Genomic DNA, 121,840 nt, shown 5'->3' with positions numbered 1-121,840 from the left:
TCAAAACATACATGAGATTGTAGAGACAATTCATGTTTTGCAAATGAATCTACTAATTTATTCGCTTCTTTGTGAATATTTTTCAACACCTAGAGCTGGAATTTTTCTTTCATTTTCCAAATCTGAGCTACAAGTTCTTTAAAGCACTCCCCCTCACCACTTTTGTCATCCAACAGTTTTATAGCTTTAAAAGAATTTGTTTCCACCATTACCAATGTTATCCCTTTGTCACAAGCCATATAAAATAGCCCATAGCTCTGCTTCTAAAATTGAATTGTGCCCCAACCTTCTAGGTAAGCCCGAACAAAGCTACCACTATTACCTCTTATGACAACACCACTTGAAGCTACTCTTACTGCTAGAAGATAAGCTCCATCACAGTTAAGTTTCATTCACCCCTCTATAGGATTATTCCATATTCTAGACTTGTCCGTCTTCAAATTTGTATGAATCGGATTCAGTACATTATCCATATTTTGGCTACTCTTGATATCTCTTAATAGTGCTCAGGCTTTAAACAAAATTTCATTTGTGTTGTGCCAAGTATCTCGGAAGATGATCTCATTCTATCTCCACCAAATGCAGCACTCCATTGGATGTTTTCTAACCTTTTATTGCTTTGAATATTGGTTTTCATCCAACTACTCATATCCTATTGGTAGAACAAAATATTAGTAGTAAACTTGAAATGGATCCAAATTCGCTTCATCCAAGTACAATCTCTAAAAGCATGTGCCAGGGATTCAGTTTTATCATGGCATAACAGGAAAGTGTCTCCATCAGTCATATGGTGATGTTTCCTTAACATATTTGTGGGGAGACTTTATTGGCCTATTTTTCAAAGAAGATATTTAATGTGTTTTGGTTCATGCCAACGCCAAATACTTTTGCAAAGCTGGAAATCTTCCAAATTGAGCATACATGACAGTTTACTATAAGCATCATGGGTAGTAAATTGCCCGTCATCCGAATGAATCCACTCCATATAATCTGGTCGACTAGAGCTACATGGAGGTTTCATTTGATTGATACATTGAACAATCTCATCAGGAATTTCAGTAGATATGCGCTCACAGTCCCAATTACCATTAGCATTCACAAAGAAACACATTGGATATTTGCCCCCTCATTGGTTTGAACATAGCAGTGTTGGCTAAGTTTTCCATATCTTGGGACCTAATTGTCCTCCCAAAATTGGATTTTACGACCATTACTCAACTTCCAAATTAGGTTCAAATGTAAATTTTCCCACCCTTTAACAATTCCTTTTGAGAGATTTGTCTCTGGTTGTTAGCAATATACACACAGATACGGGTACTACACACACAGACAGGGGTGCTGCTAGTAACACCCACTCAAGCACAAACAGGCCCATCAGAAACATTCAGCCCCCTCACTACCTGAATGACTACATCACGTGAACACAATCAAAGCCCTCAACCAAGGATGAGACAATGCAACCAGAAGCACGATTATAGTAGTATTCTAGAAGGCACTCACTATTAGGATATTCTAGAAATAAAGATTGTTAGGATATTCTGTTATCAGAGTTTGTTACAGAATTCAAATTATTGCTATTAGAAATGTATAAATAAGGTTGCAATGAATGAAAGAGGCAAGAATAGAATTATCCATAACTTGAGTCTAGGAGGTACCTTGTCCTCGAAACAAGGCCTTGCCCCATTCTTAACATCTGGTCCGACCTGCCCTTCCATGGCTGACCACAACACACGCAAGACGACCACGGATAGGCTCGAGGAGGCCATCTCTCGCTTGTCCCTGCACCATTCCGAGCTCGCCAGCAAAGTCGATGCCATTCTGGATCGTCTCGACCGCCAAAGCAGCGCGAGTCCCGTCTCCTCCCCCAAGCCGCCTCCTGCATCACGCACCCATGTCAAAATCGATGTTCCACGTTTTGACGGATCCGACCCCATGGGGTGGATTTTCAAAATTACCCAGCTGTTTGAATACCAGGGAACCCCGGAAGAGGAACGAGTTACCTTGGCTTCATTCTACCTCGATGGTCCAGCGCTCAGCTGGTACCAATGGATGTTCCGCAACAGCTTCATCACATCCTGGTCCAGTTTTCTTCAGGCTTTGGAGTCCCGGTTCGCCCCCACGTACTATGATGACCCGAAAGGGGCTCTGTTCAAATTGACCCAGACCGGCTCCGTCAACGACTACCTGACCGAGTTCGAACGCCTCGCGAACAGGATTTTCGGGCTTCCTCCTCCGTTTTTGTTAAGCTGCTTCGTGTCCGGCCTCGCCCCGGACATCCGCCGGGAAGTCTTGGCCCTCCAGCCCATCTCCTTGCCGCAGGCCACCGCTCTGGCCAAACTTCAGGAGGACAAGCTCCGTGACCGCCCTCGACCCCCCTGCCACCCTAGCACAAACCCATACACACTCCCTTCCCATCCTTCCCCCTTTCCCTCTCCTTCCCCACCCCCACGACCCAAGGCCCCTTTTACCCAACGCACACCTTCCGAAATCGCCTACCGCCGCGAACGCGGCCTCTGCTATAACTGTGACGATAAGTGGAGCGCCACCCATCGTTGCAAGGGGCGCGTCCTCTTGCTTATCGCCGACCCTGACAACCCCGACAACCCCGACAACCCCTCCGACTCACCCCCACTTTCCCCCGTGGCCTCTTCTTTCCGCCCAGAACCCAACCTCTCCCCTGCTCCTGACTTTTCCCCTCCTACCCCTCACATCAGCCTTAACGCCCTCTCCGGCCTCCCTACCCCAGAAACTTTCCGCCTCTTCGGCTATATCAACCATACGCGCGTCACTGTCCTCATTGATAGCGGCAGCACCCATAATTTCTTGCAACCCCGCCTTGCTACCTTCCTCCGCCTCCCCACCGTCCCCACTGACCCTTTACGCGTCCTTGTCGGCAACGGCGCCGTCCTCACCTGTACTCACCTTTGCCCAGACACCACCATCTCCCTTCAATCTCACCTCTTTACCCTAACCTTCCACCTTTTACCCATTAGTGGCGCCGACGTCGTTTTGGGAATTCAGTGGCTTAAACTCCTTGGGCCCATTACGACTGATTACACCTCCCTTGTTATGAAGTTTACCCACCTGGGCCATCCAGTCGAGCTCCATGCCGACGCAGACACTGGGCCACACCCCATCTCAGCTACCCAAATCAAGCGCATTATCCAGACCAAAGCCACTTCAGCCTTCTTCCACCTCTGCGTCCTCCCTGCTATTGACACCAACCACCATCCACCCATGCCCACTTCCATACCCGCCATTGACGCCCTAGTAACCAAATTCCACTCCCTCTTCCACACACCCAATACCTTACCCCCCTCCCGTTCCATTGACCATCATATCACTTTACGACCCAACACGGAGCCCATCAATGTTCGTCCTTATCGCTATCCGTATTTCCAGAAGGCGGAAATCGAGAAGCAGGTGGCCGAACTCCTCTCCGCCGGACTCATCCAAGTCAACCGGAGTCCCTTTTCCTCCCCCGTCCTCTTAGTCAAGAAGAAGGACGGCAGCTGGCGGATGTGCGTCGATTATCGCGCCCTCAACGCCGTGACCATCCGCGATCGTTTCCCAATGCCTACTATCGATGAATTGATGGACGATCTCGGCCATGCATCCTGGTATTCCAAGCTGGACCTACAACAGGGCTTCCACCAGATTCGCATGGCCCCTGCGGACATTCCGAAAACAGCTTTTCGAACTCACCAGGGCCATTACGAGTACCGCGTCATGCCATTCGGTCTCTGTAATGCTCCGTCGACATTCCAAGCTGCCATGAACACCCTGCTTCAGCCTTTTCTCCGTCGATTCACTGCCGTTTTCTTTGACGATATACTCGTCTTTAGTGACTCCTTGCAGGCTCACCTACATCACCTGGAGCTCGTGTTCCAAGCTTTATTACAGGGCCAATTCTACCTCAAATACACCAAGTGTTCTTTTGCTCAGAGACGCCTGGAGTACTTGGGCCATATCATATCGGAGCGTGGCGTTGAGCCGGACCCTTCTAAAATACGGGCCATGGTCGAATGGCCCACTCCCAAGAATCCTAAGGACCTCCGCGCCTTCCTCGGCCTAACCGGCTTTTACCGCAAGTTTGTTCGGGGCTATGCCACCCTTGCCTCCCCATTGACGGCACTTCTCTGCAAAAATGCATTTGATTGGACCCCAGAGTCACAGATCGCCTTCGAAACGTTGAAAACTGCGATGACCCAGGCTCCCGTACTGGCTTTGCCCAATTTCGAATACCCCTTTGTGATCGAAACAGACGCCTCGGGCACTGCAATGGGCGCCGTCCTCCTTCAACAGAATCATCCCCTTGCATATTTCAGCAAACCTTTCGGACCACGACTCTTACATTCGTCCACTTATGTAAGAGAGCTCCACGCCATTGTGTCCGCCGTGCGCAAATGGCGCCAATATTTGTTGGGTCACCGTTTCACGATCCTCACCGACCATAAGAGTTTAAAAGACCTCTTATCTCAGATCATCCAGACCCCTGAGCAACAGCATTACTTATCAAAACTGCTGGGCTACGATTATGATATCCAGTACAAGACCGGCGCTTCAAATGCAGTTGCGGACGCCCTCTCACGGGTCACGATACCACCGGAGAGCCAATACCTCTTCCTCTCTATTCCCAATTTTACATTTATGGACCAGCTTCGCCAATCACTCCATGACAACACCGAATTCCAAACCACCATGACCAATGTTCAAGCTCAGCCCTCCGACCACCGGGACTTCACCATTTCTAATGGTTTATTGTTCTTTCAGGGGCGTATATGGTTAAATCACGATAATCCCTTCATTCCCTCGTTGATCACTGAATTTCACTCAACACCTTTAGGAGGTCACCTGGGTATCGCGAAAACGACTCACCGCGTCAACGCCAACTTCTACTGGACGACCCTCCGCCACGATGTTAAACAATTCGTGCGCAATTGTGTCACTTGCCAGCAATCCAAAAATTCCACATCTCGTCCGGCGGGCCTTCTCCACCCCATACCCATCCCTTCCGGCGTCTGGGAGGATCTCTCACTCGATTTCATCACCCACTTACCCTGCTCCCATGGTTTCACGGTGATCCTTGTCGTGGTCGACCGGTTCTCCAAAGGGGTCCATTTCGGCGCTCTCCCTACCAATTTTACGGCCTATAAAGTCGCTGTGTTGTTCCTTGACATGGTCTGCAAACACCATGGCCTTCCTCGAAGCTTGATTTCAGACCGCGACCCGGTGTTCGTTAGCTCCTTCTGGCGGGAGCTATTCCGCCTAAGTGGTACACGCCTGAGAATGAGCACCGCCTACCACCCACAAACGGATGGTCAGACGGAGGTCATGAATCGCGTATTGGAGCAATACTTACGCTCCTTTGTCAGTGCTCATCCTTCAGATTGGTTTAAGTTCTTGGCCATGGCAGAGTGGTCATACAACACGTCTGTGCACTCCGGCACCGGCTTCACCCCGTATGAGATCATTTACGGTAAGGCTCCGCCGTCAATTCCCCACTACATCACAGGGTCTTCTAACAACGAAGCTGTGGACTCTCTGTTGACTTCGCGCCAGGAACTTCACGACACCATGAAACATCAAGCTGACGGTCACCGGCGTGACGTCCACTACGACGTAGGCCAATGGGTTTATGTTAGGCTCCGACCCCTCCGTCAACGCTCCCTTTCGGGGCCTGCCCACCCCAAGCTGTCCAAAAGGTTTTTTGGCCCATTCCAGATTCTTGAGAAGATTGGGCCCGTCGCGTACCGGCTACAGCTGCCCTCCACCGCCAAAATCCATCCTGTCTTTCATTGCTCACTCCTGCGACCCCACCATGGTCCCCTTCCGCCGGCAGCCACAGACCCAATTCCCTTAACGATGATTGATAACCACCCGGTGTTGCGCCCATTGTCCATCTTAAGTTCCAAATCTGATGACTCAACTCATCCCCCCACACGCTTGGTCCTGGTTCAATGGGAGGGACAAGCTCCTGAAGACTCCACGTGGGAATCCTGGGACGAATTGAAAGAACAATACCACCTTGAGGACAAGGTGGATTTGGAGGAGGGGGGTGTTGTTAGCAATATACACACAGATACGGGTACTACACACACAGACAGGGGTGCTGCTAGTAACACCCACTCAAGCACAAACAGGCCCATCAGAAACATTCAGCCCCCTCACTACCTGAATGACTACATCACGTGAACACAATCAAAGCCCTCAACCAAGGATGAGACAATGCAACCAGAAGCACGATTATAGTAGTATTCTAGAAGGCACTCACTATTAGGATATTCTAGAAATAAAGATTGTTAGGATATTCTGTTATCAGAGTTTGTTACAGAATTCAAATTATTGCTATTAGAAATGTATAAATAAGGTTGCAATGAATGAAAGAGGCAAGAAGAGAATTATCCATAACTTGAGTCTAGGAGGTACCTTGTCCTCGAAACAAGGCCTTGCCCCATTCTTAACACTGGTCTTCATTGATCAATAACATGAATCATATCATTGCCACACTTATACTTTTACTTTGCACACATGAATTGAACCCAAAGGTCATTTGATCGCGTACAAATTTTCCATCCTACCTTTATTATACTTGTTTGGTTCATAATACTAGCTTGTCTAAGCCCAAGTCTACCGTTCTTCTTTGAAGTACATAAAGAATCCCATTTACGCCAATGGACTTTATTAAAGTTTGTAGTATGGCCCCAAACAAAGTTTCTACAACTTCTATCAATCTCTTCACACATCGACGAAGGAAGCACCGTTGTTTGCATAACATTGTTAGGAAGAACTTGGTTAATTGTCTTAGTCAAAGTAACTCTCCCCATCATAGATAATTGAGAAGTCTTTCAATTACTCAATCTTTGGGTAACTTTCTCAAGAACAAATTAGTAGCTTTACTTTGAAACTCTATCATGATGAAGAGGAACACCAAGTATTTCCCAGGGTTTGTTGTCCTATGATAGTCAAGTTTTGCCCTTATTTCATCTCTAATATTTCAATGAACATTATTAGAAAATAAAATTCTGGTCTTTTCAACACTAATCCTTTGGCCAAATATTAATAAACCCTTTGGCCAAACATTAATAAAAAACAATTAAGTGGATAAATAGATAAGAAAAAAAAATATTTTTGAATGATAGTACAAATAATTGATAAATTTAATGTTATTAATTAAATTAATTATTTTTCTTAAGAGAAGTGAATTAATCAAAAATATCTTTTTTTTATCAGTGAAAATAAAAAATAATGTCAAAAACTTTACAATAACTCACATTTTTACTTAGACTATATTCAACAAAACTAGCCGAAAAGTTAACTAGAAGCTGAAAAGTTAATTGATAGCTAAAAGTTAAAAAAAATAACTTATTAAATTATAAGTGTTCGGTAAAATTAGTTGTTGAAATAATAAAAAGTGTAAAATGACAGAAAAATAATAAAATATTAATTTATTTTAAAAAGATAAATAAGAAATTTGATAAATATATCAAGGATAAAAAATAAAAAATATAAAAAGTTAAGAACTAACGTGTTAAAAAATGATACTTGAAATAACATTTCAAAAATGTTAGAAACTACTAAAAAAAATTATTAAAAAAAATTATTTACCAAAAAAATTCAATAACTTTTTCAGTTAATAAAAAAATAAAAAACTAACTGAGAAATATAACCTTAATGAAATGAGTTAAACCCTTTAAGAGTTTTAAGGGTATTAGAGAGTAATTTGGTAAAATAGAGGCGATCGTTAAAAAAAAACCAGTGAAATAAGTAACTAGCCGAAAGAACAAAAGTGGGTGACTAATATTAGACTTTGGCGGAGTGTGATTGAATGGCTCAATTCAAAAAGTGTGAAAAACTTTTTTAGGAGTAAATTGATGTTAGAGGATAACTAACAATCAACCCAGCTTCTTTTGCAAAAAGGATAACTATTAGGCAAAACATATTGAAATAATCTAAGACGACCACCACCACAAATATTCAACACCATAAAAAATAATTAAACGCAGAATAAATTAGCCCCCGATATTTTTTTTTAAATAAATAAACTGTCATGTGCATGCAAAATTGACAAAGCCATCAATTTTTTACTGAATAAAAAAAAAAGCCATCAAATTTTGCTTATCCATTTGAACATTAATTTAATCAGTTATATTTTGGTACGGAAAAGATTAATTAGTTTATAACACCATCCATTTTGTTTACTCAGTTATATTGCTTCTAAACTTGAAATACCATACCTTTGACATATACCTATCAATCATAAATAAACTATTAACCAATAACTTGCATCAATTATTTAATAGAATAACACGTGTCTTCTCAAAAATAGAATAACATGTTTCAACGCTACTTTTTAAAAACCAAGAACAATCACTTTTAAATCAGAAATATTTGTAATATATTTTTAGATTTTATTAATTAGTGTTCTAAGTACATTGTTTCAACAAACAAAAATTTTCAATTAAAATTTATATTGATAATATATTGAAAACCATAATAAAGGTGTATTAATAATTAACACTTTTAATAAAAACTTTTCATTTTTATTCCTTAACCATTATTTTAAAGACACTCATTATAATATATATATATATATATATATATATATATATATATATATATATATATATATATATATATATATATATATATATATCACACTTTTGCTAGAAAAATCCATACACAAAATTTGGGTACAATAGTTTAAATATCTTATACTATTTTTCAATCAAATTTAAAGATTTATTTCAATAACTCACTATCAAGGTAAAACTCTAATTTAATTGAAAATAAAAAAAATTAAAAGCATCTAAGGTAAATAATTTTGTCCCTTTTTATCAAAGTTTATTGGCACACATAAAATAATATAAGTCTCATTCTTCACTTACTTATTGAGGAGTAATATTTTTAATAATATAAATAAATTTACTATTATTTAATCATAGATGCTTTGAAAATTAAATTTAAATAATTTTTAATTGATTGATAACCTAAATAATCTCTTATTTTTAAGAAATTCATAAAAAAATTATTCATTGAGTGTAAAAAAAATCAATTATCTGAAAAGTTCATTCAAGAAAAAAAAAAGTTCATTTCTAAGTTACATGAATATCCTTAACTTATAATGTGGGTTAGAAAAACTGAAAAAGTGTAATTAACGATTTTTTTCTTTCTGATAAACGTACATCAAATCAAAGTAGGAAACAATTCCGATTTCCAAACGTAATTGAAACATTTTCCTAAATTCAACAATTTACAATATTATCAATAAAAAAGAAGAAAGCGTAATTTTTTTTAATGCCTATAAACTTCCTTTATAAAACAGTCTTTCCCACTAATTCATTCAATTACAAATTATTATTTTAAATTAATTTAAGATAATTATTTTAAAAAATTAATAAATTTATCATTTGAATTATAAATTTGTGAATGAATAACCGTATAAAATCTTTTATACGTAATTATGATCAAAATAAAACATTTTAAAATTTTGAAAATTAAATGGATTCATTTTTAAGAATTTGAGTATTAAAATAAATCTTTTAAAAATTTAAAAAACAATTAAAAAAATTTAAAATAATTTGAAAAATAAATTAATAATTATGTTTTTTTTTCTTTTCAAAAGCTAAAGCTAAAACCGAAAGAAAGAGCATATATGATATATGGTCTAGGAAGCAAACATTCGGGTGTGGTTGTCGTCAACACAAACTCAAATTTGGCGTTTCATTCATTTCAAATTATCTCTAATGGATCCTCCACCCAAGACTTGGAGCATCCACATGCGCTCCGAGATAACCGCCAAGTACGAGGTTCTCAACCGGGTCGGGTCGGGCGCCTATGCCGACGTCTACCGCGCCATCCGCCTCTCCGACGGCGCCTCGGTGGCGCTGAAGGAGGTCCACGATTCCCAATCCGCATCGCGCGAAATCGAGGCCCTGAGGCTTCTGAAAGGGTCCCGAAACGTGGTCGTGCTGCACGAGTTCTTCTGGCGCGAGGACGAGGACGCGGTTCTTGTGCTCGAGTTTCTCGGAACCGACCTTGCGGCGGTGATCGGAGAAGGTGATGGTGTCGGTGTTGGAGAAATTAAGGGGTGGATGGTGCAGGCTCTGAGTGCAGTGGATGAGTGTCATAGGAACATGATCGTGCATAGGGATTTGAAGCCGTCGAATTTCTTGGTTTCTGATGATGGGGTCCTCAAGTTAGGGGATTTTGGACAGGTTTAGTTTAAGGGATCAAGTTTTCAGCTTTCTTTTAATCCAATTTTCGGGGTGTTTTTTACTTTTTATACTTTGGGTTGGTTTTATTTATTTATTTTTTCTTCTCATCTTTACATTGATGTTAAGTATTTTGTTAATGATTAATTTCTTTCAATCAATTTTGACCAAATTTTAGGAGACTTATAACACATTTTACTTTTTTGTATTTTTTTTTTCTTTGTTTCCTGATATATGAATGTTAAACTTGACTACTTTTTCAGGCAAGGATACTAGTGGAGTCTGGATTTAATGCTCCCCAGGAGAACCCGCCACCATATGAAGATGATACTTCTAATGCTGAAAGCTCAACCCAACATTCTGAATCTATTTCTCAATTAGTTAACTTAAACCAAACTGCATATGAAAATCCAAATCTGGGAACCTTGAGTCATGAAGAATATTTCAGAGTCTTGGATGAGATGAAAACCAAGAGCTACTCGTATGACACTGATAAGGACACAAACATCTATGATGGAAACACCTCATGTCTTGCAACATGCACAACCAGCGACATAGATGATGATCTTTGTAAGGGTTCTTTTACATATGAAGCTGAGGAGGTAGGAGGGAATGAACTTGGTTGTCTCACATCATGTGTTGGAACTCGGTGGTTCCAAGCTCCTGAACTACTCTATGGATCCACAGACTATGGTTTAGAGGTTGATCTTTGGTCATTGGGGTGTGTCTTTGCCGAGCTCTTAACATTGAAGCCATTGTTTCCTGGGACAAGTGATGTAGATCAGCTCAGCAGAATTGTAAGTGTTTTGGGGAACATTGATGAGGAAACTTGGCCTGGTTGTCACAAACTTCCTGATTATGGATCAATCTCATTTGGTGAGGTGGAAAATCCTAGTGGTCTTGAAGCATGCATGCCAAATTGCACCCCTGATGAAGTTTCCCTAGTCAAAAGACTGATTTTTTATGATCCTGCTAAGAGGGCCACAGCAATGGAGTTACTTCAGGACAAGTACTTTAGTGAAGAACCTCTTCCTGTTCCAATTTCTGAATACAATGAAGTGGATTCTGATTCTGCTTTGGAGGAGTTTGGCACCTTGAATATCACCACAACTGGTTCTGATTTATCTATACAGATCCCTTGAACACGAAGGATATGATGCACCTTGAATTTTGTTTTATTATTTGTATATAAAAAAATGAATTCAAGGTGCATCATATTCTTGGGACAGAATTTTCCCTTTGTGCTGTTCGATTGGTAGTATATTTGCTGAATGAAATCCACGGTTGGATTTTTTTTATAAGAATTTATTTCTTTTGCAAGAATTGTGAACAAATGATAAATAATTGATATATATATATATATATATATATATATATATATATATATATATATGTCGTGTTACCATGTGATGTTATCCTTGATGTAAAACTGTTGATAGGTGCCAATATTCTGCAACCCGGTGACAGGGACAAGAGATCCTTACAACCTCATGTCCACCAACGTGCCTGTGTCTTTTGTTTTTCTTTCTGGAAACACAAGTTTTTTTTGGTTTTCTTTCATGTTTACGATTCCATTCAAAATTGAAACAGAAAAAGAAGGCTAGGTTTTGGACCAAGCAATAGCATCAAGTATAAATGACTGAATGAATCTATTCCAAATGGTTGATATTTTTTTCAAGTCTGTAGTGTTAAAGCTACCTTGAATTTAAGTCGAATGATGAAATGAAGATGACATGTTCGAACTCTACTTGTTCTAATCCAATGCTGCAATTATTTTACCAAAAAACTAGTCAGTTCAAAAATTAGTGATGGACACATTAATTTTTTTAAAAAGTAAAAATAAAACTTATTTTTACCTAAAATATATCGGTATTTGTAATTCAAGGCTATAATGAGAGTTTTACGTTCTTTATTTTTTGTTGTTAATAATCTATTCACAAGGGAAAGCACAACAAGGCTCAAAATCAGGTTCAAGGCTATCGTGCGAGTTGGACAAAAAAAGTAAAATAAAGGCTAAATTAGTTCTTTTGTCATCTAATTTATTATTTAGGTTTAATTTTATCATCTAATTTATAAAACTAATTCAACGTGATCCTTCCATCTAAATTATAAAAAATCACACTTAATATCAATTTAAAACTGTCACTAAATAAGTTTAAATTGTTACAAAATATATATTTTCCAAAAAAATAAATTGATTTTAAAAATTAAAAAAACAAATTAGACCCGATCAAATTAAACTTAAATAATAAATTAAAAAAAAAACTAATTTCACCTAAAATAAAATAAACTTATTGTGACTATGCGAGAAGTAACCTCCAAAGTTAGGTTTAGTTTTCCCATTGATCCGTTACCTTATTAAATTAGATTCGATCAAATTAAACTTAAATAATAAATTTAAAAAAAAAACTAATTTCACCTAAAATAAAATAAACTTATTGCGACTATGCGAGAAGTAACCTCCAAACATATTTGATTTAGGTTTATTTTTCCCATTGATCCGTTACCTTATTAAATTAGACCCGATCAAATTAAATTTAAATAATAAATTAAAAAAAAAAACTAATTTCACCTAAAATAAAATAAACTTATTGCGACTATGCAAGAAATAACCTCCAAAAATATTTGGTTTAGTTTTCCCATTGATCCGTTACCTTATTATTCTAGCGAATGAGCTCTATTATTTTTCGAGAACTACCTTATTATTAAGTAGGATTAGTTTCGTGAAATTGCCAATTACGCTTGGAGGCAACTTTCCATTTACATTAATCAATCTCATGAGGCGAATTACGAATCATAATTATTTCTTAATCACACAAAGCTTCTTCCCATTTTCCTCGATATACTCTGCAACAGAATTTACATGCTAGACTACTTCGTATCCAAAATGGGACAAAATTGAAGCGATTAAAAATAATGTCACGTACAGAAACATATATAATATTACATAAAGTAGTACATTTATGGAATATTATGGGATGCATAGATCCCCCCTGATGAATTATGTCTCCCTTTACGTGGATGCCAAATCATAGAATCACAAGCCGCGAGTAACAACAGAAGGGTCTCGTGTTGTAAGCCGCTAATAGTACCACCTACTACATCACAGCTAGCCATAATACCTAAGCCTCTTCGTACTAATGTTGCAGCAAAACAATGCATAGTTCCTGAGCTTCCCCTTGTAATGTTAAGGTCAACCAAAATAGACGAAACACAATCTGCTCAGCCGAAAAACTATGCAAAATTAGAGCAATCAAATGAATAGAGATCTAGTCTTGAGGAAGAAGTGCGATCTCAATTTCATGAAGTGACTTCCCTTTGGTTTCCACCACATTTCTTTTTACAAAAGTTACTGCCATGATGCAAAAGATAGCAAACATGGAGTAAAGCAGCTGTGGACCAAGTTTCTCCAGCAAACGCAAGAACAGTAGTCCAACAAAGAAATTTATCACCTGTACAAGACCATTTATCTATTGAGAGCAGGATTCAATAAATTATGAGCTTTCCGATCCTTCTAAGTCATTATGAGAACAGATACTGATAAGTGATAATAGTTTCAGTAGTTTGCAAAGAAGGGAATTCAGCAGGCTACATTTTCTTGATTCAACCATCCAGGAACATTATAGAATCAAACAAAACCCTTGAACATAAACTGCCGAAGAAAATTTATAATAGGAAACAGCAGAAGAAAATTACCCAATGCACTGACATACAGACTGCCATGGCTTTGGCTCTTATTCGACTAGGAAAGATTTCTGGTAGAAGGAGACCTGGAACTGGACCAGCCCCCAGAGCAAATGTTAAGACAAACCTGCATGAAATAAGTATAAATTAAGTGTTCATATGCCAGCAGTGTCTTCCTAGAAGGCACTGCATGCACCCATAGTCTAGAGTGACTATATTCGTAGAATCATAGTTGCATACTCACAGTAACATGCCACCAACAGAAAAGTACTGAGCTCCCACGTTTGATACAAGTGAAGTTGCTCCTGTGGCTTGAAGGATCATTGCTATTGCCTATACATTAAAAAATAAAACAAACAACTTCCTTATTAAGACCAAAGTTTGTCCTTTAATCAAAAACAATTCAAACACCATAACAAAAGGAATTTCCCTCAATTTTGTATTGTTGTGCACTTGCACAAGTTCATATTCCAAACAACATCCGTCTCTTCATCACCACACATCAAGTCAGGAAAAATAGTACAACTACCACTTGAGTCCCATATATTCATGTGCATGATTATCACCCTATAATAATATGCTACATAATAGAACATTTATTTAATAAAAAAACAATAGAATCATAGAACATCTATACATAATTTACCATGCCAAAGAAACTCCAGAAAAGTAGAACCTTCCTTCCAAGCTTATCCATCAAACCCATTGAAACGATAGATCCTGAGAAAAGTGGGCGAAAGGGGGATTAGCTTTAGAGAATTAGAATAACAGAACTAATTTAGATTTAAAACCTGGCAACCAGAAGATAGCAGTACCTGCCAAATTAGCGATTCCTATGCAGACATTTGCAATGTCTGATGGGACTCCAGCACTTTTAAAAACAGTTGAAGAGAAATAAAACACAGCATTTATACCAGATAGCTGTTGTAAAGCAAATAGGGTTGATCCAATAAAAACAACTGCAAAACGAACTCGTGAATAAAAAATAACTTTTGGAAACCTAAGGAAATCAGTGACAAGAGATAACAACAACAGCAAATACACTCAACTATCCTAGAGACAAACCAGGAAAAATGTATACCTTTAGAATGACGACCATGAAGCAATTCCGACAGCTTTACAGTATCAGTATCATCACCTCTATCTACCTTGGATAACTCCGACATTGCAAATTTTGCTTCTGATACACCCAGAAGTCTCTCAAACTCAGCTTCTGCTTCAGCAGTTCTTCCTTGCTACATCACAAAAAAGAGGAATAATCAAGGATTAAGTAAAAGATCAGAAGTAAAATGGATGTAGGGACTCGCTCAAGACTACAAGTGAGAAAAAACTTTGAAGAACTACAAACACTACAATGTGAAATATTAAAGATCCTCATTGTCTTGTCGAGTAATAAGAACCAAAAGTTATTGCAAACCGTGCCTGACAAGGATAAAAAGAGACATGGCAATGTTAACAGCTATGACACTCCTAAAGTCTTCTATTAAATGGGACAGCAAGAACATGCAAAGAAGTGACAATGTTTTCAAGAGATATAAACACCAACGGTGTGCTTGGTAGGGAGAAAAGAAATAGGTGAAAATTAAAGTGGATGGAAATAGAAAAGAGAAGTGTAGATTTGCATGCATTTGGTTTTAAGTGAAATAGAAAAGAAATAGGAACCAGACTAAATCTGGTAAGAATAAAAAACAACAGGGACAGATGACGGATTGGGGAGAGAATAAATATAAAAAATAGACAGACCATCAAGTAAAGAGCAATTATTTCCATCTTGATTTTACTTCAGTTTGAATTCTAAATGCAATCACTAGGGGGGGGGGAGAAGAAGCTAAAAAGCCAATCAGCGTAGACAGGACTTTAACATGCAACACCAAAAAAATATGCAAGCAATCCTCTAGGAATTGTATTTCCAGAGTATTCTACTGTTATACTTGATACTTGCATTTAATTGTTGGCATAACAAGAGATGGATGCAGCAGACGAGGAAATCTTCAACAGACTATTAATTAGCATCATTTAACATTGAGATGTCAAGGGGTTCAAACTTCACACTAATATAGAAACAGTAAGTTACAAGTGAAAAGATAATAAAGAGATAATATCTAAGATGAAATAATATTAGACTAGGTGTCAACCTTGTATAACCAATGCGGACTCTCTGCGCAGAAGACCATAGCTGCGGCAAGTATAGCAGCTGGAATGGTAGATACCCAAAAACAAACCCGCCACCTATGTGAAAAAATTCAGGGTGAATTTTTAAAACATCATGAATAAATAATATATAACATCATGACATGAAGCAAGATTCGTATGATACCATCCAGAAATTTCTTTGACAGGGATTCCAATAAATAAAGCTCCCATTAGACCAAGGCATGTTGCAATCTGGATGAAAGCTCCAAAGGTGCCCCGCACAAAAGCAGGAGAAACCTGCCATTAAAGAGAATAATCAAGTAAATTTTCAATCAAGTCAATGACACAGATGCAACAATTTAGTGATTTACATACCTCTGTCACATACAGAGAGGCAACAGGAGGGCCCAGGCCCAAGCCAGTCCCAACAAACAACCTTCCTACAAGCATGCCAAACAAGTTGTTTGTTGCTGCACTGAAAATGCACAATTTTACAATGAGAAATTAGTCACAAGAATTTATATTGGAAAGCATAAAAGTAAAAAACTGTCATTTGACCAAAGTGAAATACACATACTGACTTGTGGTGAAATATGCATAACAGTTAAGAAATCTAAACCTAGGGGGCCTTTAAATCAAAACTAAAGGTCCACTTACTGCCCACCTGTAATCTAGAAATTCATAAAAATGGTGAAATGCTCTGCTATGTCATTCTATTGTTATAGACATGATATGCATGAAATATATGAAAGAAGAAAGGCTTATGTTCTTTTCTAGAACCAACAAAGAAACATGAAAATATAATAATGGATGAAGAGGCCATATTGAAACCATAAGATGGCAATCAGGTACATTTGGGATTGGGAAGAAAGAAGTAAAAAAGATGTTAATATGCTATCACATTAGAGGACACGAAAATGAAATAATAAACTATTCTATGTTTCCATCATAGCCAACAGAGATAAACCTTGAGAAAAACAATTGAAACCTACAAAGTGGTTGAATAAAGTGCAAGGAGAGTTTCCATCTATTCCATGAGAAAAACAAAATGAATCAAACAATATTATATCGGTACTGGAAGTCTAACCTCATAGAAGCACCAATTATCATTGGCAGAGCACACAACTGGAAAGCCCTACGACGCCCCACCCCATCAGCAATCCAACCACTTAGTAGACATCCAATCAAGGCACCACCAAGGCATATGCTCACCACCAGACCTTCATTTGAAAGGGGGAAAAATCAATTCTATTTATTCATTTACGATAGAAAATGAAATTAAGCACAGGTTTCGGAATCTTCTTTGTCACCTTCTGCCAATGTATTTCCACGGAAGCCAAGATCCACAGAAATGCTCTCAAGTGGTTCATTAACAACCCTGAATAGAACGCAAAAGATCAAATATCAAAATTTAAGTCTTCAATGGATTCTAGACTAAAGCAAGGAATCCAAGAGAGTGCACCAAGAAGAAGAAATTAGGAAAGCACAAACCCCAGATGGTATCCAAAAAGGAATGAAGAAATGGTCGCCACAAGTACATGCGGTAAAGAAAGCATCAATGAAGGATTTGATGTTCCCTTGTCCAGGCCGATGTCTAAAAGATCTATCAGGCATTTAAAACAGCATGGTTAATAAATCACCATGATTGAAGACCATAGATGCTATGTTTCACAAAAAAAAAAAAATGGAATTAACAGATATCATATAAACAACCTGAAGTACATCAGTAAAGGTTCAATAAAGGGTGCATACCTGAGTTTTCTTCCATGTCCTCCATGTTTGAATTATCTCTCGAAGGAGTGCGCTTGTACATAGATGAATGTCCCACCCACATTAGCCAATATTTGACCTGTTTTTTTTTATTAATATATAAAAAAGTCTTCAACTAATATATCACATGAAAACTCTTCGAAGTAAACTTAAATCTTAATAGTTCCATTCTAGCCAAGCTTAAACTGAAACTCAGGCACGTGCTGCATAAATAAAAAGACATGATGCTGCATTCAAACACTCACAAGTCACAACCCAATTTATCAACACTAGTTTGCAATTTTAACTTCATCATATAGATTCAAACATCACTCAGTAATGCATTACAAACTACAGAACTTACAAACCACAGTACCATCAGCTTATCCTAACGTTTCACACAAAAAACACCGAAAACAAACTATATTAATTAACTCTAGAAATACGATTGCTCTGTCAATCAATCGGTCGAAGCATCACGAACAAAAAAAACAAAAGCCAATAACACACACTTTGTTTCCATCATTATCCTTATCATTAACCTTATATACTCAATCAATAGTTGAGATATGTACTTGGCAGAGAATACTGGAGAAATTTTGATGATCCTAAGCAGCAAACGAGTTCCTCTGTTTGTTTTTTCTCAGAAACGAAAAGCGAGGCAACAGAACAGAGTTTACGATAAGTTATTATGGAGAAAAAAATGTAAAACGAAGTAGAAAACAAAAACTGAATCGAGATCAAGCAAAAAAACAAATAGAGAGATAAAAAAGAAATCTGAGCTGAAAAAGTGATGGCTGAAGTGAATACGCAATTACGCACCAATACTATGACGGATCCTCCGTTTTGTTCCGAGAGAGAAAAGTGAAGAAAAATCACAGAGAGGTTGTTGGTTTTGTGAATGGAAATAAAAACGGTGATGAAAGAGAGACGGTTACCAACCGCGTAACGAAAGCGATGGCGCTATCGTGCGCCGGGGGTTGTTGCTGGTTCGCGAAGGAAACAGATAGAAAAGGGAATGTTGCTTTGTTTTTGTTTGTAGGGGGGAAAAAGAAGGAAGGAAGAAAGGAACGCGACCCAGAAACGGCACTGGCTGAAGAAACAGTACTGCTAATAAATAACTAAAATTAATTAATTAGTTGTTGAAAATCAGATTAGAGAGAATTTACAAAGTAATTGGTCCAATGGCACTATGGATGGAAAAAATGATCCGCAGAATTTTTTTTACTAAAATTAATCGGTGAAATTCTCCAACACAAATTAATTATCAGTAAAATAAATAAATATTCAACACAATGAGGGAGTGGGAGAAGGGAATGAACGGTGGAACGAACCTGATTCCGTGTAGGGGCTACGATGAGGACACGTGTTCATGATGGTGTCTTTAAATAAAGTGTCAGTTTCTGTTGCGTAAGAGAATAGGGACCCACTGCGGAGACTCGTGGTCCGATCTTGTCTTTTCTTCTTCTTGCTTTCACCCGCTTACGCCAACGCCCTCGTGCAACGTGCATCATTTCCCACCATGTTTTTCATGTATTTTTTCCTTCTACATGAGTCAATATTTGTATATGTTTTCTGTTGCAGAAATATTTGTTTGGTTGCTAAGTTGCATTAGAGTCCACTTTTGGTGCTGTAAGAGTGCTTAGCAGACATTTTATCGTTTAATTAGTAGGTAGGTTTCAAGGAGTTACTAGCAAATTCGCATCTGAATAACACAAAAATAATGCAGAGTTACTTTAGTTTGATACACTTTCATTGCTTTTAACATAAAATCAAACACAGGAAAAGAGATGATCTCATTACAATATTAAAGTAAATAATCACCTCACATAGTAGTAATATAAGTTATGGAGGAGAAAAAAAATACTTAATTTTGAGAAGAGTCCACATATTTATGGGTGTAATCTACAGACTTCTAATTCCAGTTAGATAACTATTTTGGCTAGGTGGTCACTAGTAGTAGGTTAGGTTATAACATGGGACTAAAAATCTATTAAGTGCGTGTTTAATCTATGATGAAAATGTTGTAACCTATATTCTAATATAAATTCAACAGATAAAAATAAAATAAAGATTCTGTTTTATTGACAAAATTGATAGATTATAAGAAAATACACACATTCTTATTTAGGGTCCTAAACATCACAAAATTCAAATCTCTTCATCATATAATCCAAGGTCTTCTCATTCATTGAGTCATTGCCTTCTCAAAATCTACTTCAAGAATTATAAAATCTTTTCTTGATTTTTTTTTCATATTGCTTATCGAGTAAAGGAAATTTTTTCACAATTTTTAGGGTAAATAACCAACCATCCTTAAATTTGTAATGCACCGACACTTTAGTCCTTGAAAGTAGAAAAAATAAATTTGTATCCCTAGATCTACGAAAAATGTGACAATTTGGTTCATACGTTAAATATCTCCATCAAAACAAACATAATGTCCTACGTGATATTTATTAACGAATTTGTTAGCGGGAATTTTCCCACTATGTTGCTAAATCCGGTGATGAGTGGGATGTAGTGATTTGATAGTAAAATTTTAGTGGACTAATTTGTCAATGGGAAAAAATGTCATAAGGAAGATTGAATGTTTACTACTTTTTCTACCTCTCTTTCCACAATTATCCTCTCTCTCCTTCCTTGCACTCATTTGCATTGGAATTGTCCAAAAACCCTCAGCTTCTACGATGACAACAACGATTTTAGCCTCGATGACATAAAATCCTTCAAGTCCGGCAACACTTCTAGCGCATCAACCACATTCTATTTTTTTCTATAGTAGTTTTAAATCCTTAAACACCGATGCATGTCCCTACCCCCAACTTGAATTACTTAATTTCTAAATCATTTTCCATTTGTTTATGTGATACATATATTATTAAATTATTGATATAAACATACTCTAAGCATAAAATACAACTAACAAAAAATGAACTAAATTGCATTGTAGCTTGCCTATATTTCACACACATTATTCAATTTTGGCACAGTAGTTCGTAGAAGCAAACAACAACCATATCAATAGCACTCAAATTTAAAAGTTAAATGAAACATCATTCTTTCTCATTATACAAAAAAAAATCCTATCCTTTACTACACAATTTCACACAACAATTGTTTGTAGAAAATGAAATTGAATGAGAACGTTGTTGTTGTAGTTGGTCAATAAGCCTTTCTTCTTTGTTGTTATTGTTGTAGTAGTTGTTGTTGTTGTGGTTTATTGTCACTGGCCAATCTATAAATCCAATACACATGAAGTAGAGAGAAAGAGAATAATTTAGGTTAAGTTTGCTTAGGAGAGAGAAAAAATTGAAGAAGAAGAGAAATTGGGGTTAGGGTTACCAAGGTGAAAACGTGAATTGCTATTAGAAGAACCACTAACAAAGGAACTGCATCAAGATCCATGGATGCTCTTGCGATTCAGGCTTCGCCATTATTGCAACTTCATTGTTTTACTCAATCATTAATCTAGATGATGATGGTGATGTTTTCCTTTTCCATTTTTTCCCTAGCTAGTTACCACTCAACCAGACCCACTATCGTGTCGAAACATGGATTAAAGTTCTTCCCTCTCTTTGTGTCACTTCAATATGCTCAAAGTAGAAATTAGATTTTAAATTTTACTCCTATTTTATAAAAAAACTTGCACCACTTAATCGTCGTCAAGGGCCTTGCAGGCAATGTAGTAGGTGGGAGAATAAGGGATTGCGTGTGTGTTTGTTTTTTTTTTTTTTGTTATTATTCCTCTGTTATGAGTAGGGGTAGGTAAACGGACTTAGGTCCATGGACCGGCCCGCGGTTCGCGTGGGCTATGGACCAAATTTTTTTAAAAATCCATGGCTATATAGGATTTTAGGCTCGCCTTGCATAATTCGTGGCTATGCAGGTTTGGCCTGCGGGGTCCGCGGGTTGGCCCATAACCACCAATTAAGTCCAACCCAAACCCAATTAATCTTAAAAGCTCAATTCAAAATTTCTTTGCACTTATGTTGAAAATTTATTTGGTTGTGTTAAAACTTTTGTAATTAAGTATTTGTTAGAGATTTATTAAGACTTTTTAATATATATATATATATATATATATATATATATATATATAATTGAGTGTAATTGACTATTTTTTAAGAGAAAAAATATATTTATTTTTAAGTTACATTTTTTTAAAGAAAAAATAGGCTCGCGGACCAACCCATTTGGCCCGCAGGATCCACGAGACGGGGGGTGAACTGTTAACAAATTGACAAGTGTACCAATTTTATCATAAGTAGTAAAAATTAAAATGAAAGTCCAGGTGTCAAATTCACATGAACTTTGGCTTTGGTTGTACTTAAGTGATGCAAACCTAATTATTAAGCAATGAGAAGAAAGAGATAAAAAATTGTAAGTGTAAAATTTAGAGTGTTGGATCAAGTGGCTTCAGAATAATTAAGAAGGGGGGGGGTTGAATTAATTATTCATAAACCTTTACTAATTAAAAATTTACTCTTCTAAGGCTTTTACTTATGTTGTTAAGAGAATAAGGAGTAGAAGATAAATTTAACCAAAAGTAAAAGCGGAAATTAAGATGCACAGCGGAAAGTAAAAAAGTAGGGAAGAAGGAGACAAACACACAAGAGTTTTTATACTGGTTCGGTAACAACCCATGTCTACATCCAGTCCCCAAGCGACCTGCGATCCTTGAGATTTCTTTTCCAACCTTGTAAAAATCCTTTTACAAGCAAAGATCCACAAGGGATGTACCCTCCCTTGTTCTCTTTGAACCTAGTGGATGTACCCTCCACTAGAACTGATCCACAAGAGATGTACCATCTTTTGTTCTCAATAAACAATCCAAGTAGATGTACCCTCTACTTGTACCACAAAGGATGTACCCTCCAATGTGTTAAGACAAAGATCTCAGGCAGTTAAACCTTTGATACTTTGTGAATGGGGATACAAAAGAATTCTCAGGCGGTTAGTCCTTTGAACACTTTTGTATATGGGAAAGGGAAGAATCAAAAGAATTCTCAGACTGTGTCGTTTTGAATTCTTTGACAAGGGAGAAGGGAGACACAGAATAATTCAGGCGGTTAGTCCTTTGTTCTTTTGGAAAAGGGAGAAGAGAGACACAAAAAGAATTCAGGCGGTTAGTCCTTTGCGAATTCTTTTTGGCAAAGGAAGAAGAGATGAAAAGAATGAATAGCACAAGTTTTCAAGGTTTAGAAAACCATAAAACTTTGGAAAGCTTTTGGCACAAAGAAGAAGAAGAAGTTCAAAGATATTCAAGGCTTGTAAAGGATTGTAATGAATTGATTGGATTGATAGCAAGATTCGTTGAAAATGTAAAACAAAGTCTTGCTTTTATAGACTTTTCATGTCTGATCAAGAGGACCATTTTGAAGAGTTATAACTTTTAGAAAAACTTAAAACCAATTTGAAAAAGTCAAAAACCATTTGAAGAGTTACATCTTTTGATTTATTCATAAACAATCATTGGTAATCGATTACACAAAGCTTTTATGTGAAAGGATGTGACTCTTCACATTTGAATTTGAATTTCAACGTTCAAAATCCATGTGCTACTCAGTTTTTGAAAAAACTTTTTCATACTTATCTTGATTAAGTCTTCTCATGATTCTTGAATCTTGAGTCTTGAATCTTGATTCTTGGAAGCTTGATCCTTGAATCTTGATTCTTGATTCTTGAATTCAACTTTCCTCTTGAATCTTGAAGTGTTCTTCAACTTTCCTCTTGAGTCTTGAAGTGTTCTTGATTCTATCTTGAACATCTTGAACTCATTCTTTGATTGACCTTTGAGCTTTTTGTCATCACCTTTGTCATCATCTTTGTTATCATCAAAACATCTTTGAATCAATCTTGATTCATCATGAAGCTTTGCTTCTACATAGAGTAGGGCAAAGAAAAAGATAACGGAAAAAATAAACAGCAATTTAATGCAAAAAGATGAAATCAAAATGTTATGATGTTGGGATCTAGCATGCCAAAACTACTTATAATGTATTGTAATAGATTTTCTTTAATTAATGAAATCTCTATTTCCACCTACATCTACTGAATTACCCTATCTTTGGTTTCCTGTACGAAGGTCCTAGTTTATTTATCCTTTTTCCCCAAATTTCTTTACAGAGATAAAATAACAAACTCTACTAAGATAAGAGATTAAAAAATTCTTGGGCAAAATAAATGTCAATCTATTTCTAGCAATGAATTTATTCATATACCTTTTCCCAGTTCTTTAGAAAATAACCATTTTTCAATACATTACCCTCTAAACATAATATGGGTGATCATGTCATAATAATAGAAAAGCATAGAGAAGAATAATAAAAACAAAATTACATTAAATAGATAATAAGGAAGAATTACATTACAAGAGTTTGGCCTCCAAGCTTACAACAAAAGGAGTTTAGCCTCTCATAACCATCAGAGGCTTTACACTTCAGCGGCTAATGGAAGAAAATGTTAGATGACTAATAATAAGAAAAAGTGGAATGGTTAAAAAAGAGAGGGTTTCCCCTAAGGGATAGGCTTAGGTTTTGGATAGCTCCGAGACTCATCTTTTTCTTCTGCTTTCTACTCCTTTTATAGGCCTAAGGTAGCTTACTTTTCACGCTGATCTCGCGCTTAGCATGAGCTTTCTCGCTAAGTGCGTATCTGGGCTTCCTCATGAGCCTTCTCGCGCTAAGCCTAGGTTGCACCCTGAGCGAGACTGCGCACTAAGCCTGAACTTTCCCGCTAAGCGAGAGTGCGCGTTGAGCAAGCTGTCCAATCCTTCTTCAATGCTTTTTCATCAATTTTCTCTAAAGTGCTTGAAATTTTCTTCTTTTGACTTCTACTAATAAAAAATTACAAAGATGTTATTTTCTTCGTTATTTCATTAAAATCAATAATAAAGTGAAGAAATTATTATCATTATTAACAAAAATTGACTATCAAATTAGCTCAGATTTTGCAATTATCACGGACCAATATTTTAAATCCGTTTAAGAGTACGGGACGGGCTGACCCGGTCTGCTGTTAATGCGGGCGAGCCTTACGCGGGGCGGGCCAACCCCTAGTTATGAGAACTTGTTAGAAACAAGGGGTGTGTGTTGACTTGGTTGGAAAAGAGGTTGTTGCAATGGTGTGATCGATAGGACGTGGTTAATGTGTTGGAATGAGTTGTCGGACTTGAAGGAATTGATGTTGTCGGTGAGCCTAAAGTCGTCGTCGTCGATGTAGAACTTGAGGGTCTCTCTCGAGTTTTCATTGTAAATGAGTGCAAGGAAGGAGAGAGATAAAAGAAATGGTGATTGTGAAAAGAGAGACAAAAAAGAAAAAATAGTAAAAATTCAATTTTGCGTGTGATATTTCTCCTCGTTGACAAATTAGTCCAACAAAATCTTACTAATAAATCAGTTCATCCTACTCAGCATTGGAGTCAGCGACACAATACGAAAATTTTCATTAACAAATTTGTCCACAAATATCATGTAAGACATTTTGTTTGCTTTGACAAAAATATTTAACGTTTGAATTAAATTGTCACACTTTTATTTTTTCAAAGACTGAAGTAACTAGTCCAATTTTTATGTAAACACCTCAAGAGAGATTCAGCAAAAGTCCACCAATTTTATGGACATTTTACTTTTGGAATTAAAGTAGGAAAATAAATAAGAGAAACTAACTTCATTCATACAAAATTCCTCTAATAACATTCCTTCATCCTTTACAGTATCCCAAAAAAATTGATGAGTCTAAAATTAAACTTTTTTGGCCCTTAAACTCTTATTACCATCACAACTTCTAATCACCTCCTTTATTTCTTCTAAACAAAACTAAGTAGTAAGTTTTTAATTCTCCTAAGCTAAGGACACGAAAATGAAACACCATCCATTTAAGGCCTCTCCCATTTTGATGATAAAAAATGCTCAGAGAAGAATTTAACAACCTTTGTTCGAACACCCTTAACAACGTACCTCTACCTGTTTGTCCCGCAGTGCAAATATTTTGTTTAATGTTGCTTCTAGATTTTAAATAAGCATAAAAACATCTAGCGTTGAAATGAAACGGTTTTGAATCCTAACACTAGTTTCCATATCTCACCACAATATTTAGACAATGATCACAGACATCTCTATTGAAAACCATTGTAAATTCATCCTATTTTCTAGCCAATCATCCGTCACCAAAGTCTGATCCACCCAACTCATCGCACTGCAATTAAATTTCTAAAATCCTAACAACACATCACAATTCATTTTCAAAAAATCCTCTTTTTGACGTAAGTAAATATTTCTGCAGCCTTAACTACAAGATTAGTTACAGAATAAATGTTTATAATAAAACATTTAAACACTCCCTTCCCCCTCCAAACACACCCTAACAAAGCCTTTATTATGTGAAAGAAAATTGTAAATTTACTATTAATAGAGTTTGAATAAATTAAATTTAAAAATCCAAGAATATATTAGATATCAAAATCTATTTTATTTTTTACGCATTCATACGATTGATTAACAAAGTGAAATAATTAGATAAAAATTGAACTACTCATATTTTATTTTATATTAAATTAAACTCAAATCTTGAGCTGTTGAATAAATACCATCAATAATGTGGATCAACTTAATGAGAGATCTTAATTAGTCTTTTTCCGATTCAAACAACATCTGTGTTTTAGATCAAAAAGTATTCATCTGAAATTTTAATTTGCTAATCGGATGAATGGATGAAAATTGAAACCGACAAAACAAATCGTATATTCAATTTCTCTACTTAAAAAATAAAATAAAAAAGTTGGAAATCAAATTTAGTAAAACACGGTTGTCGTTTTGCTTTGTTTCAATTAAAAATAAAAAAACGGTTGTCGTTTTGCGTAGTTTCAATTAAAAATAAAAAAACGGCAAAGCTTGCATTGCATATAATGAATCTAGGGTTTATATGCTGCACGAGGTGGTGATCGAAAAGAAGAAACATTTGTATTAGAATCGAGAAAAGCGTTAATCTCCGATGGCTTCGTCGAGGGACAAGGAACCCGCGCCGCCACATCATCACCCACCTCTTCTGAGCAGCCTCGTCGTCCGCCCCTCCCACACCGAGGCCGTCGCAGCCGGTGGTGGTCGCGTCGCCGACTTCGAGCCTGGCGAACTCCACCGTGATCCCCCTCCTCCTTATTCCCGCTCCGATCGATATCCCGATGAACCTGGTTTGTTCCGTCTCTCATCTCCGTAACCCTACTGATGCGGATGATTGAGTTAGGTTTTTCGATTTTTTCGTTTCGGAATATTGATTTAGAAACTGGATTGGCTGGTTTGTCTGTCTTTTTACTATTAAATTGGTTTATGAAAAAAAAATATTGGATACGGTGCGCTGTAAAATGGATTAATGCTTGAAAACGGTGCGAAATTGGTGAGTTTGTGGCTTGTTTGGATCTGTTTTTGTTTTTATTGTTTTGAAGTTATATGTTTCGTTTTCACTTTAGGCTGCATCTGAAAGACTGAAAGCCTTGTTGGACTTTTTGGTGTATTTGGCATTGGATTTTATTGGTTTATTAACTTGACTATCGATAACCCCAATAATATAGTCATTTGCTCGTTGATAACAACAAAGCGGGAGAGCAATTGAGAATCCATTTGCTGCCCATAGTCTTCATTTTTTAAGTGCTTGTCTAATTATGTTGGAGAAAGTCAACTTTCTGAAAAACTTTTGAAAAACAAGCAAATTTTCCTAGAATTAGTCCCAACCAAATGTGGGCGGAAGTATAAATTAGTGAAAGCTTAATTTTCAAATTTCAAGTAGAATTGATTACTTGAATTTGTTGTATTTTATTTATTTGGGGGTTAGACGAGATAAAAATTGCCTTTTTTTTTTCTTTTCCGCATTTGACTGATTGTATCTGTACAGATGTGGGTTTTGTTAGATCTGCTGTGTATTCATTATGTACATGCCACACACATGGCTCTCCTGTCGATTATGGAGTGTCAACAGTGAATAAACTTTGCCTTTATGTGTTACAGCTCTGATGTTGCCTGCAAGATCTTGGGCCTTCAGGAAGGCATGTTACCATGAACTCAGCTTTGGATCATGTTCTGGGATTTTTTTTATTATTTAAAGGGTTAATAAATGAGTTGGATGATGGAAATAGTCCATTCTGCATGAACTTGGGGCTTTGCAGCACAGAATCTGTTGCATGGATTTTCATTTTGCAGAGTTAGGGTCATATGTTTGGTTTGGGATGTTTGTGAAAGTTAAGACAATGTTGTTGAATTTAATGCAGTCTGGGATACAATTTGAAGTTATTGTCATACATGATACAGAGTGGACAATGTGCTAGAACATCCATATTGTTACAGGGTTTGTAGGGGACTGAAACTGACCATTACAAATTGTTTTCAGTGAATAACCTACAGTTATAACCAATCCTTGGCTGGCATATCTAGGTTCTGCTGCAAGATGTGTTTGTGGGTGGATAAATTTCTAATTTGCTACTTTTGTGGAAGCTCACCTGACATTTTGTGAAGATGACATTTACTGACGATAACTTCATAGGGTTGTTGGTATTTGGTATTTTTGTCATTGAACTCCTGGTTATTTCAATTCCATATACTGGGTAACTTTTGGATATAGTCCTTGTGATGATTTTTTTGGCTGGTGGTTGTCATTTTAGTTTCTATGGTTTTTCTTCTTTGGTTGGTTGATTAGGGGTGATTCAGATGGTTCTTTATTTACAACATGCAAGGCTGCTGGAAACTTTTGAAATATAGTCCTTGTGATGATTGTTTTGGGCTGATGGTTGTCATTTTAGTTTCTTTGGTTTTTCTTCTTTGGTAAGGATGCCTCTGATGGTTCTTCCAGAGTAGTAATTCCACATGGTTATTCCAATTCCAGATACTGGGTAACTTTTGAAATATAGTCCTTGCGACGATTGTGTTGGGCTGATGGTTGTCATTTTAGTTTCTATGGTTTTTCTTCTTCGGTAGGGATGATTCTGATGGTTCTTTATTTACAACATGGAAGACTGCTTTCCAGAGTAGTAATTCCACAAGTGAAATTTAAGAACTTCTGATATCAACATGGCTGTATAGCTTCTGCTGAATCCTGATATTTTTCACGTTGATGCATTGACTGGGTACACCAATATGGCACAGAAAAGGGATGTGTATCTTCTTAAAATGAGAGAATGCCCTTCTCCATGTCCAATTTCTTTCTACTGTTGTTTTGAAGTTACTTGGGGGCATAGTATATTCCAAAAAGGGTGAATTGGATGCTGATATTGTTGCACATGGCTTCTATGGGGTTTATCTGCCTGAGCCATTCCTTTGTATAATTTTTCTGCAAATTGGTGAACTATGTTGCTTGAATCTACCTTTGGTTGTCATAGCATACTAACAGAGATGGTTCCGAAAAGAGTCTAACAAGTGGTTGATTGGGGTATTAAAGTTTGGGAGTATGTTGGTGGTGTTTGTTGGTTGTTTCCTTGTGGAGTATACATTTGGATATTGTGCTCCTGAGTTTGATTACTTTCAAAAGGGTAAAAATAACATTGGTCTATTGTTTGTTTGTCTTGTTGGATTAGTTTTTAGTAGGAGAGGTTAGTGCATACTCTTAACCTGGTTTTGAGCTTGGTTCTTATTTTATACTGCAACCCCTAGGTTGCCGTGGCTCCAAAATATGAATTTGGATTTGATATTTCAGATTGTTAGGTTAAATGATTTGTATTTTTAATTATATCGTGGTAGCATCAGAGATGGAAAAATTGGTATCAAGTATATGATTATGAAGGAGGTAACTTATTAGTGGAAAACCTTGCTCATAGAACTTGTTTACTTTACAGTAATATGGATCAGGTTTGGGAAAAGTGACATTGAAGGTGTTGTCATATAAACTTCCTGCGCTCTTCCACACATTTTTAATTTTCGTATCCATGAGGTGGAAAAGCCCTGTGTGGTGGAAACCTTCCCTTTGGAATGTCAATCTGATTATATGACAGTTGCATAATCACAATATTATTGGATTCTATTGTAGATTGCAATGCTGAATTTTCTCTCACTTCCTGTAAGTCACTTATTTTCAAACTTCACTGTCTATGTTTTCCCAGGATATAGAATTCGTGCAGGTTCTTCATCGCCAGTTCACCGAAGAGATGCAGATCACCGTTTTGGTTCTGATTATAATAACATGCCACGAAGCCGTGGATATGGTGGTGGGAGAGACCCAGGAAGATATCGAGACCCTTCACCCTCGTATGGTCGAGGTAGAGTAGGGGGCAGGCCAATGGGTAGAGCTTTTGACGGGCCTGGCTTTGTTTCTGGACTTGCTAGAGGGGAAGGCAACAATCGAAATAATCCCAATGTGCGTCCTAGGGAGGGAGATTGGATTTGTCCTGATCCCTTGTAAGGGCAATTCTTTCTGAATTCTGATTGTGATCAGACTTTCATTTTCATTGGAATTACTTGTTGCTCTTACCTATCTTTTAAATAGCCCTAAGTTATTTAGATTTCTGGTTGTTAAACATCCAAATAGCTATGATCATTCTGTGGAGATTATATCTTTTAGCTTTACTATCTTGCAGGTGTAATAATCTTAACTTTGCAAGGCGGGACCATTGTAACAGCTGTAATAGGTCTCGTAATGCACCTGCTAGAAGTCCTAGGAGGGCTTATCCTGCACCTCCACCACTTCATGCTCCTCCTAGACGCTTTCCTGGACCTCCAATTGATCGCTCCCCTGAAAGGACTTTGAATGGCTATAGATCTCCTCCTCGTGGGTTGGCAAGGAATGGCCCTAGAGAGTATGGGTCTGCTGCTCTGCCGCCACTCAGGCATGAAGGCAAGTTTCCAGATCCCCATTTGCGCAGAGAGCGTATGGATTTCATAGAAGATGCTTACAGGGGGAGAAACAAGTTTGATAGGCCACCCCCACCGGACTGGGATAATAGAGATCGTGGAAGAGATGGCTTCTCTGATGAAGGGAAAGGATTTGAAAGGAGGCCACTGTCACCCCCTCCACCTCTTTTGCCATCACTTCCTCACCATCGTGGTGGTCGATGGGCTCGAGATGTTAGACAGAGAAGCCGCTCTCCAATAAGAGGTGGCCCACCACCAAAAGAATATCGCCGGGATACGTTCATGCATCGTGCAACAGATGATAGGCGCGGAATGGGACGAGATAGAATTGGAGGAATGTATTAGCTGCGGATGTTTAATGTACTTTGTGATGTAACTATATTAGCTTCATTAGACGTTGGGATGAAGAATTTGAGAGATTAGCCCCTGAATCTTCAGAATAGGTCACAATGCATTGGAAAACTCTTGACTTTGTGCACTCAAATTGCGTGGTTTTATGATTTTATCGGTTTGTTTCACTCCGCATAATCTTTACTTCAGGTTTGTCAATGTGTTTGAAAGTGGTGAGCACGTGTTTTTTAACTCCAAATCTTTGAGGTAGAATATTACTAGGCTTTTTATGCTTTTGTCCCTGTAGACTGCTAGTTGAAATTAGGACACCCATCTATAGCCTAGAATATTAAACAACACAGCAGTTATTTTTTTCGGCTCTGCATCTACTTGGAAGTAGGAAATATGGTTTATCTATGCCCTCAGGACCAACCAGTAAATGGCAGAGCGGGTTTTGCCCGTTACTATACTCTTGCAATATTCAGTTGGTTGTAAACATGCTATACCATTCAGCACAAGCAAATTTGATAATTGAGGACTATCCGAGATGAATGATGACAGGAAAAGTTAGTATGTAGAACTGGATCACCACAAATGCTACTGCCAATTTAACACAAGCAAGGAAGCTTTCATGGAGTTATCAAATAATTTGGTTCCACTCCTGTCTATATCTTTACTCTGTTGACAGCTTCAAGTCAAGTGTAACTTGGCTTGCCTACACTGTTTTTCGCTTTGTCGCTTCACATGGGCATTGCATGTCATTATTTGCTTAATTTCATATACCACAGGAAAGAAAGCATTGATTAAGCAGATAAGTTGTTGATTCGACATGAAAACTAGAAAGCATTTTGAATTGTTTCTATTTAATCTCTGATAATTAATTTTTGAAACGTAGAATATGATTATATTTTACTTTAATTTAACATTTTATTTGATTCTTTTATTCAAACTCAAATTAAATAAGAGTATTAAGACTAATAAAACCCTCCCCAGTCCCCACAGAATTTAAACACGACTATATTCTTAAAATTTGAACCCACTATTTAAATTAAAATAATTTCTTACCGGTTGATCTATTTGTAATATTTTTATTGAACATTTTATCTAACCTAACTTTACAGTTTTTATTGTTTGAAATATAATATATAATAACTTATAAATGTAGATATTTAACTATCACTAATTCAGGGTCCTCTTTGGTTTTTAAATCTCAGAAAAATAGCATAAGTCAAGTCAAGCCAAGACAGTATCAATAACGGAAATAGCACAAGGCAATAAGAAGGAAGAAGAGGAAATAGAATTATACCATTCCATTATTATTACTAATTTTCATTTCTCATGTCCCCAAAAATTGTACTTGTAAAACCTCTACAATATTAACTCTATGATAGTATTTCTTTGAACCTTTTACCTGTCTCACAAGAAACCTAAAAGCCAACACAGAATGAATTGAAAAGGCACACACAAGAAACTGGTTGCTGCTAGACCAAAATCTCAGTTGTATGTGCATGCATTCTCCTTAAGTTTGATGGGTTTGATGTTGTGGGAATCAATAGCCACTGAGCAAGAGACACGCCTCCGATGTTTGGACATCACCAACTTCCCAACAATATTCCCTCGCGATCTAACATCAAAGACAAGAGTCATTGGTATTTTTCCATTGTCCACCAAGCCAATTAAGCTAGCACCAGCACCATATAGAGAAACCTTGCTTCCTTGCAGATTCAACGACACTATCCGGGTACTCTTTCTTGGTAGATAATGCTTATTCAGCTGCAGCAGCAGTGTACGTGAACACGGAATGTAATTGTTAAGATTGGTGATCATTATCAACATCAGAAGCAGAAACAAAGCATATATTACCCTCAATTCTCAAACTAATCCTTTTCCAAGTCAAAGAGGTCAGTGTTAGATATTATATTTCATTCTTACCTCACCAGTTGCAACTGTCATCTCAGAATACATAAGATTCACTGCTTTAGAGCTGACATGAATTCCGAAGAAGGTTGCAGGGTTATGCACTGTCATTCTTACTGAACAATTTACTGTCAGCATCTTGGTTGGAACTCCTGTCAAATCCAACCCTTCTCCGAATAAGAAGTTGTGTACTGTGAAACTCTGGAAGAAAAGAGTCAATCAGGTTACCTTGAAAGTTCATTAATAATTTAAGGTAGAGAAATGGAGATGGATAATTAAAGCATGTAACTTCGAGAAGAGAAGTTGAATTTGTTTTTCTCTTCACATCAATAACCTACAAGGCCATAGCCAGCAGTAGGTAGATGAAGAATAAAATTTTCAAGAAGGCACTTATTATCAGTGTGTGAAACAAATTGTCAGCTGGAAAAAGTAAAAAGAGAATGAATAATTAGAAAGAATAAATAAGGAGCCACAACTTGCATGATTGTGAACTCAAACGATGTCCTTGTGTGTACATATAATTCCAAGGATATCAAGTTCCATTCTATCTGATATGCAAAGTGCATAAAAATACCGCGTGCAAACAGACTCAATTTATAATTTAACTCACCAGAACAAGAAATCCACAGTGACATGAAAAATTGCGGTACAGAAGTTAAAAAAGGTTGGGGGATGCAATTTGTTGGTCAAACTGCACATTAACATGGCACTAAGAGTACTGCTTTTATAAGTATGCATCAAACAAGTAGACATCACTGAAATTGAAAGACAGCATTCCTTTCAAATCACTGCAATTCAACTAAATCACACCACATGAGTGCCTGATCCAACATTCCTTCCTGTCCTAGACATCATCCTAAATCCAAGAGGATTCATTTGGTTTCCCACAAGTATCCTTTTTCAGAGATCAGATAATCCTGTTCGAGACACGATCACACAATAATAATTGTGAACACCTCCAACCTCAAATGGTATAGGCACAACTATCTCTACAAATACATACAATAGTCGCTTCCTTCAAACTACATAAGAAAAAACATAAAAAGATGTGGTCTCTGATTAACAAAACAAGTAATATATTATAATATAATCATACACACACACCCCTTCGTAGTCAACCATTTAATTTACTGAATTAAAAACAACAAGTGGCAATATTGAATATAAAAGCATACATGTGAGTGATTATATTATAGTTATAGTACCTTAACACTGATCCGAACTTTGTGTGGCCTGGCAACCCCAGCAATGATGAAACAAAAGAGGGTGAAAATGAAGGCAAAGGCTAGGATCCCAACGAAGATCTGAGTCTTCCTCCTAGAAAAGCCTTCTCTTTCCCCATAATACCCTTCCTCTTCCTGAATGACCTTGCACTGATCATGAGTCCATGACCCTAATTTGTTTTTGCGGGTCCCTTTATTATTCCTCCCCCAGTAAGAGGCGATATTGTTGTAGGAGCCGGCGGAGACCCTGCTCGAAGAGGAAGCCCTAGAGTGGTGGACGTAGGAGTGGTGCGACGGCGAGTCCACGGGGCTGTTGCACGCCGGCGTGGCGTGCGTCGCCGTCGATGACTTGTCGCCGTCGTGAGAGTCGCGCGAGGGACTCTGCACGTAGTAAACGGCGCGTTTTGGCGACGATGACGTGTCCATGCTGGTGACGTCGGAATCGGTCTTGGCGTGCGCCATGGTGGCGAAATGGAATGACCCAGATGAGATAACGGTGGCAAGATTGGAAATTTAACGGTGCCCAGATGAGAAATTGCAGAATTCAGTGTTGGGGTGGAGAATTGGGATCATGGGAAAGGTGAGAGTGAAATGGAAAAGTGTGAGAGAGGGACACATAAGACTCAGAGAGTGAGAGTGAGACAGAGTTATTCACAGCTGTTGGTTTGGTTTGAAGAACTTGTGAGGAGTTGGTGTCGTGTTGGATACAGTATACAGAATCAATTTGATAACTGAATTCATACCACGACCTCTGTACGTTGTTTTTTCAGATTTAGTCAGTTACTTTGTGTCTGTGAGATACACTTGTTATGTCTCAATTGTCTTAGTTGGGGCAGGTTGTCACCTTACCTCTTTTTCTGTGTAATATAACAATAAATTAGTCTCTTAAAAATAAAAAAATAATATAATTTAATTTTTAAATAGGTAAAAGATAAGATAAATTAATTATATCTATGAGATTATTTTTTTATTAATTTGTAATGTTATGAATGGTAATAATTTTTTGAGTTTTATTCAATGATTTTTTCTATTTTGTAATTTTTTATAAGATGTAAGTAATTAGAGTGTACACTAAAAAAAAAGTGTGTTATATATCACTCCTCTATAAAAATAATTTTTAATCTACCAATATTCACTGAACTTGAATTCCTTAACGGTCCTAGGAAGAAAATAAACAAATAAAAAATAAGATGAATAAATATAGAAAAAGTGAATGCAAATAGGCAAGATATATAATGAAAATATCTAGTGAGTTTTCCATTTTTATTTTATTTTTCTTGTCTCGTTTGCCCTTAATCAAACTCACCCCACCTTTGATTCTATCACTTTTTTTTCTCCATCATATTTCGAGTTGAGTTTTATAGATAAAAAAATAGTTAAAAGAAGAAATTCTAATAGAGATGATAAAAATATTTTGCACCTATAAGTTCTAATTAAAAAATAATAATCTTTAATTTATTAACAATATATTTACCATGCATAAAAATCTTTACACTCGTAATAAATAAAAATTAAACTCAAATATCAAATTCGTCTCTTTGGTAGTTCGTAGTTGATTATGTGAACTTATTTTGAAAAAAGTAATGATTCTTTCATTAATTTTTTGAAATAATATTAAAAATAATAATGATTTTGTAGAAGAAAAAAAAACTTTTCTAAACATGTACTACTTATTAAATTATTTGACATTCGTACTCCAGAATTTGTTAGATGTCATTAATGTGAGTTAAGAGTAGAATTGGGACACAAAAACTGATGTGATTTTTAAACAGAAGTGGAAAGAGGTAAAATCTCGAGAGTATCACTTTGTTTGACATATTCTCGTTTTCGTTTGCATTGGCATATGCTATCTTATGATGAAACATTTTTCAGGTCTCAACATTGTGTTAAGCACAACATGGGAAGCAATGCACACTGAATGAGCCTGCAAATTACGTTTGATTTGATATACAAGATTTGATAAACAATCTCTGAAAACTTCTAACTAGCTTGTATATCTTAACTGGATTTGGTGCTGAAAGTATTTCTTTTTTCTTCTTCTATGTCTCGTTTAATTGTTGGCTCATGTTGCCTTATAAACATTTATATATATTTAGTTTAAAAATGCTGAACATAATTCAAAATCTTCCATTGAGTTAACTTGCTTTCATTTATGTATTATTGTTTCCATGAAATTGAGTACAGATCCAAAACCTGAAGCCTACTTGTACATTTTGATGAAGTTAACTTCATGATATGTTGAAGTACCCCCCAATCATTCAAATTGGGAAATGCAACTGCACCTGCAAAGGAGTTTCAACATCTTACAAACAAATTAATGTAATCTATCATATAAAGAAATATGAAAGAAACAAGATTACATTTTAACTCTACTTTCTCTTCTCCATGAACTAGTCAATGGATCAAATGTCTTCTTTCTATCCGGATATTTCTAAATTTATTGTCTATTGTTTATACATGTTGCAATTAGGGATTAAACTTGTTTTTCCCATGTTTCTTTATACGATAGATTACATTTATCACTTACACCTGGATCTTGTGAATCATGAAGAAGGGGAACATCTCAAGAAATGTACAAAGTCAGAGATATTTTGGGTTTGGAGAATTGATTGGTGGTTGTACTATTGTTTTGCAGTTTGCACACATTACGTTCACTTTGGTTTTAGAAAGAAAAAAAAAAGTTGTGATTTTTAAGTAATTTGTGATGTTCTGTTTCACATGGATAGAGACATAGGCAGGCTAAGGTGCATCTAAAATTAAAGTTTTAATTGTTGCTTGTACAAGACAGATGGTTTGACAATTCAATTTATTGCAACTATAAACATTTTCCGTAACTAGAATGTTTATCAGTATTAAATACGCACCTAGAACTTAAAAAAGTTGGAAATTTTAATTTAAAAAAGTTAATCCATAATCCTCATCAAACAGCTGGAAAATATGAATTAAACGGTTCTGGCTCATGCACATTATTCCGCAGCAAACAACTCAAAATCATTAATTTTTTAAATAAAAAGCTTCAGCAAGACTATTTTGGTTTGAAAACTTTTACTATTAATAAGAAAAAAAAAATCATCTTTGGGTTGAATGGCCAAATTGTTTAAAAAGTTTTAGACTTTGCTGCAGGACTAATTTGATTATTCATGTGACTATTTTGTGTTTTGGGTAATGATTCGTCCGAACAAGTATAGCTACTTTGTAAAACACTATAGTCTAATCCAGTTTTCCAATTTGGCCACTTTTGTCTTAAATTTGATATTTCAGCAACTAATGTTTATATTTTGATTTAATTTTGATAAATAATTTAAAATATTAGTATAAAACTATTCAAACTTGGTAGTCCCCCTGCATTAAAAACTGATCATACATTTTTACACTTTGCTGGTAAAAGGGTAATCTCTTATATTAATATCATTAACCCGCTGTGAAACACACTAAAAAATAGAATAACATGGCTTAAAATATCATCTACCAGACTACCACTTTGCTTTCCTTACTCCACTGTCAGAATCCAACTTAAATTTTAGGTAAATAACTTTTCAATATGGTTCATTTTGCTTTCAAAATATCCCATCAGATCAAAAGGCCTTAAATTATATCATCACTGTCAAAAACCATGAGAAGGTAATAATCCAAACGGGAAAAAATATATCAGAAGAAAAACCAGTGCATAAAAGAAAAACTTATCATACAGTATACACACTTCAAATAATCAAAATGGATATATAGCCAATGCTAAAATTGATTAAACTTAAGATACATGCATTCAAAATTGGAAATCTGATCAACACATGTGGAGACTTTACTTTCTTAGATTAAGAATTTTTCCTAAGATGTAACAATTTCTCAAAAAAAAAAAAGAATTAAAAATATAATAAACGGTAATGTTGGCCTCATAGAGAAGATTAGAATATTCTACATTGAATAACTTCTTCAGACATATGCTTGTCTATTTACAATGATTTAATCATTGGCCAAAACACATCAAACAAACCCCTAAGTTCTATATATCGAGCACTAGTGATAAATCTAAGCCAAAGATAAACAAAAACGTGAATATGTACGAAAAATTAAGAACAGAGAAAAAAAATTATTGTTTTGAACTGAAAAGGGACTCGGAATAATAAGGAAGGTCGGCAAGGCCCAAAAGGCCAATTACGACGAACGAGACCTTTGAATCAAAATCGTCACTGTCCATTTGATGTTTCAGCGACTAAGAATCAAAATAAGTTCATATATAAAAAAATTAGAAACAAAAACATGGACCCTAGATGCTGAATAACGAAAATGGGGATAAAAATGCAAACTTTGCAGAAGGAATGAAAGAAATCCTCGAATCAATTAGGTTTAGAGATCGATTGCAACACTGCGCTTCCAAATCGTAGAGTTAGGGTTTTAAAGAGTAACTTTGGGCTTCTTTTCAAATGAGAGCAGCTAAAATAAGTGGGCTTACTGTATCCCCAATTCGGCTTGTTATGCAAATAAAATTTAAGAAAATACTACTAAAAGATAATAGTAATAATCAAAACTATATTAATTAATAGAATAATCAAAACTGCTTTTTAAACAAATAGATCAGTTTGAAAATTCAGTAATACTTTCATTTTGCTTTTATGTTTTCAACCATAATTAACGTATTAGTATTATAATAGCACTAAAAGTATAAAATTCTTTATCTAAAGATGGGTCCAAATCCAACTATGTATAAAGAATTGAGAATGATAGAATTTAAACACCTTTTAAAGTGTTAACTATTGAGCCGATACTCACTGATTATTGGCATAATATAGCTGCTTATATACACATTTTTCCCTTCTGCAATTTCAAATATTTATGTCAATATATTACTAATGTATGCATATTTGTTAATTAAGGTGCGTTTACAAATCTTACACCAAACAAAAATCGTTTGAACCTTAAGGACTGGCATAATAATATATAAAATCTCATTGCATTCATATAAATGACAATGATCTATTTAATAAGAGTACACATGTCCAAATTTTTTTTGAACTAACGGCAATTAATTAAGAGATACTCATGTCTCTACTCCCCAAAACATAAAAAAAAATCACTTATATTTATTATATAATCAATGATATTTTATTTCAGCTTTTTTGCTCTAAGAACAGTTAGTTTTATTTTTTGTTCTTCACACACAAAAAGTGAAATCACAACCTAGTAAAAATATCTTTTCTCATCAGAAGACTATGTATAGATAAATTTTTGTAGATACTCTATTGATACACTTTTTTTTTTAATAACGATATGTACTCTTGGCATACTACAAATTATAGCACAATAATTTATAACTTTTTGATTAGACTAAATCTTAATGATAACATAGAAACACTGCATTAAGCTAGAAACCATCAATCAATCAATCAGCACTACAAAATTGAATTGCTATAACGAGTGAGAACCAGTAGTAGTACATTATACACAGGTAAAAATTCGAGACTCGAAGCAGAGAATAAAATTCTGTAAGGTTGTCAAACAAATGCTAAATCCTACATTCTTACTCAAACGAATGTTACACAAGCCATCAGAGTCTGACTTTCTCAGAACAATCAATCACGTATATTCAATACTTGCATCCAAACCAATGATTGCATTGTCATTCTGATGGCTTCACAAGATACCAAGGAACTATAACATGAAAAACTAATATTGCCCTTCACTCAGCTTCTGTTGATTCTACTTATTTCCCCTAGTCTGATGCGTGAATCGATCGTTGATAGGATCTGTGGCATTGACATACCTCCCGAAACAACAATCTCTGCAATTTGAAACATTCAAGCATATGTTGAAACTAGAGTGAAATGAGTTATTTTATTATTATGAAATAACAATTTCTCAATTTTGAAACAAATTCTAACATATGTTGAAACTAGAGCGTAATGGATTATTGTTATTGCTATTCTTGTTAGTTAGTGTTATTGTTATTCTTGTTCTTCTTATAGTCCTAGTGATTATTATTATTATTATGAGTCCTAGTAGTTGTAGTTAGTGTGTGTCCAAGAGCAGTGATATCTCAACAAAAACACACACATACAACCTTATATACACATTGCCTGCTACTTGGAAGTACATAAGCTAGCCTAGATAGGTACGCATATGTATCAAAAAATGGTAATTACACATGCCATGATAGGTACGCATAAAATCTAGATAGTATGTTGTAGTAGGACGAGAGTGTCATCTAGAAAATGTAGAAAAAAGCATGTGAAAACATGAGATTATGTGTAGGTAAAACAATAATTACTTGTTGAGTCCCTATATATTCCAAATTTAAAAGACCAAAAACCTATAGTTCAAATTTAAGTGCACCATGAATAGAGAGAGAGCCACAGAAAGGAAACTAAGTAAACAAACTATCTTTGTAACATAACCACAGTGCAAACTAAATATGCCTGATTTGACTTCTATTATTTGAGACTTCGAGTAAATATAAAAGAACCACTCACCAATTCCTTCACGAATTGATAAGTTTGGCCTAATGACATCCTTGGTGTTGACAAGAAATATATCACCAATATAAAGATGATTTGTAGGAACATAGACACAGCATAACTCCTCGTCTCCAGAATAGTTCTGTAAAAAAAAATATTAAAAAAAGAGAAATAATTTCAACATGCAATGTTGTGTAAAATCTATATAAACACAGATAATCAACAACAGTTAACCACAAACCAGTCTCATCAAACTCTCAGCATGAATTTCTTATCCATATGGAAACTTTCCTATAGTTTATTGTATATTGGCTTTAAAGACACACAATAATTGAAAAAGAACATCAAAAGTGCCAAAATCTAAATAGCAACCAACAACATCAGAATAATGGATCTTGGATGCCAGGAGTGCAACAACAAGGAGCGATGATAATTGCCTCAGCCATGCAAAGAGTTCTTATTCATAAACAGATGGGCAAAATGTAAAATAATAATTCTATTAGTTATCAAATCAAGCCAAACAAGCATTAGTTGTACTGTGCATACTTTGTATTATTCATAAAGTAAAGACCATTGAACCTGTATATCAATCAAGCAAGACAAAGATTAGCATCCAGATTGACACATTTCCATCAGAAAATAACTAAAATTACATTATAAGTAACAATAAACTATTAATTGAAGTGGTAACACCGGGGCATCTTAATGAAACTCCAATTCAAGCAATGACGTAAGTAAATGTTCTGAAATTAAAAGCCACCAAACATTGAAGTATCACAGAAACCTGAAGGGTAACAGATGAGGTGATGAATCCAAATGCATATTCTCCAATACGTGGATGCCGAATGATGGCTACTTCTTTGAAGGCTTGTGTATTTTGATCTGTGACAATATGCATGTTAGCATAAACTTTTCTCACCCAATATTTCATTCATGCCAGTATCAAAATTAAGAGTTAAATGTTGGCAAACACACACCTGGAGAGATAGCAGCACTAATCTGCTTGGAGGCATTATAAATATGACGAACAAGTGGCATTCGCTTGATAAACCACTCCCCAAGGCCCAGGACAGATGCACCCAACCATGATGACATGAAAACCCCGACCAAGAAGATGAAAGTTATGGAAGTTATGAATCCAAGACCTGACCAAGTATTAGCAAATAATTTCAACATGTTTCAAACAGTAAAATCAATTGAAAAAGTTTTGTTGCTCTACTGGACATTTCAACTCGAAATAATCCAACCCTCCCCTTGGCAAAAAAAATAGAGAAAAAATGAATATTATGAATATAACTTCGTTCAAATATACATCCAAGAAACAGAATACTAAATAGCCATATTTTTAGCAGCCTAAAGTGAAAAAGACATGATTTTCTTAAAACAATCCCTGCCACAAGACAAAATAAGTTGTTGACAAAAAAAAAATGAACTTTGTCACAATCTTTACATAAGGTTAATTGTGAAATATCATAAAACATAAGAACTTACCAAAAATATCAATTCCAAGTTGAGCATAGATAGGAGAGAAAAATCCATCCACGAAATGAATAAACCACCATGTTATATAGAAGGTGATTGCAATTGGAAAGAGAATGACACTGCAAAAAAACTAGCAGTGAGATATCAGCAATTAAACAACACAGAAACAAAGGACCTTGCAATAAAAAAAAAAAGAAACAAAGCACCTTATGAATTAGAAAAGGACAAAGCGACCACTGGTCCAAATATAATGCAGCAAATCTTAGATATGTACAAGCAGAGAGAGGTATACTGGACAAGAACAAATACTCTCAGGAGCAAGTATTCACTATTAAGTCATCATTGATGATCTAAAGTCTATGTATTTCTCCATCATCGTGTCCTTTTAATTTAAATCAAGTGATGAGAGAACAATGAGTTTGTTACATATTTTTGTGGTACTTATTTTGGGAATTGTCATAAAAGAGTGCATATTAGTTACTGGTGTTCAGTAAGTGATTTGGAGATTTATAGTCTCAACCCAGGATTTTCATTCAATTAAGACTTCCCTATAAATAAAAAGTATCACTTGGACTCTTTGATATTGCTAGGAATTATATATCCTCCCCTAATATTGAGGGGAAGTAAGACCTTTCCATTGTTCAGTAGCCTATTATGCTCTGCAACTTTCAGTTTGCAATCCAACACCATAAAAAAGAAGATGCCAGTGGAAATAAAATGAAGATAAAAAAAAATAAGAAAATAAACCAACACTTCAAAGAATATAAGGCATACAAAGGGCAAAATCATTCAGGAAACAAACAAGATCATGTGTATGAATACACAATAGATATCAACATATTATATATCTATACTTGAATATCAAGATAATTGGACAGAAGAAGGAATAGAGTACCATCCAGTCATAAACTTTTTTGATGCCCAGCTTCTAATAACTTTGTAAAAAGTCTACAAATAGACAGAAACAAGAAAAAATGAGCAACCTGTGAGACAAATAGTCATGAAGGCAGAGTAAAAATTCTCAATATATGCAACTAAAAGAATGAGATAACTCTTCTTCCTAATTCAAAACCACGAAAACAAAAAAGAACATTCACTTCAAATATATACAGCTAAAAAAAATTCTACTTATATATAATTTTTTTTATTGCTCCATTATACAGCTTACAATAATTAGCACTAGATAAATAGCTTCACTTTATAGCCAATTTCGCTATCCCTTTTCATTTTGAATACAATTTGATGAATCATGATACACACTGCTTATCAAAGAGAAACTATCACTTCCCCAATTCCTAACTGGTTCATCCCCAGAAAAACCTCAATCCAAGTCAAGGGAGAAACTTTCAAGTAAATCTCCAACCCCAGCACATTCAATAGAGTCCAGATTGAGCGAATTGGAGATAAAAAAAAGAGGAATAAAAAACGAATTGCGGTGGTGAATTCAAAACCCTAATTGGGGGGAAGAGATCACCTCGCGTCCGGAATGATGCGGGGGCGACGCCGACGACGATGGCTTGGGGGAAGGGGAAACGGCGGCATCTCCGGCGGGGATGTCGGCGACGGGGATGAGAAGCTCTCGATCTCTGTCCCTGGTGGTGATGGCCATGGAGGACATCGTTTCGGAACTCAAAACGCAAAACGCTAAACGCGAAACGACGGAAAACCTCTTTCTGCTTCTGAAAACTATTCTTTCTTTGCGGTCTTCGCCTTCCTCTTTTCTCTTTTCTCTATTTTTTTATATAATTTTATTTGTTTCAAATATGTTTTAAGTCTACCCGTCTTTGAATATTCCAGTCTATGACTCTATGTATACAAATCATACTCGTTTAAATTAGTCTTTTTTTATTATAAATAAATTATAATCTGTTTTGTCCTATTTGCCATAGAAATTTGATGTGAACAACAGTGATTCAAGTTGTTTGGTTAATTTCTAGAAATAATACTATAATACATATTTTTAATTTAAATTTTATCATGAAGAATTTCAATTTATCAAAAAGTTTTAGTTCAATTGATTGATTGTAAATTTTATACATCTTTGATATCATTTTTAATTTCTATCGATTAAAAAAAAAAGAATTTCAATTTAATTTCTATAGTATGACCATTTTCAATTTTGTCCTCTTTATTTTATGTGTTTATAACAACTTGAAATTAACACGACATTATAAATGATTAAATTTTTAAAATCAAAATATAATATTTTTTCTCTTTTTTTTTTTTTAAAAAATTGTAGTTATGTTTTAGTACATTTTTTAGAGACCACATACGAAAAAGGTAATTTTTTTAAAAATATTTAATATATAAAACATTATGTATAAATGATGTATCATCCATCATATATTAAATTTCAAATAATTGTCTTGTTATATTATTGTTATAATCCCTAACGTAACTTATCGGAGGGATTAAACTGAGTGAAAAGAAAAAACAATTTCTTTTAACAATAACAATTAATGACAAATTGAAGGGAGAATTTGGATATTTAGTCCTTGAATAAAAATTCAAAAATGGAGGTTTTGTTCACCATAACGCGCGACTGAAGCAAGGAAAGTAGAAACTTTTGATCATTGATGCAGATTTAGAAGAAGCAGGTAACGTTTGTTTATTCGTTGTTTGGTTCCTTTGAGACGAAGGATTCGATTTGATCTGAAATAGTTTGATTCGAAGAAGAATGAGTGGCGGTGAGAAAGAGGCTATGGCAGAAGTGAAGGAGTGGCTGGCGAAGACGTTCGAAGGCGCGGGTAAATCCGTTCCTGAATTCGAATACACGCCGCGCAGCGTCAAACATTTGAACCATCTCATGACTCTCTCCAAAGCCAAAGACGAAGCCGCGCGCCTCGTCGCTCGCGATTTCCGCCTCAAGTCCTCCGAGTACCGATCCCAAGGTTAGGGTTAGGGTTAGGGTATTTGAGCATAGCCATTATTGCTTGATCACGATGCAATTTTACTTGGATTTCAAATTCTGTACCAAAAAAATGAAAATGATATTGCAGCTGCGAGGATTAGGGAGATTTTGGAGAATCTGGGATTGGCGCAGGAGAGCTTGCCCTCCAATGTGGTTACATCGGCACAAGTTCTTGCGAATGTCGCCAACTTGTTGAATATAAGAGATACTGAAATGAGTAGGTGTGTTTTGTTTGCTTTCACCATTCTTGTTTTGCTTTGGTTTCTGCATCAATATTTGAAGTTTGAATATTGAACTCACCCTGGAATCTGTGTTTAGCTTTCTTGTAGCAATGGGTGATATTTCCTTGAGGAAGACTGAAGTTGAGGAAAAAAGGGCTGAAGTGAACAAGGAATCCAAGCTTCTACTTGATTACACCAGAAAGGCCATAGCCAGGCTAACCTATTTAAAAAGGTAAATTTTCAAATGATTTAACTTAAACAGGGTTTTAAATTTCAATTGTCAAAATTGCAGAAAATTGTAGGTATATAATTGCAGGTGTGGTGTTGTTGTGGAAGCATCCAAAACTGCAGTATTGCAAACTGCAATTTAAAACTTTGCAATTGGGTGCTTTTATGCATTCATTGTGTGTTTTACACTCCAGTTGCCTTGCAAGTTTTGATTGCATTGTGGCAATCACGACCTAATGCGGTTGTTGCACACACCTCAACTTAGTTGTTGCAGCTGCATCACATGATGTCTCCTTAGATAGTATATTCAGCTTTTTGGCACAATACACTCTCTTGTTATCAGTTATTTTGCTAAGTTTACATGAAGTAATTTTTAAACAGAACACTTGCTCAGTTAGAAGACGAGGTTGCCCCATGTGAGGCTCAGAAGGAAAGCTGGGAGACAAACTTACAAGTAATGGCTGCAAAAGAAAGACAGTACAACCAGCAATGTGACAACTACAAGGTATGGTGTCTTTTTTTTTCTTTTTTCTTGTGGAGGGATGCTTGAGAAATTTGATCTTCGAGGTGAGATATATGTTGGGAATGTATATGATATATCGGGTTGGGTGTGGATTTATCTTTAGCGCACAAGAGATATAGATAGAAAAAAGAAAAGGATGGGAATGAGAACAACCAGAAAGAAAACTTTAGTCATTGAGGGAAAAGCGAATAATCCCATACCCATTAAACCTCTTTTATGCTATGATGCTTATGATAATATGATATTATCCCTTAAGTTTGTGATTTGTTAGTTTGTGTACTTTTGATCAAATTTCATTTCTTCTGATATTTATCCCTTTTTTTATCTCCCTTGATGATTTCCTCCAATGTACTTTTCGGTCTCCTTTTTCTTGTGCTAAAAATCATGTAATATACTCTTCTAACTAGTGCCTCTTGGGGCTTCTTTGTACATGCCCAAACCACCTTAACCAATTTTTAGTCATCTTTTCCTCAATGGGTGCTACACTAATCTTCTCTCGTATAACGCCATTTTGTATTTTATCTTTTCTTGTATGACCACACATCAATCTTAACATTCTCATTTTGTCATATGCTGCAGTCTAGGATATTTATGACAGATTTTTGGCTCACTGCCATGTGCCCCTGCCACCATTAATAAATTAATAAATAATACTGAATTGTTGTACTCTTTATGCTATTGTATCATGCATTTTTTATACTTCTGATTGTTATCTTTTTACATGTTGAATAACCTTTGGTGCAGAGAATGCTGGATCGTTCAGGTTATAATCCAGAGGTTAGCCATGGGATTTTGGTTGAAATGGCCGAGCATAGAAAGGAGCTAGAGAAGAAAACTAAGCCCATCCTTGATACTCTGAGGAGTTACCAAGATTTGCCTCCGGTATTTCATGTTTGCATGCTTTCTGTTTGTTATAATTCTTGACTGTTTTTAAAACTATGTTGTGTTAATTCTTACATTTCTGTTGATTGGGATTGTCCAGGATAAAGCTTTGGCTGCCTTAGCAATTGAGGATAAGAAAAGGCAGTATGCCGATGCTGAGAAGTATCTTGAAGATGTATTGCAGTCAGCTCTTGCTAGTTCTGAGTGATTTAGTACTATAATTTTTCATTTATTTTTTTTGTAAATTTGCTTGCTTTTAAGATTCTATTTTTCAACCTTGCTAAAGATGTGTATGGACAAATGTATTACGTAAGTTGGCTTTGCTTGGACTGGACTGAATGGGATCAGGTGCAGATGTATTTTAAATTGCACATCATGCGGTCATCGTCCAATTCTCAGGAAAATTTGTTGCATATAATTCTTTGATATTTCATCTTAAAATCAAAATTTTGAATGGTGAGTATCACGATTGCAGAGAATCCTGAACCTTGCTATGCACACAATACTGTTTTGTTGGTTGTAATATCATGTTTACTCAATAATAATGATGATGTTTGGTAGTAGTAGTAGTACTGTAGTAGTCATCCTGAGATTGCAAGAGTCTTTATTAGTCCTAAGAGGAGTGAGTGTTAAACACATTTTGCAGAGGAACAAATTCCATTAATAATGGTAAAGCACAAATTACAGTATAAATAAAAAGCTGGAATGAAATCCAAGAATTACTAAAATAAAAAAACACAGGCTATTAACCCAGTGACCTATATACAACAACTACTAGCTCCTCTAACAAATCTTATTTGTGAAACACTTATAAATTATATGTTAGATTTACAATAATCAATAAATTATGACACAAAGAAATAACATTTTCTTTTATATTCTTTAGACATGTTTTTTCAAATAATAAATTTCTTATTAAATATATTTTAAGTTTTTGTTTATATGATTCAAATTATTTTTATTTTTCAAGACTTTTATTTACCACAAAATTTTACTGAAAAGTCAACTTTAATTATCATTAAATTTTTTAAAAACAATTCATATCACTATTTAATATCAAGGGAAATTAGTTCAGTTAGCTGAACAGGAGAAGGAGATGTAAGTGTTGTAAACTCCCCTTTTATCTTGTTTAATTCTTAGGAAGCAAAAAATAGTGATGTAATATGGTATACAATTAATATTGACACCTCTTATGTTATTTCTTTCACAGGGACATTTTTTTTTTTGTGTAAATACTGGTATATTGACTTGTCATGCAATCACTCAAAAGTTAGAGACTAAAATTTATAAAAATTAAAATCAATGACTTTTTGTTGAAAAAATAAATCAATTGCCATGCTTATTGGTTTAGGCTACACGTTGAATATGAGATTGGGTCCAAGGTCCGATTTTTGAGAATTTTAGGATGATGAGACATTTAAGACCAAATTCTTGCGTGAGAGGGTCCAGGTTATGGGCTTAAGATAATTTACTCTAAAACCATTAAAGTAATTAAAAGAAAAATGGTTTATATTTAAATGTTTTAAAAAGTAGTTATTTATACTAATTAATTGATTCGGATCTAATCTGACTGACAAAAAAAAATCAAAATTCAATATACCAATCAACCCATATTTTTTAATGGGCAATAATATATAGGCATTCAAAAGCTCTATCTTTTATCTTCATGCATCGTGATTTTTTAAAATAGTTACAGTTCGGGTTAGAACCAAAGACCAAACGCATCATGGCCCTAGAAAATAGTAATTGGTTAAAGTTGCATGCCTATAATTCCATCTCTTTTCCACATTTTCCTATAGCTTGAAATTAGCATGTGCATTATAGATAATCCAATGGTATAAGTATCATTATACTATTCTAAGACAAAAGCTATTCATAGCAAAATTATGCAACTTCTGCAGCCAAGGGGTTCAACTCTTCTTTCTTGTATCAATTGAATGAGTCCTTATATACAAGGTGAAGATGCTGATATCTAAAGGCAGTATACATGGTCTCAAAATATGTAATCATAAATTTACAATTACCTCCTCAATCAATTCACCTAAAACTAGGTTCTCTACTTCATTGACAACTTGCTCAGCTTCATCTGCAGAAAATCCATGCCTCCAACCCCAGTTCCATATTCCATTTATCAGTCCATTGTTGCTCTTTATATCTCTCTCCATCATTGCATAGATATTATCTGAAGCTAGTTTTTCACTGTAAGATGTTAGATGCTCAATGGCACTATAGACTTCATCAACCAACCTCCCTAAAGAGATGTGATATCTTGAATGACCTGCACAAGTTAGCAAAAAAGGGTGAACTGCTTGTGTCCCCTGAAGGCTTTTTCGCTCAGTGAGTTCATTTGCACAATCTAAATAAAGTTTGAGATTGGCTATTTCCTTAGTTTCACTTCTTGGTAGGATCTTGGGACAGTCAACATCAAGATTGAGGAGCTCCTCTGCATGTTCAATAAATGATTGACTAGTTAGAAGCAAATATTTCAGCTCAGAACTGTCTTTGTCGGGCTCACGATCAGTTTCACTGAAACTGATATTGGTGATGCTATGAGCTTCCTCAGCAGGGATAGCATCATTTTCATGTTCAGACTTAAGCATCAAAATATCATCACTTGAAGAACTCTGGCTTAGCTCACAAATTTCTGCAATATATCAAAAAGGAAGATATATAAGTTATGTAAAAATATACCTGCTATGTCATGACTCATGAAGAAACTTATGATTTAGATGAGTTTTATATTGATGCACTCTCAGTGTAAAAAAATTTACACTATAGAAATCATGGTAGGTACGACTTTTAAGGTAGTGATCGTACAAGCCAATAGACTTACCATCAATGTATAGACTATAGACTATTTTCTCTATATATATGAGCTGTTATATCCATACTTTTTTTTCCCAAAAATATTACATGCATAACCTTTCATCATGTAATCATTTAATCATTTAATATGTGGCACTACTGATGCTAACTTGAGAGAAACTTACCTCTAATCTTATTTGCATATGCATCTACTTCTTCATGCTCCACCGAAAGATCATATGTTGTTGTAGTGATTATTCTAATCTCAGGGCAATCATCTTTACAAGAAACATCAAGACTATTTGCTTCTTCTGCTCTTAACTGTTCATCCTGTTCAGAAGAATAATGAATTAAAATTCAGATTTAAGGCCTTCATTCATGGATTACTAAAACAAACTCAATTTTCTTACAGATAGTTCAATACTGTTACATTCACAAGAGACAAAAAATGAGAGCAAAAGTAAACTTACAACTGGTTTAGCTGCTTCAGGCTCCGCAACGGCGGGCCTTTGCTTCTTCATCTGATTCTTTTTCTGCTCCTTGGAATTGGTATTACTGTTTTTTTTACTCTTTGGTTTTGAGATGGTGTTTGAATTTGAAGCAGTGCTCTTTCTGCTGGGAATCTCATTTTTGTCAATTCTGGACCCACTTTGTGGTTTCCTCAACTTTGTACTTGTTGAGCTAATTTCTCCTTTATCTTGAGATTTCTTCACAACTTTGGGTTTTGGAACCTCACCTAGTGGGATAAGGCTTTGTTGTTGTTGTTGTTGTTTGGGTTTTGAAACCTCCTTTTCTGATAGCTTTCTACTTGTAATGGTCTTTACCTTAGCTTTTTTATCAACGGTTTCATTTACCTGTGATTTCTGACTGACATGACTTTGCGGTTTTAACTTACCTCCTGGAGCCTTCTCATTTTCAACAGGCTTGATTTCTTTTTCCTTCAGCTCCACACCCTCTCTGAGGAGGTTAGCTCTTTCCTCTTTGGCAAGCCTTTTGGATACATATTCTTCCATTTTCTTTCCCATGTTGGTGGTTGAGCCTTCTCTGTGTTGGAATACTTTGGAAGGGAGAAATTTTGCTTTTAGATTTCTAAGGGATAACTCTTCTGGAGGAACAACATGCTCATAACTTTTTGCACATTCTCGATATGGAGTACACCGAGGTTTCATAAGTACAATGGGAGGTAAATCGCCAAAATGTTTGTAATGTGGATCAATGGAATGATGGACCTGAACCTTAGGCTCTCTGACAGGACTCTTTAAAACTCCATTGAAATGAGTAGTCTCAAGAATCTCCTTCAAGGTCATCTTATGTTCTAGATTAACCGTCTCAACATTTTTTCTTACCTTAGGCATATCTATGTCAAATACAGGCCTCTTCTGATTCAGAATCATTGGACTCTCCAACTGTTTCTGTATAACAGCTGGAAATGATCTTGAAGAGGCTTCTTCCAAACCCATCAGCTTGGCAACCAGATTGGATCCTCTTTCTCTCCTTGAAGTTGTTGGTGAGAAAGAAGAATCAGAAAGCCTATCATTCCAAGCCACAGAAGACTGGCTTGAGTTTGTAGAGCGGAATGTGGATGCTGAATCCAACCCTTCAGTGGTTGTGAACAAATTTTGCCTAACCAGGCTCTCTTTAATCACTTTCTTAAGCTCCTCGTTGCAACTACTTGAAGAACCATCAGCTGAAGGCCAACGTCTTTGGAACCTCATTGGATAACTCTGTTCACCAAAATGATCACAATGTGCAGTTCCATCAATCACCTTTGCATCAAATCTGCCTCTTTCAGATTTCTCATTTTGTCTTCTTTTCAAACTAGCCATGTGTTGTGAAGCCTCTTGCACCTTGCGAAGCATTAGTAGAGACTCTTGCAGGTCAAGAGCCCCTTTTAGCAAATCTTTTGCTATATCTTCAGACCTTTCATCATACCTAAGACCCCTAGACCATGAATGAATCATGTTGTTCAACCTTTGAGCCCCTCTGGATACCTCCATGAGCTGCAACGATGATGGATCAAAAGACCTTTCTGTGGATCCTTTTGAAACCTTCTCTTCTTTGTCTTGTTTGTTTGCCAAGGACGTCTCGGCCGGCCTCCTATTTTTTGTCTTTTCCTTCATTTTCTGAGAACTGGTCCTGTATTTCCTTATTGCCCCACACTCAACAACCCCCTTTGGATCATCACATGTCATGAATGGTCTATACATGACTGTCTTGAGGGGGATACTCTGTCACAGGAATTTCATCAACAAGCTGGGAGGCTAGTAATATTCTAACAACCAAAACAAATGCCAATTGTTATTAAAATCTCACAGAATACTTACATGGTCTTGTCCTCTTGGATCTCACAGTTTGTCTACATCAGACAAAAAATAAGGCTTGTTTGTTGTCCCACTGAAACATGTGCAATTAATTAATTAATTAGACCTCATCAAAACAACAATTCTAGCAAAACAAAGCAGGTAGATCAACATAGAAACAAACAAAAAGTCTCGATCATTAGCACACTCGAATATTGAAAATTAAACTATTTGCACATGTTTTTTCCAATTGGATTCCTGAAGCAAGTACAGAGAGAGAGTTTGAGATCTGTAAGTTAGTCTCCACCGAAATCAGAAAGAGCCCAACTTTGAAATGATGCCAAAAGTTTCAACTTTAATCACACAATCATAATTTTCAAGAATCCATTGACAAGCTGAAATATTTTTGTGAATCAGAGTCCATTTTTTCTTCTCTGGATTAATAAAAAAAATACACACTTTTATTTTTTGTTCTTAGAGTTGATGATGAAACCAAACATTCACCATCCTCAGTTTTCATCTTCAAAAGTCACAACAACAAAAAAAAAGTAAAAAATGCAACAGTTGAACCCAAAAAGAAGTCAGAATTGACGGTTTAATACTACACTTATGACACTCACCCTTGATTTTGTTTCAACTGTTCATCACTATCAGCAGCACCAATCCCAAACCCAGATGAGAAACTCATGAAAACATTAAGAAAAAAAGTTACATTTATGGTGAGGAAGCCAGGAAGGTTTAGGGAAGCTTCATCCAAGGGAATGAGGTGCAAGCAAGAGACTCAGATCCAAATGGGAGAAACAAAACAGTTAAGTGGGAGCATTGACTTTGTAATTGTGAGAAGGGTAGATAGATAGTAGCAACATTGAGCTTCCAAAAAAAAACAGTGTGTGTTGCTACTCAGTATTGTTCAAAGGGTTTTTGTTTTGAGACAAGAAAATCACTGAAAGATTATGGATGTGAAAAATGGCAGCAAATGGCTTTGGTAGTACACAATGTTTGCTGAGCGCCAAAGAAGCAAAGCAAAGCCTGTTCCAAAAGCACACGGGTCAGACAGTCACAGAGTGGGAAAATGGCTCCACGCAAGCCCGTTGATGAAAACAAAAAAATTTGGTACTTCTTTTTCTTCTAAAGTTATCATGTCATTATTATTTTAAAATAAAATTACCACAAAAGGGTGTTTTTATGAGCCACTTTTGAAAATGAATTAATTAATAAATGAGTCTATCTTCTATCCACTAATGTAAAAATAATAGTATTAAATTATAAATTATTATTTGAATTATTTTAGAGAATATTTTGTAGATAATTTTTTTTTTACTTTCTCATAAAACTTAAACCTTAGATTGAAAAAATATGATTCTTATATTTTGATATATAATTAATAAAAAAAGATTGTCATGAAATTATGATCCTACAAATCCAACTTTTTGAGTGGAGAAAAAAAATTCAATTATGCATTTTACGTTAATCTTTAATTTTTAGGAAACATATTACTAATCCAATATATTTTATATATTTTTAAGAATTATAATTCCCAAAAAAAAAAACTCATTCCACTTTTCCAGAAATCTAATTTTCAAGTAAGAAAAAACTTATTCCTCCACAAACACTGCCTATGATAGTTGTTTTAAAAATAAGCAAATTTACTGTGATAAAAACATTTTATGATGCATAATTCTCTTTCTGTTAATAAATAATGTAGTTAGAAACCGGGTCTTCACGGCACTTTACTGTTATGAAGATTGAGATTGGTCAGCTAGAGGGCATTGATTAAGGTTAAATTCGTTATCTGCTGTCATACGTAAATGATTGGTTTTATAATAAGACATTGTTTTAATGAGATTATAGTAATAATATGACATCTGAAGCATGCTAAATGCATACTTGCAGAGTGCATACGGTATTCATATATTAAAAAAAATGTTTTGATATATATACCGTGAATTTTTTACTGGAAGGAAGTATGGAACTTTGCCTTCTAAGTCTAATTTCTTATTATTTCTTTATTTTATGTGAATCGAAGGTTTTATTATTATTCTTTTGTCGCGTAGCTTGACATAAAAAAGGTGTCTTAAAATACTGCAGATGCAGATAATAATTGATACAAACGACAATATAAAAAAACTAGGAATTGAGCAATCCATCTGAACCTAATAAATCATTATATACTAGTTCTACTAAGTTGTGTTTATCTTGGTATTGAAAAATTAATTATCGTCATTCTTAATGAAATATATGTTTTAATGTAAACTTATAGTTATTTTTAAAAAAAATCTGAGTATCCATTAGTTGGAAACTAAACTCTAAAACTAACCATTAAGTATTGAAATGCATGGACTTAGTAATCGAATTCTTAATTACATTAGTTAAAATTAAATATACATCAATTTCATTTAATGATTTAAAAATTATTTTATTTAACTTTAAATAAAAGAGTCTTAAATGTTACATATTAATGTGACTTTTTTTTATTGGTCACAACATATCAATGTGAGTTGGAATATGTTTAAACTTTTAAGTTCTTTTAAAATTAAAATTTGAATAAAACACAAATCGGCCAACGAATTCTTAAAAATTATGAAATGTCTTTAGAGTGGGAAACAAGTTGCTAATTTTCTTGCAAAAATATGGTCTTCAATCCAGAGTTAGGTGATAATAGTATTTGATCAAGTTACTAGTTTTATTCAATATATATAATTTTTTATTTTGACTTTTAGTCCCTTTTATTTAATAAGTGTTATTATATATTATTTGTATATTGAAATCACATAATAATTATCTTATTTTCTTATCTTTTATTACTTATGTTGTGTTAAAATAATAGGACTTAACTTCTTCTGAGTTTTTATTCAAAAGATACTAAAGTTAATAATTTTAAAGTAATTTTTATTATATTTTGTGTAAAGTTGAGTTGTAGCAAAAACATGAAAGAGGATGGATGAACATAAGTGTCACGCTCAACGTGACCTCCTCACTCAACGAGTCAGAATCGTTCGACCCAAGCAAACCTCTTAGAGCAAGGAGCCACATTGATATACAGCTGTCACGAGCAAGTGCGCATCTTGCGCTTAACGCGTGGTCACTTGATCTAGTTGAACATGTGCGCTCAGCGCGAGGGTCACGCCAAGCGCACAAGTGAGTTCTAATTGGCCAATTAATTGGTGAAGCATATAAAAAAGAAAGGAAACATTTTGTTTCCTCATGCACGAAGAAACCAACAAGAAGTAGAGGAAAACAAATAGCCAATGTAAGGAAATCCTTTTTTAAAATTTTGGCCAATCCGTTTCAATCTATCTTTCTTCCATTTTCTTTCCTTTCATCCCACCTTTATTTTTTGTAAGTCTCCCATGACAATGAGAGGCTTTGCAAACCAAACTCTATGTGATGTAATGATTATAAACTATCTCTTAATATGATGTTGTTATTATTATTCATCCCCTATGCTTATTTACATACTTATGGTTTGATCATCCATCTTTATGTACTGTTTTAGGATATAAATATTGGGAAATGTTTGTATGCTAAGAACTTGGAAAGAATATCTAAAGTGAGTATATCTAGGGATAAAATGGTTTTTTTTTAACATGTTCATGCATTTATGTTCTTAATGCAAATCATTTAGTAATCAATCACCAAGGGATTGGGAGCAATATTAAGTGGTTTAGGTTCTTTCACTCGGATCTTGGTTAGAGTAGACTAGTAGATGCGGATAATAACCATATTAATGTTAAGAATAGAAAAATCCATTAAGATTATATCAAGAGAAGTTCTCGCAAGCAAAGCCCCGAACACGTTCCTTAAATCATCACTGTAACAGCCGTAACTTTAATAAGTAAATAAGAAAATAATAAATTAATACATAAATAAATAAGAAAAAATAAAATAAAAATTATTAGGTCATAAATTTCCACTATATAAGCCAAATGTTAACCTAGAGCAGCTTTTTTGGAAAACACATTCTGTTCCTTTCTTCTTTTCTGACGCACAAGAACCCTAACAGAGCAATCAGAGGAGGAGCTCTAGAGAGCACCAGAGACGTCATCATTGCTAACAGAGAACATTTAAGCGACTACCTCGAGGTAAGGGATGAGTTACTCACGCTTGGGGATTAGAATGAACATGTGTAGGGATCCCTAGAGGATCAATTTTTGGGTTATTTTGGGGTGTTTATGAATTTAATTATGTTTTCATGTTTAATCGCGGATTGAGTGTGTTTGATGAACCAATTGGTGTTCTGTTGCGAGTTTGTTGTAGAATTGATGTGTTCTGTTGCGAGTTTGTTGTAGGATTGATGTGTTTCTCTGTTAGGTGTGTACCTTAGGAATTAGAATTCTTTATAATTAACATAAAAATTGTGTGGTGGTGATTTTGTTTATACCAGATATGTTGGCCTTTCAATCTTGTTCCTGTGCTAATGTATATTGTGTCCAGATAATTATTTTTACACCGCAGTGTATACGTGTACATATATATTGATACTGTTTTTTACAAACTGTATATTTTATTTCACGTGGGTGATTTCTTGTCATGAAATTCATAGGTGTAGGGATTGTTGGATAATTGAATTGGCTAAAATCATTTAAAGAAATTAACTAAAGTTGTATTCACATTGTAATTAGGCATTTTTTTTATGTTGGCAACTTAGTTGAAATATATTTAAAATATAGGTATACATGTTGTTCATAGAAATCAATATGAGTATATATTTTATTGTTATATATAATTTGTATTTACTTAATAATATATTTGATATTATTGTGATTACTTTATATTAATATGTATTTAATACTTTTTATATGTTATATGCGATATGTACGTTTACGTTTACGTTAATATATATATTTTGTTATATATTTTGAATATAATATACTTATATATATATTTTACGTGTATTTTATAGTTACTTGTTTATAAGCCTTGAAGTTAAATAGTGTATGTTATTATTATTATGATATATTGTTATCTAATTGTTGAGTATATTTTGTAATTAGTTAGAGTGTGAAATGTTAAACTGTAGACATGAAACATGGTTGTGAATGAGTGTGTGATTGATATTTGTAGAGATATTACTTGTCATGTAAGTTATGAGTTATACAGTAACCCGACCAGTGTGTACCTTGAGAGAACTTTTAGGCGCAGTGTTAAAGAAAATTGTAGGATTCCTAGTTAGGATCCTGAAGGGTTAAACTATAGCGCAATTTGTTAAATATGTTTGAAATATAAGAGTAAGCTCGTGGGTACTATATAACTCATAAACAGTGTTTGCGTGCAAATAAAAAAATAATATTTTAGGGGTTGGACCTGAATCAGGAAGGTGAGGCCCAAACGGATTCTTCGGAGTCTAGGCCTTGGGGGTAAACATACTCGGTTTGAGTGCTCCTTTAAGCCCATGTTGATCCCACGTGGTTGGGGCATTCTCGCAAAACAGAGTAACCCTGACTGGTCACCTTATGATGTTACTTAGTGAGCGTGACCGAGTATACCCATTGTGTGGTGTGCTTTGTCATGTACTCCTAAGCGCCACAGTGTTGTTTTTCACAGACATGGTACCACATTGCATATAGGCTTGAGTCTTAGTATAATTGTTGCATAACGCTTGTGTTTGAATTTCATTGAGTTAACAATTGTGGTTGATGTTATTTTATGGAGTGTGTAAACTTGAATGGGTGTGAATAACGTGTGCGATTTTGTGCAGTAATGCTATTTATATAAATTCAGCTTTAAGTATTATATGTTTCACATGCTCTAATGTTTTATTATATACGAATGTGATAACTCACTCCCGGTGTGTGTTTGTGTTTGGGCTGATTGCCACTTTGTTTCAGGTGAGCCTTCATATGATGAGTCACATGCTAGAGATGGAGAGACTTAGTCTGTGATAGGGATTATGATTTACTGAATGATATAATTGTGTTATACTTTTCTACTTTAGATTTTTTTTATTATTTATTTAGAGTGGACGGCCTTGTTTTGAGCCGGGATAATCTTATCTTTTATTAAAAAAAGTAATATTCTATTATGTTTTCACTAAGTGGATGTGAACCTTTATCCTTTTGAATTGATTAAATTAAATGTGTTTAAAAAGAAAAATTATTAATTAATTTTGCATGTTTTTTTTTCCTTCTTTTATTATTATGTGTTTATAATCTTTTAATTAAATTTTGTATGATTTATTTAATTAGTTAGTTATAATTGTAAGGGTAGAGGGTGTCACAATCACAACACCATCTTACAACTTCGAGCGTTTGTTTTCTCAACCTTCATGTTCCTTGTTTCGTAGTTAATTCTTTTTAATTTATACTTGTAGTTAATCAATGAACAATATTCGATTTAAATCTCTAATTGCTTAATCACACACACACACATATATAACTTTGAGTACAAGCACAATCTTTGTGGAATATGATACTCAATCTTACTATTTTATACTACTTGTGCAACTGGGTACGCTTGTCAAAGAGACAACAAGTTTTTGGCGCTGTTGTTGGAGACTGTATTTCTTGAACTCGGTAGTTAAATATATATGATTTTAAGCAATTATTCTTTATTCTTTGATTCTTTGAATTCAATATGTTAATACATATTAGATTCTTTAACTTGATAACCTATTCTCGAGTTGTTCTTGTTTTCTTGTATGCGAGGTAAGGCTTTTGAGGTAAACCTTGTTCCACTAAACCTAGAAATCAAGGCAACCTGTCGGAAGAACAATTCCTTAAGAAGGATGAGAGAACAACTAGAAAAGCAGGCAAATCAAGGAGACAGAGGAATCTCATCCTCTACAACATCCTCGCCACTTCCATTTGATTTGGACGAGCCAACTACATCTATTCCTTTTTTCTATTTCTACAGATAATTCAATGACAGGAGATGAGCCACAAAAGGTTACCTTGGAGGACTATTCCAATTCCTCATCACCACAATACTTTACAAGTATTGTGCGGCTAGAGGTACAAGCGACTAACATCTCATATCCCTATTCTCTCATACAGCGATACAGGGCTACCTATTCCAAGGATTGCTAAATGAAGATCCTTATGCCCATTTGGCCACTTACATAGAGATATGTAATACAATTAAGATTGTCGATGTTCCAAAAGGTGTTATTTTCTTAAACCTATTCTCCTTTTCCCTTGCCAGTGAAGCTAAGAGATGGTTTCACTCGTTTAAAGGAAATAACCTGAGAACTTGGGAAGAGGTTGTGGATAAATTCTTGAAGAAATACTTTCCAGAATCAAAGACAGCACAAGGAAAGGTAGATATCTTTTCATTTCATCAGTCTAGACGAATCACTCAGTGAAGCTCTAGATTGCTTCCACGGTTTACTCTGTCGGACTCCAATGCATGGATTCAGTGAGCCAATACAACTAAATATTTTTATTGATGGCTTACGACCTCACTCGAAGCAACTTCTAGACGCTTCCGTTGGAGGTAAGATAAAGTTAAAAACACCTAATGAAGCTATGGAGATAATTGAAAACATGACAACCAGTGACCATACAATTCTTCGAGATAAAGCTTACACTCTTGCAAAGAAAAGTCTACTTGAGCTCACTTCCCAAGATGCATTACTTACTTAGAACAAGCTTCTAGCAAAGCAATTGGAGACCTTGATTGAAACCCTAATCAGTATCACTAATAAAATCCTTCTGAATTATAATATTTTTTTATTGATTTTATTATAGTTATGTTTAACAAGATATTTTAATTAGTTTTTATTTTTTCTATCAATTAAAAAGTTCATTTAGTTGTTCAGTAAATAATTTTTTTTAATAGTTTCTCAGTAACTTATAATTTTTTTAAATGTTATTTAAAGTAGTATTTTTTGAAATGATTCTTGAAGTAATATTTTTTAAAACGTTAACTTATAGCTTTTTATATTTTCTTCTATTTTTATCTTTGATATATTTATTTATTTTACAACTAATTTTAGTGAATACTTTTAATTTAATAAACTAATTTTTTAATTTTCAACTATTAATTAATTTTTTAACTTTTAACTAATTTTTATGTTAATTTTACAGTAAAAGTATTATAATTGTTAGAACTTTCTGTTGTTAGTCAAATGCTTGCCTAGGATGAATCCTTCCTTAATTACTAAAGATCCACTTGTCCCTACGCGACAACTAAAGTCTAAATTTGTCGGCATATAACTCCATCTTCAAACCAAAATTTCAAGATTAAATGCTAACATGAAGGAATTATTTTTATTAAAATTGTTGACTTATGGTCTGAATCCCTAGCATTCTATGGAAACGATTTTTTCCTTTGGTAAATCTGATGAATGCTTTTTAAACTTTCGTAATATTTCCTTTCTTACATTAATTCTTGATCCGTGTCATCAAACGTAGATCAATTGATATTTATTTTTTATTATCAACAAATATTAATTATTAGTTGTTAATTTTTGTTAATAAATAAATATATAATCGTATTAAATACTTAAAAAAAAAGTTTTATTTTTGGAAAGTATAATAATCTTATTTGGGGCCCAAATAGAATTATATTTCGTACAGGATATTTTATGTACCCAAAACAAATCTTTTATTTTGTAAAATTTTTAATTTTTTATTGAAAAAATAAATTAAGAAGAAAAACACATACTAGAGGACTGAAAAATTTGTGTTTGACAAAGCCTTGATGAGGGCATTTGGTTCACCGAACAGAAAGGAAACCAATCCATTCATTGTTCACACACCTCATATGAACCTTTGTACCACTTGTAATAATATTCATTAAAGGCGAACTGTTACTACTAAGTAATGCATTAGTTGAAAGACATATAACCCCACCTACATCTTTAATGATGAAAAATTCCTGATTGCATGTTGTCATGTACAGTAAGTAGCTTTGAACTATATTTATTCATACCTATAAAATTGATTCATTTCAGTCATTTTGAGAGCATATATATTAAATAATAAATAGTGACAAGTAGCTAAATCAACCAACCAAAACTCCATAAATAACTAACAACATACCACGAGAAATTTGCCGGCCAAAGTCCCTTATTATCAAAGGATAATATATATCACCTAGTATAATACTGTTCAATTTTTACAAAATATATCACAAAATAAATATTTAATCAAAACATTAATTCTCGACATGAGTATATATTACATTTTCATTACATCAACTCAAACGTGTATGTTTACGTGAGTTATTTAATTTTATATAATATTGTTTAATATTTTTTTCATTGAAATATATGACATGACGTAACTGTTGTTTAATAAATTAATATGATAAATAAAATATTTTTAAAGTAATATAGGATTCATAAAATTAAATTAATCACCCATTTTAACAATCTTAACATTGAATGGTTTTTCATGTAAAGTATTTAAATTTATGTAGAATTCTAAAGTCTACAAAATTATGATAAACAATTTAGCTAAACAATTATGCATTCAGGAACCGCACTACATATCTAGCTTGAATTAATAAACGCATGTATTTAATATTTTTCGTGTTAAGTTCAAACAAAATATGTTGTATAGCTTTATGTATTAGCTTTAGTGTGATGCGTGTTAGTCTTCACTAGACGTGTATCACAACACAGCTTATAAATTTGAAAATTCCATATAAACACCTTATTAGTATGTGTTTACTAATAAAACTAAGTCTAACCCAAAGTATTCAATGTCATAAGAAATCATAGAAAATAAATAAGAGAAAGATTTTTTCTTTTTTGTTAAAAAAGATTTTCCAGGTAATGTTTGAGCTAGGGTGAGAGGACTTACATTTTCATACAAAACTCTAATTACTACCAATATTTGCTTCCCTAAATAAGAAACTATCTACAATCAATTCCAAGTTTTTACCCTTCAATTAAACTTCATCTGTATTTTACACCTGTCAGTTGGTACCCCTCAAGGCTCAAACAAGCTATTCAAATGGCTCTTTTTTTTTTTTTTTAAATTCAGTCACAGGACTCTTGTTGCATTTCACAACTCTGCACTTGGTCCCTATAATAAATGTAACTGAATCCTCACCAGTTTATTTTTCCTTGTTTGGTTGTAAATTTGAATTGAAGTCAGTGTTTGTTATTTTAAAAAAGGGTACAACTTAAGTGTTCAATGCTCCGCTACTCCTCCTAAGCATGACACTTAAACCGACACACTGAGCACATAATTATGGTAGTTGCAATTCAATAAGCGCGTGTACCAAATTAATTAATATTTATTCAAGCATCAAAGTACTTTTTCTTCTTCTCGCAAAACATCAAAAAATAAAATTTATCAATAAATTTAGTTATTAATTATTAATTTTTTTAACTGAAAAATATTCAAACTTACGATATTTTTCTCTCTCTATTTTTTTCTTATACTATTATGTTAACCTTATGACTCGTGCAAAGCATCAAAATACTTGGAAAAAAACAACTAATTTATTCAATCAAGATTTGAATTATATAAAAAAATTGAACTAGTTGAAAGGAGGGCTTGTTAGTGGCTTCAATTCTCTGAAGCAGTTAGTCACACTGTGAACAATTGGATATATTCTTTACAAACATATGCATAAATAAATAAAAATAAAAACATCTCGATTATGTAAATAAGATCACAAATTTACCACTAATAAACAGTAGTATCAATTATCTTATCCCAAGATAATAGAATAAGAAAGTTTTTGCACTTCCCGACTCATGAACGGACATACACACATTGTTTTATAAAAGCAAAAATTACAGAGATAGGGAAAAAAGTGGGTGTAATTGCAACTGAAATGGATTTAGACAAACAAGGAAAACAAAGATTGACGTGTAAGCTTGGCCCATTTCTCAATTATGGTGTTCAATACTAAAATGAGTGTAGCCTTTTGGCTACTAAACACAACCTCTTTTTTTTTTTCTTCTGCTTTACACTGTTAACTTTTCCTTATCAAACCCACCAGCATCATCTAATTCAAAATTTTCATGTTCTGCTAATTCTGGCGGTTAAGCAAATGGAGTGAAAGCATGAAAGAGGAAAGCATCTTTAATTTTAAAATTTGTGGTTAATTAAATTTTAGCAAATACGTATCTCAGTGTGATAATCAAGACAAAAGAACACAAGTGGGTACGTAGCATATAGATGGGTCACAATATAGCTAATTAGCTACCAACCCCTTTCATTAAATAATTGCAAAATAAACAAAGTAATTCTCTTTTGATGTCCAAAGTTTCTTTCACATCTATAGAAATACGCATTCAAAATCTCTATCAAGGCACTATCTAAAAAATTTGAAATTTAAATTTAGAAGGAGGATAGGTGGCAACATTTGCCATGCAATGTGTTGAGGACTATTGTGTCTTGTCATATGGAGCTTGTGCAGAGACGCTGCATGAAATACATTTGCATGAATTTGCTTGACTCAGAAATTATATTATGGGGACAAGGACAAGGGGCAAGCCGGCAAGTATACATAATCAAAGAGACAAATAAGAATAGTTAATTTCAAAATGAAATAAAAGATGATAGTGAAAAAGAATGTATCACAATGTTCAAAACTCTTAACTGGATTTGAATGATGATGGTGAACATGGATTCTCATACACACGGTCCCACTCGCACAAAGAAAAAACAATAAAAAGCCAGCTTCTGCTGCTCCTTGTATTTTTGTGACCCATGATGAGTGTTGGAATGAGACATCTTGTTATCTAGCTTGTCCACTCAATGCTCTCGATTTGATATTTTTGTAGCCTTTCATTGTTTTTATGTACGTGTATGGATATGTTACATAATTTTGTATGTATGAAATTGATTGTTAATAACATAATTAAATTGATTAATTTGGAGCACCGTCTTTCCATGAGGCAGCATGTGAATCGTATAAGGGAAATGATTTAAAATTGTAAAATAATCATGGGTAAGATAATGATAGTGAGAGAGGCTTGGGAATTTCACTGCGAAACAAGGTGGTAGTTAATCCTTCTTTGTCATTAATGATTGTTTTATATTTTTGTAGTGGCTTTTCTTGTCAATAGTTAGTTCCATAGCTTAAGTTTGACCGATGCTTTGTGCAAAAACTTAGAGCAACTGTAACATGTAAACTTGTTGAATTAGACTATTGCTAAATTCAACGGTTGCTTCAATGCTTCCCCAGTTATACCTTTCCATGAATTCTGGCTTAGAAGGAGCGAGGTTATGGTTGAAGAGTTTGTTTTTGATATAAGAATTATAAAGCCTTGGACAAATAAATAAATAAAAAGCAAAAGTTCACTTAAGAATAGAGGGGTTGAACTTAATTGGTTCGAATTTTTTGGACGATACAGTATACAGTCTTATGCATGATCATGTAGATACAGTTTAGGGATAAAATTTCCTTCACTCTCACTATTATTTCTTGTACTTTCCACTACATTTTACAATAAACTTTTCAAAATGTAATTTGTCCGTATACCACAATCTAGTCTACACCCACCCTGTATTTTGGTCCTGTGCAAAGTCCAATAGCCTAACAATTTGTACCGATCCAACAAAAACTGAAGAGAAAAAGAATTGGGTCTTCCAGACTCACAAGCCCAACCTTGTTGGTCTTGAAGGGAATGTCTGAAAACTATTAAGTCCTACATTAGGCCATTAAAGATAAACAAAAGCTTATATCGACAAAGAGTTTAAAATTGCTTGTGTATGCAGAATTAATTTTGAGTTGAAATTTTTTTGAATAATTTTTACATTGGATAAAAAATATTATACTAAATTTTACTTATTACTTCAAAATCAATTTTGTCAACATCTACACATACTTAGGAGTGTAAGTAGGATGATAAAATATAGTCCGACCCTATAAAAATGCCCACAAAAATATTCACAAATGAATATGATAAATACTCGCTTGTTGGGATGAATCCGGAACAAGTATTTACCCCAAATTCGAATAGGGATTGGTGTATATATGGATATTATACTACTCACACAGCATGGTACCACACCAATTATATATATTAATTTAATTATATATTTTATTAATTATGAATTTAATAACTATTTTTTTTGTTACAGACGAGAGAAAGAATGAAAAAGGCGAAAACAAGAAGCGACTAAAGTAAAGAAACAAGGACCAAGGCCGTAACAAATCTTATAATATAGAAATGATTTATTTTTTATTTTTTAAAACTGAATTGTGTTTTTATCTGAACGCTGAATAGTTATAGCGTGGTTTAAAACTACTTAACGTTGAAAGGCTATATTTTTGGTTTAAAATTTTTGTAACAGAAAAGTTTTAATAGCATTTAAACCAACAGTAATGGGTGATTTGAACGCTTTTAAAGCTATATTTTAATAATTTAAAAGTGAATTTTCAATTTAATTGTAATAATTTTTCTAACTAATATATTTTTATTAATTTGTTGACTTTATATATAAGTAAATTACAAGTAACAAAGATATGTACGAGTATATAGGTACATAATGGAATAGCGGATAGGTGTTGAGGATTAAAATTACAGTATGCGTGAGTATAGGATAAATATGAATATCTTTTTCAACAACAATTCTATAAAGTCTATACAACCCCAAAAGGTACGAAACACTATTTTAATGGCTAATGATTAAATAAAAAGGAAAAGATAAAAGATAAATTTGAAGGAAATCACAAATCAGCCGTTGTTTGAATTTGCGTACTTTTGTGCATAGCATAGAGATATCCATTAGTAATGAAAAAATTGGATTAGATGCTTGAGGATTTGAGTTTGATTTTCATTAGTATATTAAAAAAATGTCAGTTGCCATAAGCCCGGAGGCATCTTGTTTTTTTTTTTACTACCACCAAAGTCCTAAAAGCAAAATATTATAACAAGTAATGATGTTTCACAACATTTTGTAGAAAATATGACATTGTTGTAATTAGTTATCTCAGACTACTTTCTCTTTTCATCCAATCTCTCTCCTTTATGTAGAAAATAGACATTGTTGTAAAAGCTTTTTACGGGAATAATATTCTCTATTATAATTAGGCATACACATCAATCACACACATATCACTAGGGTTTATGAAAAATGCGTAAGAATTAGGATCAGGGAGTTACACTAAACTGTTTCCCTAGGCTTGCTCTATTCTAATTATAGTCACCTCATTTTGTGGCTCTCCGAAAATTAATCCAAATTTGATCTCAAATTAACAGAAAATATGACAACCATTAAATACAGTTGTCTAAATTCCATTCTATGCCAGTTTCTGCATCCATTCATTCACTCATTCATTTTCTTTTCCTTCAATCTGTTTTTATATTTTTGGCATTGGTTATCATGATAACCAAAGGGGTGGTAGAGAAATAGCGGGTGGAGAAAACTGCTATAGTTCATATATATGATTTTCCTTGCCTTTTTTTTTTTTTTAATGGTAATCAATAGCAAGCATTAACCTCTCATCCATTCATTCAAAAACAAACTCCACAGACTACTGCCCTCAAACTAATCCTACTATTTTCTGCTTCAAACATGCACACCACAATTCATTGAAACAACGTTAAGTTATTCATTTTCTCCTATACTTTTTTGCTGACATTCTTTAACATCTCTCTCTTTTTGATTGAAGGTTCTCTTTTGTTTCCCTTCTTTCTGTTCTTTCTCTCATTGAACAAATAGTACTTTTTAAAAAAATAATAAAAATCAAGAAGAGAGAACACAACAAACATATCTTCAATCAAGGCCAACATTTCAACACCCAATTACTTGTTCCTTTGTTTTTCTATAAAACAAAGGTGACAGTGTGACAATCTAAGAAGGTTTAATGAACGATGGTTCGAGCTTTTCATCACCAAATCAGCATGGAGAAGTCCAAGTCTTTTCATTTCAGGAAGATGTTTGAGATCCCAGGGAAACATATCCATGGTTTATTTGATAAGGATCATGATGAAGCAGGTGAAAGTGATAGTAAGATTTACTCAAAAAGCTTTGAGTCTAGAAGCTCACTTGATCATCATACATTTGAGATTCAGTTCAATAGTGATCATAGTCCAACAGCAAGCTTGGGTATTGAAGCACCTAAAATGCCTCCCAAGCCACCAACTGGTATATTTGCTCTTTAAATTTTAAGCCAAGTCAAGATTGTGTCTGGATTTCAGATTGCAGTTAAATTAGTCTGATGACCCTCAAAGTGATGAAATAACAAATAAGGATCACAAACTGTTTCTTAGTAGTAGTTAGTAGAAGATCATCAATAACACTAAGCACAAATTGCTAAAAACAACTTTGTGCTTTTATTTCAGAAGCTGACTTGATGAAGGAAAGGTTTGCTAAGCTGCTTTTAGGAGAAGACATGTCTGGTGCAGGAAATGGTGTTTCTTCAGCATTGGCTTTGTCAAATGCCATAACAAACCTGGCTGGTATATTCCTTTTTTTTTTCTTTCTCCAATCTATGTGTGCCAATTGACTATTCTATTGCTCCTGCAAGCTTCTAAAGGGATTGAAATTGTTTCCTCTTTTTGGAAGAGGAAGTGTGATTTCAATCATACGGTTTGATTTCTATAAAATTAATAGAATAGATAGTGCAGTCATCTCAATTCAAATTCAAGCACATGTATATCACAAGTGTGACTAACTGAAATATGTTCTCTCAAGTCTCAATGAAATTTCCATTCAATAATTTGTTTGTTTCTGATTCAATGCAGCATCTGTTTTCGGAGAACAATCAAAGCTGGGGCCAATGCCCTCAGAAAGAAAGGCAAGGTGGAGAAAAGAAATTGAGTGGCTTCTATCTGTAACTGATTATATTGTTGAATTTGCTCCATCACAACAGATAGCTAAGGATGGAACAAGCATGGAGGTAGGCAAGGCAACCTTGTATAACTATAAATGAGAGGTCCAAAAATCTCAGTTTCATTTTTGTCATACATAGAAAGTAATATATGATCTGGCTTTATGTAGATCATGACTACACGGCAACGAACTGATTTGCTGATGAACATCCCCGCCTTGCGCAAGCTAGATGCAATGCTCATTGTAAGTAGTTAAATCTTATCTGACTCACTATTATTCAAATGATGGAGATATAATGTTAGTTGGATGGTTAAAAAGGAGGGAAGGAAAGAAAGGTCGCGGATTTGATCCCTTCTGCTAACAAAAACTAACAAACTAACAATTAATATTTGCCGATAAAAAAATTTATTATTCAAACAACTTCATTTCAGCCATTTTGGACTAACTAGATAGCAATGGAACAGGACACGCTAGACAACTTTAGAGATCAAAATGAGTTCTGGTATGTCTCTAAAAATGATGAGAATTCTGAGGTTAACAGTAACAGCCAAAGGAAGAGTGACAAATGGTGGCTACCAACCGTTAAAGTTCCCCCGACAGGGCTGTCAGAACCGGCCGGAAAATGGATACAGTTCCAGAAGGACAATGTCAACCAAGTGCTTAAAGCAGCCATGGCAATAAATGCTCAAATACTATCAGAAATGGAGATCCCTGAAAACTACATTGAATCTCTCCCCAAGGTTATATAGGGCCAGTTTGTCACATTGATGTAAAATTATTTAGTGTTAAGTTTTTTAGAGATTTTATAAAAGAAAAGGCGCAAGCTAATTTATTACTTTTTTTAAAAGCAAAAACTGATTTTTATGTGAAAATATTCAAAATAGCTCTGGTTTTAGATTCATTTCAGCTTCTTATTATTTTGAAAAGCTAAAACAATTGCAAGAAATTTTTAAAGTGATTCTTTTACAAAAAAATTCTGTAACAAACGGACCCATTAGACCAAAAAGATCTCTAATCGGCTCAATCATTTCATTAGAACTCAAAACTTGTAACTTGGGTGAATCTTCTCCTTCATGTCTTTGGCAGAATGGTAGAGAAAGCCTTGGTGAATCAGTCTATAAGAGCATTACAGTGGAATACTTTGATCCTGGGCAATTTCTCTCAACAATGGACATGTCCACAGAGCATAAGGTGCTTGACCTCAAGAATAGGATTGAAGCTTCCATAGTGATATGGAGAAGGAAGATGACCAACAAGGACAGTAAGTCTGCCTGGAGTTCAGCAGTGAGCATTGAGAAGAGGGAACTCTTTGAGGAGAGAGCTGAGACAATATTGCTGATGCTCAAACATCAGTTCCCAGGACTTCCACAATCTTCACTTGACATTAGCAAAATCCAATACAACAAGGTGAAAGCAATTAACTTTGCAACTAGTTTGTTTATTCATGTTACATTAATTATTATATAAAAAAGGACATTTTGATATTACCTTATTTTGGTTTCATATCATAGGAACCAATCTGTATCTCTTATTTATGTTTGATCGTGTTTTGATTACAAGTATTTTTTTTTCCGAATAAAGTACATTCAATTCAAATAACTCGTTATTCAATATTCATGTATGTCTTCAAATTAGACAGTCACTAACAAAATTTGAATGCTTCCAAAATGAGCACAGGATGTTGGACAAGCCATTCTAGAGAGCTACTCAAGAGTAATAGAAAGCCTGGCTTACACAGTTATGTCAAGGATTGATGATGTCTTATACGCTGATTCGGTGACAAAGAACCCTTCATTGGCAGTGAGCAGCAGAAGGTATTCATTGGATTCTGTACCGGTGGCTGAGCAGACTTCCCCAAACTCTGGGGATGAGATTAGCAACTTAAAATTTTCAGAGACACCACCTTCTATGACTCTCTCAGATGTCATGGGTTGGAGTTCAACCAATGAAGGGAGTGACTTAAAGACTAACTCCGCAGGAGACTTAGAAGAGTACGAGAAAGAAAAATATGAAAAAGTATAACTAAATCTCCTAAATTGGCGACCCCATCGAAATCTTACTATATGGAGAAGCTTGAGTACTTGAATGCTTTAAAAAGTCCCATAGCTCGACATTACTGTTGATAACAAATTAGGGAAGGAGAAAAACATTGGAGCACATTGAAAAGGAAGTTACAATGCACATGCAAACACTCATTGAGGCATTGGTTATGTTGGTGTTAGGACCCTACTTGATTAGAAACTCTTGTGTTCCCTTCCTTGCATGAAAAGGGAAGTTTGTATATAATTATGTATTGGGTCTTATGCTTCTTACTGTAACCGGCTTGTACATTATGTCATATACAGACTTAGGTTGTCTAATTGCTGGACTTGTAAATATTTTATTTCTTTAATTCAAAATAGTGGAAGATTGATAGTGCTTCTGGTAAAATCATTGTTGAAATCTTCACCCTTTCTTTTTAAGTTCATTGGTTGCACTTGGAACCCAATTTGCAGGCTGTTGGTACCTGAAGTCTTGTTCAGTTCAAAAGTTTTAAGTTCAATGAGTATCAACATTCACATGTGCTAAATCTAAATCATTATAACCATGATGACGTTTCCTACCAAAATTACATAAATAACTACTTCAAAGTGCCTCAAAATATAAATATTTGTAAATAATGTTTGGTTCCTGAATCAAACAACTAACATTGAACTGCCACATGAAAATGATAGACCACCACCATGAGTACTTAAGGCTAATAGCACATGAAGCAATAGGCAACATTGTTTTTTATTGGATTCTTTTTGTACGCCGTATGAACCATAAGATGTCACTGCCATGCAAGGATCTTCTATGGCGTGCAACCTTCGGGGAACCCTACAAAAGAAAATAAAAACAAGCCTTTAACAATTACAATCTATGACTTGGGGAGAAACCAGTTTATTATGTAACAAGCATCATGAACATGAAACAGGAAAGAGTATAGAAAGCAAACTCACTTGGAAATGAAATGTAGGATTTGAAACTTTTGTTAAGACTGACAAACCATCCCGAATCGGTACCACTATAGTTTTAGAATGGAAAGAAAATCATGTTAGCTAGAGATGCAACTCAAAGAAAGTCATGTAGAAGAACAAAATATTATAATGTTGCTATTAGAAAGACACAATGTTGTAGTACCCATGGTCAAATTATGCTCCTTCAATGTAGTAAAGCTGGTTGGCTTCAAATTCTTATCTCCATGTGGCTTTTGGGTGTACAAAAAGAGTGGCAAATCCTCATGCTTTTCTAGTATGTGTTTATCATCTAATTTTGAGGTATCTTCAGTTTTAGAATCTCTGCATTGGATAGAAATAAAATATAATCAAGACCAAACTGAAATATAAAATATACTTCTTTTTCATGCAGACAATGAGAAAACATATGGTCAAACATTAACTATTGTTAGATTCATAAGGGTATTGAGGAATGAGTACCTTAATTTCTCGCTGCTTGATCTCTCAAGGATGGGTGCTGATCAGGGAAAGCAAGTAAAAAACAAATGAGATAAATATAATGTAATTGATTTCAATCATACATTTTTGTCCCTATCAAAAGAATCAAGGGGTGACATTATATAAATATTTACGTGATGATAAATATCGTGTATGGAGTCTTGGCACTTTCTCCCTCCATCTCATTTTTGTGAGCGCAAGCTTATCAGCATATTGTTCACATGAGAAAAGTCTCTGTCGAAAAGACCATCATCAGTAACTGTTATAGATTTGCTGTATATGTTAAATTTAATTTCTTTTTTCTCCTCCGCTGATATTCTAACATTAGTTTTGTACATTTCTATGGTAACAAGTAATTCATTATATTGTGATCATAAATTTTTCATAAGATTTATATGTATTGTTACTAACAAGTTGTTTTTTTTCAAATAAATATAAATTAATCAGCAATATAAACATAAACTATTAGCTTGCATAAAAAGTTGTTAATGTTACGAATTTATGGTTTGATAATACTATTATCCTCTATTTTATGAAAATTCATAATGATTAAAATAACATTATGCATATTTTGAGCAAGTGCAAAATAATAATAATACTAACTTGTTTGAGGCACCGGATTCTAGACTCAGCCTCAGAAAATGCATTTGTTTGAGAAATAAGGTCATCAAGATTAGCCGAGACGTTCCCAAGATGATCAACAACAGTAACCATGGCCCTGCATATGTATTCTTTTGTATTTTCCAACACACTGCAAGATATAGTACATATTCCAATCAGTCGCAGGTCATAGTGTCCATCCGACAAACAACAATTTGTTTTTTAAATAAAAATTAGAAAGCTCAATGGGAAAAAAAGGAATAACAGAATAAATCTAAACTTTTAGTACCATATTTCTTGGATTTTTAAGCAAATTGTGTGACCTTCTAAAAGCACTATAACAATAATATCTCGTCTTCATATTCATACCTTCCTAAATTAGCACACATAGACATGGTTATTAAAATTTAATTTTCATGCATGTAAGGATTCTTACACTATCAATCAATCAAGTATGAGTTATTATAAAAGTCAATTATTAACTTATCATATATGACAATCTATGATTAATGTATTTAAATTAAATTCTAGTTATTTGCATTCATTGATTTGTGTATTATGTTATGCCAAAACTTTATGGTTATGCCTATTGATTTGGGGACACAACTTAAACCCAAAACAAGGGTGGAAAATGAACTTCTAAGTCCAAGCCTGCACTTATATGGGCTGGTGCAACACCAGGGTGACACTCCGAAAGGCCCCTCACAGGCCACAAATGTTAGCAAATTATTCAACACAAGGATAAAAAGCATTTGCCATGTAGACATGACTGGTCACATGTCATGTCTACATGGACCACCATAGGGAAAATGAATCCTGAACCTGATAGCAAACTGTCAAAGATAAAAACATAAGGCAGAAAATAACATTCAGATTGATAATAAGAGTGTAGAAAGGACTCACTCTCTCTTAGCTTCACTTTTCAAGAAAGTTGTTTCACAATAATCTGCAGCATGGTGCAACTGAGACTGCGATTCTCTTAGCTCCTAAAACCACCATAACCAAAACACAGAACTTCATAGAAAAACTGTAGAAGAATACTAGAACAACAGAAAGAAATAGATTACATACAAATATTATACAACAGAGTACATGTGCATATATAGTTATATATGAACCTGAAGAGACTTGTGAAAGCGCATGTTTTCTTCTACTTGAGGCTCAGCTTCTGTTTTTTCAAGGGAAGGAGACTTGAAATCCACCTCCATGCTCTTCTTACTTGATTCAGATGAAGAAACAAGAGTGAAAACAATGCTAAGACAAGTATAGACTTCACAAGAGTTCCTTATCTACTCCTTTTGTTGAATGAGACTTGTGGATGTATGTGAGTATATATGCCTTGTTTTTGTGCAGCTTATAAGGGGCTACTATGTCATGTCACCAATCGAGGCTTGTATGTGTTGTGAGTTGTGACATGTTGAAACAAACAAAACTCAATAAAGAGCTGACTAGCAAACACTAATAATTTGGTGGAACATGACAAATAACAGTTTCAGTCCCGTGACATTCTGTTTTTCCCTTTTGTGAGCTTTTATGTTAAAAAGTCACGGTAATGACTGACACTACACTAGTACTTGCATTACACATACACATTTAATTTTATACCCATTTAAAAATTGACTGTACAAACAATTGAAGCTTAGAACTGCTGATACGGATTACCTTCTAAAATTCTTTAGATAAGGACAAGGTAGTGTTGCTTTTATTCTTGTATTATCTCACACAATATATATATATATATATATATATATATATATATATGATAAGGTAAAAACAAAATCAAATAATTGCATATCATATTTTGAAATGCACATAAAGGGGTGAGATTGTTCAGATTTGGTTTGAGTTAAATGGCACACGCAACTATGCAAAGGGCTCATGTGATGGATGTTGATAGATGGGCACATTTGTAAAGGATGCCTCTCGTTGAAGAAATGACAGTGTGCCTAAGTGCCTTAATTAAGCAAATGATTCTAGTCCATTTTTTTAAAGTTGGATAGAATTAATTTTGAATCATTGAATGTAGTTGGAATGTGTCCAAATTAATTTTAATTTATAAAGTTTACATTGAAAGGTATGATTTGCTTAAAAAAAACATTGAAAGGTATGATGATAGGGGGAATTGATTTTAGGTGTTTTAAAAATAAACAGTGTTTTAAAGAGGATATGCTCATGAATACAACAATTTTTAGTTCCAAAGGTTAGTAGTTTACAACAGAAGGATTGGAGTGATGGGGAAGAAGAAAAGAAAAGAAAACTTAAATCATACTTGCTTCTCACTACATTGACCACTACACCGAAAGCTAGCAACGCATGTGCAGTGAAAGAAAATGCTACTATTCTTAAAATCAACACAAAGAAGAGAGTTTTTTTTTTCTTATTTGGATAATAAAAGATTTTTTTTCTGTTTTATTTATACCTTCAGTAACGTGTGCTTCATTCAGAAGTTTTTTATTGAAAAAAAATTATTTGATTATGAGAATGCCAGTTGAGAGAGAAATTTTGAATTGGTTGGTGTGGAATTCATATTTACGATTGATAATATTTTTTTGGTGGAGTTTACGATTGATAATTTGATACTATAGTTTATGTCATTTAATATTTCTAGGTGCGTGGAAGTATTTAATACTGATTAACATTCTAGTTACGAAAAATGTTTTTAATTGCAATAAATTGAATTGTCAAACCACCAATCAATTCTCCAAATAAAATAAAATATCTCTGATTTTTGTACATTTCTTGAGATGTTCCCCTTTAAATTAATTCATGGTTGCCAAGATTTCAAATATTGAAACTCCTTTGCATATGCAGTTACAATAGCTGATCTTGCACACTTCCCATTTTGAAGAGGATCAAAATAAAATAGATAAGGAGGTAGGGGGATTGGGGGTACTTCAACGTATCATGAAGTTAATTCATCAGAATGCACAAGTAGGCTTCAGGACTCAAGTTCATGGAAACAATAATACATAAATGAAAGCAAGTTAACTCAATGGAAGATTTTGAATTATATTCAGATTTTTTAAACTAAACATATGAATTTTTATAAGGCTACATGAGCCAACAATTAAAGGAGAGACATAGAAGAAGAAAAAAAGAAATACTTTCAGCATCAAATCCAGTAAGATATACTATACAAGCTAGTTTGAAGTTTCTAGAGATTGTTTATCAAAGCCAACTGAATTTCATGCTCAGTCAGCATGCATTTCTTCCCATGTTGTGCTGAACACAATGTTGTGACCTGAAAAAGGTTTTATCTTGCAATAAATGGCATTCCAATGCAAATGAACTTGTTTAGCTAAACGCATAACAGTGTCTTCCTCAGAGGATCATACAGTACTATATATCATATTTGATTTAGAAACGCCATAGAACTGTATTAATCAGGGAAATGCTAGCGATTAGATGCATTAAATCTTCAGGCATAATGCATGGTAATGCATTATTAATTGACAAAAATTCATTCACAGTTCATAATAGCCAAAAGACTCATTTTTAAATTGATGAGGATAGATTGAACCAGCTCAAGAAGTAATTGCACGCATGATCTTTGAAGATATCAGTTGAGGCCTCAAGATTGCAACTAGCCATAGATGAGTGCTAGTATGTCATCACACAGTAACATCATGAAGGCATGTAAATAATTGTAAAATAGAGAGATAAGCATTAGAGTTAGTACTTTCATTCACCAGGGTACAGAGGTCAGAGATCAGTACTTAGTAACATAATCTTTGATTGCGTTTGTGTCTATTGAATTCCTATCAAAATTCAATAAGTGGAGTATTAGAAAAAGTAAACAGCATCCAGAATTTTTAGCTACAATCAGCGTGCTTCCAATCCCTACTCAGAACACTCCCATCCTCTCAAGTGCAAACGCACATATGAAATGCTGCCACCAGCACATTTGTTATGGACTTGATAAATCCATTTCATAAGTGAATTTAGAGGGCTATTAAAACGAAATTTCATAATGTTCTATGCATTCTTGAAAGAAGCTATAGGGATTATTAGTTCTATTGTAAAATATTCATTATAGATAGATTAGTTATTTACATAATTTCCATCTCAACTTCATAGAAAAATCTTGTAATCATGCTGATAGAACAGACACCTAAAGGGAGAGGAAGGAGGCAAGATATGATGGACTTGGCTACAGGACTGGTAGTGGCCTAAGGAAGTGGATTCTCTTAATTCACACATTTGTGAATTTGAATCTTTGAATAATCTAAACTAGACTAGACATGTGTTTCATGCATAAGCTTTTTGTTTAAAGTTTAATCTGATTAGTACAATGTTAGTTAAGAAAGAAACTTTTAATCAGGTCATGTGGAATCTTGTAAAAGAACCATGACCATTCAATTTAAATGTATTTGATACAAATTTTTTAATATAGAAAATTTATTATATTAAAAATGGTTTATTACATAACATTAAATATAAATTAAAGTAAATTTTTTCTTTGCTTCCGCCAAATTCCAAATTAGTCATATTTTTTTCTTCTAAAAACATCTATAATACATAATTGATTAAATAAGTTATTTATGTTAATTTTATGGATTTTTTAATTCTACGTAACTTTGAGTATTTTATATGAAAATTTATTTTAATGCTGAAATTGTTAAAATGGGTATTTTATATATTATTTATGATATAAATGTATTAAACAATTATTATTTATAAAAGTAATAATGTTTATATTAGCAAGGTCATGTCATCTACTTTAATAAAAATAATAATTAAGTAACGTTATTAAAGTTAAACAAATTATGTAAATACACAAAAGATGCTCTAAAATAAACTTCCCTACTAGTTGGAATATTTTAAGTTATTATCAATCACTTCAACGGCCATAGCATTATTGTGCTGCGCTGTTTCCCACGTGTAGCACCCATCCAATTTTTTTTTTGGGACGGAACACACACACACGACACGACAACGTCGTGGTTAGTGAGTCAACACTATATTCCATTTTATGAAATATTATAACATAATTGAAATTAGTGTTTCAACTAATTTTCATATCATAATAAAAAAACTAATTTTCATTTCACATTTAATTATATTTTTTATTTATTAAAATTATTAATCAATTAAAAACGTGTAACATAAAATTTAGTAAAGATGTTGCCACACGCATCTATATTTTTTAATTTATAAAAAATATTAGTAATGTGTCAACTTTAAATACGTTTTACATATAAGAAATATCAATAATAACATTAACACAATTTCTATCTTATTTAAACTTATTAAAAAAATTAAGAAAAAAACACATTAAATAAAAATAAGAATCGTACAAGTTTACAATTTCAAAAGTTTAAAGACTATTTTTTTTTACACAAAGTTTTGTTACATTGTAACGTGGATCGGTAATAAAAATAAGTTTCATATACTTAATCACATTTAAGTTTTTCATTCTTTCTTAAAAATATATTGTATAATGATCAATTTAAATTCTCTCATCAAAATGTATTGTTGGAAATTGAATTACGTCCATTAAATAAAATTTAAAAAAACATATATGCACTATGGAATTAATTTACAAGTCAATCAATTAAAAATTTAAATAAGTATTATAAAATTCAACTTAATAATTAGGATCACCGTATGAAATTTTTATATTTGTAAATGCATAATCTGTTTTTTCCTCTATTTTTATTAAATTTTATTGAATTGATAATAAATTTTCACTAATAAAAAAAACATGTTTAGAAGAACTCTAGTCTAGTAGTGTGAATAACAAAAATTATGATTTCTTAATTTTCTTGATTGCGAGAGTCAGTAGCGAAATCCCCCCGAAATGATGAAGGGTCTTTCTTTACATTGATTGTCAGTTTGCCACTTTCTACTTTCCATCATCGCCTTGGGACTTATCCTTCTTAAACCCATTTCCTTCACTTCCATTTCATGCGAAAAAGCCTTACTTGATTCTTCGAAAAGGAAGGAACTTGGGACTTGTTTCTCTCAGAGATGGCGTTGCCTAAGGTTGATTTCGAGGTTGGAGCTGATGGGGTTGCTGTCATCACTATGTGCAACCCACCCGTCAATGCTTTGGCCATTCCAAGTCAGCTTTATTCACCAATTCATTCTCTTTTTTTATTTTTTTTTATTTTTTTTATATTTTATGTGTGATATTTTACTTTTGTTGTTGTTTGATTAGTTATCATGGGGTTGAAGAACAGATTTGATGAGGCAGCTAGGAGGAATGATGTGAAAGCTATAGTTTTGACTGGTAACATTATTATTCGGATGGCCCGTATATGATTTTTTTTTTTTAAAGATGGTGGCTTTGATTTATACAATTGATGACAATTTGATTGTTTCCATCTTGATTTTCAGGCAAAGGTGGGAGATTTTCTGGTGGATTTGATATCAGTGTTATGCAGAAGGTTCACCGGACTGGTAAGCTATATGCTATGATCACACACATGATACATCCGTTTAGTGAAATTTGGATGGATACAAAATTACAAAATTTAGGTAAAATTATGGTTATGAGTATTGTGAGTTATGAAATTTAAATTAACTGCATTTGCTGTTTTTTATTTCTTGACAGGGGATTCCTCGCATCTCCCTGATGTCTCAGTGGAACTAGTAGTTAATTCAATTGAAGGTTCTGACTAGGCATTGCCTTGGTGTTTCTGTAAGTGTGAGTTTTGTATTGTTATTAATTAGCATTGTTGATAAATGCAGATTCGAAGAAGCCTGTTGTTGCAGCAGTAGCAGGGCTTGCTCTTGGAGGTGGCTTAGAACTGGCTATGGTTAGTTTTTTGTCAATGAGAAGCCGTGTTGTAATTGTTCCTTTAAATAAGAATTGTTGTCCTAGTGTCTTCATTAGTGCATGGAATGTAACACCTTGTCCTTGTGTAGGGATGCCATGCCCGTGTTGCGGCTCCAAGAGCTCAATTGGGTCTACCAGAGCTGACTCTTGGTATTATTCCTGGATTTGGAGGTAATCAACATTTGCATGCACATATGTTCAGTAATCTGGATTAGGTGTAAGGAATTTTTCATCATTTAGTAGCACTTACTGAAATGTTTATAAAATTTGTAATTTTTAAGGAACACAGCGTCTTCCAAGGCTTATTGGGCTGTCTAAAGCTGTTGAAATGATGCTGGTAAGATGTTGACCACTCATTTAATTGTTTGAGTTTCCACTGCCTTTTTACCGCATTCGATGAGCGCAAATACTTATTTAATAATGAGCTGTGCAATTGTAAAAAGAAAAAGAATAGAAGAAAGTGGGAAAACTGGAGACCTTACTTTGTTGGCAAAGTGTAAAACATAATTGTACTCACTAAATTTGATGAATATAGACCGGAAGAAGAATTAGAAAGAATGAATTCTATGTTTGTGGCACTTGAGATCTTCATTATAATGTATAGCATTTTTGCAGACTTTCATTCTAGTTGCAATAATTTTTTCCCCTGGAAGTCATCATGCATATAATTTTACCTATATATTTTTTGAAAAAGCTTTGTGCTGAAAAAAAATGTGAATTAAATATGACATTTCATTTTATGCAGACATCTAAACCAATCACATCGGAAGAAGGGAGGAAATTAGGACTTATTGATGCTATTGTGTCTTCTGAGGAGTTACTAAATGCATCTAGGTTGTGGGCACTTGAAATTGGAGAGAGGTGCAAACCTTGGGTTCGTTCACTTCATAGGACGGACAAAATTGGTTCTCTGTCTGAAGCACGTGAGGTGTTGAGAACTGCCAGGCAACAAGTAAAGAAGACTGTTCCACATTTGCCTCAGCAGCTGGCTTGTGTAGATGTGATTGAACATGGAATAGTCCATGGAGGCTACAGTGGTGTTCTAAAGGTATTATTAGTTCCATGATATAGTCTTTGTTCAGAAGTAAATATGTGCTTTCTTCCTTCCATTTTTATTCACTCTGTTTCTTCTCATATTAATGTTTAGTCTGAGATAGACATTTTTTTTAGGTCTAGCATGGTTAGCATTCACAGCTAATAACTAAATCTTATTGCAGGAGGCAGAAGTATTCAAACAATTGGTTGTATCTGACACCGCAAAAGGTTTAATTAATGTCTTCTTTTCTCAGCGGGCGATATCAAAGGTACATGGCTAGATATGACCTTTGTTGGTTTAGGTTTTAATACGGATTTCTCATCTTCTCTTGGCTAAACTTGAGGAAACAACTACTGATAGTTTACTCAGGTTTATTTATGTTATTCACCATTCACTAACTACTGTCTTTTGGCAGGTGCCTGGCGTAACCGATATCGGCCTTAAGCCCAGAAATGTGAAAAAAGCTGCTGTTATTGGAGGAGGTCTAATGGGTTCTGGCATTGCTACAGCTCTTATACTAGGCAACATTCATGTTATACTCAAGGAAATCAATCCTGAATTTCTTCTGAAGGGAATAAAAACAATAGAAGGTAATTATTTCAGTCATGTGAGTGAAGTAGGAATAATTGGATACACATGATCAATTGGTGAAGTTGGGATAATTGGATGCAGAAGATCAATTGTTTATTGGTCGATGCTAATAATAAGCTGTTATTAGTTCCTTTGAGTAGTGTCTTCCATTGTCTGGGATTTTTATATACAAATATCACGCTCAGAAGAATTATTCTGAGGTCATTTTTAATATGCACTTGTTATCAAATGGTTGGTTTAATATGCACACCATCACTAGTACATTTTCAGGACATTGATTAGTATACGTAATTGCTATTAAAATGGATGTTAACGGCTTAATGCTCTTAGCTGTAAATATTATTTGGAGTTATTACAACTTTGGTGGTATGGTTTTCTGAAGGATGAATTTCTCCTTCGTTAACTTTTTAATGGAACACAAGGAAAGGCTTATGAAAAGTGTAAACTACTCAGTCTCATCCTTCATACATATGATAATTTTGTAACATTTTTAATGTATTTGTTTCATTTTGCATGACAGCAAATGTTAATGGCTTAGTAAGAAGAGGAAAGTTGACGAAACAGAAGGCAGATGCTGCACTGTCACTGCTTAGAGGTGTTCTGGATTACTCAGAATTTAAAGATGTGGACTTGGTCATTGAGGTTGGTTGCCTGAAGTCCTTATTGCTTTACTTTTTTTTTAAAAGCCTTATTGTTTTACTTGGAAAGTAGCTGACATGGTTTAGAATTTTGGAATTTGGATCCTTTAAAGAACTTGGCATAGTTCTTTTCTTATAAACATTTATTCTTCAGTTCATTTCCTCAGTTTTATGGCACAACAGAGGATATATGTGACATTTCTTTGCTGATACTGTTGTCTGATCAAATTTAAATAGCATGAATTTTCTCTCTCTGCAGGCTGTAATTGAAAATATCAGTCTCAAACAAACTATATTTAGTGATCTTGAGAAGATTTGTCCTCCACACTGCATTTTAGCATCAAACACATCAACTATTGACCTTGATGTTGTTGGTAAAACGACCAGCTCTCAAAATCGCATTGCGGGTGCTCATTTTTTCAGGTTATACAACTCATTTTTCTTGTTGTCTTCATTTTTAAAATAAAAAAGGACTTGTTTATTTTCTAGATCAGTGATTTAAGTTAAAGAGGGAGTGTTTTTTCTGAGAATAGAAACAAATACCTCATTAAAATTTCTTTGTATTTTTGTTTTTGTTTTTATACATTGAGAAAAGTTAACTGCACTTTGATATCCCTTTGGCACCTAGTTCACTTCTCAGGGGAATTGATGGAATGTAAACATTGTCTTGCTCTTCTATGTTGAACATTTAGAAGAATAAAACATGATTGAGCATCAGAGTTTGTTTTATTATGAATACTACTTGTTGAAAATGCTGGGCTATTTTTTTTTTTTTTTGGGGGGGTTGCAGTTGCAGGTGGGTGGGGGAGTATGTTTAATCTCTGGCAGCAGGTTTTTGTTGTGGATTCATCCATGATATACTTGCTTGATCCACCAGCAGAATTACCCCAACTTTTTTTAGAGTATTATTTCATACAAGGGATATAGAAGCTTTAATTCATCCTCTTATAAAAGCAACATGAGAGCATAATGTCGCTGGCTGATTTTTAAAAGGTTTTCTGGATACTGCAAAACTTTTCAGCTCAAAGTTTTGTTTAACTATAAGCTGTATATAGTGAAGCCACATATAAATTATTTTCTATCCTTTGGTATATACTTTTGCAGTTTTTTTTTTTGCTCTGGTAATCTATTTCTTGTATTGATGTGAATGACTAAGAAACTATGTTTGTCAGCAATAGGTTCTATGATTTCTTTGGTCAGGAGAAAACAGACAGATGAAGTAATTCATTCCTATATTTCAAAGAAGTTAGACCTGTCAAGAGGCTAGTTTCAGGCTGGATTTGGTTTGAATAATTTAATTGACCCTTAGGCAAAGAGAATTCAGATAAACTGTAATGAATTTAATATTATTTATGTATTCATCATTTTTAAATTGGTTTTCTGAGGTCTATTCCAGTTGAGACTATTGTTATTTTCAAATATCTTCTTTCCACTGGGATTCATGTTCATGTACTTTATAGTTCATTTAATGACTACAGATCCCTCACTAGATCTTAGTCAAAAGGCTATTATAGTTATTTAGTTAATATAGTCACATTATTGCCCCTAAAAGATGCTTACAATTGCCATTTACTCAAAAAAAGGCAACTTTATGCTACACACTTAACCTCTGCTATAGATGTTTCTGAATTCTGGTAGTTAATGTCTCAGCTTAGATATTGAAATTACATGTTTCTTGTACTAAGATCATGTTTTAAATAACTGAAGACATGTTTTATGGATGCTTTCTGACTTTATTTATTGGTATACAGTCCTGCCCACATTATGCCTCTTTTGGAGATTATACGAACCGATAAAACATCTGCACAAGTGATTCTTGATCTGATAACAGTTGGTAAAATCATAAAGAAGACACCTGTTGTGGTGGGTAATTGTACTGGCTTTGCAGTGAATAAAACATTCTTCCCATATTCACAAGGTGCCCATTTGTTGGTCAACTTGGGCGTGGATGTTTTCAGAATTGACACATTGATACGCAACTTTGGCTTTCCGATTGGTCCTTTCCAGTAATTCTCTTCTCTTAGGACTTCTGTATTTCCCAAGATACATGTCAATTAAAATGTCACACTTCAATTGATTTATTAATCCATGTTAACCCTCTGCCCTGCATTCCCAATACATGCACTTACAAATTAACACTATGCATCTGCCAATGATGCTATTTCAATATCTTGAAGTTTCTAGTTCAATCCTATGCTATATAATCTGTTTGATGTCAATGTGGAATTTTGAAACACACCTTTAAGGACTGACATAAAGAAAAAGTTAATGATTTCATGGGTATGTGAGGAACCAAGCATAAAGTCTTGCACTGTAGTTCTGTAATATGAAGTCAATCTTTCTGTGACTTGTAGGCTTCAAGACTTGGCTGGCTATGGAGTTGCCGTTGCTACCTCAAAAGTATTTGCTGATGCTTTTTCTGATCGCATATTTAAATCTCCACTGCTTGATCTTCTGATCAAATCTGGGCGAAATGGTAATAGTGTATCAATGCGTTTTTTTTTTTTTTAATAATTCCTACTTTCTCTGTACAGGGAACATTTTGTGTGAATATAATCAATTATTTCTGACCTTGGCTATCTCTGCCCTACCAGGCAAAAACAATGGGAAAGGGTACTACATTTATGAAAAGGCTGGCAAGCCAAAACCTGATCCTTCAATACTACCAATCATTGAGGAGTCTAGAAGACTTTGCAATATTATGCCCAATGGAAAGGTGGTTTTATTTGGCAGTGATATAAAGACTCCCATTTATATTAGCAATTGAATTGAAATTGACATTATTACTTTCCAAGTGTTGGTTTGATCTATAAGCTTCCTCTCAAACAAGATGGAAAATAGATATTTGCCTGTCATTGGGTGAAGGAAAACTAACAGTTTTTGTTTTATTTGCAGCCTATATCTGTTACTGACCAAGAGATCGTGGAGATGATACTCTTCCCAGTAGTTAATGAGGCATGCCGTGTTCTAGAAGATGGAGTTGTTATTCGAGCATCAGACCTTGACATTGCATCTGTTCTTGGAATGAGCTTCCCAAATTACCGGTTTGATTTCCTTTATTCACTCTTTAAAATTGACAATAACTGAGAAATGGGACCAAGGAGATAAAGCTGAATCTTCAAAAATAATATGCACAGTGTGCAATAAAGAAATAAAAACCAATAACCGATAAGGAACAGCAACAAAAATGAAAAACAAAATGAGATGTGTTGTTAGAGAAAGCCAAAAGGTGCTACTGGTCCACCTGGCTAATTGCAAGTGACATGCAGCACAACATAATTTTATTTGGAGAAAACAAAAGAGAAGCTATCGAAGATTATTTGCTAAATCTTTTTGTGCCTATTATGCATCAACCAAGGAGCAATGAAGTGCATGAATCACTAAGAAAGGGCATTATAAAGTTATCGCATGGTTACATAATTAAATATAACAATTTGCAAACTGTTTGAACTCCTTATAACCTAAACTTGTGTCCAGGTTGCAAAACATAATTGTTTATGTTTAATCAAGATCTGATGAAATGTGAAATTAGTAATCTTTTTTATCTGAAGAAAGTAGAATTGATAATAATGTTCTTGTGTCCCATGTACTTTCAGTTTCCTCCAGCATTTGTGTTTTGACTTTTGAACAGTTTGCATACTTTATATATCAGCCCTGTTGTTTAGCTTGTGTTACTTTTTTGGTAGGGGTGGCATTGTTTTCTGGGCAGACTTGGTTGGGGCCAATCATATATATACCAGCCTAAAAAAATGGGCACAATTATATGGTAACTTCTATAAACCCTCAAGGTATTTGGAAGAAAGAGCACTCAAAGGCATTCCCTTGGTAAGTTGCATGTTCTTTATTTTTTAATCAAATAAATTTCATGAAATTCAGATTTAATTATGTGTATGATTTAATCATATTGATTATTCAAACACGTTTAGGGGTACATGGGAAAGTTTCAACAATTTAAATTAAGCACTAGCTTGCAAGTGGGGTACTTTTGTAGGGATCAAAATACTAGTTATTATGTACTGTCTTTCTTATCATATAAACAAGATCAAGTGCTTGACGTTGTTGTATATTTTGTATTGGTTGCAGAGTGCACCTGCTTCATCTACTCCAAAGTCAATGGCACGTCTATGAGAAAGCCAAGTGTTGAGCATATATGTTGGATGTTCTACAATAGAAAATGTAACAACCAATGTTTGCTTCCTTCCTAGATTAAAGAATAAATTATTAAATTTGGTTTCACAAAGAGAAAAATCGAAGGAAAATAATTGTTTCTTGGGGTGACGAGTTGCTACTTTAATCTTAAGTGATTGGGATTTCGTTGAGTTCCCGTTGTCGAGCTCTTCTGAAAAGTTTGCCTTCAAGTTTGGTATGCGTTTTAATTTTACTTGATTTAACATGTTTGCTTAGCATGAAATTACGTTCCAAGCGAAACGATTCAATTTCAGTAACAACGAATGTTCCAGTAATTTTTTCAGTTGATAAAAGTGGGGTTTGAGTAACATTTATGTTGAGTAAAATTGATTTGGGTTAAAGGCGAGTAACATTTAACTACATTTATATTTATACAAGAGTCTACTACAAAAGAAAATGATTGGTGGCCACGAATTAAAAAAAAAACTATACACAATTATATATACACACACACAATTATACACAATTTAAAAAACATTTTTTAATATCAAATTTTACAAAATTGTATCAAAATGTAAACTTTAGAGCCCGTGTAGTTACCATTTATTGCTTGACTTAATAATGCTAGTATAGTAAAAGCTAGTGTATCATTGAAGTGTGTTGTTTACTTTTCCTTTAGGGATGCTTTGGATAACCTCGTATTATGCAATTGTGTAAGGTGGATATTGATACTTGAAGGTTGCTTTCTAATCACCGTTTCTTTTCTATCTTATTTTTTCATGGGATAATACTTAAATGAGTCAATTTTAATATTTTTTATGATTTTAATCAATTATCAGAAAAAAAAATTAAAAAATTATTCACGTTATACAATTAAAATTAAAATGAATAATAATTAATATACTAAGGACAAAGTATGATTCACATTCATATGATCAAATACGAAGCAAGAAAGAAAAAATATGATTAAACATTTCTTTTTTCATTTTTTGACTATGAATGTTTTAATATAAAAAATAAAATATTTACATAATAAATAATAAAGTTATGCTATTTTGATTATACAAAATAGTTAAATTCAATATTTTTTTTTAAGAAACAACGGTGAACAAATGTATTTTTCACAATATTTCGTATAATTAGACTTATAGGCTATTAAAAATACAGAAAATACATTATAGAATATTTCTTATGAAAATAACATTTAGTTTTAATAAATGGTTTACGTACTCAACGATAATTTATGATAAAATATAATGTAAACTATTAAAATGTATAAGCATTTGGAATAATACATAAAACACAAGTTATAATAGTTATTTAGTCAATATAACTTTCAATGTTTTGTATTATTTATTCATTTTAATTTTTTTTAAGAATAACCTCTTATCTTATATTTATTTTGATTTCTATCATTAATTATCAATAAAATAAAATATTGTAAAATATTTTAAATTTAACTGCATATTTTTAAAATCATTATTGTTCTTAAAATAAATTTTAAAGTAACTAGAGAAAAACATAAATTTGAACATTATTATTAATATAATATTATAATATTTATATAACTAACTATTTTTATGATCTTTTGATTTTAAAATATATAATATTAACTTTTACTTATAAAAATTATATAACAAAGAGATCATGTGAACAATTTAATCATATTTTTAATTGGCTTATTAAAAATATGATACCAAATTTGATTATTAGATATTAGATATAATATAAATGATTAATTTTTTTTTAAAAAAAAGGAATGTAAGTGATCCAAGTTGGATCAAGTTTGATCAGTAATAGTGCAAGAGTATAAGTTATGTAAAAACACCAATAGCAAAAACTAGCGAGGAAACAATAAAAAAAAAGAAAAAAAAATCTTATAGTGGGGATTCTAATTCTTGATACGCTTCTTTGCTCCTATCAACAAGAATGAAATAGGCAATTAACCTCTTCAAAATAATAGACAACCAAATTTCCAAATCTAAAATATTTAAACATTCAATGGCCTAGCCAAAGTCGGTAACAGCTTATTGAATTATTACAGAGCTCAAACCTCAATGCTTGAAAATTTTACTGGCAATACAAAGGACATAGTAATGAACAAGGCAGAATTAAAGGGAAGCATGGAAAAATCCCTGAATAAAAAATGTATATTTTAAATTACAAGTTATGGAAGTCATTCAACGAAAAATCTAAACGATATAATTTATGAAATTATAACTCAGCAATTTACAAGCATCGCAATAAAGCAATGTTGAAGCTGAAAAATTAATTTAGATATGTATGAATGACCAAAGTAGAACAAGAAAATTGATAAAAAGAAAAAAAAAATATCCTACATGCGCTAATGGCGGGGCCTGTATGCTTAACAGACCTTTCAGATAAGCCAGAAAATGAAGAATGGCAATGTTTTTATAATTATAATACACAAGCTCTAGCATACCTTAAAGACATTCTTATTTTTTCTTTCAATCGTATCTCAGCACATCCTTCTAAGTTAGATTCCTTTCATATCTCTTTTTCGATCTTCACCTTGGTCTCCCCATTTTCAGCAATATTACCAGGGATCATAGATGTCGAAGTTGTAGCCAAAGGTGAAACAGCAGGTTTAGTAACACCATTGCTAGTGGTTCCGTGCTGTAGCACTATCTCAGAACTGGTATTTCCAATGCCATTGATGATTGGGTCCTTTTGACTCTCTAATTCATTTCTGGCCAACGAAGAACACTTTGTTTCTGAAAATAGGAATATAAATTAATCATTTTTAACAATAAAGCAAGTAATGCAGAAATGTGGCTTTCAAAATGGAAAGGTGATGGTCTTCTCGCCAAAGCCCCAACGACACAAAAGAATTTTATGAATGTTTCCATAAGTAAAATTATAACTAAAAGAGGAAAATATTAACTTGCCGTTTATTTCTCCCATGGTGATAACCCTATTGAGAAAATCTCTAAACTTAGTTAATACGATCCTTTCTTGCTCAGCATAGACCTCTGTCATTTCTTGTCCATAAGGAAATTGTGAAGATGTATTGCAAGCATGGGCCATTGGCGCAATGGGGGAGGCAGCCGTCATGAACATTGTATCTTGCTCATCACACATCAAGGCTAAAGTCCCAGGAGACATTGGTCTCCCTTTTGGGACATCAGCACCATCTGAACTGGAATTATCAGGGCTAATTTTATCTGTTTGGTTTGCACTCGAACAATCATCTGCCACAGTCTTCTCAACACGACCTTCCTTTTGACTTGGTAATTGCTCTTGACTTGAAGAAGCAAGGGAGGTTTCTGTCTGATCTTCTGCTTGCTTTTCCATTAAAATTTTCTGGTCTGATCGTAATAGTAACAATAATTGATGAGGAAAAAGTAATTAATGACATATACATTAACAAGGCTGAAGTCACTTGGTATGTTACAAAATGCATAATAAAGTGATAATAAAACTAGCAGGTTGTAGCCTAAAATAAATTGATGCAAAATATCTTAGGATTAGTCTCACTACTTATTTATTATCTCATGATTTGTTTCCGTAGTTAGGATTATGATCTAGTATTGGTATATAAATTAAAGTTTAGTGATTCATGTTGGGCATCACATTGTAATGCGTCATAACAAGTTAATATCAATTTCAGAGTATTTGGTCTCTATAGTCTATTCTCTCCTTTCTTTCCTTCTATAACTAAAACACTATAATTTCAACAAATGTAAATCCTTGTATTTATTGCTTTTAGTGTGTGTATAATTTTGATTTATATTCCCCACTGTATAATTGACATACAAATTTCATCACATCCTCTCTTCCTTAACATGGTATGACAGCTTAATGTAATCCTAAACTTTGTATAACTACTGAATACACAACCCACCAATTTTTTTGTGAAAGATCCACATGTGAATAAAAGAAGAAAACAGCCAGCAATATATTCGGTTGTGGATTTACTATAATAGGGTATTGGATTTATTGGTTGAAAATACGCTGAAGAAAAACCTAGTCTCACTAATCACTGAACCATATTATGAGTCCTTATGCAACCTCTATCCCCTTTTTCTGGCCAAATAAAACATTTTGTGTGCTGACCATGATTGTAAATCTTGCTTGCTAGATAATACAATTTCGAGTTAACAATTTTAAGTACCAAAACAAGGTAAACTCACTTAGTCACTTCTGCATAAGCTTATTTGCAAAAGTTTTCTCATATAGCTTCTCTAAAAGGTGATTTTAAACTTGTGCATAAGCTAATTTTAGCTTATGAAGAAGTTCATTTCAATTTTTTATTTTATTTTCTTCTCCTAGAAGTGCTTTTGGATAAGCTTATCCAAACAAGCCCTTACATGGAATCAGAGTTTGAGGACAATTGAACAAGTCTAAAATAGAATTGTGTTTTTTTTTCTCCAAAAAATGCAAATGCAGCAGTTGAATAAAAGTAACAGAGAAAAAAGACTTTTTCTAGGCTAATAGCAGCCATTCATACAATGAAGAATGAGGAAAACATAATGGACTTTCAGATATCAATAGCACAAGTGGTGATTAGTGACGTATGATGTCAAATATACCTGTAAGTGTCTTTGCAGCTTGTCCTGATACTAGAACCAGAACTGAGCATAGCTCCTTGAGGTGCTGTGGTTGTATAATGTCTGCTAAAAGAGACCTTCAACAATAATCAAGTTAGCAATTAAGTGTAGTAAATTTATCTTCATTTCATATTTATAACAAATATTACCTGTACATAAACTTTGAAGGACCTAATGTGGCAGTTCCAACACGAGCACCTGAGACAGGTGACAAGGATGAGGAAGGTGCTGGACCTCTGACATGGTTTACCTGTGGGCATTAAAAAAATAAAATAACGATGATAGTGTAGATAAGTCAACAAATAAAAAATGTCCAATACTCATGACGATAGCATTCACTATAATTGCAACACAAGTCATCATGGTATTGAAACAAAAGCTTTAGCCTTGGACTTAATAGACCCTTTTTTTTCCAAATTAAAATTTGAAAGTTCAGAAAAATAGAGGAGCCAAGTTCAGTTTAATGCACCCTTTAAATAAAATGATAATCAATTCTTAACAAGAACATAGTTATGTGACAAAAAATAGTTGTCAACTGGACTAACTGTTCTCTATTTCTCTGATAACAAACCACTTAATTTAAAATAAACCCCTGTACTAGTATGACTTTTGCTATGAGCAAGTTTTACCTGTTGTCCCAACTTGCTAATGGATGGATCCTTGGTTGTAGGCCAAAAGAAGAGTTCCTGACCTTTTCTTTTCTTGGATACTGGAGGCGATGAATAGCCAGAGGAACCAATAGCTCCAGTTATGGCAGCATTTGCCGCTTGCTGAATATATGCCATGTTGTTATTTTGATCTCCATGAAACAAAGCCTGTCTCTCTTCACTTCCCTCAAAATTCTTGCAGTCCATGCATTTACAATTTTCAGAACAAAGAATGTTGGCTTGGAAGCATTCACAGTACTTCTTGAGGCACCCAGATTTTTTACAATGACACCCCTTGTTATGTTTTCCTAATATTAAAACTTCCCCAGCCTCCTCCTACATTTATTTTCAAAGTTAGATAGTCAAGACTCAAAACTAGAAAAACTAAAGATTTTTTAAATATAAAATACAAAAAAGATGTTCAAGTTCAGCACATTTTTCTTTTACAAGGAATATTATAGTCCAGAAACCTTAATTCATCATTTATGTAGAGCGTGCATAAAAGCACTTGCCTAGTAATTTAATGGTAAGCTCCCATCTTTGCATAAAAATATGCCATGAAAAGTCCAACTTCTTGCAAAGATATTACTTATAGGAACATGATTCAAAGAATATTATTTATCTGAGTTACTTCTAAAATTCTAATTAAATTTTAGCATTTTATAATTTATATTGACATTATATCCTTAAGAAGCAAAACAAAAGCAGATGTAAATAAGGAAACTAAAAACAAAATGAATTGGTTTCATCAAGAAGAAAATCATTTTAGTACATTGACAATGGGAATAATTGATCGAAATTATAACTTGATAAAATAAAATCAACATAGTGAAGGGCATGAGCCAACAGAAAATTGATTTACACTCATAAGCAAAAGGCTTAATTCCATGATTATCAATTGTGGAATGTTGCACCTAATTAATTGGAATAGCATGTTTTTACTGTGGAAAAAAATCTCATGCAGAAAGTGACCTCCCATCACATACAGAAAATATCCCTTTTCCATAAAATTCCACAATAAACAGAAAGAAAAGATAATTTGAGCACAACCAATGTTTGGCATTATATAGCACCATATAAAATTTTCATAGTATGCTCCAACAAAAGAATAGTTGAAATTTTTTTAAGCAATGTAGCACCATATATCTAGCTGATCTCGTCATCCAAAAAATAAAACATTAGATACAACATCACCAGTCACAAAAAAGTTAGAACTAGGTACCCTGCTATCACGTGTTCCATGAGGACTGCTAGCAATTTTGGGCCTAAATGCATTTGGATTGCGCTCTAAGGTAGCTTCAACAGCTTCTCGTCTAGCAGCCTCATTTTCAACATTGTTGAAACAATTTACACAGTTGCAACCATCACAATATATTCCTGATGCAAAACATTCACAATACCTGCTCAAAATATTTCAAAAATTAGTGTGATACAGCAAACAATAAGTTGCAACAACAAAATGCCCTCTGTTGAAGGAAAAAAAATGACAGAAGACAGTAATTTTTTTACATAATACCCTTTCAGATCCTTTTCAAAGAAAAATATATTTAAACTTAAAAAATGCAATTTTAAAATAAGCGTTATTTTATAAAGCATTTTTTTATAAAGCAGATAGGATTTGCTTATTAAAATAAGCAGAAAACTATTTTTCAAGCAGAAGCAGTTTAGACAAACATACTAAAAAAACAGAAAGTTGCTTATTTTATTAAAATAAACACTTTTTTCAACAAATTTAAACAAACTGGCCTAAGAGAAGAGGGGAAAACAAAATGGAGCAAAATAAGAATGAGTCCTTCACCATGAGGCAACTTAACTAACAAAAAAAAAATCAAATTTCTAAAGTAAAATCAGTAAAACACAGGTAATAACTCTGAACTTAACCATAATAAAAACAAAGAATAAATAAATGGAGTCATTTATGAAAATTCCTTTTTTTTTAATATGAAAAAAAGGAAATAAATTTCTGACAGAAACAAGTTACTAATATACTATGAACAGCAACAAGACGACATACTTCAACAGAATTGTGGATACCTACTTAAGAACAATTTTGCATTTCATATTTACAAATGTGAGAACACAAGCACACACATGGCATGTGTGTACACATTTGCCAATGTGAGCTTATAGCCTTCTACTTTACAGGCACATGTTCCTAGTGACACATGCACAAATGGTTGTCAAACTCACATGCCAACTTGTAAACTCGTCTTAGTTTACAATCTCAGATATGCAAGTCTGTTTAACTCGCTACTATAATAATTTTCTGGTAGGCTCAGTCGAACTTATGTAGAATTGGACAAAATAACATAGACTTGCGAGTTGAAGACTGATTACACAAGTCTACAATCTGCCCCATTTCAGACCAAAATAACATGCTTTGTTTGTATGAAAAACCCAATAGGGCAGGGGGTTCAAACATCTTGCCCAGTGCTCACATAAGGGCTCGTTTCACCTCATCCAAACAGCCTCTCCTCTTCTTGATTTGTAAGCTGACAGCTTTGGAAGGGATCCAAAGCTTCAAACAGAACCATCTCCTCTGTTTGAAGGCTTTCGAGCTTTGTACTCCTCTGCTTCAGCTTCAAAGCTTGTGTTCCAACTTCGTTCCTCCAAACTCGTTGTGAGCCCCCTCTCCTCCCTTCAGTAGTTAATTTTGTGATATTGTGATTTTCATGAGCTTCAATCTTCCAAGCTTGTACCATCCTCAGTTGGTTTGGGTCTTATTAATATGATATCAAGCTCTGCTATTCTTTGTTATAAACCCATTATTCTGTTGAACTATTCTGGTTTGCTACTTTTCTTTACAAAAGAGTTGATATGTTGAATTATTAGTGTTAGTATTATGTTCATGCATATATGTAATTTATAGTTTTTTGAAATATTATTATTATAATTGGGTAAACTATTAGTTTGTGAATCGAGTCTATGGAGGGTCCACTAGTTTAAGTAAACTCTCGAATTTGACAACACATCCACACACACACACATGCACGCAGAGAGAGAATTTTGCTTACAGCTTTAAGCATTTAGAGTGTTTACAATTGCACTGTTTTTGCTTCTTTGGAGTAGCATCTTTGATTTCAAAGTTAGGTCTTGATCTTGATTTTGGAGATTCTGGTTTCCTGAAAAAGTAAAGGTTAGTTAATTGAAGAGCAGAACATATAGTTTGAGCCACTCAATATAATATTCAAGAGTTATCATGTACCATTCAACCAAAACTTTAAAATGATTTACTACAACTAGGAATTGCCTGCTTCACTTCAAGCTGTAACTTCTGGCACATCCAAATTGTATGAGAAAATAATTTGGAAGAACAAACCAGATCATTCACATTTTGTGAGAAAATACTTTGGAAAAAAGAGCCAGACATAGATTGATGTACACAAAAGAGAAAACATTAGTGATGAAAGCATATTATAAAATAACCCCCCGAAAGAAAAAGGCTGCTCCTTGCCATGATATGATCGAAAGCATTGTTTATATGGCAGAATTTTGCCAACTGCCATAGGCAATTTGTGAAAGGAGGCCCACCATAGCGGCTCCATAAGGCACAATGGCATGTTTATATGGCAGAATTTTGGCCTTCCGCTATGTTTTGCATTCCGCCATTGATAACACTGAACACGCCATTCTGACATGGTGGCACCATGGCCGCTATTTAACAACCCTAATCGAAAGTGAAGAAAACAATATGCATAATCTGCATTGAACATAACCCTTGCCCCCAGCCCAAAAGGAAAATTAATAGAAATTTCAATTCACAAGTATTTTAGTTTCATAGGTAAATAAAATAAAAAAGAAACCAACATATCCATAACACAAGAATCCAGGAAGCCTGGATACTTTAAAAATGTATGCGATAGGGGCATCAATTGCATCTTTTACCAATACAAGAGTAGATACCACATTGTTGACAAATGATAATTTGTATTATTATGCGAAGGATAAGATAACAACAGCAGCAAAAACTAAAGCCATCCCCCCACTAGGTGGTTCAGCTACTTAAATTGAACAACGCCATTGTGTTGTGTCCAAAACCAATTCTTTAGAGAGACCATCTAAATCTAGATCCCTTTTAATTCTTGGTTTACCACTACCTTTAATTATTGGTATATCCCCCATCTGATCAACTCTTCTAACTGGGGCTTCCATTGGTCTTCTTCTCTCATGTCCTCCCAACCCTTTTACGTGTGATCCTACCATTATGTCGTATCCTATTGTACCCATATCCCACACATCACACACGTGTCATGCTGAGACTTGTATCCATATGCACGTGCCATAGGTAAGAAAAAATTTAGAATACTTACATCTTACAATCATCCCAACCATTAAAAGCTCAAATACAAACGGAAATTACTATAAACAACTTCATAAATTATGTTTGCAAAAACGCTTACAGTTCTAAAGTTCCTAACTTACTAATGTAAGTCACTAAAAACAATTTATACCTCCCGCCATCTTATTCCCACTGGAAGAAGAAACTACAGTAACAGCAAACCAAAGAAAACATTTGAATCAAGAGCGAGCGAAAGTAAAATAGAACGGAAATGATTGCAAAAATTGCCTTTTGTTAATAGCAAACCAAGACATTCCACATGCACAGACAAGAATTAAAATCCCCCAAACAAAACAGTGACTCCCGTGACAAAATCACTGCCACACTCTAATTTGAAAACTAAAACCAACAACAACAACAACAAAAAAAAAAAAAGGAAACTCTAATCCACAGAATTTCAAGTGTTCCCAAGAAGCACACGATCAAAACTTCAACTTTTCAGACATCAAAAATTCAAAACAGAAAACAGACAGTAAATCATTTTAACAAACTCACCCAACCCTCGCATGAGGCGCCTGCGGCTGCAACGGCAACACAGCCACCGGTAGCTGCGGCGGTTGCGACAGCTGCGGATGCTCCGGCGCGCCGGTAAAATCAAGCTGCCGCGCCAGCTTCTTCGCCGGAGCAACAACTTCCGACAACGACGCATTCTTCGGAGCGCAATCACCTTCTCCTTCACCACCTTCCCCCATGGCAAGCGAAACAACACAAAATCCGAAAACTCTCACCGCAAATTCCGAATTCCGGCGAAAACGACCAACGATTACGGTTCTCCGGAGAAAAAAAGCGGCGATAGTTTGAAACCGCAGCTCGAATTGGAAGATTGCGCAGCTGGGGATTGCTGCGACTGTTGCGAAATTGAGCGGCGCGTGGATCCAAACGCGGCGCGCGAGGAGAGGGAGCTATGGAGAGAGAAAAAGAAGAAGGTTGCAGAGAGAGAAAGGATAGAAGAAGAGTGGGATTTGAAGAAGGTGAGAGAGGAGGAAGAAGAAGAAGAAAACGCAACACAATCACACACACTCCCTCTCTCTTCGAAGCTTTTGAAAATTCAATTTAGTTGTAAATAATGAACGGCCAGATCGCGTTGCCACTTCCATCCGACGCTCCACAAAGCATCGAATCCAGCGAACGGTCACGATTCATTGAAGAGTCTCCACGAGGAAGCACGAGCGGAAGGTAATCCAATGCTTCCCATGCTTGAAGTTTCCTTTCACTGTTTGGTTTTGTTTTGCATTTTTACTACTAAACTATTATTTCATTGAAATTTATATTTTTTAAGAACTTTTAAATTAAACTACATAAAAAATTTAATAATAATTTATAAAATCTATTAATATTTTAAACCTTCTATAATAAAAATTTCAAATTTTCATCAATTTTAAATTAAATATATCTCAAAAAGTTAATTAAAAAAATAATATACATTATATAAATTCGTATACATAATACTATAAAACATGTGAAAATTAAGTGATAAACACATAAATACATAACACTAAGTGTTATTATAAGTATAACAATTTGATTTGATTTCAAAAATATAAACCCCAAATCAAATAAAATCATTAGATTTAAGAAGAAAATGATCATCCAAACAAATGTAAAAAAGATTTATTTTGGTTTAATTTTTTATTTTATTGAAAATTTTTAAAAATTTTATTTTAAATTGGTTTAAATTTGAACACCATTACTAAAAATAGATTTTTTTTTTGAAAAATAATGTATGTACACCTATACACATAAAAATACAAGATTTATAGTAGAGAAAAGTATAAATAATATGTAGCATAAGAAGAAGAAAAATTATAATATATTTTTACTAACTTTATTTATTTATTTATTTTGTACGGTGAGTGTTAAATATTTTTATATTTTAAGATATTAAATATGTTTACATATGTGTGTGTGAGTTTAATAAATATTTAAATGGATATTTTATTAGTTAAAGTAGTTCTTTAAATTTTTAATATAAAAATGAAAATTTTATTAGTTTGAGTTTAAAATAAAAAAGTAATTTTTTCCGTAATATTCTTTAAGGTTTTTTGGGAAAATATTATTTTCTACCATATGGAAAAACATTGATACTACTTCTTGAGATTTTTAGTTTTTCTTAAAAGAGTTTCTGTAATTAATAAAAAAATTAACTATGTATTTTAATTAGTCTTTAAAGATAAACAAATTAGTCTTATCAATTAACCTTTATTCTATAAATATAAGTCTTTACCCTTAATGTTCAGGCATTTTCTTTCTTGTGATATGTGAGTTAATCATTATTTATTATTCTTATATTTTTTATTGAATGATTAATTAATTTTAGGTCTCACTATATTTTTATTGTTCTATTATTATATATGACTAACGAGAGATTTCAACCCTTCAGTAATTTTTGTTTGAATTTAATTTATCAAGTTTTTAATTGTTGTATTCAAGTCCTTTTGTCTCTTTTTATTTACATAAAATATTATATTTCACATTTTTTTTAATTGACTGGATTTCATGATTTTCGTCTCATAGATATTTTGAAAAAAAAATGATAACTTAGGAATTTTAAATAAACAAAAATTATGGTATATAATAATTGAAAAAAATAAAAGACTAAATTTAAAATATTAAAAGTTAAGATAACAAATTCAAAAGAAAAATGAGAAGCCAAAAATGCACATCTACCAAGGCAAAAGTACAAATTAAGCATTGTTTTTAAATTTTTGTTTTACATTAAGATTTTTCTTTCAAATCTCAATTTTAATTGATTTGAAATTTTGATATGAGTTTTAATCCCATATATTATTCAGTCATATTCACAATTTTTTCAATATATTAGTTACTCCAATTCACAAATTGAGTTTTTAATATATTAACTATTTTTTACTTGATTACTTGAATTAACTATATTATTTTTATTATTTTTCAAAAATAAAAAACATCTGTATAATGTATGATATATTTTCTAGAAAATATACATTTAAAAAATCTTAAAATTAGTTTTTATACTTGATATGCCTTAGAATTTATGGCTAATTTAATTATCTATTCATTTGTTTATTTTCTCACGTGAAGGATTATCCGGTGGAACAAGCACCACGGTAGGTAGAAAATTCAGTGGAGATGCGACATGTGTGCTTTGGCATAATAATGGAGTCCTAGATGCTGGCTACGTGGAGGCTTCTGATTGGGTGCAATCGAATAATTGAAAAACGCACGGGTTGAAAACGAGGGATTCTTTTTTATTTTATTTTTTTTCTGATTTTGTGGTTAAATAAATACATAATATTTTGTTAAGATTCTTTTGTTTTGCTCTGTTAAAAGTGAAAAAAAAAAACTAGTTGGCGCTAAAATAAAAGGATCCAATGAACTTGTTGGCTTAGAAGAGTAAGAAATGGAGAGGATCCTAACCCTTAATTTGGTGAGAAAATCTTGATTTATGACTATCAATAATTTTTCTGGTGATCCATTCACATGAAACCCAAACCATCCCACGATGCCTCACCTTAGGACAAACCATCACAATATCACATATTTATTTATAGTTGTGATTAATCTTTGCATGACATACTATAATCAATTTTTTAGTTTATGAAACAGAATTAATAAGGCTCGATTACTTGTTAGTACCAAAAAATGGTCGGAATCATAATGGATTAATGGTCCTAGACCTTACAATAATTTTTTCACACGCTCCTTGTTGTAGACAACGAATTAATATAGATAACTATGATATTTTAATACAATGTCACACAGGCAAAATGTAGCTGTTATTCACCGTGGTACACACATATATTGATAAGTCTTTTTTGCTTTCGTTCAATTCATTTATCTTTTTTAATTTAAACTTAATAAATAGAAATTTGAAAATTTGTTTTATTTTCGTTAGGATTAGAATACTTTTTAGAATATTTTTGCTGGTTTGTTTTGCTGCAGGACAAATTGAAAGTTCAATGCAAAATCAATGGCTTATTTGCTTCTGGAAGAAACAGCATGGTTACGAAGAGATGCAATATAAAGGGTACTAGTGTTTCAAATACTATTAAATACGACTCCATTGTCACATTAATTATGCTCTTTCTAAAGGATCAATCGACAGAAGGGATTCAATATAAAGGGTAGAAATTGTTGCGGATGCCATGTCATAAGAAGGTGTTTCAAGGATTAATTTTAAAATTTTCATATTCTTCTTAACCGCATGAATTATAAGATGGCCTTTAACCTCTATGGTCAAGAGAAGACATTGATTAAAATTGGCTAGCTACATTTAAAAATAGATTTAAAAAATTAGTCATAGTTGCTATAATTTTTAAATTTATTGTTTTTAATCTCTATACTTAATAAGTGAATTTTTTAATTCCTAAAGTTTAATAAGTATATTTTTTTAGCCTATAAAATTTATATTTTAATTCTAAAAAAAATTCTACGGCTAATTTTTTTTTATTAACCATGAGCCAATCCTGCACTATGAGCCTACTAATGTAATAGTTAAGAGGATTTTCCTAACGCAAACTAAAAAAATCACATTCAACAAAACAAGCTAGCTAGCTAACTTGAATTTCAATTGATGCAGTGACCAAATTAGGCTCTTCCTAATCCTATTGCCAAATGTCTAGTTAGGCTTGTACGAATATTCTATGATGGTCTCGCAAATTAATGAGGGTCACAATAATATTTACCACCATTTGATAATGCAACAGTTTGTGGGATATTTTTTATTCAAGTTACTAACAAGGATCACAATAATAGCAACCTTCGTTTGTAATAAATTTTGATTTTGATTTTGATAATGCAAATAGTAGCAATGTACTCCTATAGCGTAAAAAGAATTAATGGTGGTTGCAAAATGACACTGAATAGCTTGGAAGAGTGATTTATAGGTGACGGCCAAACATCATTTAATTTGTGGAGAATGTAATAATTTGTATGACAGTTAGAGGTTATTTGGTAGAAGTGAGAGAAGATAAAAAAAAAAAAAGAATGAAATACATAGTAAAATTTGATAAAACTCACATTTTTATTCTCTAACTTAAGTCAAAACTCTCATTTTTTTTTTCCATTATACCAAACATACACTTAGGAATACGTTGGGTCAGTGGTTCCATACCCTGCCTTTTTTTATTTTCCCTTTAAAGCACCTTCCATGCATTAGTTTAGCTTAACTGAATAAAAGGAGCATATTGATGATGAGCAACTAAAAAGTCCTTATTCACTTTTTGACACCCCTCTTACTAGCTTTAGGCATAGGTACACTTTACAAATATCTCATCTTATTCTCCCTTCATGTCATGATTTATTTTAAAAAATGTCTTGCTCAAACCTTTACGAACAAAAAACAAAATAAAAATAATGAGATATTGTTAAAGTATTAGTGAAAAGGAAAAATAAAATTAGAACACATCTCCTTAAACCAAACTGACCCAAAAATTATCCTAGTAGTAGTTTTCCTTGCAGGGTGTAAGTAGTCATATAAACAACTACAAAGTCCTTATTCACAGAACCAAACCCCACATATAAAGCAAAGAGAAAAACCAATAGTTCAAGAATTTCCTCCCATCTCATTGTTAACGAGGTCATGCCAAAATCAAGAATGTGGTTATGAGAAAATTTTCTCTGTAATTTGCATGTGCAAAGCAAAGTGAATTAGTTAATTCTGTTACACGGTGTCCATCATACAATTCAGTAGAGTGGAAGCATGAGTACTAGGAGCAATGCAAAGTATACAATTTAAAAGAAAAAAAAATTGGTAAAAATTTAATCTGAACTCCATGAATGCTATTTACAATCTCCTTGGAAAAACAACATTGGCAAGTTGCACTGCATGAAGCAAAATGAATGTATTCTCCTTAGTATATTGACCCCATTCTGCAACAGCAAAGGAAAGGCTTAACAATTTGATTTTGATTTTGCTGCCTAGTAACAATCAAAGAACTTTGAACCAGTAAAAACAATGGAAATGGTAGCAGCATACTGCTTACTGTCAGATGCTTTGACTATCATTTTGCTTCTCATGTTTCCCTTACATTTTTGTCTCTTGATAAATCCTCTCCATGATCTTCACTGTGCTACCTTGTGGCTTCCAAGATTTTAACCTAGCTAACATTCTTCTTCAAACAATTTAGAATTCCATTGGCATCTTTTAGAACACCAATGCTTCGCCAAGCATTAGCAACCAGTTCCATAGTTGTTATCAAATGGGCAAAGATTGCATACTTCCTTAATTACCATACAATGATGATCATCAGTTGAGATTTTGGTTGAATTTTTTATGCCCACAAAATTGACTGGAGAAGATCTAATTTGCAAGTTTCAGGCTCTTTTTCTTCCAAAAAAAAAAAAAAGAAGGTTTCAGGCTCTTTTTCCTGTGAAGTGTGAAAGGAGTTGATAAGTGATTTTGTTTTGTTTTGATTTTTTTTTTTGGATTTTGTTGTTGCAACAAAATGAAAAAATTACTAAGGTACAGGGTGAATCATCAAATAGTTATTCAATCTCCTCATCATTCTCATGCTATAAGCAATTTATTGAGTCCATAACTACATGAATTTGAGCATGTAATAAAGTTTAGTTTTAGAAGAGAGTCCACAACAAAAAAATGAATCTACAGTCCATATAAGAAATCTCCCCTCTCAGACTTACCAGGTTTCCTAAGAGGATTTGCCTGTCAGCATTAGCAACAAGCTTGTGCCCTTTGTGTTATTTCAGACATGTACATGTGTCAACTCTAAGAAAGCCTGACAGAAGCTTAACTGTAAAACTTTGAAGAGGTAATTCGAATATGCTGCTCAGTTGCTTCTGCAAATTCTATACCTATCATTAATGATGACATCTTTGCACACTTTCATATCCATTGGCCTAAGATCTAGCACCCCTCTTGCTCAATTTGTGCAAGGTCCGAGAGTGGAAGTCGAACTTTGTTTGGTAAGAGAAGCAGATGGTGGTTGCTGGCGGCCAGATCTTGGATATCGATCATTCCATTTTGATGTGTCCCTTTTGGTTGACTTGAGATGTGCTGGCGTCAGGGATGGTTACAACTTGTCTCATTTCAAACTGGGGAACCAACCACCAAAACATTCTTGCAATCATGATCTTTAGTGTCATGTCACTATTTTGCTATATGAATGAGGTATGACCTCCCCCAAGTGGTATTTTTGGCTTAAATTCCATATGCACCATCAAGAAGGGGCAGTGCTTGAAATTAACACTCTGAAATATTAAGGAATGTAGAATCAGGTCCCAAAAGACAAGTGATGACAACAAGGCAAAATATTACAAATAGAAAGAATAAAAATATTAGAGGATGTCTACTGATTATTTGGTGGCATTAGTTAAAAGGATTATCAAAATATTCAGATTGTATTCATCATATTAAACTTTTCCTTCAGAAAACGAATTCAGACAACTTGTAAAACAAGGCAAAAAAAGGGAGAGTAATTTATTACCACTGTGAAGACATTACAGTGAGAGAGGTCAACTTACTGGAATGCTTAGCAATTGTCCTTGTTGATTGATCAGAACAGGAAGACTTCTCCTTGCAGCAACTGGGATAGATTTTAACAAGCGGAGAGCTTGTTTTGCTGATACACTGGCATAGTGCAAACACAGAGATGTTCTGTCCATTATCCGCTCAGTTCCATTCACTGATTCAACCTCGTATTGAGGGAAGTTTTTGGAAAGTGGATATTTTGATAACTCAGCAAGATACAGCCAATCAGATTCTATCATGTGTCGCACCTCAGGTACTTTATTATTACCAGTTACACAAGATGTGCAACACAAGCTTCTGGTTTCCTCACCCATATCCATTTCATAACCAACTAAACCAGAAAGTTCATCATTATCAGTATTAGTTTTCAATTTCCATGTGAGAATGAATCGATCCATCAAGTAACAGAACTGCCCTGGCTGAAGTGATTTGCTAAAAGGGGTAACCCCATGCTTTGAAGCAGAGTCAGAAATGACCTCAGTTTTAGACCTGAAGTGAGCAGTTTCTTGCTTCTGCAATGCAAGAACAGTATTGTAGGTTGATTCACCAATTATGTTTAGCTTTTTGGCTTCAGTCAAAACTAACTCAGGATTTACATCCAAAAAGTGGACATCTGATGCATCCAGAACCAAGTGATTTGCATATGACTTCTCAGCCTCTATAATCTCTCCTAACTCATTGGCAACACAACACCCTTGTCCTTGAGAATGTGACTCAAAATATTCAATCTTTGAAGGCAAAGCACAATCATCAGAACAGCAGCAGACCAAGACTCTGAACCCTCTAGAACCAGGATCCGGGCAAAGGTAACAACCTGCTGCTGTAACAGAATTCTACAGGATAATTGAGGACAAAATGAAAAGTTAAGAATGTTGAAATCAATCAAATATTTAAGGCTAAAATACTTGTGTGTCTATTAACAAGGTAAAAAATACAATGGTCTAAGTTAATCCCTTCTAGACTTGTTTGCAGTAAAGGCAATATTAGATAGACTTTTAACACTTTCCAGGAACAAAGCAATTTAATGGAAGCACATTTACCTTGCACGGAAAAGTACGAATGTAGTCCATTAGCAATTTCAAAGCATTACCTCTGATTTGCCTCTGCCTTTGTGATACAAACTGAAACAAAAAGTTTGACCACTATTAGGAGAATATTCATGTATAAACAAAGTTTGAAAGGAAAGTAATCATATATAAGATCAGAAGTACCTGCAATACCAAGGAAAGAAACTTCATCAGGCATATATCCTCAACTTTCAAAGGACAAAGAATCTGTAAATCAATAACAGCATACCCATGCTGCAAACAGAAACCAACCCAAAATCCCAACATACAGGATAATAGTAAATTCCAGGGAAATAGATTAACATAATAAGAGAAACAAAAAGACAAAGGGCTTACATGTACTATTTTTCATAGCAACATCAACAATTCAACATAGTTAATTAGTAATTCCATACTTCAAGCATTAACCAAATAGGGAATCAATGGAATAAGTAGTTAAGGGATACTCACATCCTTGATAACCACAGCATCACCTATCAAGCTATAGCCAATTTGATCAACATATGTGCGTGTTATTCGGCATGCAGAAATCAGTGCTTGGAGCTCAAACTTGAATGTAGCTGGAAATATTGAGAAAAAAAAGTCATTTAGATAACTCAAAGCGTGTTTCCCATATAAGTCATGACTACACCACCAAATCTTCAACACCATATATAAAATGTTTGAAAGTTTCTTTGATATATTAACACACGCTCAATTTTTAGCAGACATTGCAGAGGACAACTTCTCAGAGTATGTTGTGCTTGCCCCAGGACATGGCAGGAGGCTAGCAATGCATGAACAGTGAATCTATCTAATTGTTTGAGAAATTAGTCCTCACCCTATAGTGCCAAAAACACCCTATTGAAAGGAGTGTTAGTAAACAAACCATTAAAAAGGTTTAAAGCAGGAATGGGAAGAGTGGTAACAGAATACTAGAGCCACATGAAGTTATGAATAATAGTGATTGTCTCTCTAACTCAGTTCACATGCCAATCTGATTTTGAGCTAGTGTTTGAGGTTTGTCTTATTTTCCAGTTTTTCCTATTTATTCAGAACTGATTCTATCAGTCATAACAACCATATTAGGCATAGTAGTTATGGAAGTCATCATATTTTTAAGGTGAGTTAAAATCTACTTTTTAGTTTACACTTTAAATGGTTAGTTATCAATGTACTACAAGTATTAATTTTCCAATTTCCATCTTCTATCTCCACCTACTATCCTATTTTGTTGTTTAAGTATTTCTCCTCCAGCCTTTCTCATTTTTCTTTTTCAATTTAATTATATATAGAATTGACTATTGATGCAAATTGAAGGCTAATGTAGAAATTAGAACTTAGAAGACCTGTCATTAGAACAGAAGGAACAAAAGGAGGGAGGAAATTAGATCCCCATTAGAAAATTGAAAACCACCAAATACAAATAAAGAAAAACCTCCAAATAAAAGCTATTACAACAACTGCCCAGTTCGTCTCCAAATCTAACAGACAGACTCCATAGAAGAATCTATGTACTGAATAACATGGAGAGGCAGAAGCCAATAGAACAATCTTGTCTCAAAATGATTAAGAATAGAGAACCAAATTCACTTTCTTCTCTTTACTCCAGACATTGATATTTTTTCAATTGCATGTGCACTACACTGTATAAGAACCATGTTTACAAACAATCCAATGAGTTTGGGATGAAGCAGAATGAGTGCTTTTAAGTTTTAACCCAAAAGGAATCATGGCTAGAACTTCAAAATTTCTTAAATTAATATTAAAGAAATGATAAATCTCATTATCACAACTTACAGGATGACAAATTATTCAGCACCATTCTTATCCTATTACGTACATATAATGGACTTTGATTAGTTGGGTCTTCTACCCAATTCTCACTACCTCCTTGGCATATCTGTACAGATAAAAAAATTTCAAATTATCAAGTATGAATTCAAATGTGAGGCATAGGAGAAAAAAAAAAGAGCAATGCATATTCAGAACCAACCTTGTACATATCTTCCTTTGAAAATTCCAGAAGAGGCCGCACAACAAGGATGCCCTGGTTTGCTTGAACTTCCCTGTAGGACTGTTTATATGTAGGGAAAATCTGGGAGGTAAAAGGCATGCCCGCAAGTCCAAGCACACCACTATTTCGAGAAAGCCTTAAAATAAATAACTCGGCCTGCATTGTTTCTCAATAATCACTACATGTCTAACATCTTGAACAAGCCTTCAATCTTACAGAATAATAAAACGCCACATTTAGCCATTTCCCACTCAAAATTTCAATTATTTCTTCAAAATATTCTCTCAAGTATTTAACCATATGCAGACTGTCTATGCGCCAACATTAATAAATCACTTTATGATCCATCATAAAGGCCTAGAGCTCCAACATGTGACACTGAGATGCAGTTCATCAAAATAATGTGGGGAGATGAAGAATTACAGATACAGATAAACATAAAGTATTGTCAATCAAACCTGATCATCAGCATGATGCGCAATAAGCAATACCCCAATCCGGTGTTGGGCACAAACTTCTTGAAAGATTTGATACCTAAAGTTCAATAAACAAAAAATCTGTAGTTAGTATACTTCATCAAAGTTCCTAGAACAGATATCTAATACTTCTTTAACAAAATGTATTGATACGATACCTCATTTCACGGGCAGCTTCCTGCAACTGACCCTGTTTTGGCCTGCCACTTGGCCAATCGCAGCATGCAATCTCACATCTGATTCCTGCAATAAGTGTCTATGTTATGTTATGTCAGCCAAACTTATAAGTTCAATAACTTGAGAGTCACATTACCATACTATGCAATCACAGAAAATAAATCTTCTAATGTTAAATTTTCACATAACCTTGCCATGAAAAAAATTGGTGTCTGTCTTTCTCCCTACAAACCTTCACAAATTTTTGATAAAGTCTCATTCATTTAATGTCACTAAAGAAAGACAGAGACATGATTTTCATATGACAAGGTCATGCGAAAAATTTAACACAAGAAAATCCATGTTCCATTCCTGCAATACAGATAAAGCAGCCAAATTTGGACACACCCATTTTTGAAACTCGGTGAGAAACAATATTTGCCTCCTCTTTGCTCTCTGCTCGTAGACCATGATCAACAATTATTGCAAGTAGTCCATCTATGAAACCACCATTCTCAGGCGTGACAGCATCAGCACCAGCAGTTTTCCATCCAGCAGTTAACACACAGAGTGCCATACTGTCAGGGCCACCGGACACTCCCAGAGCTGATACGAAAAGTGGCATCATATCATCAAATAGTTAATAAGCAATGCCTTGAGCCAGTAGGTTCATTGCATCACTAGGACATTGATAATATTCAATGAAGATATAAGGTTGGTTGGGTGGTTAAGAAAGAGGGGAAGAAGGGAAAAGTGGCGGGTCTGATTCCTCATGCTAACAAATACTAACAATTAACATTTACCAATAAAAAAAACATTGATAATATTCTAGAAGCTGCATTTTTCCACCCTTTTCAATTCATCAGCATAGTACTTAAGTTTGATTCTGACACAACACTATAACAAAAAGGGCACACACCAAGTTGAGCAAATAGCAAAATTTTCCAAAAAGATTCAATTTTTCTGCAGGGAAGATGAGTGACACGAAGAGAAGCTGACCAATTCGGTGATGGGGTTCGAGTCCAGCCATGGCCATTCGCCTGGAAAATGTTTCTGTGTTTTTGGACATGTCGATTGAGCATTGGGAAGGGGAAGAATAGACGCTGAAGGAGCAGAGCAATGGAAGAAGATGATAGTGATGGTGAATAAGTTTAAGACCAAATGAAAGATTGAAACTTTTTGGCGGGGTTTTGGAGATGGAAGCAAAGAGACAAGTTGTTGTTGCAGTGAGTGTTAACGAAGATAGGATTAGCCCTCGCGCCATAGCTGCTTTCTGTCACAACAAAAATTAGTTTGAACTGGTAACTCATACTGTTTGACTGTCAGTGCAATAAAACTATTTTTCCATAAAAATTAAAATGTAATTTTTTTTTCTATTTTTTTTAAAACCCGACATGGTAGTCTTCATATACTTTTATAAATTTTTAGTCTCCTTTTATTTAATTGAAGTATTTAGTCATCCACTTTTTTTAAAAAAATATAATTTTAATCCTTTTTATCAATTTTGGACTATGTATATTTTTAATTTTTTTAATAAGTTAAATTTGTTATCAATTAAATAATTTTTAAAAAAATTATGATGTGAATAATAAATAGATATATGTTAGTTTATAAAATACATAAATCAATATTTAAAATAGGACACAACGACTCAAATTATAAATTTTTAAAAAATAATAAATGTAATATTTCAATTAAAAATGAAAAATAGAATGTCTTAATTAAAAAAAATAAGAAAATTAAAATCATAGATTTAAGAAATAGAAAGATGAAAATATATTTTAGCTAAAAAAAAATAATATTAAAATATGTACCTTCTTTTAACTTTCTTATTTCTATTCATTTTTTCCTTCTAAATAAGTAAATTATATTATTATTAAACTCGTACTGAATTATATAAAAAATAGTTTCTACTCCATATTTAGATTAAAAAAATATATTTCCCTTTCACTATATTCCAATTTAGCAAAAAGTTTTTTCTATGGAATTTCACATAAATAACTTCCTTTTTGCATTTTGACAGGAATTTGGTATTTCTATATTATCTCTCTTTCTATTTTCTTTCATTTTATTTCAATACAAACATAGGGTCATTGTATTGGGAGAAAAAAAAACATTGGATCATTATATTTCAATTCAATTTAATTATCTATCTATAAGTATATGATAGAGATAGATAATTACATATTAATATTACAAAAAATGATATTAATTAATATTTGATGCTAAATAAAATAAATTATTGATTCAAATGATCTAAACTCGATTTTTTTAAACAATGTCTTAGATTTAAATTTATGAATAGAAAAAATATGATTAAAAAAATTTCACGTACAAAAATTGGTTTTTTTCGTAAATATTCCTTCTCTCTTACTCTTTTTCGATCTACGTGTAACATTCTCTCTCATTTTTGTTTTTTTTTTAAAATTTAAAATATTATAAAATATAAATATTATATTATATAATTTATTTAATTAGTTTTAAAATTACTTATTTATTAAATTAAATTTTTTTTTATTTTTGTAAAGAAAAAATATACAGATGCAGAAAAATAAAAAAATTGAATAAAATTAGAGTACAATTTTTTAGTTACTTTATATGTAATTTTATAGTTAAATTTATGTGTTGTTGATATTTTTTTTTGTTATATTTATTAATTTAACAAATAAGAAAATTAGTTAGTAGTATTAAAATAAACTAAAAACACAGTAAACAATAATTGATACATCTATCTCATACAATAGCCATAAAATTTCAAAGAATAATAACCGCTAAACAAAAAGTCTTTTCATTTTTAATTAAATTTAATAACATAAACAAACTAATTATATTTAGTAATATAATTATATTAAAAATATTCACCTAAAAAATATGTTAAGTAAATTAAATAATAAAAAAATAATTATATTTAATAATATCATTTTCTTTAAAAAAAATATAAAATTTAATTTAATAAATAAGTAATTTTAAAACCAATTAAAAATTTATATTATATAATATTTATATTTTATAATATTTTAAATTAAAAAAATAAAATGGAGAGAGAAAAAGTTTCAAATAGTATATATTTAAAATTAAATTAAAGAGTAGTGTAGATTAGAAAAAACCTACAAAAATCTAACTTAATTGATAGACCAATGATAAAATTAATGATATTCCCTACCATTAGTTATAGGAGAAAAAAACTGGTAGTATAAAATAGTTTTAGATGGATAAAGAGGGTCCGAGGAAGAGAACAAGTGAGAAAGGCAAGAGGAACGATGATTGAGACAAGTGAACCTAACACAAACAAGTAACCAACAACACCATAACCTTAAATCTCTCTCTTTCTAATTTGCTATGTATCCCTGTTTCATTTCTCTGTTCCATACTCTCTCTCCAATGTAGTACGAGGAAAAAAACAAGCAACTTTTTTCTGCCTCCAATCGCCATGGCCACCACCACCCAATGGAGTTCCCTTTCTCTCTCTCTTCTCCTTCTCTCCATCGCCCTCTTCCAAACCCTAACCCCCAATTCCTCGCCGTCGCCCCCTCCTCCCAACTACATCGTCGCCTTCAGCCACTACGCCGCCGCCGATCGCCACCGCGCCTACCTCGAATCCGCACTCCGCCCAGGAGGCTGGCGGTGGATCCCGCGGCAGAACCCGGCGGCGCAGTTCCCCACCGATTTCGGGCTCGTCGCGATCGATGATTCCGCGGTGGTTGACGAGATTCGGAAACTGGGGTCGGTCAAGTACGTGAGCTTGGACATGAGCTACAACAGGGGTTTGATGGCAAAGAAGGATCAGAGACGCAACGACAAGAAGGTTGGTGCGTTTGAGGATGGGAAGAAGAAGCGCCCCGGGAAGATCTTCACTGCGATGTCATTTTGTGAGGCCGAAGAAGGAGGAGGAGAAGAAGAACATGCCAGTAATCGCAGCAGTTCTGTCAAGTGGGGGCGGGAATTGTTGATGCAGGTGATGTTTTTTGGTTTTTATGATGTTGGGTATTTGTGGAAGCAAGAAAGATTTGAACTTTGATTTGGTTCCTTTGGTTATGGTTATTGGTATTGCTTTGTCTATGCTGCGTTCTAGCGTGTTTGGAAACCTGAAATTATGAATGGGATGTGGAAGTTATAACTATTTGGTTCTTGGTAAACATGGAAATCCACATTTGGGATGTGGAACCAAACATGCTATTATTGCGTGTTTGGATTCACGATTGATCATCTAAAATCACGTTGAAATGCCATCTCTCTGGTCTCATGCCGAGTAACTGATTTTGGGTCTAAAATTGATTTTGAGTTGAAACATGAAGCAACGTTAGGTTTAGCTTTTGCATCATATATATATATATTTTATACTGACTGCTTTTATGATGAGACATCTAAATATGAATCACTCTAGTTCAAAATCAATTTTGTAGGGTTCACCCAAGCACACTCTTAAATATGGTGTATTTGAATTTTTTAATGGTTGAAAGAGTGCATTCCCATGTTTTTGAGGTGTTTCTGTTTGTGGCAGAGATCACAAGTTACTTCAATGTTTGGGGCTAAGGATCTTTGGGCGAAAGGGTACACTGGTGCAAAGGTCAAGATGGCCATATTTGATACGGGCATTCGAGCTGATCACCCTCATTTTCATAACATCAAGGTAATGATTGATTTGGAATGGTTATTTTTGGTTGATGGTGGATGAGTTGAATGATGAGGAACTTTATAGGAGCGTACAAATTGGACAAATGAAGATACTTTGAATGATAATCTTGGACATGGGACATTTGTTGCGGGCGTTATTGCTGGTGTAGATGCTGAGTCCCTTGGTTTTGCACCAGATACAGAGATTTATGCATTTCGTGTGTTCACTGATGCACAGGTAATGCCTGTTGGATGCTATTATTGAACTCTCTTGATTTGGAAGGGGCAGGGGATTGAGTTAAACTCTTTTAACTGCATATCTTGATTCCACATATGTATCCAATTTCCAATATCAGAAGTTTATTAACCAGGTAGAGTAATAGTTAGCAAGCTCTAAATGGGAGAACCTAGATGCACTTTGAGTATGCTATAAATGCATTTTTTCCCTAGTTTTTATGCTTATAATACTTTTATTCTAGAAAAGTTTGCAAGATTTTGAGAAGATTTCATTCAGCCTACTGCAGGTGTCATATACATCATGGTTCCTTGATGCCTTCAACTATGCAATTGCTACCAATATGGATGTGCTAAATTTGAGCATAGGTGGACCTGATTACTTGGATCTCCCATTTGTTGAAAAGGTATATTTCTTGTGCCTGCTCACTAATTCAATAGTATTATTAAGTTTTGTATTTCGTTTATTTTGAGGTAGAATATCATAAAATGTATTACTTATGAAGATATGGGCCATTATTTAATGAATAATTATAACATGACATGTTAGTTTCTCTACTGTAACTGTTATATTTTAGGAAGACATTATTTGTTTTTGGTACTCATGCAGTAATTATTTCTTTCACCAATTACAGAACTGTCCTTTTATATAACTTTATGATGCTAATTTGTTGAACAGATATGGGAGATAACAGCGAATAACATAATCATGGTTTCTGCAATTGGAAATGATGGACCACTTTATGGAACTTTGAACAATCCAGCAGATCAAAGTGATGTCATTGGTGTTGGTGGTATTGACTATAGTGACCATATAGCCTCCTTTTCCTCGCGTGGCATGAGTACCTGGGAGCTTCCTCATGGGTAACATTTACTTATTTGTTTCTATAGCTTACATTTCAGCATTCCTGCTTCTACTGGCATTTGTTGAGTATTTCTAATGAGGACTTCTGTTTTTTTCCCTAGCATGATATTGTAAAAAACCATTCTGTTTAGGAAAACACTTTTACTAGGTGAAGAATGGATATTTGAGTTCATGAAACAACTAAATACCCACATTGTTTGGTCATAACACATCATCTCCACTTCCAATTTATAGTGATCCTATGTTCAGAAGTGATGAGCTTTTTGTGAAGCCTCAGTAATTGTACAATGGCATGTCAAATATTTAACTGTTGTGAAAAGTTTTTTGATTTGATACATGAGTTATCTTGTCATCTGTTATTTCTGTAACTCCTTTAATTTATATGCAAGTTTGGTTTCTTACTCATCAATAGTTTTTTAAAATATGTTGACATCTGTAACTTGCAGTTATGGCCGCGTGAAGCCAGACATAGTTGCATATGGACGGGACATAATGGGATCAAAAATTAGTGCGGGTTGTAAAAGTTTATCAGGAACTAGTGTTGCAAGTCCTGTAGTTGCTGGTGTTGTCTGTTTGCTTGTCAGTGTCATTCCTGAACCTGATAGAAAAAATATCTTAAACCCAGCAAGCATGAAACAAGCATTGGTTGAGGGTGCTGCAAAGCTTTCTGGGCCTAACATGTATGAGCAGGGTGCTGGGAGAGTTGATCTGTAAGTACTCCTGTTTAGGTCTCTATTTTGTTGTCTTAAGATATGTCTTGTTGGGACATAAAGGTTACTGTAGCAATACTTGCAGAGTTATTGTTACTATTGGTCCAGTTTTATAAACAATTGTAATTGCCTTTCATTAGATTCTTAAATTAATCTTCAGGTCCCTGTGGTTTTTGGAAACATTTTACATAGGACCTTGTAGTTGGTAACTATAAATGGGTTCCTCTGGTTTGAATTTTTTTTTTAATCGGCTTCCTGTAGGGACCTAACAGGAAGACTAGATTCAGGGACCACATTCAAAAAGTTTTTGAAATTGAAGGGACCCATTTATAGTTTTTAAACTGTAGTGATTTATTTAAAAATTTCCAAAAAGTAATAGGGACTTACAGATTCTTTAGCCATTTTTTAATCATGTTTTCTTGGTTATGTAATTTTCAGGTTAAAATCATATGAGATTCTTAAGAGCTACAAACCTAGGGCAAGCATCTTTCCCAGTGTTCTTGATTATACAGTTTGTCCTTACACATGGCCTTTCTGTCGTCAGCCACTCTATGCAGGTGCCATGCCTGTCATCTTCAATGCCACCATTTTGAATGGAATGGGTGTTGTCGGATATGTTGATAGTCCACCAACATGGCATCCTTCTGATGAAGAAGGGAATCTTCTAAGCATACATTTTACTTATTCTGAGATCATCTGGCCTTGGACTGGTTATTTGGCCCTTCACATGCAAATCAAGGAAGAAGGTGCACAGTTTTCTGGAAAGATTGAAGGTAATGTGACTCTCAGGGTTTCTAGCCCCCCGGCTCATGGAGAGAAGGACCCTCGAATTAGCATATGTGTGCTTCAATTAAAGTTAAATGTGGTGCCAACACCACCACGGTCAAAACGAATTTTGTGGGATCAGTTTCACAATATCAAATACCCACCTGGTTATATTCCCAGAGATTCCTTGGATGTTCGTAATGACATTCTTGACTGGCATGGGGATCATCTGCATACAAATTTTCACATCATGTTCAACATGTTACGGGATGCTGGTTACTATGTTGAAACACTTGGTTCTCCTCTTACATGCTTTGATGCTCGACAGTATGGAACACTTCTGTTGGTGGATCTTGAGGATGAGTACTTTACCGAGGAGATTGAAAAGCTGAGAGATGATGTTGTAAATACTGGATTGGGATTAGCTGTCTTTTCTGAGTGGTATAATGTAGATACCATGGTAAAGATGAGATTCTTTGATGACAATACACGGAGCTGGTGGACCCCAGTCACTGGAGGTGCTAATGTTCCTGCACTTAATGATCTTTTGGCCCCATTTGGGATTGCTTTTGGAGATAAGATTCTGAATGGTGATTTTTCACTTTTGGGTGAGCAGAATCGTTATGCTTCTGGAACAGATATAGTGAGGTTTCCAAGGGGTGGCTATGTACATAGCTTTCCTTTCTTAGATAGTTCAGAAAGTGGAGCCACACAGAATGTGCTGCAAGCTTCTGGCTCAACCAAGGTGTGGGATGACACCTTAAACCATCACCTATCATAATATCTTCAAAAGAACAATTAGTTTATGTGACTTTAAATGAATATCGAATTTCATTTATAGCATAATATCTTGAAACCATATTCCATCTTCATCATTGAGATACTTATTAATTTTGTAATATGGTTTTTTTTTTGGTGAAACAGGCAGATTCTCCAATTCTTGGTCTCACAGTGATGGGTGAAGGTCGCATAGCTGTGTATGGGGACTCCAATTGTTTGGACAGCAGTCATATGGTTACGAATTGTTTTGCCCTTCTGAGGAAATTGCTAGATTTTACTAATGAAGACGTTAGAGATCCAGAACTTTTCTCTGACTCAAATAAACAAGATTCTCCTTTGTATGAACCTGACAATCAGTTGCCATCCCGCAGAACTGATGTAAATTTCTCTGCATTTTCAGCTATTGTGGGGAAGGAATTGATCTGCAGGACTGACACAAGGTTTGAAATCTGGGGAACTAAGGGCTACAATTTGCAAGTCAGGGGAAGAAACAGAAGATTGCCCGGATATCCTGCCATTGATTTGGGGAGGGGTTTAAATTCAACCTCTGATGCTTCCAACATTAGGCGTCCTAGGTTGACTGTGAGAAGTAATAAGGATGATTTTCTGGGGAACAGGTATTTAGGCCTGTTCTATGGGGATGAGGTATGAAACACAAACAACTATAGGATTAGTTTTTTAGTGTTGATCTCTATGTTTCTTATCAGATACTGCATATTGCTGATATTCTGAATTCTTTCATAATTCTTGCAGCCTGATGCACCTATGCTGGTTGGTGGTCACTGGCTGATTCCATTTGTTGTTGCAGTAACTGGTTAGTTAAACACATGCTTTTCTATCCAATTTTAGACACTACTATATCTATGTTGTTTATGTTTCATGTTTTTTTCTTCTGGCAGGTATTTTGCTTTTGAGTTTTTGGCGCATTCGCCAAAAGAGGCGTAGACGAAGGAAAGGATCAAATTCTGGTAGATTGGCCAATATATAGTTTAACATTACATTAATGTAATTGTAACACTAGCCTCCAAGGAAAGCCCCCTGTAGCATTACCATAGTAACATCATTCACCAGTTTTCCCACCAGCTTCACTGTAGGAAAATAGCCAAATAAGTTACCTTTTTTTTTTATTATTTCCTAGAGTTGTAACATTTTTGCTGTTTCGGATGCTTTTCTAATGCACAAATTTTCTGATAGTGAAATAATGTGTCCAATGTTTATGCTTATTGGTATAGCTAATTATAATTAATTACTATTATGTTATTTCATTAATTTGTTTTAATTAATAACTCGTGTTTTAAGATGCTGGGATATGGAAGTTATATAAACTCCCATTTTGGAATTGATGGAAGTAACTCATGTTGGAGGGGAATGGGATGTGGAAGCTCCCCATTTTGGGATTAGTGAAAGTAACTCCACTAAGAAGTTGAGTCCAATCAAGTGAATTAAGCTTAGAAGACAAGTTGCCTCATTTAGTTCTTACATATGAATGTTGTAACTAAAATCACGACTAGATAAGGAACTAAAAATATTCATAAAAATCGAGTCGCCACCATTAAAAAAAGAGCACGAGAAATTGCCTTCAAATTGTGTACATGCTTCACAGAGCATGGTAGAGTATTTTTGTTTTGAAGAATGAAAAAAAATTATAGCAAAGGCAAAAGCAAAAATATTCATAACCCAGAGTGCGAGGGGGGTTTGTTTCACTTTATTTTGTTCTCTTTCCTCTTCATTTCTGAGTCTCTTGCTTGATTTGTTTGCTTCTTTTCTTTTTACTCTTTTATATTTATTCAACAGCAATTTTTCATTAATTAATTTTTTTAATCAATACTTTTTTTAATTTTTTTTAAAATAGAAATTCAAAAATGAAGCAAAATTGGGGATTCACAATTTTTATATATAATAAAAAAAAGGGTAACATAAACATAATCACAAGAACCAATCATAAGACTAGAGTGGCATATATTTGGGTACATCAACTTAGGATTTTCCCTTAATTAGAAACATAAAAAAAAGTTTTTGCATCTAATGTATAACTACCATTAGCATGTCCCCTTGAACCTTCCATCATTGGAAATACTTGTTGCATTTTGCCGGGTGGCACGACGGCGTGGTGGTATGTGAACACCAGGCCATCGTTGTCAGACTGCAAAAACATTCTGTTATGCAAAAACATTCGCTGTCAGCCTATTAAGTTTAATAAAATCGAACACTCCCACTGTGACTGACAAAACAACCAACACGGTTTCCCATTTTTATATTTATACAGTTGGAATTGATTGCACAACTCAACAAATTGGAATTGATCAGTTGAAGGTACAGAATGTGTATGTGGTACATAATATGAGGAACATTGTAGATTGCTGAAATAGTGGGGGTAATTAGGTCTTCTCTGGTTGGCATGGTTGGAATGCTAACATGACAAAATTATAAAATAAAAAAATTCACAAACGCCCCTAACGTATATTATTTTATTACTCAATATATTTAATAAAAGAAAAATAATAATAATAATAATAATAAATGTTTTATAAGGTGTTTTAAGGGTGTATGATTTTGTACGGTGGTAGTACCACTGCTCAATTATAAATAAAGCGTTATTACATTAAGGTTGCAAAGATTCTCTCATGAGCATGATTTGGATGTTTACATGGCAAAAATATAATACACACATTACAGAATCGTCTTTTCATTCTCACTACTGCAAGGGAAGCGTTATTTTTCCGCAGATTAGTTTTCTCACGTAGCATCTAATTCTCTATCATATTTTTCAAACCTCTTTTCTCTATCTAGGGCCGTTGCCTTTGATTCTTGATTTTTCCACTTGTTTGATTCTTGATATTCTTTCACTTATTCTATTCTGTTATATCTAATGTGGGTGTTAGTGTGTTCTCTTTAACAACATAAAAACTTCTGATAGAGTTTCAAAACCATTTTCTTAAATGACTTAAACTTTTGTGCACAAACAAGAAATATTTAACTGCTGAAAATAGAAGAAAAAAAATCATACAGAAGTACAGAACATAAACATATTAAAACAATTTTCTCATATTATAAAACAATAATTCTTTACGTTCGTAATATAATAGAATATAACACAATTACAATTGACAATGAAAGCTAAATAGTAGTATTTTGTTTTATTTATTAGTGAATTATACGTACTTTGTTTAAAAGTATATATGCTAAAAAAATATTAATTATATATGTTAAAGCACTATAACCAAACTACTTGTTGGTTAATGGTTAGTACATTAACAATATATAGATATGTTGTGTTGTAAGTACAACTTTATATTGAGAAAAAAAATTTAAAAGTTAAAATTAACCAATAAGTCATTGATTAGAGTGATATTGATATTAACTTTCTTAATAAGATCATAAATTTGTATTTTATGTGTGAAAAAATCTTAATTAGAAACATAAATCCACCAAAGATAATTAGTTAGGTTTTCAAAAAAAAAAATTAATCATCCAACAAAATAGTTGATATCTAGTATCAATAACATGCTAATAATATATAAAAAAAAAATTGCAAGCAACAATAGATTACAAATAAACGCGATGTAGGACATCTTGGGTTCTTCATAATACCACCAACTATATAAAAAATATTGTGTACAAAAAAAAAACACCTAAATTTATTTTGTTCCTCCAAGGTTGAGGCACATGACAATTAGTTAGGATATGTTCCCTTAATTATTAGCGTAAAAATATTTGCATCTAATGGAACTACCATTAGCATGCCCCCGGAACCTTCAATCATTGGCAATACTTGCATTTTGCCGGCTGCCACGACATCGCGGTGGTGTAGAAACACCATCACTGTCTTGGGCGCCGATATCAGACTGGCAAAACATTTTGCTACGGTCCCTCCGAATATTAGTACAGTGAGGGCACATGGTGTTAGAAATAAAATAAAATAAATAAGAAGATACAAAGTCTCAAGTTCAACAATAAATTATGTTAGAATCCACATTTAGATAATTGAAGTTGTTAGAATCTGAATTTGTTTTTAAATTTAGAGTCAAAATTCTGTTATAATTCAGATTTGGATAATTGAAATGGTTAGAATTGAAGTTGTTTTTCAAATTTAAAGTCAAGATTCTGTTACCGTCTATATATGTCTATATTTGGATATGACAAATCACTAATTTGGGTGCAAATTTGAATGCAAAACAAAATGCAGAGATAAGAAAGGAAAAAAAAAAGTTTTGCATTGTTTTCCTTCTAGTTTTCACATACTTATACTTAAAAAAAAAAAAAACAGTGCCTTGTTATCTATCTTAGTTCAATTCTGGGACAATTTTTTTCTTGAGTCCGGAGTCTTCTAGTTTGTCTTCCTTGACATTCCTTTTTAGCATTTCTTTTATTATTTTTATTTGTCATTAAAATTCCTTAATTTTGTGAGTATTTCTATTCTTGGCTTCTTGAGTTGAGTTTTGATTTGTGACATATTTTACATTGAATATTTTATGATTTTGAGCTTGAAGGTTCTACTTAAGAACTAAAGAGGAGCAAGAGTGTATATTATAAAAGAAAAAGCCTTGAAAGAGTAATACACGAGTGAACTTGAGTGAAACACTAAGTTAAATGGTGAGGTCTTATTTTGTTTATTACTTGTGCAATAACTTTTCCTAATAGGTATGACTTCTACAAGTGGAGATGTTACTCCACCATCTCCAAAAATCGCAAGACTCATGGCGGAGATGATTAAACTTGGTGATCAAGTGAGAAGAATATGAGTTATGAAAATGAAGAAAGGATGAAGAGAATGAAAAAGGAGTATGGGGAGAGTTTAGGAAGAATACATAGGAGTAATGAAACTTTAAGTGTGAGGATTGAAAATATAAAGCAAAGAAGTGAGGACAAATATGAGAAGATGAGGGATATAAAGAGGATGAGGGAGGAAGGAGGAATAAGAGGTATAGAGAGAAAAGAAATCATAGAAGATATGAAAGTAGGCAAAGAGAGAAAATGATTGAGGGAGTGAAGGTGATGATCCCTACTTTTAAAGGGACTTGTGATCCAAAGATGTATCTTGAGTGGGAGATGAAGGTTGAGCAAGTCTTTGCTTGACTACAACTACAATGAAGAGGAAAAAATCAAATTGACCTCTGTAGAGTTTGAGGGATATGTCTTTGTGCGGTGAAACCAAATGAGGAGTGATGTTGAAAGGATGAGAAAGTTTTTTATTAATACTTGGCAAGACATGAGGAGTTTTGAGAAAGAGATTCATGTCATCCTATCATGGGAGATACTTTAAATAAATGAAAGAATTTGATTGCGCTTCTCTCTCAAGATAGGACAACCTATTAGTCTCGATCGTGTCGTGTCCAATGAAAGAATCCCTAAACCTCTTGAACACCAATGTTCTTTCTCTCAAAAATATAATTTTTTTTATAACAACAGGAAGAGAAAAAAATTAGATGAAGGAAAATATTGTCATTTGTAGTGCATAACAAACATGTTTTTTCTACTTATCTTCTTGGCTAAACAAACAAAGAGATATATAAGCTCAACCTAACGTGTAGTATCTTTAAACTGTGAATGTTACTTCCAATATTGAGAAAAACAAGCTTAACAAATCAATTAAAGTTAATAAAATAAAATATTCACCTAATATTGAATCCCAAAATAATAGGAGTTTAACGGATTAAAAAAATTGAGTTGGTAAACATAATATATTTAGAAAAACTGTTTAAGAAAAGGATAATATATATTTAAAATATAAAATTACAAATAAAATATTTGCCAACACATGGTAGGCTTCCAAATCCCGGTTCTATTGACTTGATCAAACATGTAAAATAATGCAGAAGAAGGGTGTTGCTAAGGACCCTCCACTGTTATATCCAAATCGCCATTAATATTGGATAATGATCCAAACTTTGCGACCACAGAAAGGCCAATATCTGATTCAGTTGATGATCCGTTAAAAGCTGTTCTGCTACTGTTAGCAAAATAGTGCGCCATAATAACTACTGCATTAACCTCTTCATTATGGGCACTGTTTTTGTTTTTCTGGCACACCTCAACAAGAAGACCCATCCTGCAGTTTCCACTCCCATACAAGTAAACCTTGGTGTCAGTAGCGCCACCCCATGCATCAGTGGTCGTGTTTGTCTTCATCCACTTGTTAGAACGATGATTCACAGAAAGGCCAATGATGATGTTTGGAGCTGTAGATGGCAAGGAAATGGAGCACTCCCAATATAATTTTCCAGAACAACACGTAGACTGTTCCCCATTTCTACTGATCAACAAAGTGGAATGGAATGGATAAGTTTAGTTGAGGGTGGAGATCACTTTCAATATGAGGAATGTAGTGCATGTGCACTTACTGAGAAATTAATATTGGGTTATTACCAAACTGGTTAGAATGGCTTGTATGTTCACATAGCAAAATTATAAATACACATTGCAGAATTGTCAGTCTTTGGAAACGTTATTCTTCTGCAGAATAATTTAATTATACCAAGAAGGTGCTTAGTTGGTTTGGTTGAGCATTATAAATGTTTTGTTACCGGTCTGCAATTTCTAAAAGAAATTTTTAACTATGTAGCATCTAATTCTGTAATATATTTTCAAAACCACTTTTATCTATCTGTCTACTGCCGTTGCCTTTTACCGTTTGATTCTTCATTCATCCACTTATTTGATTCTTAGATTCTTGATTCATCGATCCACTTTTTTTATTCTTTTATATATGGTGTGGGAAGTGTTTGGTTTTTTTGACAACACAAACTTTACAGAAACAATCTTCTAAAATGACTTCATTTTTTGTGTAAGAAGCCAACGAAATCTAGTCCAATTTGGACATAGCAGTAGAGATCGAGAGGTAGCGGAACAAGTTTGACTCTCCCCACATCTAAGTTTAAAAGAAACAAATTTATATTTTAAGATTATCAATCTCATTTTCGTCAAGTTTTATAGGAATCCGAAAAATCCATTACAGCATTTTAAAATGATAATAATAATAATGAGTTTAATATTTATGTAATGATAGTATAAAATAAACTCAATCACAAATCACATTTGAATTATTTTAAAAATTAATAAATTTATCATATACGGTGAATTGTTGAGTTGTCATGATTATGTAAAATAATTTGATATTTTTTTTATCCTAAATGGTCTATCTTCCTGCTTTTTATATCACCTCATTAATCTTATCTTATTTTTATTTTTATTTTTTAGGGCAGTTTATGGAATGAATTAGATCTATTTTGAAGAAAAAAATTATCTTATGTCATCAACTTAGTTCAAAATTTAAATTCAATTCAATCAAATCAAATGGGATTTTTTTTTATCGTTAAAGAATTACTTCCTGTGCTTTTCATATTGTTTCTTAAGCAATGTGGGAAGTGAGGAAGCAATGTACGGTTCCTTCTCTTAGGGCCTTTGGCCCAAGTATTATTATTTTTTTTGTGGTATTTTTATTTTTTGTTTTTTAAAACCATTTCTTTGACCACTAAACGTGTAAGTTTTTTGAAAACATAATTTGTGATTTTTTTAATTCTTTTGAAATAAAATGACTTGTGTGTCTGAAAGCATGTCTAATTTAAGGTGGAAAAAAAAAACATAATTTTGTTTTTAGATTGAGTTTTGACCTTAAAAAAATTATTACAAGCGTAACAGTTTCTCAACATCAATTATTCCATTTCAAACTTTTTACAATATAAAAGTTTTCTAAATTCACATCATGTAAAATTAAGTTTATAAACACTCAGTTATGGATATAAAAATGTTGAAAACAAAACATCATTTTTTCTTCAGAGTGGAGCTGAGTCAACTAATGATCCTTTTTGCAAATTGATGATGAGAATGCGCATGCTGACTTTGCAGAAACCGTGTGGGGTTCGTGGAGCCAGCAAATGATGAGCTAGTTAGTTGTGGTTGTCTGAATCTTTAGTTTAATGATTCAACGCATGTCACATAAATCCTCTGTCACTGCAAATGATATATATATACCCTTTTACATTATCCTAACATGCATGAATCTTACTATCCACATGGAGGAACGACCAAAATAACAGGCGACTATATAAAAATTGGTATATATGACTCGGTCTAATTAAATTGAATAAGATTGAAAAAACAAATAAAATTTTTCTTTTCTAGACCTAAGGTATTCCCTAATCCAGAACTAGAGAATAATCTTTAAATTTATTTAAGGAATTGAAAATTTTTAACTTTATTATGTCGAACACATGAATCTAAAAATTGAATTTTACACATTTAAAAAATAAGATTATCGGTCACCGTAACTCATCATATTAACAAAAAGTTATTTGGTTTGATTTAATTCAATTCATCGTTTTCTTTTTTCTTCAAACCA

The 121,840-nt window shown here is 33.8% G+C and overlaps 13 protein-coding genes and 1 non-coding gene across 22 annotated transcripts; 6 read left to right on the top strand and 8 right to left on the bottom strand.

Moving 5' to 3' along the window:
• Nucleotides 1–9,646: 9,646 nt before the first annotated feature.
• Nucleotides 9,647–11,534, top strand: LOC100802698 (cyclin-dependent kinase F-1). Its single transcript, XM_003534162.4, has 2 exons — nucleotides 9,647–10,217; nucleotides 10,478–11,534. The coding sequence occupies exons 1-2, from the start codon at nucleotides 9,747–9,749 to the stop codon at nucleotides 11,354–11,356; spliced, it is 1,350 nt and encodes a 449-aa protein (XP_003534210.1). The 5' UTR covers nucleotides 9,647–9,746; the 3' UTR covers nucleotides 11,357–11,534.
• A 1,568-nt stretch (nucleotides 11,535–13,102) lies between these two features.
• On the bottom strand, nucleotides 13,103–18,931 carry LOC100801804 (probable plastidic glucose transporter 2). 2 transcript variants are annotated; one of them, XM_003534160.5, is made up of 14 exons: nucleotides 18,603–18,931; nucleotides 17,784–17,880; nucleotides 17,523–17,634; nucleotides 17,342–17,409; nucleotides 17,119–17,251; nucleotides 16,407–16,506; nucleotides 16,216–16,328; nucleotides 16,034–16,127; nucleotides 14,980–15,133; nucleotides 14,714–14,857; nucleotides 14,545–14,618; nucleotides 14,143–14,231; nucleotides 13,911–14,025; nucleotides 13,103–13,666 (listed from the first exon to the last, which is right to left on the bottom strand). In XM_003534160.5, the coding sequence occupies exons 2-14, from the start codon at nucleotides 17,863–17,865 to the stop codon at nucleotides 13,484–13,486; spliced, it is 1,461 nt and encodes a 486-aa protein (XP_003534208.1). In that variant the 5' UTR covers nucleotides 17,866–17,880; nucleotides 18,603–18,931; the 3' UTR covers nucleotides 13,103–13,483. The 2 variants fall into 2 exon arrangements, with proteins under 2 accessions (XP_003534208.1, XP_040860960.1); XM_041005026.1 differs by having other exon boundaries at nucleotides 18,356–18,885.
• Nucleotides 18,932–26,681: 7,750 nt separating this feature from the next.
• On the top strand, nucleotides 26,682–31,113 carry LOC100799651 (RNA-binding protein EWS). Of its 2 annotated transcripts, none has more exons than XM_014762277.3 (3): nucleotides 26,682–26,970; nucleotides 29,863–30,157; nucleotides 30,337–31,113. In XM_014762277.3, the coding sequence occupies exons 1-3, from the start codon at nucleotides 26,775–26,777 to the stop codon at nucleotides 30,953–30,955; spliced, it is 1,110 nt and encodes a 369-aa protein (XP_014617763.1). In that variant the 5' UTR covers nucleotides 26,682–26,774; the 3' UTR covers nucleotides 30,956–31,113. The 2 variants fall into 2 exon arrangements, with proteins under 2 accessions (XP_014617763.1, XP_006587525.1); XM_006587462.4 differs by having other exon boundaries at nucleotides 26,955–26,970; nucleotides 27,782–30,157.
• Nucleotides 31,114–32,235: 1,122 nt separating this feature from the next.
• LOC100800719 (uncharacterized) lies at nucleotides 32,236–35,204 on the bottom strand. Its single transcript, XM_003534159.4, has 3 exons — nucleotides 34,063–35,204; nucleotides 32,873–33,058; nucleotides 32,236–32,713 (listed from the first exon to the last, which is right to left on the bottom strand). The coding sequence occupies exons 1-3, from the start codon at nucleotides 34,540–34,542 to the stop codon at nucleotides 32,435–32,437; spliced, it is 945 nt and encodes a 314-aa protein (XP_003534207.1). The 5' UTR covers nucleotides 34,543–35,204; the 3' UTR covers nucleotides 32,236–32,434.
• Nucleotides 35,205–38,188: 2,984 nt separating this feature from the next.
• Nucleotides 38,189–38,273, bottom strand: LOC112997947 (small nucleolar RNA Z43). The gene has a single exon (XR_003262995.1). It is a non-coding gene; the product is annotated as a small nucleolar RNA Z43 (small nucleolar RNA).
• A 1,190-nt stretch (nucleotides 38,274–39,463) lies between these two features.
• On the bottom strand, nucleotides 39,464–43,796 carry LOC100800188 (protein LIKE COV 1). Its single transcript, XM_003534158.5, has 7 exons — nucleotides 43,486–43,796; nucleotides 42,907–42,959; nucleotides 42,021–42,130; nucleotides 41,507–41,674; nucleotides 41,314–41,411; nucleotides 40,545–40,671; nucleotides 39,464–39,856 (listed from the first exon to the last, which is right to left on the bottom strand). The coding sequence occupies exons 1-7, from the start codon at nucleotides 43,627–43,629 to the stop codon at nucleotides 39,759–39,761; spliced, it is 798 nt and encodes a 265-aa protein (XP_003534206.1). The 5' UTR covers nucleotides 43,630–43,796; the 3' UTR covers nucleotides 39,464–39,758.
• A 656-nt stretch (nucleotides 43,797–44,452) lies between these two features.
• LOC100799130 (AUGMIN subunit 1) lies at nucleotides 44,453–47,142 on the top strand. Of its 2 annotated transcripts, none has more exons than XM_003534156.5 (7): nucleotides 44,453–44,608; nucleotides 44,685–44,902; nucleotides 45,011–45,143; nucleotides 45,241–45,375; nucleotides 45,753–45,876; nucleotides 46,639–46,776; nucleotides 46,877–47,142. In XM_003534156.5, the coding sequence occupies exons 2-7, from the start codon at nucleotides 44,689–44,691 to the stop codon at nucleotides 46,982–46,984; spliced, it is 852 nt and encodes a 283-aa protein (XP_003534204.1). In that variant the 5' UTR covers nucleotides 44,453–44,608; nucleotides 44,685–44,688; the 3' UTR covers nucleotides 46,985–47,142. The 2 variants fall into 2 exon arrangements, with proteins under 2 accessions (XP_003534204.1, XP_006587524.1); XM_006587461.4 differs by having other exon boundaries at nucleotides 44,454–44,608; nucleotides 44,688–44,902.
• Nucleotides 47,143–48,672: 1,530 nt separating this feature from the next.
• Nucleotides 48,673–52,979, bottom strand: LOC102663636 (uncharacterized). The gene is made up of 5 exons (XM_006587459.4): nucleotides 52,502–52,979; nucleotides 51,906–51,975; nucleotides 50,052–51,809; nucleotides 49,767–49,911; nucleotides 48,673–49,420 (listed from the first exon to the last, which is right to left on the bottom strand). Exons 3-5 carry the CDS (start codon nucleotides 51,786–51,788, stop codon nucleotides 48,783–48,785), a joined length of 2,520 nt encoding a protein of 839 aa, XP_006587522.1. The 5' UTR covers nucleotides 51,789–51,809; nucleotides 51,906–51,975; nucleotides 52,502–52,979; the 3' UTR covers nucleotides 48,673–48,782.
• A 12,906-nt stretch (nucleotides 52,980–65,885) lies between these two features.
• LOC100778231 (rho guanine nucleotide exchange factor 8) lies at nucleotides 65,886–69,966 on the top strand. The gene is made up of 7 exons (XM_014762276.3): nucleotides 65,886–66,880; nucleotides 67,078–67,194; nucleotides 67,480–67,634; nucleotides 67,736–67,810; nucleotides 68,032–68,307; nucleotides 68,654–68,974; nucleotides 69,245–69,966. The coding sequence occupies exons 1-7, from the start codon at nucleotides 66,607–66,609 to the stop codon at nucleotides 69,587–69,589; spliced, it is 1,563 nt and encodes a 520-aa protein (XP_014617762.1). The 5' UTR covers nucleotides 65,886–66,606; the 3' UTR covers nucleotides 69,590–69,966.
• A 232-nt stretch (nucleotides 69,967–70,198) lies between these two features.
• On the bottom strand, nucleotides 70,199–72,946 carry LOC100798609 (probable protein ABIL5-like). Its single transcript, NM_001254088.2, is given in 8 exon segments — nucleotides 70,199–70,426; nucleotides 70,549–70,613; nucleotides 70,730–70,887; nucleotides 71,026–71,062; nucleotides 71,178–71,277; nucleotides 71,647–71,794; nucleotides 72,547–72,629; nucleotides 72,762–72,946. Coding segments are annotated over 8 exon segments (768 nt in total). The 5' UTR covers nucleotides 72,852–72,946; the 3' UTR covers nucleotides 70,199–70,339.
• Nucleotides 72,947–77,352: 4,406 nt separating this feature from the next.
• LOC100798079 (peroxisomal fatty acid beta-oxidation multifunctional protein AIM1) lies at nucleotides 77,353–85,008 on the top strand. The gene is made up of 18 exons (XM_003534154.5): nucleotides 77,353–77,707; nucleotides 77,804–77,875; nucleotides 77,983–78,045; nucleotides 78,200–78,256; nucleotides 78,337–78,404; nucleotides 78,514–78,595; nucleotides 78,706–78,761; nucleotides 79,170–79,472; nucleotides 79,642–79,728; nucleotides 79,876–80,050; nucleotides 80,572–80,693; nucleotides 80,949–81,112; nucleotides 82,441–82,695; nucleotides 83,044–83,165; nucleotides 83,284–83,405; nucleotides 83,585–83,733; nucleotides 84,376–84,514; nucleotides 84,773–85,008. The coding sequence occupies exons 1-18, from the start codon at nucleotides 77,614–77,616 to the stop codon at nucleotides 84,815–84,817; spliced, it is 2,175 nt and encodes a 724-aa protein (XP_003534202.1). The 5' UTR covers nucleotides 77,353–77,613; the 3' UTR covers nucleotides 84,818–85,008.
• Nucleotides 85,009–86,996: 1,988 nt separating this feature from the next.
• On the bottom strand, nucleotides 86,997–95,420 carry LOC100777698 (protein tesmin/TSO1-like CXC 5). Of its 3 annotated transcripts, none has more exons than XM_006587458.4 (8): nucleotides 94,870–95,420; nucleotides 93,050–93,157; nucleotides 91,258–91,435; nucleotides 90,018–90,371; nucleotides 89,538–89,638; nucleotides 89,371–89,465; nucleotides 87,723–88,146; nucleotides 86,997–87,552 (listed from the first exon to the last, which is right to left on the bottom strand). In XM_006587458.4, the coding sequence occupies exons 1-8, from the start codon at nucleotides 95,064–95,066 to the stop codon at nucleotides 87,522–87,524; spliced, it is 1,488 nt and encodes a 495-aa protein (XP_006587521.1). In that variant the 5' UTR covers nucleotides 95,067–95,420; the 3' UTR covers nucleotides 86,997–87,521. The 3 variants fall into 3 exon arrangements, with proteins under 3 accessions (XP_006587521.1, XP_006587520.1, XP_003533391.1); XM_006587457.4 differs by having other exon boundaries at nucleotides 87,727–88,146; nucleotides 93,050–93,149; nucleotides 94,870–95,419; XM_003533343.5 differs by having other exon boundaries at nucleotides 87,727–88,146; nucleotides 94,870–95,418.
• Nucleotides 95,421–100,991: 5,571 nt separating this feature from the next.
• Nucleotides 100,992–106,818, bottom strand: LOC100777173 (uncharacterized). Its single transcript, XM_003533342.5, has 11 exons — nucleotides 106,534–106,818; nucleotides 105,943–106,140; nucleotides 105,537–105,621; nucleotides 105,361–105,436; nucleotides 104,882–105,058; nucleotides 104,686–104,788; nucleotides 103,357–103,466; nucleotides 103,051–103,140; nucleotides 102,880–102,960; nucleotides 101,833–102,672; nucleotides 100,992–101,559 (listed from the first exon to the last, which is right to left on the bottom strand). Exons 1-11 carry the CDS (start codon nucleotides 106,796–106,798, stop codon nucleotides 101,467–101,469), a joined length of 2,118 nt encoding a protein of 705 aa, XP_003533390.1. The 5' UTR covers nucleotides 106,799–106,818; the 3' UTR covers nucleotides 100,992–101,466.
• Nucleotides 106,819–108,767: 1,949 nt separating this feature from the next.
• On the top strand, nucleotides 108,768–114,701 carry LOC100797547 (subtilisin-like protease SBT6.1). Of its 4 annotated transcripts, XM_003534153.5 has the most exons (10): nucleotides 108,770–109,489; nucleotides 110,036–110,164; nucleotides 110,234–110,386; nucleotides 110,673–110,789; nucleotides 111,062–111,246; nucleotides 111,694–111,957; nucleotides 112,396–113,467; nucleotides 113,647–114,147; nucleotides 114,256–114,316; nucleotides 114,402–114,701. In XM_003534153.5, the coding sequence occupies exons 1-10, from the start codon at nucleotides 108,965–108,967 to the stop codon at nucleotides 114,488–114,490; spliced, it is 3,096 nt and encodes a 1,031-aa protein (XP_003534201.1). In that variant the 5' UTR covers nucleotides 108,770–108,964; the 3' UTR covers nucleotides 114,491–114,701. The 4 variants fall into 4 exon arrangements, with proteins under 4 accessions (XP_040860946.1, XP_006587518.1, XP_003534201.1 ...); XM_041005012.1 differs by lacking the exons at nucleotides 114,256–114,316; nucleotides 114,402–114,701 and having other exon boundaries at nucleotides 108,768–109,489; nucleotides 113,647–113,736; nucleotides 113,903–114,062; XM_006587455.4 differs by lacking the exons at nucleotides 114,256–114,316; nucleotides 114,402–114,701 and having other exon boundaries at nucleotides 108,768–109,489; nucleotides 113,647–113,790; nucleotides 113,903–114,062.
• Nucleotides 114,702–121,840: the final 7,139 nt, after the last annotated feature.

This window comes from Glycine max, chromosome 9 (genome assembly GCF_000004515.6).
Source record: "Glycine max cultivar Williams 82 chromosome 9, Glycine_max_v4.0, whole genome shotgun sequence".
In the NCBI taxonomy this organism is placed as follows: Eukaryota; Viridiplantae; Streptophyta; class Magnoliopsida; order Fabales; family Fabaceae; genus Glycine; species Glycine max.
The sequence above is the reverse complement of the archived record's forward strand: the minus strand, read 5'-3'. Positions and strand labels throughout refer to the sequence as shown.

Excerpts from the sequence above, each read along its gene's own strand:
- LOC100798079 (XM_003534154.5), top strand. The coding sequence starts at position 77,614 with ATGGCGTTGCCTAAGGTTGATTTCGAGGTTGGAGCTGATGGGGTTGCT. Across the intron at positions 77,708-77,803 it reads CAATGCTTTGGCCATTCCAA|TTATCATGGGGTTGAAGAAC; the intron begins GTCAGCTTTATT and ends TTGTTTGATTAG. Across the intron at positions 83,734-84,375 it reads ATGAGCTTCCCAAATTACCG|GGGTGGCATTGTTTTCTGGG; the intron begins GTTTGATTTCCT and ends CTTTTTTGGTAG.
- LOC100801804 (XM_003534160.5), bottom strand. The coding sequence starts at position 17,865 with ATGTGGGTGGGACATTCATCTATGTACAAGCGCACTCCTTCGAGAGAT. Across the intron at positions 16,128-16,215 it reads GTCAAAGAAATTTCTGGATG|GTGGCGGGTTTGTTTTTGGG; the intron begins GTATCATACGAA and ends TTTTTCACATAG. Across the intron at positions 14,858-14,979 it reads TCATGGTCGTCATTCTAAAG|TTGTTTTTATTGGATCAACC; the intron begins GTATACATTTTT and ends TTCGTTTTGCAG.
- LOC100800719 (XM_003534159.4), bottom strand. The coding sequence starts at position 34,542 with ATGGCGCACGCCAAGACCGATTCCGACGTCACCAGCATGGACACGTCA. Across the intron at positions 33,059-34,062 it reads AAGTTCGGATCAGTGTTAAG|AGTTTCACAGTACACAACTT; the intron begins GTACTATAACTA and ends CTTTTCTTCCAG. Across the intron at positions 32,714-32,872 it reads TGACAGTTGCAACTGGTGAG|CTGAATAAGCATTATCTACC; the intron begins GTAAGAATGAAA and ends CTGCTGCTGCAG.
- LOC100797547 (XM_003534153.5), top strand. The coding sequence starts at position 108,965 with ATGGCCACCACCACCCAATGGAGTTCCCTTTCTCTCTCTCTTCTCCTT. Across the intron at positions 109,490-110,035 it reads GGCGGGAATTGTTGATGCAG|AGATCACAAGTTACTTCAAT; the intron begins GTGATGTTTTTT and ends TGTTTGTGGCAG. Across the intron at positions 110,790-111,061 it reads ATCTCCCATTTGTTGAAAAG|ATATGGGAGATAACAGCGAA; the intron begins GTATATTTCTTG and ends TTTGTTGAACAG.
- LOC100778231 (XM_014762276.3), top strand. The coding sequence starts at position 66,607 with ATGGTTCGAGCTTTTCATCACCAAATCAGCATGGAGAAGTCCAAGTCT. Across the intron at positions 67,635-67,735 it reads AGGATGGAACAAGCATGGAG|ATCATGACTACACGGCAACG; the intron begins GTAGGCAAGGCA and ends GGCTTTATGTAG. Across the intron at positions 68,975-69,244 it reads GCAAAATCCAATACAACAAG|GATGTTGGACAAGCCATTCT; the intron begins GTGAAAGCAATT and ends AAATGAGCACAG.
- LOC100800188 (XM_003534158.5), bottom strand. The coding sequence starts at position 43,629 with ATGTCCTCCATGGCCATCACCACCAGGGACAGAGATCGAGAGCTTCTC. Across the intron at positions 42,131-42,906 it reads AAAAAGTTTATGACTGGATG|TGTCATTCTCTTTCCAATTG; the intron begins GTACTCTATTCC and ends GTTTTTTTGCAG. Across the intron at positions 41,412-41,506 it reads TAGTGCTGCTATCTCTCCAG|ATCAAAATACACAAGCCTTC; the intron begins GTGTGTGTTTGC and ends ATATTGTCACAG.
- LOC100777173 (XM_003533342.5), bottom strand. The coding sequence starts at position 106,798 with ATGGCGCGAGGGCTAATCCTATCTTCGTTAACACTCACTGCAACAACA. Across the intron at positions 106,141-106,533 it reads CGAACCCCATCACCGAATTG|CTCTGGGAGTGTCCGGTGGC; the intron begins GTCAGCTTCTCT and ends TTTTCGTATCAG. Across the intron at positions 101,560-101,832 it reads GACAATTGCTAAGCATTCCA|AGTGTTAATTTCAAGCACTG; the intron begins GTAAGTTGACCT and ends TTAATATTTCAG.
- LOC102663636 (XM_006587459.4), bottom strand. The coding sequence starts at position 51,788 with ATGTATAGACCATTCATGACATGTGATGATCCAAAGGGGGTTGTTGAG. Across the intron at positions 49,912-50,051 it reads CTGAAGCAGCTAAACCAGTT|GATGAACAGTTAAGAGCAGA; the intron begins GTAAGTTTACTT and ends TCTTCTGAACAG. Across the intron at positions 49,421-49,766 it reads ATATGCAAATAAGATTAGAG|AAATTTGTGAGCTAAGCCAG; the intron begins GTAAGTTTCTCT and ends GATATATTGCAG.
- LOC100799651 (XM_014762277.3), top strand. The coding sequence starts at position 26,775 with ATGGCTTCGTCGAGGGACAAGGAACCCGCGCCGCCACATCATCACCCA. Across the intron at positions 26,971-29,862 it reads TCGATATCCCGATGAACCTG|GATATAGAATTCGTGCAGGT; the intron begins GTTTGTTCCGTC and ends ATGTTTTCCCAG. Across the intron at positions 30,158-30,336 it reads TGGATTTGTCCTGATCCCTT|GTGTAATAATCTTAACTTTG; the intron begins GTAAGGGCAATT and ends ACTATCTTGCAG.
- LOC100799130 (XM_003534156.5), top strand. The coding sequence starts at position 44,689 with ATGAGTGGCGGTGAGAAAGAGGCTATGGCAGAAGTGAAGGAGTGGCTG. Across the intron at positions 45,877-46,638 it reads AGCAATGTGACAACTACAAG|AGAATGCTGGATCGTTCAGG; the intron begins GTATGGTGTCTT and ends CCTTTGGTGCAG. Across the intron at positions 46,777-46,876 it reads GTTACCAAGATTTGCCTCCG|GATAAAGCTTTGGCTGCCTT; the intron begins GTATTTCATGTT and ends GGGATTGTCCAG.
- LOC100802698 (XM_003534162.4), top strand. The coding sequence starts at position 9,747 with ATGGATCCTCCACCCAAGACTTGGAGCATCCACATGCGCTCCGAGATA. Across the intron at positions 10,218-10,477 it reads AGTTAGGGGATTTTGGACAG|GCAAGGATACTAGTGGAGTC; the intron begins GTTTAGTTTAAG and ends CTACTTTTTCAG.
- LOC100777698 (XM_003533343.5), bottom strand. The coding sequence starts at position 95,066 with ATGGGGGAAGGTGGTGAAGGAGAAGGTGATTGCGCTCCGAAGAATGCG. Across the intron at positions 91,436-93,049 it reads CACTCTAAATGCTTAAAGCT|GTATTGTGAATGTTTTGCAT; the intron begins GTAAGCAAAATT and ends TATTTTGAGCAG. Across the intron at positions 90,372-91,257 it reads ATGGAACACGTGATAGCAGG|GAGGAGGCTGGGGAAGTTTT; the intron begins GTACCTAGTTCT and ends AAATAAATGTAG.